A 144,179-nucleotide genomic window follows, 5' to 3' on the forward strand; every position below is an offset into this window, starting at 1 on the left:
ACTATGTCTTAAATTACAAAAATCTTCAATTAATTTAAACATGCACAAAATAACCCAGCAATTCGTAACCTTCAACATCAAGAACATGAGACAATAATCCTACTTGGCATTGAACACAGAAAAAAAAACATGGTAATAAAACTAACCCTTCAAAGGAGATGAGAGAAGAGTGCTCCAAAGAAACCGATGGGATAGGCAGTGGTGAGAGCAAAGGTGTGGCCGGTGGTTGGTAGTGAGAGCAAAGGCGGTAGTCGGTAGTGAGACTTGAGAGGCGATCTGGGAAGTTTAGAGGTTAGGGCTTGGCATGTGAGTTCTGTTTTGGGAATTTTAACTTTTTAACTTTATTTTTAAACTTTAAATAAACTATGATTATATTGCTTTATTTCATTATCTAGTGTCGGTTTATATCAATTTCTAAAATAAAATAAAATTTTAAAAATTAAAATATATTTTAATTATAATTTTTAAAATTGAATTAGTCATCAAATTGGTATGTGAATAGTTTATATAGTTTGATTAAATAAATTATTAAAAATATATTTAAAAAATAAAATAAAATTAATTCAATTAATTTTTTTATCTTGGTTCGGTTTGTATTAGTTTACATGTCAACTGGCCTGATGCTTCTTTCAAACTAATACCCTGATCGGTTAGCCCGGTTCAAACAATCATGACTTTAAATTTTTACACTTTTTACATTTAAATTTTAATTATCTTACTTTATTTTAAATAATTTAATATATCTACTTTTTGTATTTATAAATCTAATATTTACTATTTAAATTAATTAATTACATTTTAAAAATTAAAATTTAAAGATTAAAATTTAAATTTAAACATATTAAAATTATCAAAATAAAAAATTAACTACTTTTATAAAATGTAAATAAAAAATTATAGTAAGTGTGTACCATGTGCCAGTGTGAGGAAGATCCTATGAATCTTTTGAATCTTATTTTAATATATAAGTATAAATAGAGCTTGGGTCTATCTATATATCAATTTAGTAATATTTAAATTTTCATATTAAAAATTATTCATCAATTAAATTTATTTATTTATTATTGTGAGCCATCAACTTAGTAGGTTTCATTATCTAAGTTTAAAAATATTGACCGAGTTAATCATAATATATCATAAAGTTAGGAGATAAAGTTGAGTAAATATTTGATACATTATCAGTGAAATTTAAAATTTTCATATTAGGGTTAAAATGATGATAAATGAATTAGGGGCGAAGCCAGGGGAGTTGGTATGGGTCTCGACCCCCTTAAAATGTAAAATTATTTTTTACGCCCTTAAATTTTTTAAAAAATTTAAAATTAGTAAGGGTAAAATTGCACTTTGGCCCCCTAAACTTATAAAAATTCGATTTAATCCTTTACAAATTATAAAGATATAAACTATAAAAAATTAAAATTTCATCCGCCCCCCTCTAAAAAAATTTTCTAACTTTGCCCCTGAAATGAATATAAGGTATAATAAAAAAATAAAAAGAAGACACGTGGAAAATATATGTGTACCAAATACTTACCCTTAAGATTATGTATCATTAATAAAAAAAAATGTACACTATATTAACATAGTTGTATATAATGTTACATATCATTACTAATCTACCTTATATTATATAATGTTAATTGTATATATCGTAATCTACTGTAAAGTTAGTTTTATGCTTAGAGTTTAATGTTACGTGTCATTAATATAAACATGTATATTATAATAACGTAATAGTATATAGACTTACATATCATTATTAATCTACTTTAATTATATAATGCTAATTGTATATATCTTATATAATATACCATAAAATTAATTACATGTTTAATGTTTAGGTTTTATATCATTAATAAAAGAATGCACAATGTAAAATAATAACGTATACTATTTTTTATAATATGTACTAAAACTAATTATGTCACATTACAAAATAAATTCATGTTATAATATTTATTTTAATTATATTAATATTAAATAATTTTTTGTTTAAAATAATTTAACTAATGGAGTTGACCAGATAATAAAAGGGGTAATTGCAAATCTAGAAATTTCGATGACTTTATTTCATTGTTTAGATAGATTTACAGATACAAAAGGATAAGATTTAAGAGAATACAGACGTTAAAGAAAATATATTTTTTTGATAAAAATTTTAAACATATTTAAAATTATTGTATTTACCATTAATAAATATATTTAATTTTAGAAATATAGGTTTTTTTATACAGATGGAGTAGTTGGGAATTAGTCGAGGTATCGAGACCATTCCGAGATGAATCAAACCAGTGCCATTTTGAGGATACGATGAGGGTGTTGTGAGAATGAGTGGGGAAGAATGTCATGGGTCGTGGATCAAAGTCCATGACCATTGCACAAAAAACGTCCCATGGAGTTCAGTATATTAAATGAGGCTCATTTGACCCACATGAATTGGCCTGACTCGTGAAACATATGGAGAGCTCAACTATACAAATAAAGGTCTTCCCCCTCATTGGTATTCACTCAGTTGTAAACCTTCAAAGTAATATATACTTTCGAGAGCATTTACTCGAACACTTAGTGTGCCCTATTTTTCTATGGCTTTCTATTGTTTCATTACTCTTTTATCTTTGGGTTTGCTTCCACTTTGATTCGTTCCTTAAAGAATTTCTATTGAGAATTCTTATCTTTCGAGTGTTAGGTGACCGCCTCTCGATGCGGCGCATGAACTTTCAGGCCCGAAAGAATAAACACTAATAACAACAATCAAACTAAACCAATTACGTGCGTGTCTGTAAGTGTGATAGGTCAATTGTAATATTTATAGTATTGTAATGGAACACTGGAGTATTCCAATGATCAAACCCAGAGAAGTTGTCAATTGAGCATATTCTAGCAACAAACATGCAAATAAAGAGTCTAAACAACTACTCGCTAGATACTAAAATACGAAAAGCTATGAAATTGAGAAAAATTAAACTAAATTACTATCTAATTAACAAAAAGGACCAAATCATAAAGCATGCAAAGTTATAAAACTATCAAATATGAACAAATACAATAACAAAGAGTGATTGGTTGATTTCCAAGTGGTTGGTTGACTTCCGAATTAGGGATCTAAATTGCTATTACTCCTAAATTGACTCCATTTTACCTCTTGACCTCAATTTTATCAAGTTAGACAAATTAGTTTAGTTTATCTCTCAACCTCACCGACTAACCCAGTGTAACACCCCGAAAGTTGCTACAGTAAGAAAGTGAGATATTGTCTTTAATACAATAAAATAAGGAAATAAAGTGAAAAAAAAAGGGGAAAGTTTGAGTTATGTCAACAAAATCTGTTTAGGAAGTATATTATGATTACTTGTCACGGGACTAGACCTTTCGTCTCGCAATCCGTGCGGCCTTAGGCGATTCGCTCGTCCAAACTCGTCCAAGTCAGCCTTTACTCGAATGAGGATTCCTTAAGAACTCCTCCAAGGCACCAACTCGTACAGCGGAAGCAAACTTATGCCAAAAGAATAATAGAAAGGGACGCTCGCAAAGTGTTTGAGTAAATGCTCTCTATTCTCTTATTCACAAAGAATAATGAAACAATGAATGGAGTCAGTACAAATGAGGGGGAGGCTCTCTATTTATACTTGAGCTCCCCCAAAACCGACGGTCAAGATACAATTACATCGACGGACGAGATTAACCAATCCCATGATTTAAGGGATTTTACAAGATATTGCCATATCAAATCCTATCTAATCTTTACAAGATATGATTCCCTTTATCTTTAAAGATTAGTTACCATAGTTGCCTAAGTTTCCATATCTTCGCTATCGGGCCATTAATTCAAGAAACGACTAAATCGTAAAAGTGAGAAAAGTTTTGTGACCCAATAGTAAATATTCAAATTTTGAGGGTTAAAGTGTAAATATGAAAAATTGAATGACCAATAGTGTAAATATTTTAAGGGTGGAAGGATCTAGAAACTAAGAAAAATGGATGAATTAGGACCAAATTGAATAAGTAGAAAAAATATGAGGGGTTAAATCACAATTTTACTAAAACGAGTGATGATTCAATAGATAAATTTTGAAGGATCATAAGGGGCAAAATGGTCATTTAACAAGGAAGATAATTTTGAAGAGTAATAATGATGTTGGTGATATTTTAAATTAATTAAATAAATAAATATTAGTTTATTAATATTTTGATTTGACATTTAATTATACTTTATTATTATTTTGTTTAGTATATAAGGAAAGAAAGATGAAGAATTCTCTTCATCTTTCCATGTTCTCAAGGTGAGAAGAAGAAGAAGAAAGAAAGAAAATTTTCTTTTCTTTACAATTTGGTCCTTTTTATAAAAAAAATCTACCACTTTCACTTAGAAATTAAAAGAATTTTCATAACTACCAAGAAAGAAAAATAATAAGAAGACTATGGGGAGCTAGAATAATATCAAGTTAGATTCAAGAAAATAAAAGTTGGAGTAGAGAGAAAGTCAAGTTAAAGTTTGGTTTCAAGAGAATAAGATATGAATGTTAAGGTTTTATGTTATTTTTAAGTTTAGTAGTGATAGAAAAACATAAAAATGGTGTTAAAGTAGAGGTGCTCACAGGTCGGGCCGGACTCAACTAAAAATTTAGACCCATTTACTAGACCCGGGCTCAGCCTGAAAATGGGCCTAAAATTTTACTCGGGCCTGACCCGGCTCGTCTGTATTAATTTTTATATTAATTTTATCTAATTTTTAAATATATATAATACATCAAAAATACTAAAAACATCAAAATAAATATTTCTCAACAAATTGAAAATAAATTTTAAAAAATATGTAGACTTAAATAAAATAAGATAAATGCAACTTAACAAGCAAATGCCTTTAAAATAATAACAAAATTAACAAATGCCTTTAAAATAAAAACAAAATTAACAATAAAATAAGTTCTATACAATATCCAATGGTAGCAAAATAGGGAGAAAACAACAAGAAAACAACATTTAAAAACAAAAAGAAAGAGCAAATTTTTTTGTCCTTTAGTGAATTCAGGTCGGACCGAGCCCAGACCAAAAATGCCTTACCCTAGGCCCGGCCTGTTTTTTAAATGGGCCTTATTTTTTTGTCCAAACTCATTTTTTGGGCCTATATTTTTGCCCAAACTCTTCCACATTTTGGTCGGGCCAAGTGGCCTGACCCATGGTCAGGTCTATATTAAAGTAAAGATTTCTCATGATGAAATATTGTGTTTTTAACATGTTGATGAAGAGAGAAGTTGAGTAAGTGAATCAAGTGGTGGGAGAAGAGAAAAACAAGAGATTTTGATAGAAAAGAGGTAAGTACTGTGAACTTCCTTGTTATTTAAGGATTAAAATGTGATCTTTATAAACTAAGTGATAATTAAGTAAATAAAAATAAAAATAGTGTGAAATAATTTACTATGTGAAGTAGGAATTTATAATAAAAGTATAATAGTTAGGTTATGTGTTAGTGAAAAATATACAAAGTATTAGATAAGTGAAATCATGGGAAAATGTGAAATTTTATAGAAACAATGACTAAATTGAAAGACTTGAGAAATACATGTGGTGGAAATAATACAAGTGAAATACATAGAAATTTGATGTGGAAAATGAGATAGTGGAATAAATTATGTGAATTAAGTGAGTTGTGAATCAAAATTTGTTTAATAATGAAAAAAGACTTTTTTTTAAAAAATTATTAAATTGGAAAGTTATAAAAAGTTTACAAGGAAATATTGATAATAAAGCATATAATGGAAAAATAAAAGAATATACGAATATTGTAATCTGAACTACAATTATTTCCTAAGTTGTGGAAATTAAAGGTTAAATCGTAAATTTGAGAAATTTTATATTAGAAATAGAAAAGTGAAATGCATAACACTTGGAATGAGAAACATTGATGTTGTAGTGAATTTTAGAATATTAATAAGTATTGAATTATGTTATATGTGTTATTAAAAGCAAAATATATTGCTACATGAAATTTTGTGCTAAGGACTAAATTACAAAACATATAAAAGTGATACGTGAAATACATGATAAGGATTATTAGTGAATTATGGATGAATAATGAATTTAGAGATATATTACATGTATTAAAGATAGTGAAGATATAAGTATACGGATTATTGGTACAAGGATTAAATTGGAAAGTATGTAAAAGCATTTACGAAAAGTGTAAAAGTGACATGTGTGAATGATACAATTTGCCCAAGTAGACGTGATTAGAATTACTAGGATATTAGTGGCATGCCATTAAAGGACCCTAGCGCACTCTCCGATTATTAGCACATTAGTGCTCTCCGTTTATTACATTTGTGCTCTCTATATAGCACTTTAGTGCTCTTTGTTTAATAGTGCATAATAATGCAACTTTGTATCAGTTCTGTATATTCTAAGTGTTTTATTTAGTCTACTAGGCTTCTGCTAAAAAGGTAAACAATTTTTGTTACAAGGTAAAGGTTTTTCTCCGATTCATGTTTGAAATATTGAATTAGTAAAGTGAATACGTAAGTAATTTGGATGTCTTTGAGGAAGTATAAGAAAGACAATGATTAGTGAGTTAAATATGTAAAAATAAATTGTGAAAGAAATAGTGAGGAAATCATGAAAATTTACACTAAATGGTGAAATATGATACATGTATAAGAAAAGTAGTAATTTTTATAGGTTGATTTAAGGACTTAAGAACTAAATTATGAATAAGTAAAAAGTTACAAATGAATATGATAAATAAACAAAGAAATAAGATATTGGGAATTAATAAATTTAATAGAATTTGAATATCATGTGTACTTACTAAGTCTTCACTGACTTAACACGTTTATTTTCAACGCATAGGTAAAGTGATTTTGAAGAGTCGTAGTTGAGGTTATAGACATCCATCTCATCACATCTCTAAGTGCCAAGAAGGTATGTTCCAACATTTTGAATAGAATGACATGTACTTAGGAAGATCAAGTGTGTTCCAAGTAGCACGAACTAAAATATAAGTTATAAAAACTTTTTTTATGTTCAAATATATTAGTGATTAGCCAAAATCACTTTGGCGCCAAATGTAATATTCCTATATCAGGTTCCTTGGGTCAAGCCGGGTATAGGGGTGTTATACCCGAGACTTATCAAATTAGAGCTCAATAAGATCTCCTATCAGTTTCAGTTATCTTTATTTTCCCTTAGGGGTGTCAATCTTAAGTTTTTAAGTTTATTTATTTTAGTCCAGTTTTGCAATTTAGTTACTAAACCCAAAAATCAATTACCCAACATTACCATCAACCAACCCCTAAATATTAAGCCAGTCATACTCATATTGAAACCTATAATCAACAATAAATCAAAGGAAAATAACATTAACTTAAACCTAGAGGTGCTCATGGGCTGGGCCGGGTTTAGGTCGGGCTCAACTAAAAAATTAGGCCCATTTACTAGGCCTGAGCTCGGCCTGGCCCGAAAAATGAGCCTAAAGTTTTGCCCAAGCTCGACCCAGATAAAAATGCTAAAACCCAAGCCTAACCCAGCTTGCCCGTATTAATTTTTTATATAATTTTTAAATATATATAATACATCAAAAATACTAAAAACAAAAAATAAATATTTTTTAACAAATGAAAATAAATTTTAAAAAATATGTAGAGTTAAATAACACTAAGATAAATGCAACTTAACAAGTTAATGCCTCTAAAATAATAATAAAAAAATTAACAATTGTCTTTAAAATAATAACAAAATTAACAATAAAATAAGTTTTATACAATATCCAAAGAATAACAATAAAATAATAGCAGCATAATAGTAAAATGGTAGCAAAATAGGGAGAAAACAACAAGAAAATAACATTAAAAAAAAGAGAGCAGCTTTTGTTTTTTCCTTTAGAGAATTTGGGTCGGGCTAAGGCAAAAAACGCCTTACCTGAGGCTCAACTTGTTTTTTAAACGGGCTTTATTTTTTTGTCTAAACCAATTTTTCGAGCCTATATTTTTGCCCAAACCCTCCCACATTTCAGGCGGGCCTTCTAGCTGGCCATGATCAGGTCTACTTAAACCCTAAGCAAATCAATAAAACCCAAGTTTTTAAGGACAACAAGAAAAGTAAACAAGAATATTAAAGGAGTGGTTTTTAATAGAGAAAATGTAATAAAGCTAAATGGAATTCGATTAATGGATTAGATTGTAACTACAAAAGAGTTTGAAGGACTAAATGAGCAAATAGATCCTAACTATAGTAGTAACTAACTTAAGTAATTACAAGAAACTAAGAAACACTAAAAAAATAAGTAAGAAAAAAAATCCTAGACTATGGAGAAATTGAACCCTAAAAGATGAAAAGAATAATCCTAAAAACCTAAAAATATAAATTGTCTTTGTTTCAGTCAATTTGACCTATTTCAACAAAGTTCACGTACAAAAATGTTGACTAAATTACCCCTAAATGCCTAATTTTGGTTGGAGGGCATGTTGGACAAGGACCGCCCTTGTGGTTATTTTTTTGTCTCCTTCAACAGTGATATCGCGATACCCAGAACTAGGTATTGTAATATCATCTCCAGTCTTGAAATGAGGGTCCTTAGGAATCTTGGGTATCGCGATAACCTATGGTTGATATTGCCATATAACTGTAAGTGGCTTGAGCTTCTTCGTTTCAACATTGTAAGGGATATCACAACTTCCAAGCTTGGATAACGTGATACCCCTTTTCTCAGTGATGTTTTCACTCCATTTGGGCCACTATGGGCTCTCTATATCATCCATCAACCTCGTTAGATGCCCCGGATGCTAATTGGTCATTTCGGGTCTCAAAATAGCATAAAATATACACTAATCACTTATTAGTGCAAAGAATTGAAACTAAGTAAAAATATAACAAAAACATATAAATTGCTAGGAAACAAGCTCTTTAAATGTATTAGGGAGCCTAATTTAACATATCAAATTACGACAGGTCATTATGCTAACTTAGACGGATTTGAATCTAAAAAATCGCCTAAAACCGTGTAATTTACTAGACTAATGTTGTAACCCAAATAAGCATGTAATATGTCCCATTTTGGGATATGAGATAGTTTACAAATTAAGAATTGTATTAAAGAAAAAAGAAATGTGTATAAGTTTAACAATGCATCTTCTTTCAAAATAATTACACATATAGTCACTTAATTATAAAAAATTTTCATTTTAGACATTTAAAATAAAAAAATTGTAATTTAAACATTCGTGTTATTTAGTTCAATTATTTTGATCACTAGTTATAATCACAAACAACAAGCTAATGTAACAATTAAATCTAATGTAACGATTAAATGTGTGGAGGATTTTTATTTTATTTAATATTATAATATTAAATAAAAATAATATAAAAATTGAATTCATTATTATATATTTAATATATTTATATATTTTTTTTGAATTTTTTAAAATTAGGATAAAAGTAAAACCATTTGTAAATTTTAAATATTATTTTTTTAGAATTATGATTAAATTGATATAATATGTAAAAATTGAGGATTAAATTTATTACTATATCGACTTTTTATTTATTTCTATTATATCGGCTTTTTTAATTACCACGTTAAGCTACCGTTTACAATTTTAATGGGAATGACAAAAATGACTACTAAACTATATAACATGGATGCTTAAATTGCAAAATTTTTATTTTAAATACTTAAAATAAAAAAAATTTAATAGTTGAATAACTGTATATAGAGTTTACCCTTATATATATAAATGATCCTATCATATTTAAAACATTTTATATTTATATAACTTGTTATATTAATAATTTTTATTATATAAATTTTAACATGTTTGTATGTTTGCATATTCAAACCGTACTTGTGTATCTTTTTCATGTTTCGTATCTCATCAAACATTGCTAAATCTGATAATAACAATAATATTTATAATGATAAGAATAACTTAATTTTTAATTATTGATATTATAACTATTAAGGGAGGGCAAAAAACAAATAATAGGATATTGTTCAAATACCATTAAACCTAGAATCAAGCACAACATATATTATTACGATTAGCCCTTCTCCGAAAATGAACCAAAAACTTGCACTCTTCATTTTCTAAAACTGTTCTTATTTGACACACAATTGGGAATCGGTTTTCCGAATACATGAAAATACTTTTTACAGAAAATATTAAACATACTTATGTTGAAGACATACCTATATCTGACAAATTCGAGTAACATAGATTGCATCGATTGCCTTGCCTGAATATCATCATCAGCAACCAGTGAAATTCATTCTCAAAAGCTTCGGGGTTTTGAGAAGAATGTGAAAAACAAGGATCCTGCATGGATTCTGATGCTATTGGAATCTTAAAGCAGTGCCTGTGACGCATGTTAGATTAGCTTTATAAACTAGAAGACTGCATTTGGCTTGTCAAATTTATCACCGTTGTCGCCATAAACACTGGCTGAGAAGGAAATCCTGTGTTTAAACTGGCCAGAAAAGCCTTGGAATCCGACAAGGATCATCAAAGCACAATATCAACTGAAGTAAGATTGTACATTTATTACTACACTTCCTGCAGATGCCTGGTTAGCTGCTCGATTACTTCCAAAGTTCTTTCGATTTGACTCCCTCGCAATTCTTGATCCGAACTGACCAACCAAATCAAAATAACTTTGAAGTCAAGTTATAAGAAATATACCATCTCAAATATCAAACAACTCATCAAAGAAGGCATTGCGATAACATATGATAGAACTCATTTCTTAATCAAATTTTATGCTAAGGGATATATAGCATTGCCCTGTAAACAGTTAATTCTTTTAACAAGAAGAACAATATAAAGTTCTTGTAAGGTTAAATGCTTATACCGAAAAACATAAAATAACCCGAAAAGGAAAATAGTAAGTAAAGCAAAAAAAAAGAAAAAGAAAAGAAATGAAGGAACATGGACCTGAATTGCTCTCTTGGGAAGAATTGCAGCATTATGCAAACCAAGCATATGCGCGACCTAAAAAGAGGTATACAAAACAGTATCAGTTTTAATCCCCAAAACTAGAACCGTGCAGTGCAAAAACAATCTAACCTGAGTGCAATCACTAATTTAGACAAAAGTGAAAAAAACCAATTGACTTAAAGGAAAACTTAATGCTGACCTCTCTCAGAATCTTCTTATCACCTTTTCCACTTGGTTGATCAAGATCGGCAATCTCCCAAAGAGGAATATCCAAAAGCATCCTAATAATGTCTTCATCTAAGAACGGAAATCTAGCCTAGTAAAGAACACAATAAAGAGTTCAGAGAAAAACCAATAGGCAGCACTTAGACTACGAGAAAAAGCCATTAGCACTACCTCCTTTCCGCTATCGGCGACACATCTATCATCTCTTCCTAGATTTCTTTTCCAAATTCTCTGCATGTCCAATTTCATTTCCTTGTGTAGCCCAAGCCAACTATTGGCAGAGAAGTAATTTCACTTAATATGTAAAGATATAAACCACCGTGAAATTAGAGATTAATATAAAGACACTAAACAGACCTATCATGCATATACTTTGTCTTGTGCCGACCATATCCGGCACATTGCTCATCTGCACCGGAACCAACAAGCAGAATTCTGGCCCTTGATGTGTAATTAACACGTTTATCTTCATCAGTCTCATTATTACTCTCTTCGTACATCCAACCTTCACCACGAGCAGCAAGCCACAAAGCTATTCCTATATTCAGATCCTGGAAGTTAAAATGCAACATGGGATTCGATCAGTAAAGGGTTAGAAAAAAACGACATTATGTTTTGATATCAAACAACAGAAGAAAACTAGATAATTAAGTGCTTCAGTGGAAGCTAGCCATCAATTAGATCATGGAATAAAATGAGTGCCATGTACGTATTGGCAGGATTAATAAGCGACAAGACACGCTTTTTTTCCCAGGTCAACTTTGACAAATCAGCATCGATATGAACAAGTCTCCACCTGTATTAAGGAACAAAATTAAAAATTTTGACACTTAGATAAACATCGATTATCATGACAGACATCAGTTTCAACTTTGAAGGAAGCTTAACACTGAACCTTCTCAAAGGTGCAACCCTTCTAAGTTCCTTAACTCCTGTTTTTGCACTGATTCTATCAGGAGCAGACTCACCATCAAAGCTCACATTAAGGAGATCAATCTCATCTGCCAACAGACATTGGAAGGCAATTGCATCAGATAAAGGACTGACTGATATGTTTCAGTTTATTCAATAATAATGACACTTCAGTGCCACACAAGAGAGGTAGTTTGCATCCCATATCTAGCTTTTAAACTCCTTTCATCACTTTTTTGTGTCTAACAAAAGTGAAGGGGTATACTAGTAGCTTAGACCAGAGTTGTGAATAACCCCACCTTGAGTGTCACGCTTGACACTAACCAAGTTTGTTTGTCATACATGAAAGACCACTAAATTTTATTGCATCACAAAAATTTCCTCATAAGAAATATGATGTAATTAGTACCAAATGGTAAATAGTATCTATCCCTTGAACAACAGATTATACATTGGCTGGCTAGATTTCCGGTTCAAGGCACATGGATAGGTTCAAAATTGACCATTTTATACTCTCGATGACTGGATAAACTCTCATTTTGTTGACTTCTTATGCCATTAAAGGAGTAAAAAAAGGATAAGAAATATGCAAATTTTAGGTGTTAAAATAGTTGTCTAACACATTTTCTTGGTTAAATGCAATAAAAGGGAAAAAAGAAAACACGGGTGTTAAGAACTTCTCAATTTTCCAGAGTGAAGCTTTGAACAAGACAACTTTAACATGAAAAATACAAATGGGATAGAGTGAGAAACAAATTATATACTTCCAGCAAGTTAAATTACAAGAAATAAACACATAAAGAGATAGATAGCAATACTTACAATTAGGATCTAAGCATTGATCCAACAATGCAGCAATAATCATAGAATCTAATCCACCAGAAAAGAGAACAGCCACAGGAACAGTTTCTTTTTGGGCCTACACATCCATTTATGCAAAAAACAATTTAACAAATCTGAAATACAATTACAGCTCTAACCACTAGGATAAAGCCTATTCAAGATTCAACAATCTGGGCAATAGACCAAATGTTTAGTCTTAAATTGAACTTATAATAAAGAAATGAAGAATTAAACCAACACATCTTTCCCTAACATGTAATAACAGCAATTATAATTCAGTTCAATAAATTAGACCTGATAAATATTATACAGTGATATGCGCCTCAACATTGATTCCCTCAAAGCTGTCAGCACATTCTGCGCTAAAACTGAAGCACAAATAGGTCCCATTCAATAAAAATAAAGGTTAAACAATAACATATCATCATGAAAATTTTAAATCAATAAACCAAATCAGAAAATTCTTTCAGTGATAAGAAAGGAACAAGACCACAAAACCGTATTACCTAAAATTTCCAAACTCTTACAATTGCATAATAAGACCCATGCTTATGCATGATTTTTGTTCAACAGAAACATACCTGAAGAATATGAATTTATGTCAAGTTCGGCACTCGAAGTCCTAGAATGGGAAAAATTCAACTCTGCAGGTTTGGGTTCGATGGAATCTCTTTCCCATTCAATCAGTTCTTTCAGCATAGCATTGGTCCATTCGTGTTTCTTGATTTCACTATGAAATCTCCCATCTGATTTTTTCACATCTACAGACATACTGTATATCCCACATGAAAGCTCTTCCCAAAATTTGATGCCACTAGTCCCATTTTCAACTTCAAAGCCTACAACGGAGTGACATTATTCCATACAATTCAAATTGAATTGAAAGATCGTTCATAGATGCATTGCATACAATAGATAAAAAAGTACCATATTTAGAGTAGCTCAACAGGATTAACAGTGAATCAATTACATACCAGAATCTTGTAGACTTGACGAAGTAGGTGACACAGATGAAAGCAGAAAACGAGGATCCTCCGTGGTGGGCCAGTGAACAAGAAGACTTCTCCTACCAAACGCATCTCGACCAAACCACAGGGTTTTCGAACTTTCCTGTCAATGACAAATAAGTAAAACTTTAGTAACAGATTGCCTGAAGAAAATATAAATTTTACCAAATTAAACAAAGACACACAGTGACTTACCACTAGGGGTTACCTGCCAGTAAATGATAGCCCATGGTCCTTTTATAACTGAAAGAACATCAACAATAGAACCTTTGGCTTGTCCATTAAAATCACAAGTTGTCCTATGTTCCTGGAACGGCAGGAACAGCAGTTTCCCAGAGATTGCATAAGACTTTCAGTATCATTTTTGTCAATGCCAACCTCAATTCCTCCAAATATTTCACCTTTAATCATACAACAAGAAAAGAACACAAAGCAATGGGATTATTCACTGCCTTACAAAACAAAGAAGCATAAACTGAATTTTTTTTTCTGAATTTCTGATAGCAAAAGAAACAAAACCCAAAAATCTAATCAGAAGAAAGGAACAAATTTTACCATTGTAAACAAGAACGTTCCCTGAAGAATCCATCAATGGCTGACAAACAGGAGACACTCCCCTTAACTGCAACGTAGCACCGAGAAAAACAAATTCAGCAAAAGATTCAGGCATGTCCGAAACATTGTCTAGGACGTGAGATTCCTCGTTAAAAGAAGAAACCCGATGGTTAGTAGAATTTGAAGAGTTAAAATGAAGAGGAAGAAGAAGCTTCATGGTGCCCAAGCTATCGGGGCCACGTCTTTGTAAAGCAGCTTTAAGATCATCTACAGAAAAAACCAGATGTGATTTAGAGGATGAAGATATGGAATCGAGATTTAGAGACGAAAAGCCGATGCGAATGCCAGAGACAAGTAAAGCAATTCCGCACATCTTGTTACCGGCGGCAGCTCTCTCTCGATTTCTCAGTGTTTCAACTGTTCCATTTAGGGTTTTGACTGTCAACCTCCCTAACTATATTTTAAAGTTCGACTCTTACATAAAAAAAAAAGAAAAAAAAAGTTAAAATATGTTTTAGTACCATAAAATTTAATATTTAATATTTATATTTTAATCTATTCATTATTGTCTTTTGTAATTTTGTCAAAATATATTAATTTAATGTAACACCTCCTAACCCAAACCGTTACCGGAACGAGGTTATGAGGTATTACCGGACATATCAGACAACTTACTAATAATTTACAATTAATATAACTTTTATGGTATAATATAATAATTGAGTCCCTATCTTGAACTCTCAAAGTTCAAGCACGTGTTAAAAGTAGAACGGAACTTGTTCGAATATTCTGAATTTTTTTTATAAAAATTTCGGTCTGCTTATTTTTACCTAAAACCTTCTGCAAATTCAAACTAAAACAACCAGCACCAATTTTTCACATTCATATAACTAATATTATATTATTAACATAATTTCAACTTAATAACTATCATAGCATCATTCAAAATTGATTAAAAACTTCATTCATTTAACAACTTAATGTTCATGTATCGAAATATCATATACTTTTCTTACCATTTCATTTAACCATCTAAATCTTATAATTCAACCTTCACTACCCAAAATAATATGCATATTCAAGTGACTATATAACACCTATGTACATGCCACCTTTACCCAAAAGAAAAATATACATCACCAAATTTGTGTTGGAGTCGGGAATGTTCTGGATGCTGAACCGGGACACTTAACTTCTACTAACCTGCGCACGGAAACAACCGTACGCTGAGTATGGATATACTCAGTGATATTACCATAATTCAAATTATATCAACAATAGTAAAAACATAAATATTAAAATACCTAACAATTAATGTCATATGTACTAATTCATAAATCAATGTATTTTCTCAAACTTAAATTTATATCACTTATGAATATACATTTCATACTTTTCTCTTATTATCACAATTCCAATTTCAATTCGTAATTCAATTTATTTTTCTCGTTTCAATGCCTCAAATTCACATTTCAATTTTTCACCCTATTAATGTAACTCGGACTTTGGCGGATACACGGATCCAACCAAACACACCAATATGGCACCCAGTGCCTCATCGGATAGTTCGAAGTAATAGTTGACACCCAGTGTCTCATCGGCCTAGCCGAAGTAAAGTTGGTACCCAGTACCTCATCGAATCTATCCGAAGAAATATAGTGACACCCAGTGTCTCATCGACTCGAGGTCGAAGTATCCCTGAACACTTCCAATCCTATGGCATGCCAACTATATCCGACTCAGCCCGACTAGTTAATAGGGTATTCAATTCACTTTCTCAATCCTATATCACTTTCAATTCACAATTCAAATCACCAATCATTTTTCAATCAATACGCTTTTCAAATAATTACATCTTCCATAATTCACTTATTCAATTCAATTTGATTCAATTTGCATCACTTTCATTTTCACTCAATATTCATATCAATTTCACATACTTACCTCAAGTCTTACTTACCATACATAACAATAAAAAAAATTCAGCAATCAATAATAATTAAAATTCGAATTATAGTAATACACACCGTAATTCTCCCGTTTTAGTACTCGATGACTTTCTCATTTCCTTTCAATGCTGATGCTTCAGGTTCTTTGTTGGCTACGAAAATAATAATTTATAATCATCAATACAACATGATTCAATTTAATTCATGAGCCTAAACATGCAAATTTAACCATTTTTAATGTATATATATAATTTCACTATTAAGCTGTCTACTTGAGTCATTGTTACTAAATTATTTATATCTTGAGCTACGAAACTCCAAATTAATATCCGTAAATTTTCCTTAAAACTAGACTCATATATCTTCTAATCATAAAATTTCCAGAATTTTTGGTCTAGCCATTTAATACAGTTTATTCGTTAAATACTCCCCTGTTATTTCATTTGACAGTTCTGACCTCTCTCTACTAAAACTAAATTATCTCATTGTACAGAACTCAAATAAGGTTCTTGTTTATTTATTTTGAAACTAGATTCATTAAGGAGTTCACATATATAAATTACACTTCATAATAATTTTTGTACAATTTTTAATGATTTTCCAAAGTTAAAACAGGGCATCTCGAAATCACCCCGAACCAGTATTACAAAATTTCAAATATCTCTTGATTCATCAATTAATTGCTTACACTGTTTCTACTATAAGAAACTAGACTCAATAAGCTTTAATTCCATATTTTGTTCATCCTCTAGTTCAATTTATAAAATTTTTACTGAATTTTCAAAGTCAGACCATTGCTACTTCCCAAAACTGTTTTGATGTAAAATGTTAATAACCAAATTTATAACACCAATTCACACCTTATTCCTATTCAAATTTCATTTAAACTCAAATTTAACTATTAAATTTTCAACATATTTTCTTAATTCCGAATTTTCCTCAATCTAGTCCCTAAAACACAAAACTTATAGCTTACTTTGCAATTCAATCCTTATATCTATTCTAACTTGAATTTCGTTCAATTAAACCCCTATTTCATCATTTTATTCAACATGAACTTTGTTTAAAAACCTAAGAACTTCCAAACTAACAACTTAATTTCATCAAAAACTTGTTTTAAGACTTCTAAAATATCAAAATTATGAGAAAAGGACTTGATTGAGCTTACCAATTAACTCCAAGCTTCATAAACCTTATTTCCTCTTTTCTTTCTTCTTTCCTTTCTTTCTCCCCTGTTCTTCTCTGTTTCGTTTGCTTTCATTCTGTTTCTTTTAACTTATTTGTTTCTTTTATATATAATAATAATATAATATAATATAATATACTTAATTATTAAATAAATATATATATTTTTTAATCAATAAAATCTTTGATATTTTCCATATTAAACCGCCTCAGCTATAGGAAATAGTTTAATTTCCTCTTAAGTCCTTTTGATCTTTCTTTAATCTATAATTAAACTTTTACTCTTATTCAATTTAATCCTTTTTACTAATTACTCTAAATTAAGCTAAATTTACTTAATTAAAACCTAATTAAACACACTACTAGACTCATAAATATTTTTAATAATTATTTTCGAACTTATTTCACTAAGACGGAGGCCCGATAACACACTTTTCTGGTGCCCACGGATTTTGGGTTGTTACATTTAAGATATTTATTTTTCTTCAATCATAAAAAGAAATTTAATTAAAATTTTAAAATAAAATATTTACTTTTAATGATTGCATTGAAAATTTCAAATAAAAATTAATGAAATGTAAAAGTTAAATCTCAAATTTTATAAAAAAAACATGGCATATTTAAAAAAAAAATTGAAGTTCATCCCAAACAATGATTAGAGCAACATTTCAAATTTGAAATAAGATCCTCTAAGAAATCAAGGGTGAGTTTAAAAACAAGAGTGATAATATTGATAGTAAGATCAAAATTAGTGATGAATATACTTTTGGAATTAAAATAATTAGAATGTGAATTTAAAATAAAAAATTCAAATATATAATATTTAGTTATAATTAAATTTATTATTTATATTAAATGGTATAGATTAAAATTATGTTGCACTAAAACTAAAATTTAAAAAACAAATTATTAAAAAAATTGGTTTTTAAGTTTACAGCTACTATTGTCCTAATTTTCACCATGTAAGAAATCAAATTATGATACAGCACAAGTGCATTAAAAACGAAAAGAAATAATTAAAGTGTTACAAACAAACCGAATAAAAATTGAAACAATGAATCAGACTATTTTTAGACAAACTAATCAAACTAAAGCTCATAGTAATATTCAAAAACTCTCAAATTTTAATTATACACAATTAAATTCTCAAAATTCAAGACTTCTACCTTTATCAATTAAATTAAGTTCTCGATAAAAAAATTATTTTTTTTATAATTAGACAAGCTTATCAAAAAAGCAAAAGAAGATTGAAATTAATCTCGTTGAGCTATTCATATTGAAAATTTGCATTAGATTTATATTAAATTATAATACGAGAATTTACATTAAATTTATATTAAATTATAACACACTTGAGGGAAAAAATATAAAAATATATTTATAAAAATATTATATGAAACCAGAATTCTTAGAATGATAAAATTAAAATTTGAAATGCTTTTTCAAATGTCTTTTTTTTTGTTTTTAGTAAAATAAAAAGATAAAAATTCTTAATAATAATATAATGTACCCCACGGTTAGTGGAATTGCTCTCAATAACATAATTTTCCTATTCTTTTATTTAAAATATGAGGGTGAGAAAATTTTGATAAATAATTTAAGATAAATTTGAATAAAAAAATAAAATGTTTAGTTTACACAATTCGAGTTATCTGAAAATCTGAATAAGAAAAGACAAAATTACGTTCTTTTAATAAATGTTTACATTTTCTAAAGTTAAAAGTCAATACCATTAAGTTAAAAAATAAAATTACGTCGTTTTAATAAATATTTATATATTAAGTTAAAAGTAAAATCATTATATTGTTTATGTAATTAAATAATTTTGTACTTCGTCTACTAATTAAATAATCAATTTACGTAAATACAACATTGAATATAAATAATAAGATTCATTAACTCGACTCAACTTGATTCGAATTTTTTTTTTTACTCGAGATGTTGATTGTCATTTGGTTGGGGTAGGCGTTATTATAAGAAACGAGAATGGTTACAAAAAGTGAATACATTAGGGAAAATACACACAAACCATCAAAATCTCCATGCATTTAGATCAAGGGTTAATATGCATTTTGGTACTTGAACTATACCTTATTCTTCAATCTAGTACTGATGGTTTTTTTCTCTTATTTTGATTCCTAGGGTTTTAGTCTGTTAACCATTTTACCCCAGATCGTACAAAAAGTGATGTGGCAATAGGACTAATCAACAGTTGACACATGACATAATTGTTTAAAATATTTTTTAAAAATTTCCTCTTTATTCCTCTTTTATTTCCAAGTGGACTTTTTTTTTTGTCTTTTACTTCTCCCTCGTCATCAATATTCATCATCGTTCATCAACTTCTTCCTATCATCATCATCCCCAGCACTACTCCACCATCACCATTACCATCATCAAGTTTACTGTAGATTCCAAAATTGGTCTCTTGATATTTTCTTTAATAAATCTTATCTTTATTATTATCACCAACAAAAAATCATCACCATCTCCAACAATGTCTCGTCACCACAGTCTCTAATACCGAAATGTTTGGTTATGCACTCACAGTCTTTGGGGTTATACTCTACAGTGTAGCCAAGAAACGAAACAAATGATGCCTCATCTTGAGATTCAATCTTTCCTTTATCCTCCGAGCTTGGATTTTTTTAAAATTTGGGGAAAAAAATACCCCTCACCATTCTACTTCGAAAGTTTTTTTTAGAGAATAAAAGAAGATGGTGAAAGAAATTGTTTTTAGAAAAATTAGTTGGTGTATTTTGAATCGGAATGTGAAAGAGAGCAAAATTGAGGTTGGATTCAAAAAAAAAAAAATTGTCCCCAGAGTCTAGGGATGGTTGTAAACATGAGTTTTCTGGTGGTTGGGTCTATAGTATGAAAAACAAAGAGAGGAGAAACAAAATAACAAAAAAAAAATGAAAAGTTTGAAGAAAAAACAAAGTAATAATCTGAAAGAAAGATTGATTCCCGTGAAAAAATAAAAAAGGAAATAAAGAAGAAATTGGAAAAAAAATAAATTTTAACAAAATAAAAGAGGAAAAATGAAACAAAATCCACGTGGAAATAATAAAGAAATAAAGGGAAAATAATTAACAAATATTATGCCACGTGTCAACTGGTAAATTGGTCTAATTTTGCCTTGAGGTAAAGCGGTAATTAAGAACAAAAAATTATAAAATGATATTGAAAAATGAGGTATAATTCAGATTAACCTTTAAATCAATAATATACTTATCCAGCTGCAATCGGATACTTTTAAGACAAACCGGAAACCCCTCGTCGCAGTTCAGAATTTAGATATTACCAAACATGTTCCACACGTAGTGTCCATTGTTGCATTTTAACAGGTCAACACGTGTCTTCCTTTTATGTCGGAGAATCTTTCAAACACAATGTCTACATCATTGACGTGTCCTCCCTAATTATATTCCCTTCCAGCTTTATCTGTTTACTTTCTTGGAAAATACTAACTGCCAGTTTCCCCTTTTTAATTCATTTTAAAAAATTAATGAGAGAAAATACAATTAATGTGCATTAATAAATATCAACTAAAATTTTGTCCTTATCATTAAATATGTTGTTTTCATAAATCTATTTATTTATTTTTCTCAAATATCTTTTAAATTAGCATATTTAATTATTTTATTTTTATACTTGTATTTTTTGTCAATCACATAAAAATAAATGAAATAATTAAATTTCTATAATTTTACTGATATAGCATAGACGTGGATTATCACATTGATGACACGTAAATATTTAATTAATTTTTAAAATTTTAAAATTTTAAAAAAATAATTATTTTAAAATTTAAAAATCATTAAAATTATTTAAAAATTATAAAAATTATTTTTAAATTTTAAAAATAATTAAATGTTGACATGTGATCCATGTGGCCACGTGTATGCCGCATCAACAAAGTTAACAAACATTAAATTTTTCATTCATTTTAGATTGATTTGATAAAAAAATACAAATTTAAAGATTAAAAAAAAGTAAATAAAAAATTAAAATAACATTTTTTTGACAAAAATTAAAATAAAAATAACTTTTTTTTAAAAAAAAAGTAAAGAGCCAAAAAAATCCTTATAAATTTATCAATGTTAGTATTTCTTATAATTTAAAATATTAATGTACTTAAATCAAACTTGCACAATAACTAGAATGGTTCAAAATCAAATCTTACTCAATAATGAACTCCATGTGATGATTTGATGATTAAGGGTGTTCATCAGTTCAAGTATAACTTAGATTTGAGTCGTATTAGTTACATTTATTATTCGACTTTTAACTTATTATTATAATTTACCAAAAAAACAAAAAATCTTGCTCAATAATCACAAATAAATTCGATTATTTTAAATCATTTAAATCATTGTTTTAATTTCAAATTTCTTTGTTGATTTGAAATTTTGATGAATGTTAAATTTAAAGTGTAAGTATGAATAACTCAATCATTTTTCTTTATAAAAAATGAAAATTTAATTTTTAATAAAATTTAAATAATTTATGAGCAAGTACGTTAATTCTGCTTCTAGTTTTTACACTTTACCAAAGTTACGCATTTTATTTTTATACTTTAATTTTGTTAATTAATTTTATTAATTTTTTTAAATTTTAAATTTTAATTTTATCAATAAAAATATTGTTAAATCTATTAAGTTTAGTTTTGGTATTTTCAAAATTTAATGGTTCAAACATATTATTTTATGTGTAATATTATATCTAACTTATTATTTCTATATATTACTCACTAAAAATTTAGTTAATTGATTAAAATTTTTTATTTACATTAAAATTAAAATTTTGAAATTTAAAAAGTATAAAATTTAGAATAATTCAATTAAAGAATATAAACTAAATCTATACTTGTACACATGATAAAAGAATAATAATTAAATTTAATCAAACAAATTTAATTATTATTTTAATCTAAAATTTTAAAATTTAAAAAAATATAAAAAATAAAATTTACTAATTTAAACAATACATATACTATCAAAATAAATAAAAAATTTTAATTCTACTCTTTAAAAAGAATATCCTTTCTCTGCCTCTACCTCTACCTCTACTGTTCATATAAAGAACAAACTTAGAAGTGAAGGGAGGTAGCATCATTGGTAAAGGAGAAATTTAAAAAAATGAGGAAACCACGTGGCAAATTCCTAGACACCTAAACTGAAGCCGACACGTAGCTGCTGCTCCCTGCTTCATTTTATACATTTACACGTGTTATTATATCCCCTCCCAACTTGTTTTCTTTTTGTTTTTCCGGCCAGCTTGTTTTCCAAAAGACGTTAAAAAGGCAATTCCTTTTAAACTATTATTATCTAAATCGTATACCACGTGTCGCTCGGGTGCTTCTCCTGATCGCCACTTGTCTCCGTCTCATTTCTCAGGGTATTTTCGTCATTCAATAAATACTTCTTCCTCATTTACTCCATTTTCAACATTAATAAAAAAGAAAGGAAAACCCTCTAAACTCTCTCCTTCCTTCTACTTCTCTTGAATCTCTTCAATCATTTTGCTCTCTTCACTAACACCCACCCAATCAATTGTTTCTCTCAGACCGTCCTTCTTCTTCTTCTTTTTTATTTTTATTTTTTTGTAAAATCGACTTCATTAAATATACAATTTTTTTGTGTGTAACGAAATGAGCAAGAAACATTTTTTTTTGTTTGAGTTGTTACTGGTTTCAAGTTGGAGTTTTATCATTCAATCTTAACTCTTATTTGTATTACATAATTCTTTATTTTTCTTAAAAAAAGAGAGGAAACTTTGGTGTAAAAATAATCAAAGTTTATGCATATTGGTAAGGCTAACTTGGATCAAAATCTGGTTTTTTGTTATGACACATAGACAGAGAATAGCTTAAGAGATTTTTTTTTCTTTTTCTTTGCGTTATGTTTCCATCAACAATGGGAGAAACAAATGAGAACATAAGAATTAACAGCAGCAAAGATAGGAACAATCTTTCTTTGCAGATGGAGAAATACCCAAGGGACCTGTTACAAAGATTCATGTCAACTGAAACCCAAGCTTCAATAACAAGTGAAAGAGAAGAAGATGAAGCAGAAGAAGAAGTAGAGCTGAATCTTGGGTTATCATTAGGAGGCAGATTTGGGGTTGATAAGAATGCAAAGAAGTTGATAAGGTCATCATCCATTGCTAGTTCAATGCCAACATTTAGAGAAGAAGGTGCCAACAACACTCCACCAACGATTCCTTACCCAACACTAATTAGAACCTCTTCTTTGCCCACCGAGACTGAAGAAGAGTGGAGGAAGAGAAAAAAATTGCAAAGTCTAAGAAGAATGGAAGCCAAGAGGAGAAGAAGTGAGAAGCAAAGGAGTTCGAGAGAGAAAATGGAGGTGAATTTGTTAGAGGAAGACAAGCAACCTGGAAGAGCCAATAATGTTGGGGTTGGACCACCATTTGGATTGCAGAGTCGGGCTGCATCTGCAAGGCAGATCACTTCACAAGGCTCTATAGGATCACTAGGAAGAAGCTCTTCTAGTATGTCAGAAATGGAAAATAAAGCTCTTCAAGGTACTTTCTCCAACATTATCATCTATAGGATATTGTACATGCATTTAGTTTCAATTCTTGGATTTTGGGTAGATAATAGTGGCTTTGTTAGTTTCATAGTTGAATTGGAACTGACTTCAGTTGAGATATGGTGGCATTTCCCCTTGCATCATTTTGCAGTGACATTATCTTTATTATTTTGATCTCCTTTTCTCTTTTAGGCTTTTGAAGTTGAAGTTTGTTTTTTGGAATGATTCACTAGTCTTAGGCTGCATTAGATGTATTTGAAAATTGATGAAAATTAGTGCATTGGAGTTCAATGAACTGTAGCCGGTAAAGAGTACCATACTACTATTACGATACAAATACAGGCGCTGTGGCGGCCAAGGATGTAGTTCAGATCTCCTTCCTCTTTCTCTATGACCATGTGCTTATGAGTAATTAAAGAACATAAAAATCATGGGATTTAGAATTACTGGATATTCAAATAAGAGAGCACTCATGGACGAAATCATCCTTGATTGAAGTTCCTTTCACTGCTACTTGGACTTGTTGTACATACTTTGTGATGGTTTTGAATACCCTGAATTACACACTCGAGCTAATCAGCAGATATTTTGCACCTCGGAGGAGAAACGTATCAGTTTCTCCTACTTCTTCCATGTAGTATCACTTTACGGTTTTAGCCTGCTTGATCGATCTTTTGGCAACATGTGGAAGATTTTAAGTTTGGCCCATAGATGCGAAATTTGTTTCGATTACTCCTATGTCAATAGCTAGCAGCCTAACGTCTGCCATGTTGATCATCGGTGTTGATTATTTATGATTAAGCTATTGGTTGCAGCAGTTGGTTTTCATATTCTTATAGTCCCATGCATTGCAGGAGCAGGCAGTTGTGGTGAAGCGAGAAGCTCCGGTAGCACCCAGTCCTTGCAAGATCAAGGTAGTCAAGAGGCTGCATGTTCTTCAGGGAAAAAAAAAAGTGAAACCTGCCATACTCCGGAACTTGAGGCCGAAACACTGAGTAAAACGGTTGAAAATAAAGGGAAAGAACGAGGGAATGCGATGGAAGACATGCCTTGCGTTTTCACCAAGGGAGATGGTCCAAATGGGAAAAGAATAGAAGGCATTCTATATAAGTATGGTAAGGGAGAGGAAGTGAGGATAATGTGTGTGTGCCATGGAAATTTTCTATCTCCAGCTGAGTTTGTCAAGCATGCAGGTGGGGGTGATGTCGATCACCCTCTAAGACATATAGTTGTAAATCCTAACTATGCTTCATTTTTCTAATGGACTTTGATGTCATCCCTTCACAAAATTGCCCATTGGGATGTGTTATAGGGACAAATTTGAAAGTGACAATTTTTGGAAAACATTCATTTTCTATTTGGAATATGTTAAGAAGTGAAAGTCTAAACTTGCTTCCTGATGTCTCGTAGGAGAGATTTTTTTTTCAATGCCTCTTCTTTTGACCATTTGGTTCAATCTTTGCCAGCTGGAGTTTTAAAGCTACAGATTCTGGGATTTACTTAAAAAACTGTGGATTTGTTACCAGAAAAATATCATAAAAGATTCTTTACCAAAAAGGTAAAAAATCTTGACACCTTAAAAAAGGATCCACAAAAGTAGAAATACCCAATATCTCATAAGATTTTAAACACTGGTTAGCACTACAAAAGTAAAAATCTTGACATATTAAACCTGCCTTGATTAGCACTACAAAAGCAAAGAGAACTGAAATACATTTATATAAAGCAGTCTCCAAAATTCATATCTGCTATTTTTGTGCAGATCATTAAGGATTGTTCTCAGCCAGGGGATGACATTTTTGATTTTTGGTGCGAATGTACAAACTACAAGTCTGTTATGACTTGTGCACTTAAGCTGTTCCTTACAAGATCATAGTCTGCACCCAGAAACCAGATTATCTTACCGAAGAAGGTTGGATTCGTTTCAACCGACGGACAACTTGCCTCATAGTTGGTCTTGCTGAGAGGCTATCAACTGTGCATGTAATGGCCAAGTGCAGCAGTTCTACAAGATGGTCATGCGGACCGCTATCCCATAACCTTGCAGTGAACACATCCTTTGCTTGACCCTGTCGCAGCATCATGCAGGCCCAAGAGACGATATTGAAACCATTTGCATGCGAGGAGAAAGAAGGATCCAAAGCTTTTTTATCTGATATCAACTCGAGAAGCACAACCCCATAGCTGTAGACATCAGCCTTCTCAGATACACGGCAGGTCATAGCATACTCCGGTGCAACATATCCAAATGTGCCGGCTACACCAGTTGTTGCATGGGTCTCGGAGGTACCCAAAAGCCTTGATAATCCGAAATCAGACAGATAAGCATTACAATCATCATCCAACAATATGTTACTTGGCTTGACGTCCCGGTGCAGAACCTTTGGATTGCATTGGTCGTGTAAATATGCAAGTGCATGGGCTACATCCGAAGCAATCTTGTGAACAATCTTCCAATCTACAGCTCTTGTGGACCTTTCCTTGATAAAATTTTCTAAATTACCACCTGACAAATAATTATATATGAGAAACATCTCCGTTTCACTGGCATGGTAACCTATTAAGGTTACAAGATTAGGGTGCCTCATTGTTTCAAGGGTCTTCACCTCAGCATGGAACTGCTGAACACCTTGGAACCTTCCAATAGCAAGCCTCTTCACTGCCACTAGAGTTCCCGGAGCTATTTCAGCCTTGTACGTAGCACCAAAACCTCCATTCCCAATGCATTTTCCAGCACTGAAGTTCCCTGTTGCCTGGACAATTGCTTCATACGTCAATGGAACCCCAATGTCAACAAAAGCTGTAATTTCCCTAGTTTCAGAAACCTGAACCCTGGACATTGGAACCCATTTCCTGGTGTAAAAGAAGAGAATGACTAGAACTAGAAGAACTGAAACAATGGCTGAGGCAGATGCTATGGATGCGATCTCAATGGAATCTAGACTTTGATCATCAATTTTATTACTGGAAGGAGAAGCTGCACCAATTTGTGAACTTCCAGTGAAGGTTGTTTCAGCAGACCGTACAGACAGCGAGAATAAATGGTGTGAACGAAGTAAAGGCTTTTCATGGACACCTGTATGATTCACTGCATTACCATTCAATGGTAATGATCCAGACAGGTCGTTGGATGATACTTCAAGCATAGAAAGAGACTTCAAGTTCGAGAAACCAGAAGGAATTTCCCCTGAGAATTTATTATTATTGAGCTGAAGAGAAGTTAGGTTTCTCAGATCAAGAAGACCTTGTGGAATCTCACCAGATAGCGAATTTGATGAAAGGTCCAACACTTCAAGGGAACGAAGCTGTGCAAAGCTAGAAGGAATAGAACCAGTCAGGTTGTTGCTTGCCAAGGAGAGATGTTTGAGGTACTTCAACTGATGGAGCCCTTCAGGAACCGGACCTCTAAACTTGTTTCTGCTTAGGTCAAGAAAAACAAGAGATTTCAAGTACCCAAAGCATCTGGGAATTAACCCCGTAATCTGATTCTCGGAGACATCCAAATATCTAAGAGATCTGCAAATTGCACTGATTCCAAATGGAATATGACCGGACAATTTGTTCTTGCTAACATCAGCAATCAACCCATGAAGCTTATTACAGTTTCCAAACAAACTTCCCGGAAATGATCCAGTGAGCTTGTTCCCACCAGCTAAAAATGCATAATCAATCTGCTTCTCCAATCTTGTTGGTACAACTGGCAGCCCTGGGAGTGAACCAGAGAAGCTATTTCCACCAAAATTGTGAATCAACACAGCTTTCGAACCAGAAAATGGAAAAACCATTGCATGCCGCGTTTTATATGCAAATAATGACAAATACACAAATACTGGATCACGGGTTTGGAGAAGTCCGTAACTCAAGGAGGAAAAGCCGGGGCATACACTTTGATTAAATTTGGGGATCGATCCGGACATGAGGTTTCCACTGATATCAAAAAGTGTCATACAGGGAATTGGAAGCTTATCATCAAGCTCCCCGGTTAGCCTGTTCGAGCTCAAATCCAGATGCTGTAGTTTCTTGCATCCATTAAACACGCCAAATATTTCCCCACTGAAGCGGTTCTGAGCTAAGTTCACCATTTCCAAATTCTCACAACCGCTCCAACTCCTTGCTAACTTCCCCTCAAGATTTGCCCTTGGCACCCAAAGTAGTTTTAGCTTAGCAAGGGTAGTAATTCTCATGGGAATGGAGCCTCGAAAATGATTATACTCATCAGTAGTAGCAAGTGGCAATCGAAATGAAAGCTCTTCACTTGAACTCTGCTCACTCAGCACGGGATCAAAGAGATTGGAAAGGACAAGAACCGACAACTGAGCACAATTTCCAAGCTCCATGGGGATCAAACCGCTAAGGTTGTTCCTAGAAACATCGAGAATCTCGAGCTTATGCAGCTGACCAAGCTCATTAGGAATAACACCATCCAACATGTTAGAAAACAACAAAAGAGTCCGTAACCGCGGACAATTCCCCAAGCTACTGGGAATACTCCCAACTAGGAAATTCCACGACAGATCGAGATACTCTAGATACCGACAATTACTTCCAAAATTCTCAAGAATCGGTCCATTTAGCTGATTATTAGACAAATAAAGTCCCTTCAACTTGTGGAAACTACCAACATAACTAGGCATAGACCCCTTCAGCTTATTCCCAGCTAAATTCAAAACCTCCAAATCCACAAATCTTGAGAAAGATCCTGGAATCTCCCCTTCGAGTTCATTAAACCCAAGATTCAAAACCCGCAAATTTCTCAACCCCACAAATTCATTAGGCAACTTACCAGTAAGTGAATTCCCTTCAAGATCAAGTTCTTCTAAGTTCTGTAAACCCCATAGTTCTAAAGGAATTTCACCACCAATATCATTAAAAGCAAGAGACAAAACTCTAAGCTCAGTAAGTTTCCCAACCAAAGGTGACAAGTTCCCCACTAATTTCCCCTTAGAACATGCACTTCTCCTCAATCCAAAACCATAAAACGGGAACTTAGACAGCTTTGAAGAACAAGAACAAGGTTGAGCAAAGTTACCTTCAGAAACTTCACGACAACCACCAGGAATGGTGATAGAGATGACCTGAGACCTTGAATTGCATGAAACTCCAAACCAGGAGCAGTGATTAGGGTTGTTTGAAGAGTTCCAGCTTGAAAGAACCCCAGAAGGATCAAAAACAGAGCTTTTGAACTCCAACAGGATTCTTTTATCAGAAGCCAAGTTCCCTGAAGCTAAGTAGAAGAAAGCAAACAGTTGAAACACAAACAAGATCAAATCTTTACAGAACAGATAGCATTTCATGGTGTTTCTTTTTTGGTTAGAATAACAAAGATGATATCTCTGTTGTTGAAAGAAAGAATCCACCCCCAAAGGGACCAAAGATTACTCTCTCTGTTTCCTAACGGCAAAAATCATTTGATTAAAGTGCTTGTCTTTGGAGGAAATGGGGAGGTCTTTGGATGAGAAAAACGCGTTTTTTATTTTGCTTCTTCTCTGATGGTGTTGAAGGAAGAAAGTCTGAGTCTACTCTTGAGCAAAGCTCTGTTTTTTCTTTTCTTTTTTTTTCTATGCAAGATAGTGTGGCCCACGCAGACTAACGGGTGAGCGAGGTGGGGTCCATCTGCCGGTCAATTAATACATCATAACCGTCCATCAACACACGGCGGCTCCTTGGAAGACCAGGCGGACTGTGGGGCCCATTTTGTATCCCACATTTCCTATTATATTACAAATTAATTTTTTTTAATTTACGAAAAAGTATAAAAGAAAATTCTAATATTTTCTAAAAAAATTTATAAAAAGATTTTAAAAGATTATTATATCAATTTTTTTAACATTTTAATAATTTTGTATGATTATTATGTTTTTCAGTAGGATAAACTACATTTTTAATTATTTAATTATCAACAAAATTACATTTTAATCACAAAATTATAAAAAATTATAATTTAATCACTTAATTATTCAAAATTGATTATTTAAGTCATATCTTTGTTATCGCTGGTATGAATATCAACGTGTCACTATTCCTAAAAAGTATTTGAATGAGTTACACTATTATTAGTAACTCAATTATTAATAAGTTTTCATTTTAATTACTTAACTATGAAATGTTATAAAATAATAACTAATAGTCGAATGACATTGCACATTTATTCATAGACTTAATGGTTAATTCGGTCCTTAAACTATAACTAAAGTGTCATTTTAAAATTTTTATAATTTTTAATCCAAAATCCAAAAAAAATAAAATTATTAGAAAATTGTAAAAAAGCTTGGAAATTTCTTATTTTTTTTGAAAATATAAAATATATTTAAAATTTTATAATTATGAGAAATAATTAAACTTGTAAAAAATAAAATTCTGAAATAAAATATTATAAAAAATTTAATGAAATTTTTAAAAAATATATTTTTATAAAAAATAATTAAAATATTTAAAATAATTACAATGAAATTTAAAATATTGAACCTAAAAAAGGTCACATTTTTACTGGGATAGAGGAAATAAAATTATAAACAAATCTATTTTTCTTAAATGCCCAAAATCTCATTGTTCATCTCCATATTTTTTTCATTGTATGGCCATTTTTTTAATAAATTAAACTTAAGTTTCTTTTCTATTCATTTTTTTCTGTAAGTAAACTGAAAATGGTAAACATAATAATAGAAACAAAAATCTTATTTTGTACTCCAATTTATATTATATCACTGAAATATTTTAGAATTTTATTATTATTACTTTGAGAATTCATCTAGATTTAGAATAGTGATTTTGAATGAGGAATGCATAATATGTTATAATTTGTAACATAAAATATATTTAAAAAAAAAACAAAATTTAGAAAAATTGATAATAGGATTTGTTTTATTTGAGGTAATAATTAGACAACCATATTTGCTAAAGTAATATTAAAATGATCGTTGTATCTCACTTCAACTGCTATTTTTTTTAAAAATAAAAATTTAAACCATATCATTAAATCAAATCATTAATGATAAAAAAAATATTTTCACAAATTGATTAGTATTTACATCTTACCTTTTCAATAAGATGGTTTTGACTAGGTTTAATGACAAATTTGATCACTAACGTTTTTATATTTTATTAAAATGGTCCTAATTGTATTTTTGAGTCTTTTTTTTAACAACCTTTGTTCTTCTTTTTTTTTCAATCTACATTTTTCTAACAAATTTAACGAAAGTACCTTTAAAAAAGTTAATGAAGATGATGTGAAATTTCATATGTGGAATATTTTTAATGAGATGTAATTTATTACTAAGATAACCCAATAAGATAATTGGGTTTTTTACCCCAATATTATAAAAAAAATTATACACAAAAATGAGTTGTCAGCCAGATTAATTACGAAAATGGTATAGATTTTGGGGTCGCGCCTACCTGACTTTTTTCGTTTAAAAAAATTATTATTATATTATTATTTTTTTAAAATATTTAAAATAATATATGGGTAAAAATATGGGTTTTATACGGGTGGAAAATACCCGAATGGGTCGAGCCTGTCAGGTAGGCACGACTAGTCGCGCCTGACAGGTAGGCTCGACTGCCACGTCAGCTCCCCTGCTCTCTTTTTTTCTTCTTTCCCGAATTGCCCTTGTGTTGCACATTTTCGTAACATATTTGTTCTTTTTTAGCAGAATTTCTAATACCTCATATAATATGTCATGCACATTTTATTTTTATTAAAATATTTAAATTTATATTTAAATCTTCGCTAAAACTATAAAAATTTATATTTAAAGTTTCTTACAAGGCCAGGTAAGAGGAGTTTTTTTAAATAAAATTTTTAAATCAAAAAATAATTATATATCGAAATAGGTTGTCAGTTAAATTACAAAAAATTTAGGCACATCAACATATTATACGGGGTATTGGAAATCTTGCTAAAAAAGAACAAATATTTTACGAAAATGTGCAACACAAGGACAATTCGAGAAAGAAGAAAAAAAGAGAGCAGGGGGAGCTGACGTGGCAGTCGCACCTACCTGACAGGCACGACCCATTTTCGGGTATTTCCCACCAGTATAAAACCCGTATTTTTACCCATATATTATTTTAAATATTTTTAAAAAATAATAATATAATAATAATTTTTTAAACAAAAAAATTAATATTAAAAAATTGTGTTGCGCCTGTCAGGTAGGCGCGACCCCAAAATTTATACTATTTTCGTAATTAATCTGGTTGACAACCCATTTTAGTTTATAAATTTTTTTTATAATATTGGGGTAAAAAACCCAAGATAATTACATGTGGACAATAATAAAATAAATAAATAATACATTAAATTTCAAAATAACTCTTAATTTAAAGAAAATAAACATAATTATCTAAAAAATTAACTCAGTAGAAAAACTTCCCAGTAAACAAATGTACGAAAGATTGAAACTTTTTGAAAGAAAAGAAAAATTGAAACCTTAAATTTATTAATTAAATATGTTAAAAAAAGTAGATTGAAAAAAATAACAAAGGTTGATGGTAAAAAAAAGCTCAATAATATAATTAAGGTCATTTTAACAAAACATACAGAAATTAGTGACCAAATTTATCATTAAGCCTTTTGACAATTAAAATTGTTTATTGAGATATGTTGTCTAAATTTAAAAAAAAATTAAATGGCATATTTAAGGTAGGTTTTAAGAATTAAATTGAAATGATGAAATATGATTATAAGGTAAAAAAATTTAAATGTATAAACAAATTCATTAAAAATGTATAGAATAATCACTTATATATTATTTATAATAATATTTATTATTGTAATAATTAAGGAATTTATCTTTATTTTCTATGTAGGGGTGAATTTAGGGCTCATAAAATGAAAAATTACCTATTTTAATTTTTTTAATTTTTAAAAATTTAAATTAGTAAAAATAAAATTATACTTTAACTTCTTAAAAATGTTAAAATTATAATTTAATCTTTTAAAAATGATATTTTTACTATTATAAAAATTATAATTTAATTTTAACTCCTAAATTTTTTTTTTAACTTCGCTCACGAAGATACTAATACATTGGATAAAAAAATTAATTGAAAGGAATAGATAGTGACCGAGAAATGAGTAGGTACAGTTAATATAAAATAATAAAATAGGATATTTGTGGAATTATCAATAATGTAGCAAATATTTTAATGTTTTCAAGGAACGGTGTGCTGTGCAATTTTTGTGTGTAACCATGTGGAAATGGAATGCCCAGATATATTTTTTAATTCAATTTCTAATAATTTAATTTATAATCAAATCTTAGATATGAACAACTCAGCTAAAATCCTATAACGGGTTTGTTCAGGAGAAAAAAAAGTAACTCCTTGTAAGTTAGTAATGGTTAAAAAAAAATCCAAAAAAGAATTTAATTTTTAAATTTTTTTAAATGATAAATAAATTTTGAATTAAATTTAGAACTTGTTTTTCACAATTCAAGTTAATATAAAAAAAGTGAGGACCACAAATGTGACACCAACATTAATGATGGGTGGTGTCTGATTGGAGATTAATAAAAGCATTTAGTGGGTGAGATGTCACATTAACTCTCACCCATTTCCATTGGTTCAAATCAATTCCAGCTTTTCTACAAAATCAGGAAGGGATTCTGAGACTTGATCATTTATTATCATCATTTTTTGGTTAAATTTCTACAGCTTCATTTGTAAAATAATATGAAATGAAACAAATATTTTCGTCCATTTTATTTTTTGAAGAGGTATAATGATAATTATTTCCATTAATAATGATAAGATATCATCAAATAAAATTAAATAAATTTAATTACAAAGACAAGATTTAAGTTAAAATAAAATTAGATTACACTTCCATAGGGTAGGATCTGAATTCAAATATTAAAAGTTTAAGGTTACAACCTTTACAAACTATGTCAAAAGCTTCATTGACTTATTTGCTTTTTTTTTTAATTCATTTTGAAGATGGATGGAAAGAAAAAATAAAAAGTAATATTTATTTTTAAAAATTAGTGTTCTTTTTGAAGTGAAAGATGGGAGTGGATAGGTTATTTAGGATTTTTTTAAATAATATTTTTAAAAAGTATTACATAAAAATATTGAAAGATATAAAAAAATTCTAATAATTTTTTTTTGAAAAGTATAGATATTATAATAGAAAAGATGTTTATAAAAATCGAAACGAAGCATTGAAAATTTGACAATGTATGGTCAAATTCCTTTTTCATTTCAAGTGTACAAGCTTTTGCTATGTATTATTTATAACAAAAATAAAAATAAAAAATATATATAGAATAGTTTAAAGAGTAAAATAATAATTTTTAAAAGTTTGGATGGAACAGGCATAAACAAAAATTAGCCTGTTACACTATCAGCGGTGGATTGTATTTTGTTATCTCTACTCTAAACTCGGGAAGGTTAATTTTCCCTTCCCAGCAGCAGTCCCTAGGCACCCCCTTATATTCTCACTAGCTAAAAGGACCTGATTCTCGTATAATTATACATAAGAAGAAAAGATGTCTAGGAACTTAAGATTCCATTGAAGTATATTTGTGTGCGTCTATGTATGTAAATGTATATCACTTCAACGAGGGCCTTTGAATTTGTGTTGAAGACATGACCCACGCATGATGATTAAATTTGAACAAATTATGTGCAAGCATCCAATGACAAAAGTGCACCATTTGGGCAGGCATTTTTGGCTGGGAAGAGGCCAGTGGCTTGAGTTTTGGTTGTTCCTTTCAACAACAGCATTTTCCTTTACAACGGTTAAATGAGCAACACCAACGCCATCGACACGAAGGGAACCAGGAGCAACAGTTGCTGCAAGCTGATTTCGATTTCAATGCAGAGGCCAAGGGCTTTTCTTGTTGTTTCTGCTGCACTTTTTCTTCCTCTGAAACATTACTTTCATCTTCCGAACTGCAATGATACCAATATAACTTAAAGCTGAAAAGTTACCACAAGATCTCGAATTTCTTGTAGATTGTATATGAAACCCCAAATATAAGCATCGTAAGCGTAATATGGAGCCCATGTTACTTGGATGTGAGTATTGGATACGGACATGTTATTCAGTATGCTTGATTTCTTCTCAGCTTTATCATATATTTAGAGCATTATTGGAAACAAATACCGGATATCAAACTCTTAAAAGAAAGTTTTTCTTTCCCAAAGATATCCTATATCTAATATTTGATAGAGGTGGGGGAAAAGATTAGTCTACACTGAAGAACACTGCATAAAACAACTCAAATATATGCATCATAAGTGCAGCCTATGTTAATTGGACATGAGTGAGTGTCAGATATGGAGATGCAATTGAGTATGCTCAAATCTTCTTAGTTTTTTCATTTACTTGGAGCATCATATTCATACCTCTATACTCTCTATACTCATTTCCAAATATGTGATCAGACATAAATATTGACATCAATATTTTAGAAGAAAGTCTTTCTTGCCCAAAGATCTACTTATATCTAATTTTTGATACAGTAACATAGATGTAGGGAGAAAAAGAGAAACATACTCTGAACAACAACAGCAGAATCTTTTCAAGCTGCAGTTGCAACAGTTGCTGCAAGCTGATTTCGATTTCAATGCAGAGGCCAAGGGCTTTTCTTCTTGTTTCTGCTTCACTTCTTTCTTTGAAACATTAGGCTTTTCTTGTAGTTTCTCCTGCACTTTTTCTTCCTCTGAAACGTTACTTTCATCTTCCGAACTGCAATGATACCGATATAACTTAAGCTGAAAAGTTCCCACAAGTTCTAGAATTTCTTGTAGATTGTATATGAAACCCCAACTATAAGCATCGTAAGCATAATATGCAGCCCATGTTACTTGGATATGAGCATTGGATACGGACATGTAATCGAGTATGCTTGATTTCTTCTCAGTTTTATCATATATTTAGAGCATTATTGGAAACAAATACCGGATATCAAACTTTTAAAAGAAAGTTTTTCTTTCCCAAAGATATCTAATATTTGATAGAGGTGGGGGAAAAGAGAAGTCTACACTGAAGAAAACTGCATAAAACAACTCAAATATATGCATCATAAGTGCAGCCTATGTTAATTGGACATGAGTGGGTGTCAAATATGGAAATTCGATTGAGCATGCTCGATTCTTCTTAGTTCTTTCATTTACTTGGAGCATCATATTCATACCTCTATACTCACTATACTCATTTCCAAATATGTGATCAGACACAAATATTGACATCAACCTTTTAAAAGAAGGTCTTTCTTGCCCAAAGATCTACTTATATCTAATTTTTGATACAGTAGCATAGATGTAGGGAGAAAAGAGAAACATACTCTGAACAACAACAGCAGAATCTTTTCAAGCTGCAGTTCCAACAGTTGCTGCAAGCTGATTTCGATTTCAATGCAGAGGCCAAGGGCTTTTCTTGTTGTTTCTGCTGCACTTTTTCTTTCTTTGAAACATTAGGCTTTTCTTGTAGTTTCTGCTGCACTTTTTCTTCCTCTGAAACATTACTTTCATCTTCTGAACTGCAATGATACCAATATAACTTCAGCTGAAAAGTTCCCACAAGATCTAGAATTTCTTGTAGATTGTATATGAAACCCCAAATATAAGCATCGTAAGCATAATATGCAACCCATGTTACTTGGATATGAGTATTGGATACGGACATGTGATTGAGTATGCTTGATTTCTTGTCAGTTTTCTCATATATTTAGAGCATTATTGGAAACAAATACCGGATATCAAACTTTTAAAAGAAAGTTTTTCTTTCCCAAAGATATGCTATATCTAATATGTGATAAAGGTGGGGGAAAAGAGAAGTCTACACTGAAGAAAACTGCATACAACAACCCAAATATATGCATCATAAGTGCAGCCTATGTTAATTGGACATGAGTGAGTGTCAGATATGGAGATGCGATTGAGTATGCTCGATTCTTCTTAGTTTTTTAATTTACTTGGAGCATCATATTCATACCTCTATCCTCTCTATACTCATTTCCAAATATGTGATCAGACACAAATATTGACATCAATCTTTTAAAAGAAAGTCTTTCTTGCCCAAAGATCTACTTATATCTAATTTTTGATACAGTAGCATAGATGTAGGGAGAAGAAGAGAAACATACTCTGAACAACAACAGCAGAATCTTTTCAAGCTGCAGTTCCAACAGTAGCACAACGCACAGCTATAATTAGAACAGTAGCAGAAAGCCCAGCTACAACCAGAACAGGAGCATGATGGCCATGCACACTTCTTCTTGCTTTTGTTTTTTCTGCAGTAGAAAAGGTGCATATTCATTATAGAGAAACCACTAGGTTTGAAATTTCTATATGATTCTGCACATAAGAAGAATAGACATGGACATGCAATTCTTGATAAGGACCTTGTGACACATGGATTTGAAATAAATTAGAAGATGGGTACGACAAGACACCGCAAACTTTTTATTTTCCTTTTTGACAATAGTATGCAAAAAGAATATATAATTGATACTTTTCTTTAAATATTAACATGCAAATAGCTTTTGTTCATTGTTGATTCCCCTGCTTTGCATGTTGTGCTGTGTCCAGGTGTTTTCACATGTCAAGCATGTATTCCACCCCAACGAAACAATTTTCCATGTTAGATCCATGCACGAAGTGTCTGTGCTTCATGGGTATGCATCAAACAAGCATTGGGTTTGAAATTTACATATGGGAATGAATAAATGATAACATAAGGTTTGTATGAACAACTGCATAGACACCAAGGTAAAAGGTACTTGTTTTGCAGAAAGAAAAACTTATGTTGAGCACATCAATCCACAAGTATATAGGATAATTTTGCAGATAAAAGAACACTATCAACTTACACTGGAAAGTCAAAGGAGCATTGACCAATTCTACTTTCAGAAATATTGGGCTGATTCCAGGGCGCAATTGACAGTGACTTGTCAACAATTGGTTCTTCAGCAGTAAGGGCTGTTTTATCCTTAACAGCATCATCTGAAACCACAGTTTCCTTGCTTTTGTCAAATTCAAAATTCTCTGTGTACGTTGGAGCAACAGCAGGGAATGGAATTAATGCGTTAACTTCACCTGGCTTTTCCACACCACGGGCAGTTTCCTTGTTTTGAATTAGATCTCTGGCGAAACTAGTGCTCCCTACTTTAATGCTAAACAATGAGTCATTAGAAGCAAGACTCCAATCCATAGGTGCTGATGATTTACTTACAGAAAATACAGCAGACGGAATCCTATACGGATCATACTCTTCAACCCCTCTATCCATTACTTGGATTGGAGGGGATTGTGTCAATGCTGATTCTTGTGCAACAATGGGAACTTGGGAATTAGATGTTGAACCTGCAGATCCATTTTGAGTTCGTTTTAATATGGAAGAGCTCTTGCCAGAAGTTAATCCTGATATGCCTGATTCTTGTGTATCTGCTTGAGACTTATCATCGGTAGATGAACCAGATGAAGGTGAAGACAATGATGATGAAGACGAAGATGGCGGCGAGCTAATATTTTCAGTTGACATATCACCTTTAGACCTATCAATCTCCCCTTGAGCTACTTCTGATCGATTACTTCTTCCACTTTCATCTTTTGGCCCTTTGTGTATTTCATCATCATTTTTGTTTCCTGAGCCCTTAATAATTCCAGAATTGCCATTACTTTTAGTTCCTTCAATACTATTTAGGATCTCTGAAAGGGCATCTGAATCATTACTGCTTCCACTATCTTCACTTGAATGCTTACTGTTTCCATTTTCATCCTTAAATTTTACACGTTTGCTTGAATTCTTACTCTTTCTATTGATGCTATCAGAGTCCATAACTTAAAAAGTTTGTACGAAACAGGGTCAAAATCATGCATTTGTATTTATCAACACATAGATCTACCTGGAAAATGAAAAACAGAAAGAAACCTTTCGCCATGTCAGTGAAAAGATGAAGTGTTCACAGATTTAGACAAAGTTCAAAGACTATGTGACGTTCAACAACTTCAAAACATTGTAATAATAATAATAATAATAACACCATTGTAATGCTGAAAACAATATCTATGTTTGATGACTGGTCAGTTTTATGAATTGAGGAAGGAATCTAGAATGAATAACAAATATACAGCCTATGCAATGAACATTGTAGTGAAATCGTGAAAAACAATGCATGCCCTAAAGTACCCGTGTTCGACACATATGTCTATGATAGAATTTCATGATGATGATAAGCTCTTCCAAACAAAGTAAAAAGTGAGAAGGACCATGTTGGATACATCGGACACTTAAAATCATAAGCATGAAGAACAAAGGCATTTGGTAGCAGAAATTCTCTGATATATACTATATTCAGAAAAGACATTACGTTTCATTCCATTAGCAATTTCAATTCTAAGTTGAAAGCTTCGTTAATTTATCAAATTGCTGAACTAATACCAGAAATAAATGCAATCAATTCATTTCCCTTGAACAATTTCTACTATGTTTATTTTTCAGAAATTAAGAGAAAAAACAATTATAATAAACTTATTGGAAAAGAGAAAAAGAACAAACATACTTTAGTTTTGTAGCATTGAACATATGAACTGTTGAAATTAGACTCGTCGGAAGTGTCTCCGGGCTATCCTCAGCAGCTTCTTTACGTTGAACAAATATCTAAAATCGGAATATACCTATCAATTTTAAAAGTTAAAAGAAGAGGGAATTAACAAAAAAAGAAACCCGTCATATGTTTATCCCCAACTTTTTTAAAAGGATAGACACAAAATTAACCAGAAAACCGAAACCGATAATTGAGAATCAAATTACACATAAAAAAAAACAACTGATTTTTCGTTTTGTTTGTATAATAATTCAATCATAAATTTAAAAAAAAAAACTGCATAAAAATAATTAAGAGGTTTAAAAATGTGGATGGAGTAACGCCAATTTTTGCAAAATTTGTTCATAGTTTCTGAAACTAACCTCATCAAAATTGCAATTGAAGACGTTGTTGTTAGTTTTCAACTTACTGCGTCTTTCCATTTATTTGCAGGATGAGGGAAACAGTTGAGCTCGATATAGCTTAGTTTTTCAAATTTTCTTGCATTTGCAGTTCGTATGGTACCAGCATGAAGACTGATGGTTTCTACAACAAGCTTAGATTGGTTATGGTTACTTAAAATGGCCAACTCCAATGCCTTTATAAAACCTTGTTCTATCAGTTTCTGCTTGTTTTTGGTAAATTACTCATAGTACTTTTATTTTAAGTTAAAATGTGGGACAAGTATGTACTTTTCGAAAAATAAGCTGTACTTTTATTTCATTCACTTTACTCTCTTTCACCTTTTATATTTCAAAATTCAAACTCAACTTTTTTATATTTTATATTTCAAAATTTAAACTCAACTTTTTTATATTTCAAAACAAAATTCAATGTCAACTCTTAATATTATTAATTATTTTATTAAATTTAAATTAAAAATTAAATTATTTTTAATTTAATGATTATTAAGTGAATTTTTTTATTTTAAAAATGTTATAGCAGCAAATTTAATAAAAATAATAATAATCTTATCAATTAACCCTGAATTTTAAAATTTAAAAAATAAAAAAATTAAACTCCATAAAATAAGAGTATAATGACTAAATTTCTATTTTTAAAAAAGTATAAAGATTTATAGCATATTTTAACCTTTATTTTAATACATCTATCCTCGAATTTAAGCTGATACCAAAGTCTATTTATTTTTACTACGAATTCCCAAAAAAACTATTTTACTATTTAAATGGCTATTTAAGTGTTAAATATTTATTTTATAAATAAATTTAAATAAAAATAAAATATCATTATTAAATATGAATTCAAAGTGAATTTAAAAGTAAATCTTCGAATATTTTGTAATCACAACGACAAAAAGATTTTGCACATAAAAAATTGTTAATGCAAAATTAACTTACATTTAATGATTCTTAGTTAAAGAATCAAATCATTAAAATCAACATTACAAATAAGCAATGATTTAAGTCCAATTTTTTTTTACTCTCAAGTTGCAACCTCAATTATATACATCTAAGTGAGATTCTCACTACTTACTTTCTCAAACTACTTTGTAGGTTTTACCAAGTCATTTAAAGATGAAAATGTTTAAAAAAAATGTTCTTCACTTGAACATATAGATTTAATTACTCATTCAATGAAATCAATGAGCTCCATTTTTTCCTTATTTTATTACATAATGATTAGAACTGTCCATAAATCCTTCTTACTCGTAATTAGGAAGATAAAATGCATTTGAGCACATTCGAATCCATGTCTTTTTGCACTAATAATAATATCGATGTCAACCGAGTTAAAACTCAGTCAACTTTATTTTCTATTTTAAACACTCATCATATCATGTTATTCAAAGAGACCCCTTAACTTCAAACCTCTGTTTCATGTCAATAACATGTATTTGACCTTTTCACACCTTATTTTTCGTAGTCTTCAAAATCGCACGGATTCTTTACACATTAACTTTTTATTCCATGAAGAGCAAGTTTTTATGTTCTTGTACTTGGCATCCTAATTATTATTCTTACTGCATAATACATTAGTAAAACTAATACAAAGACAAAAACTGTCAACTAAAGATAGTGTTGTCGCAAAATATTGTGGTTATTGGTGTTGGTACAAGTACTATGGAGGCCCCTGTACTTTAATTTAACGTATATGGATTAATTTACCCAATTTTCGAATAGCGGAGGTAAAATGTAATCTGACTTCTAGTATAATGCCTCCGTGGTACTTTTACTTAATCTTATTCATCCTTTCTTAATAGCACATATCTATATATTATATAAAACCAGCTCCTAAGGAGCCATAAGAGTAAATAGGGATATAATATTGTAACACCCCTCACTAGTTCGGTCGCCGAACCCGAATTATAGGATGTTATGATAGTTAACGGAACAATTACATGCAAAACTAAATTCAAGAATATTAAATAACATGTAATTGTTACATATATCATGCATGACAAACAAAACCGAGTCTAAGTCAAGCTTACAAAAGCTTTAAAACTTACCCAGAACAAACAGGGATCAAACTGTAACATTTTCAAAAAATAAAGGTAATCATGCAAAATAGGGATCACACGATCGTGTATCCAAGCCGTGTGGATCAAATTGAAAAAATTCATCAAAAGTCACACGACCGTGTAACAAACTGAAACCGTGTGAAAAAACTAGATGACCAACTCTATAGTACTCACATGGGCGTGTGGTCAACCTATGTGACAATCAGAAACCGTGTGCTTTTAACTATTTCCCAATAGACCCATGGTTGTGTCACCAGCCCGTGTATGAAACACGACCGTGTGGTACAAATTATGCCATTTGATGTCTACTTCAAATCCAACCTTAAGATGTAACCTCAAAATGCATTTTGGTAACTTAATAACCTATTCAAAACATACCAAAACATATCATATAACAATCCCTAATCATCTAACTAATATGCCTCAATGAAACCATTACACAACAAGGTTAAATAAGTATCACGAACCAGTCAAGTCAATTGATACAACTCTATACCATTTATATCACACTAATCCAACCATTTTACAATCAAATACGACCATTTGAGAGCTTCAACCATTGTGAACCGTAATACCATTTTGTAAATTTTAAGCACTCTAAAGAGGCATCCAAAAACCAACCACATTCTTAGCTTAAACACATAAAATCTCCCATTTATACACACATACAATTCAAGCCCTATCTACATATTATATACACATTCCAAACAAGCATTATATAGGGACCATTTCATCATCTTTCAAACTTAACACTTAACCATATTGAAACCTATTTACATTCCACATAACCGGGTCAAAAATGGTTCAAAAGTCAACTGAAACTGAAGCTGGGTAGTGTGAGCTCCAAGTCTATTCGATCTCCACGATCAGCAAAAGACAACTATAATACAGGAAAACATAACAGAGTAAGCATTATATGTGCTTAGTAAGCTCATAGGTGTTAAAACAGTAAACTTACCTCAATTCAAAATTAAAAAATTGAGACATACTGAGACTAACATGGAAATTGTGACATTCTCTATAATTCCACTATTATTTATAGTTCATTCAGAGCTGTCTATTTGAGTCATAGTTACTAAATTATTTATATCTCAAGCTACAAAATTCCAAATTAAAAATTGCTTGATGTTTCTGAAACTAGACTCAAATACCTTTCTACCATAAAATTTTCAGAATTTTTGGTTCAACCAATAAGTACAGTAAAATCTTCAAACTTACCCCTATTCTGCTGTCTGACAGCTTCGACCATTCTTTACTAAAAATTAATTATCTCTTAGTACAAAATTTGGATGATGTTTCTGTTTGTTTATATTGAAATAGACTCATTAATAATTTAAACATGTAAATTTTAACCCCTAATTATTTTTCTCCAATTTTTGATGATTGTCCAAAGTCAAAACAGGGGAACACTTCTCACAAAATTTATTATATCTCATGATTTACAATTCAATTTCTTATACCATTTCTTCTATGAGAAACTAGACTCAATAAGCTTTAATTCCATATTTTTTTCACCCTCTAATTTGATTTCTAAAATTTATGGTGATTTTTCAAAGTTAGCTTACTACTGCTGTCTAAAACTGTTTTAGTGCAAGATGTTTATTACCATTTTTTCTCTAAGCTTTTAATAAATGATAATTTCGTCACTGCTCAATTAATTCTCAATTAACACTTTATTCTATCACTTTAAACTACTTATAACCTTTGGGAATCAGAATTTCAGCACTAGACTTTAATTCCAAACTTTTTCACAATTAGGTCCTAAAATCAATTTCTATTAAAATTACCTAATAAAATCATCTCATAAACAAATTAAAACTTCAATTTAATTTTATTTAATCATAAACTTACAGAAATCAACCATGGTGACTTTCAATTTCATCCATGAAATAAAAAACTAATGAAATTAATAGTAGGACCTAGTTGTAAAAGTCTTAAAAACACAAAAATTACGAGAAAAAGGTAAGGATTAACTCACTTGGTGCAAAAATTATGAAATACCAGCTTAAAGAACCCCTCCTATGGCGTTTTGGCTGATGATAATGAAGAGAAATCACAAGAAATCTAGATATTTCCATATTAGTCCTAATTTTTTTTAGTTAATTATGCAATATTCCAATTTTGCCCTTAAATCATCCATTTTCTTGCCGATTTCATGTCCAGACCAAATAAATTTTGGGTCTAATTTCCTTTTAAATCCTTTCTCATTACACACTTAAGCTATTTAATCATCCCAACCACTTTTACACCTTTTTCAATTTAGTCCTTTTCATTTAATTGACTACCCAAACATTAAAATTTCCTAATGAAATTTTAATACCACATTACTAAAATTTCATAAATATTTATAAAAATATTTCTGACTCGGTTTTACGAGATCGAAGTCTCGATACCTTGTTTTTACCCAATTTCTTCAATAATTTCTTTTTCTAACTAACCGCTAAATCGGTAAAATTTTTCTATCGATATTTTCATACGATTTTCCTATCATATCAAAATTCATGCAAAAATATTAAAATAAATTTCTCTTTAAATCGAATTTGTGGTTATGAAACCACTATTCCGATAACCTTGAATTTAGGCCATTACAGAAATCATTTGGAATCCTACTACTTTCACATGTATGTCAACAAGTACATTCAGAGGTTAGTTCATTTACATGACATGAATTTATAACATAATCAACTACATGTTTAACAACTCATTTCATAACTCATTTGCAAACACATACATGTATATTTATCTTCATTCATGCACCACCATTACATCCATTTCATTTTTTGTTGCACTTTCTATCTTCACTCGAAGAACTAAAGAATATTGAACTCGGATACACGGAACTGATTTGCTTCCACAAACTATAGAATTGATTTGCTTATACAAGCTTTATTCGATGCTGCTCACTCAAGCTGTCGAGAATCCGTAATATGGGCTGGATCTCAAGCATCAATAAAGAATAATTCAATTTGCTTACTCAAGCTGTGATATTTGAATTTGTTCACACAAGTTGTAGGTCAGGTTTACTTTTGCAACTTTATTCGGTGCTGCTCACTCGAGCTGCTGAGAATTCGCAACACATGATGGATCTCAACTATCGATAAAGAAATCCCTGACCAACACCTGATTACTTTTGAACCTTAATGGTCTGTCACTCATATTCTAATAGTTTACTAAATTCATTTAGGCACCGTTACAATTTCTGAATCATTTCAATCCTATGACCGTATACACCTTTTCATATATCAAATAACGATCTATATACATTTTAAACCTTATAACAACATCACATACATACTATCCAATTACATATCTAATCAAATCCATTCAATAGCATATACCTATTCATATTTATCATTTAATTCGTATTTTATGATTGAGTCCATTTGATGTCAAAACATTATAATCACGATAATACAACTAAAATTACATAACATAACAAAAACATATTATGAATTGATAAAGTAAGTCCTATATGAACTTACCTAGAAAAGCAACAAGTAATTAAGGTGTCAGGGACTAATTTATAATTTCTCATTTTTCTCGATTATCTTCCAATTGACTCAAATCCTTATCTATAATAATTTATTTTAATTTATCAATTCTAAACATCTTTCAACAACTTATTATAAGAATATAAAAAATTTAATTTCATTTTACAAAAGTTTCCTAAAGTTTCACATTTTATTCAATTTAGTCCCTAAAACCAAAACAAACATATATTTCACATTTAATTTCCATTCACGAACAATTTTTAAATACATCCTTTTAAGGTTCTCTAGAATCCATAATTACTAACATTTCATGATAATTTTGAAATAATTACATTTTAGTCCTTAAGCTCAAAACTAATAAAGTTCACTTTACAATTTAGTCCTTTATCATTTCTAAACTTACAACCAAGCCATTTAACATTAAAAACATAAAAAATCATCAATGGTAACATTTCAAAACTTTAATAATTTTACTATTTAATACCCATAATAACTAAATCAAGTTACAACAGTCTCAAAAATATAAAATTTATGAAAAAATACTTAAAAAAGCTTACCATGCAAGAAAATAAAGTTGAAACTTCAATCTTTCTTTTTCCTCTAAGGTTTCGGCCAAAAGATGAGAAATGGGAAGAAGATGGCTTTCTTTCTTTTTTCTTTTCTTTCTTTCAAATTGTTTTATTTTATTATTTCATTATATAGAAACATATTTTATTACTTCAACATATAATTATATCATAATTTATTAGTTTTCTACACACCAACCGTCCCCTAAGTCTTAATAGTGGCCAAATTGTCATTCAAACCTTGGTTAATTATTATCTAAGCCCTTTAACAATTAAAAATTTATAACAACTAATTTTTACCATTTTTACGATATAGTCATTGTATCTTATTTAGTTACTAATTCGATAAAATTACCTATCTAAAATTCAGTTCACCTATACAATAAGCTCGGTTTATGAAAACGAGGTCTCGATAACTCATTTTTCAATATCATTGACTTTAGGGTCATTACACTTGTGCTTTAACTAACTATCAAATTAATGAATTCGTCATACCAAAATATAATATAATACTATAATTAACTCGTAAATATTAATTAATAATATTTACAGATTCGATCATTGAATAACGAAATTTTGAAACCACCATTGCTGACACTACTGAAAATCGAGCTGTTACAAATAGACTTAGAATTTATATATCTATATAATACTATATATATATAGCTCTTATTAGGTTTATAAGAGTTAATAGGGTTAAATGTCATTTAATATAACACCTTCATCCATTTTAGACAACCAGTACGAATGAAAAATTCCACCGAAACATGTATAAGAAAGAAATATTGAATTTATTTAAGAATTAAAAATTTGAAACATTTTTAAAAAATAATTAAAATATATTTTAGACAAGATTCAAAGTTTTAAAATCATTTAAGATTTATTAGGGTTAATCGAAGGTGATTGAAACCCAAAAAAGGTAAAACTATTTAAAATAGTACAGAGTTGAAACAAACATGACGTGGGACTTTTGATATAGTGACAAAACTTATTAAGTAGCGTTGTCACGATGTAACTTATGCTACGTCGAGATGTTAAGTGACTAGGTCGCAACGTTACAATTCCATAATTGTGACATCGAGTGATCAGGTCACGAAGTCAAAATTTCATGGTGGTAATATGACTTACATGAATATGCCTAATACACTTCTAAACGTGTTCTTAAGTCCTTTTATTCATGATTCTGCCCAAAATTTGTAAGAATATCGCTTCGTGGAATATCTTCAACTTTGATCTTTAAGCATTTAGAGTTTCTTCTGTTTTTTTTTTCATTACTCTTATGTATTTAGTTTCTATCTAAATTTTAATTATATATATTTTATTTTCTTCTATCAATAAATTTTCTTTTATTAATAATAATAGCGCACTTTTCTATTTTTTTCCTGCAATCTGTCATAATCTATTGGTTGATTGTTATTTCATATTCATGTATTTTCGATATTCATAATATATTGTTGGGTTAAATATATTAATCTTAAATATATATTTTTATTTTTTAAAATTTTAGATTTAATAAAAATAGACATAAGGAAAGGAACAAGAAGCTATTTTACATGATATCTTCTCACTCTCTCTCTCTCTCTCTCTCTCTCTCTCTCTCTCTCTCTCTCTCTCTTTTTTCTAAGAAAAAAATCTCTCCAAAAAGATTGTTTGTCCACTTTATCTCTTTTTCACTTCTGACTTTTTTTTTCTTTTAATACACATTAAATATAAATTATTTAACTTTGTTCTTATTTTACGCTTTGAAATTTGTATTATATTATTATTTATAATTAAAATTGTTTTTATTTATTTAATTCATTCACATACTTTAAAAAATTATTATATATTTAATTTAGTTAAATATATTTTGTATATGATTTTATAAATGTTATTTTAAATTGTGAAATTTAATTTTTATGCAACATTAATTTATAATTTCAAAGGTTAATTTTTACATTATATTAAAAAAATAGTAATAATTCTCTTATTGTTTTTTATTTGGTGCATTTCTAATTAATCTTAATATAACAAATTGTAAAGATTTTCGACGAGTGGAACTAATTGTTCATATAGTGCTTATTCTTATTAAGATCATTTTACATTTTCGACAATAACATGATTTTTATATGAAAAAATTTATCCCATTCATAATTATTTAATTTTTTAAACATCATAAATAAAATTAGTAGAAAGCACATACATTTATGAAGTATTTTTTTAAAAATAAAACATATAATGGTCTTGAAAATAATGAAAATTTCAACATCTCTATATTAAAATATATTATTTTAAATATATGTTTTTAACTTTATAATTTGTTTTTACACTAATTATATAAAAATTTATTACTTGTTTAAATAGTTCTATTTTTTTCAATTTAATTATTTTGATTATCAAAGTTTACTCATTTTTATTATCCATTTTATTTTTTCTCTTTCAAATTCAATGAATTTTTTTGATAGCGTTGGCCGATTGTAAAGTTAAATATAATATTTTTATTGAAAGCAATATTGAGAATAAGATAAATGTTTTAAATTTTCAATTCATATATTAAGTAATGTTAGTTTTTTATTTGACTTAAAGAAAATAAAAAATTGAAATTTATATTGTGAAATCATATATAAGATGTTTAGAAATTAAATAAATTAATTAAAAATAACAAGAATCACTAACGGATGAATTTCTAATAGAAGAATTAAATTTAATATTTTTTCTTAACATAAATAAATAAATTTATTTATTTTTTTGAATAAAAAAGTAAAATGGATGATGGTACTTTTACTTTTTTTTTAATAAAAATGGTAAAATACAATTCACCGAGTTTATTCTAAATATTAATTTTTTTTATTTTTTCTTTCACTCACCTGTATCTGACGTAATCTAGTATCTAAAATCTAAATACGTGGAAATCAATATGGATACTAACCTACCTTGGTTCAGATTCACAGTCGTTTTCGTCTTTTTTTTTTTTTTGAATGATTGAATTACTTTGTTTTTAGGGGAAGGCAGTAGATTATATGATTATCTGTTTATTTGCTGATTCATTACATTAAAATGTTACCAAATCAACTGTAAAAAGTCGAAAAGCGCAAGAAACGCTTCCCGGAATTTAATGGTGGCAGATCAGTTTCCATCCGCTGTTTCACTGACTCTCTTCGCTTCCATTTGGTGCAACAAAGCGATCCCTGATTCAATCCACCGCTTCTGCTGATTTTGGACCTTTGTTTTCAAGTGGTATAATAAAATTTTCTACCCTTTTCTTAATCGTTTTTTTTCCCTTGGGTTTATTGTTCCTGGAATTTGCTTGCTTTCACGCTTATTCTTCTAAGCAAAATTGGGTTGTTTATTTATTTCGGTCTTTAATAAATTACTTTTTTAGTATTCCAATGCTATTTTAGGGGTTTTCCGTGTTGGTAATTATGCTTCTTGTTAGAGAATTATATCTGTTTGAGCTAACGTTTTACTATGGATTAATAGAATTGAACCATATTATACGTTTCTTAATTTGGTTTCGAATGCTTTCTTAGTCTTTATGAGTGTTGGGATTTGTGCCTTTCGAGAGAACTATAACTGCTTGAGTTAACTTCATGCTGTGTATCTAATCGTTGATATATTTCTTAATTGTTGGGCAATGAGCAATTGCTGGTTTTTGTCCCTTGTTGAATTGACTAATGAAGCATGACATTCAAGGTGGAGTCCTTCCTCTTTTTTTCCCTGCTTGTAACTATTCAGCTGCTAAAATGAGCAGAGTTTTTGTTTGGTTTATTAATTTAGGTTTTTCTATTTCTACTTTTGTGCTTTTTTTCCTCCTTTTCTTTGAAAGCTGTAATTTGATTTTTAAAGGGGTCCTTTTCTTGCTTTGTCATATACCTGCCTATAGTTTTCAGGATTCTCAATTCACACGAGAAATATCAAGAACTGTAACTTTCAAATATATTTGATTCCCATCTCATGAGCGAGGCTGCTGCTGTTCTTGCGATGGCAATTGATATATCATCTCTTTGCAATACTGTTGGCTGAAATTGAAGGAGGAAAAACCAAAAGACAATGGAAGAATCACAGGGGGATTTTCTTCCATCTGACGTTCCTGAATCTACATCTTCCAATAACTGTGAAAGGAATACTTCAAGTGCACATTCGAATCGTTGGTCTGGCTTTCCAGGTGTGAAGAAGAGAGGACACAGCAGTCGCTCATGGATAAAGATTGACCAAGACGGGAATGTGAAGATTTTGGAACTTGATAAAGCTAAAATAATGAGACAGTGTTCTTTGCCATCCAGGGACCTAAGGCTTTTGGACCCTTTGTTTATTTATCCTTCAACAATACTAGGAAGGGAGAAGGCTATTGTGGTCAGTCTTGAGCAAATAAGATGCATAATCACAGCTGAGGAGGTTATCTTGATGAACTCTTTGGACATAAATGTTGTCCAATATAAGTCTGAATTATGCAAGCGTCTTCAGGCAAAGAAAGACCAATCTGGTAAAAATGCATTCTTAATAGCCTGTAGTTTAGTTTGGTTTCAAGTGGATGGCTGAAAGAGTCTTAAATAAACAATATTGATTGCTACTTGCTGTTGAAATTATTGTTACAAAATATCTGATATACTCTCATATATTCCCACGATATCCACTGACTTGTTATCCTGTTTGGAGAAGCGTAAGAAAATGTTACTAAATTTGACTGCTATGCTGCTCCTTTGAAACAGAGACATCTATTAAAAGATTACTAATTTGAACTAAATGATTCTTCCTAAATTTATTAGTCCCCAAAGGGTTTTTATGGCAGTTCTTATTTGTCTCACCTTCTTTCTTTATTTATTTGGCAGTTTGGAAGTTGTCATATAACATGCTTACATAGTTATATTATCTACTTGTTTTATTCAGATGACCTGCCATTTGAATTTAGGGCTCTGGAACTGGCATTGGAACTAACTTGCATGTCACTTGATGTAAAGGTATTCCATAACCTCTATCACTAGCTAACTGTTAAAAATGCTTGAAATCTTTTTTCAAGTACATAACCAATTGGATTTCTTTTACTTGACACTGAGGGGATATCCTAGAGGTGCATCCTTGAGAGACATTTATATATTGATGCACAGGATAGGTTCTGGTCTCAGTAAATATGATGTTTTCATAGCCGACTCATTGCATATAATTTGTAGATCTTTGTATTTAGCATGCATCATCATCCAATAAAGCCAAATGTGTCTTTGTGATAATACAAGTTCTGGTCTTATAGAAAAAAGGAGGCCAAGTGTCTTTGTGATACTATTTGTTCTGGTCTTATAGAAAAAAGATTAGGGTAAATAGCAAGGGCGAAACAAGGAATTTTTGTGTTATGGGGACTGAGATAAAATTATAGATTTTTTTGGGGGAGGGGCAAAGCTAAAAATTTTGTGGTAAAAGGATTTAAATTAAATTATTAATTTTTGGGAGGGGCCAAAAATGGAAATTTTCCATTTAATCAAGGGGTTAACAGGCTTAAATTGAATTATTAACTTTTAGGAAGGACTAAAAGTGAAAATTTTCCATTAAACCAAGGTGGGGCCGAGACCCCTGCCTGCCCCCTTGGCTTTGTCCCTTGTAATTAGGCTAGCTAAACTAAAGTAAAGCACTTGGAAATCAATGTTCATGTTGGTATGAAATCATAATAAGCTAAAATCCTTTACATTCGGAAAATTTATTTTCTATAGGTGAAAGAACTGGAAATGGAGATATATCCAGTGCTAGATGAACTAGCATCATCCATTAATACTCTTAACCTGGAGCGTGTTCGAAGGTTAAAAGGTCACCTCCTTACATTAACCCAGCGAGTTCAGAAGGTATAGATATTTATATACAGCGTGTTTTGGAATACACCTATTGTAGCTTTGTTTCTTATATAATTGATTCTAGATTGAAATTTCAGGTTCGAGATGAATTAGAGCATCTTATGGATGATGATGGTGACATGGCTGAGATGTACCTCACAGAGAAAAAACTAAGGTCAGAGGGCAACACCCCCCATGAAATAAATCCTCTAACTAATTTTTCCGGTGGGACCAGACAAGTTTCAAAATCTGCTCCTGTTTCACCAATAGCATCGACCAGTGGAGCTCCAAGATTGCAAAGGGCATTTAGCAGTATCGTGACTGCAAGTAAACAAGGAAGCTTATCTAGTTCACATGGTGGGGATAATATTGAGCAACTTGAAATGTTACTCGAAGCATACTTTGTTGTCATTGATCATACTCTTAGCAAGTTGTTATCGGTAAGAGACCTTTACCTTTATACTGTAGATATGTTAGTGTGGTACATCCTACTGGTCTAGAGGTCCAAGAACCGAGAATGATCTGTTTTTGCCACCCCTAAGTTTAACATATAGATGTTGCATTGACTTCAAGCGCCACAAGTAGTTTTTTCTTCCAGTACTTAGTAACCTATTATACTCAGCCACTGATGCCCAATCTTACTGGTTATGCAGCTGAAAGAGTACATTGATGACACTGAAGATCTGATCAACATTAAATTGGTGAGAATTGATTGATTGTTTCAATGATACCCTCTCTTTTTGGGTGTGCTTGATTGGATGGAAAAGTGAAAAGAAAATAAATTGAGTGTGCTTGGTTGTGAAGAAAAGTGAAAGGAAAGAAAATTAGGGATAACCATTTTCTATCTTCCAAATTGGAATGAAGAGAGGAAAGAAAAGGAAATAGATGTGTATGTTAATTCAAAATTATGCATTTTTCAAATGTTTTATTTTCTTTATTTTCTTTATTTAATTGTACCAGGCAATGGATGGAAAGAAAATATACTCTTTTTTTTTTCATTTTTTTATCTCTCCTACCAAGCACACCTACGAAAAGAAAATTTGTGTTTTCCATCCTTTTAATTTTCTTTCCACTCTACCAAGCAAAGCCGTTTAGAAATGAAAAAAAAAATTGAATTGCAACTGGGGAAGTCGTAAGTAAATATTAATCAAAGATCAATTTTCTTCCTGTTTTGCTAAACAGGGCAATGTCCAGAACCATCTGATTCAATTTGAGTTACTTCTCACTGCGGCGACTTTTGTAGCCACATTATTCGCTGCTGTAGCAGGTGTGTTTGGAATGAACTTTGCAGCTTCGATTTTTGACTACCCGTCTGCATTTAGTTGGGTTCTCATTATAACAGGTGCTGGATGTGGGTTATTGTACTTTTCTTTCTTGTTGTATTTCAAGTACAAGAAAATATTCCCATTGTAAGCTCTTGAGTTTCAAGATGAAAACTACTATTATTCTTACGTCAAGTTGTTAGAATATATATTGCATTTGCAGTGCTTCGACAAATTGTCACCTTTCATCTTTCATCTTCAAAAGTTTTTGGTTAAATATATATAAAAAGTATTTAAAAGATAGGATATGTTGAAATATACTAATATTTGATACGTACAAGTATTAGAAGGGTAAGCCTGAAATACTGCAAAAAACATGCAGTTTTGAGGGTAATATTTACAAGCTCAAGAGAATGACAGCAAATTTAAGTATATCATTCAGGATGCAAGTGTTGTAGGTGGGCAACTATCCACAGTGCAGGCCAAGATGTCTCTATAATCTCTGGATATTCTGAAAGAATCATAAACCTTCCCGTCGCTGCTCTTCTTGTATTCAAACAGCAGGTTGGAATGATCGAAAGCAGTAAGTTTTACAAATCCATAATCATAATCTCTAAATAAACTCCATTTGGTCTTGAGAGTGGTGAATGGTGAAAGGCTTGCTCCTGCCCCTCCCGCAACAACATGTATTGTTCCCTTCAGTGTGCCCTTATAGTATCGTTTCTCATTGTCAGTGCATTGATTCTGTACCATGGGCCATTTCCAAAAATCAATTGTTTGCTAGGTATAAGAGAAAATGGAGATTCGAATCTCAAATATATAGCTCTGGGTTTGTTTATCCTTGAGTGAGTTTAATGTTAATCTTAGCAACACAAAATTTGCTGCCTTAAATATTGCAAAAAAGTTTTAGGGGTACCTCGTATATAGGACATGTCCTTTCATAATTATGCGCATGACCATAGATGGCAATGTCAACCTTGTACTTCTGCCAGAGTTTTTGAAGGTTTTCCTTTGCCATTGGTTCTCCAAATGATCCTTCAACGGCATAACTGAGGTCAGAAGAGTAGCCGAGAACTCTATGTGCAAGAAAGACCAGCCATGGTTGTTTTTGTCTGTCAACTGATGCTAGGCAATGTTCGATGAACTTGTATTGCTCTGTTCCCTCTCTCCAATCATGTTCTGAGTCCGCTATGCAGAATCGGAACATGCCGTAGTCAGTGGAGTACCTGTGAAAATAAAATCCAATGCAAACAAGTTATAGTAGAAAATGAATTCATTTAGGAACTCATACAGAGACCTAAGTTACTGGGACACGGTTACGTGTGCATGTTCTTTTTTTTCTTCATGTTTTTGGAGTATTCCTAGAAAGTTATATCTCCGTACCCATATAAACTATGTTGCTCGAAATGGAGATGTACTGTCAACATGCTATTTCTATTCACAACTGTTATAGGAAAAATTCATATACCCACTATATTGCTTGGCCTCATAACGGTCAGATAGATCTGTGTCTAACTCAGATATTTGTCAGATATAAGCACTTTAAGGAAAATAAAGAGTTAGTGACATAGAATACCAATATTTAGCTCTGTTTTCAGCAGGAACAAAAAACATAGTTTCAGCCAACACGCCACATTCGCCTCCAGAATCATTGTTCTCGTAGAAAGATCCAGTTCCGGGCCAATCACGTTCATGGTTACCACTAAACAGAAAACAATCAACATCGAGTGTCACATAAGTTGGAAATCAGAAGTAGACTACAAGCTCAAGCAAAGCCTGCTAGTGGACAACCTTGCAAGCATATAAGGCACAGCTGATGCAATAGGCTCAATCTGTGCAGTAAATTGGTCCCATTGTGAAATATATCCATTAGCATAAAATATATCTCCAATGTGAAACACAATGTCAATGTTTTTCAGATCTTTGATAAGCTGTTTAGTAGTGTTAAGAGAGCCCCGCTGGAAATTATTGTATTCATTAGAGCCATCAGCTTCATCCTGCAAGATCAAAGTTTTAACCTCAAGAAACGGCAAGTCCCGAATGTAGAAGAACATCATATTTTTAAAGTTCAAAAAAGAAAATCATGACAATTTTTACTTCATACAAATTACTAAATATGTAATTAGAAGTTGCAAATGGGATTCAAACCTTTCCCATATCCCCGAAAATGACTACGCGTTGCAAAGAATTCTGACCAGGAAATGGAGATGCTCTAAACTGGTATTCTTTACTCCAAACATATGTACTGTTGAACAATCGATGCCCCAGTTTGTAGGTATACCTTCATAGTAAAAGGGAGTAAAATGTATGTTACTTGGATTCAAGTAAGTGTCGGATATTGATTTGCATATGGTCAATTTTTAAAATTCTTTTTATATATTTGGAGGATTCTTAGAGGACCATATTTCTATACCAATGTCCAAATATGTATCAGATATGGATATCAGATATTAGTGATTTAAGAAACATAAGGAGTCGGAGAGAATACACTCTGTTCGGCCACAACTCTTTCAGAAAGATTGTATGTATATATCCGGGATCACGCCATCCGACGGTCCTCGCTGGTGCACCTGATGATGCATTTATAGAATGAAAAGGAAAAGGAGAAAATTATAACTGTTAAAGGAAAGGAAAACAAAAGAATCCACTTTGATAAGGTGAAATGGCATGATTACCAGCATACCCGAGAACAAGGACAACCAAGTTGTTCAAATTAATAGAAAGTAAGAAGAGAATCAACCATCTCAACCTATATTATATTAATGTCCGCATATGCATCAAATACAAATGTGGGGTACGGGTACTTAAAAAGAAAATAAAGAATATGAGTAATGAAAGTTATATATAGATGATATGGAAATATAATTCAAGTCCAAAGAGCTATGTACCACACACGCTGCTACGTTCAAAAGTTAGAGTAACAGCTGGGGAATGTTGTTGATGTCCGCCTTTAGGACCCCATTGAACAAAAGGCTCTGCTTCATCAATCCCATATCCACTAGTCCAAGTTACGGTCATCTGAGAAATGAGACCAACAAATCAATGGAGAATTTTTCTAACATGACAAAAATGTTGCTCAAGATTGCAAAGGAAAGACTTCATTTACTTCATCCCATTGCTTTCCTTGTGCTAAGCGTGGATAAACCGGGGCATTCGGATTTGCAAAAGATACTGTGTTTGATACTGCCACCAGCTTTGGCTAATTATGAAATGTAACAAGGATTAGAGGTAATAAACGACTGACAGAAAAGGACTAACCACAAGTAATTTCAGAAAATAATCATGATTTTCATATGATAAGTAGCATTAAACACAACTGAGGAACATAAAAGATTGAAAACAAAAGATGTAAGGGAGTTAGAATACTTGGGTTCGGATATGAACATCCAATAATCTGTATATGTCAGACACAAATATTTCTAACTTTTTTCCGTGTATTTGAAGGATTCTTTTAGGATCATGCCTTTATACTCTTGTCTGAATATGTGTTTGACATGAGTACTTAAAAGAAAAATGAAGAGTTAGAGCTACATAGCATCGGCAAGTTAAGCAAATGCAGTCTTATGCTCGTGGAACAAAAGAAAAGAGATGATTCTATCATCCTTGTACGCTGCCATACAACCTTGAGAGACAAGTTCAAATTAGCATATAAGAGTAGATTCAGTTCACACCTGAATCCAAGTAGGCAAGGACTTCTGTGAACTTACATTTAAGAAACCATTTGAAAATAGTGCAAAAGAGAAGTCTGATCTTTGGTTAATCAACTGAAGCTTCAAGGACCCTTTTCCATTAACTTTGTAGTCTAATTTGCATACCGAAACTGTTGAAAGAAGATGGTTAATCTTACTAATTGTAACATATTCCATTAACAATTAAAAGCAGGCTATGAGAAAGAACTTGAAAATTTCATAGCAAAGTAATTTTCAGATGAACCTTAATAGGTGCAGAGCACAGCAGTGGAGGATAAACCCTTGGGTTTTCTGCTGGGCAGGTTGATGCACTGCAAGTTTTTAGTTAGCATGGTATACTGTCAGTTGGAATAAAGATACATACTAAGTTTCAATGATACAAAAATATTCAGGGGGAAGGTATTGGCCTGCTATTCTACCTGAAATTTGCAGGAGAAAATACCCCAATCCAATCATCCATTGAAGGGTTTGGAGAGCTATATTCCACTGTAACCCATTCTGTATTTTGACCCTAACACATCAGGATTCAATGACCCGATGAAGACTTGAAGATCGAAAAAATGGCATGTAATCCAGAAAATAGATGATCATTGCAAGGCTAATTGTAAAAAAAGCTGCAATTTAAGCTTACATTCAGTCCCAGAACAGTAGGAGAGGCTTTAACATAAGCAAGGTTGTCAAGAGCTAATGTTGCTTTATGAATAGCAATTCTTGAAAGAGGTTGGATTCCATGTGAACTTGCCCTATGAAGTATTGCAAGAACCAATAAAATGGTCCACATGATCATTCTTAAACCCTTCATCCCTACAAACATCTGAAATCGATCATTTAAAAAAAAAACCTTCAAACTTGAAAAGAGAATTATACAAGAATCAAAGCTTAGCATAATTACAGTTTCCAGATACCAAGACAAAGGTGAAAAGCAGTTCCAGCTAAGCTACTTATGCAAGACTCCAATACAAATAGTCATAAAAGGTGAAATTTAAACTTACCCCAAAAAGAAAATGCATGAAGAATTGAAGATAACAATATGGGGATTAAGAAACAGGATTGAGTCACCGAACTAGAAACCTTTAAAGGAGTTGGAGATTTATGGCTGGTTGAAAGAGTTTTTTTTATTGTAAAGTGTGAAGTAGAGGAATGTGCTGAAGGGAGATTCCTTTACGATCATGTTTTCCAAGCTCAGATTTTTAAAAGCTACAAAAGTCAACTTATAAAATGTTAAGGGATTTTTATTAAGACAAAAAAAAAATCAAAATAAAATACAACAAAAAAATTATGTACCAAAATGGTACATTTAGGATGGTGCCGTCTATGGTAGCGGCGTGACCACCCTGACTCTCACATTGTATCATTTTCTGTTAAAAAAATAGTTAAAAACAAAAAATAAAAATAAAAATTTGAAAAAAAAGATAGAGGGGGTGCCAGAGGCGGCACCGGTTGTGCCTTTGGCAGACGCGGCACCTGACCAATATAAGAGCTGAAGCAGCAACTTCGGAAGCAAGAAGCAGCAGCAAGGAGAAGAAGAGAAAAATAAAGAAAAGGAGAAGAGAAGAAGAAAAAGGAGAAGGAAAAAAAATAGAAAAGAGAAGGTATAATTTTTTTTTAAATAATGAATTTTTATATTGTTATTGTGTTTTTACTGTTATTATTATTGTTGATTTTTATTGTTTTTTGTTGTTAGTTACTATTATTAGTAAAAAAAACCTTATTATTATTGCTAGTAAAAAGCCTTATTATTGTTAGTTATTATTATTGTTAGTAAAAAACTATTATTAGGATTGTTGCTTATTATTGTTAGTAAAAAACCCCAATTATTGTTAGTTATTATTGTTGTTGATTTATATTAATTTTATAAAAACCCTAAAAAAACATATTTATGTTATGTAAAGAATGTTTTATTTTTTTTTATGTAATTTATTTGTTATATGTGTTTTAGGTTCATTAGATAATATTTATGAAATTTATTTGGTATGTTATAGATATTATTAGAAATGGAAACATATTTGGTATTGCCTAATGAGATAATAACTTCAGCACAAAGGGAGAAAGTTGATAAGATGATGAGAGAAATGCAAGATTACAAAATGAAACCAGAAGAAGACATTGTTCAACACGTTATCACTGTAAACAAAAAGATGCAAGAAGTGTTGTGGAAGGGTCATGAAATGATTAGAAAGAATAAAGTACAATACTTAACCCTTAGAGACACATTAATAGAACGGGACCATCAAATCATTTTAGACCAACTTTGGAAGACATTGGTACCACGAACCTATTAGAATCTAGTTATATACTTCGTAAAGTTTATAATCTCTTAAGGAGCAAGGAAAATAGCGAGACAAAGTATAGGTTCACGAAAGTTGACTGGGAAGCAAAATGTGATTGACATACCATGGATGGATAAATTAGATGTTAGGAAATTACCAAGAGAATTTCTAATTTCAATACTTGCTATAAAGATTGAAGAGGAAAAAGATCTCGAGAAAATACCAAATTGGGTTGTAGAAGATGAATATGAAGAGAATAAAAAATATTTAAATTGGATTGTACAGTATTTCCCAGAGGAAGATACAGGGTCAGAGATGGACGAAAATGTAGAACTGAATTTAAATGGTTAAATGTAAAGATAAATGTTGTTCATGTACAAAATGAGAACTGAAAAAGTATGAGTTTATGAATGAAAAAATTGCATATTGATTAATTAAATTTTTTATTTAAGTAATTTATTTGCTGTTCGAAATTGTTTTGAAAAAGTTTGTTTATTTTTTAACAGATTGAGCATTGAAGATAGATAATCAGTTTTTCGTATGTGTTTATTTCGATAGAATCATCTTGACAACAACTGTTGGATACATATTTGAATGTCGGCAACAAATAGCAATGCGATTTAATAGAAATGTCTCGTTGGATGATATGAAGGGAAGGATTAACGCAAAAATTGTTAGACGTTGTGAGAGAAGAATCTCGAAACTTTTCTACAAGTTTTCAGTTTCGACAGATCCCATCAAATTCACCGAAATGGAACTTGTAGACGACGAAGACGTGGAGACAATGATCGCTCATTACTGTAGGAATGGGAGTGACAAAAATGTACTGGTTCACTTATTTGCTAAGTTAGCCAGTATGGAGCAAAATGAAAATCTCGCTGCATATGGTAAATGTAACATCCCGAAATAGGGCCTAAACGGAACAGTGGTTGCGAAACCAAGAATCTGAGATAGAAAAGTTTATTGCGATTAATTTTATGATTTACCGAGTGATTAGATGCATGTGTTAGAATATCGATAAGAAATTTCATTGATTGCATGTCCGATTTGTATATTAGGGCTTAATTGCAAAAGTTGATAAATATGAGTTCTAAATGCTAAGGGATTAAATTGAAGTGCATAATTGAAGTAGAGGTCCTTAAATGGAATTAGACCATTATATTTTCATGGACAAAAATGGATATACATAGGTAAAAATAACTAAAAAATTTTAATAAAGGGCATTTTAGTAAAGTGTCAAATAAAAGAATTAAAAAGGGAAAAAATGGCAAAAATGTGCTCATCTTCAAGGGTTCCCCGTAGATAGGATTTGTTTCAAGATTCCAAGCTCTATAGTAAGTGATTCTAAGCCCCGTTTTTAATGTTCTTTACATTTTTAGGGTCCCGATAACTTGATTAAGCTTATTCTAGCAATAATTTAACCTAGGGTTTATATTTGGAAAACTACCCATAGGTGAAATGTGTTTATTTTGATATTTTATGGTAGAATATGAAGCTCGAAATTATGTTAAACAACTTTTGCTAAGCGATTTTACGTGAAAACGAGTAAAACGACATAATCGGTAAAAATACCTAATGTTCATAACTACATGTTAGAGTGAGAATTTTATGTTTCCATAGAAGGGAAAAATGATTAGAATGTCATAAAACATAAGAAAATAGGATGAAGTTTAATTTCCGAGCCTTAGGAAAAAAGTATAAATATGTAAAAGTTTAGGGGTAAAAGTGTAATTTTGCCAAAGTTTGAGTCAATGGCTGTTTTAATAAATGTGAGTATTAAATAAGCTAAATTTGTTATTGTAGATCAAGAAGAACAAAATTCGGAGTTAGATCGGGGAAAGAAAAAGATAGTGGACTAAATCGATATAATTGATCGTATTTTGTTTCGAGGTAAGTTTGCGGTAAATAAATGCAATATTCTATTATTTTATGTTAATTTTGCTAATTTCCAGCATGTGTATATTTATTTTATGAAATTATTCGAAGAAGACTTAAGCATGAATTGACGGAGAAGTAATTTCAGAAAGTCCTGGTTGAACCTTAGGAATGTGTAGGATACAAATGTCATGACATTAGGGTTTAAGGATACCATGTAAGACCATGCCAAGGCATCACAATTGGTAAGGTTTCTAAGGTAAGGATACCATGTAAGACCATGTCAAGACAAGGCATTAATAAGTTACTATAAGGCAAAAGTCCCATATAAGACCATGCCAAGGCATGGCATTGGTGAGTTCATAAGGCAAGGATACCATGTAAGACCATATCTAGACATGGCAATGGTAAGTTTCAAAAGGACACCACGTAAGGCCATGACAAGTCATGGCAATGGTAAGGTACCCATATATCCTTAGTATTCCAAGTGGTTCAACGGGAAAATTTAAAGAGAATATCAAGGTAAGGTAAGGTAAGACGAGTTATACTAAAAAGGTAAGACAAGTTTATGCTAGAAGAGCAAAGGTAAGTATATAATGTTCATGTATGCTTGATAAAGAAAAAGGTAAGTAAAATTTATTAATAAATTTGATTAAGTAAGTAAGTATTTAAGTAAGTGAGTAAGTGAAGAAGTTTAAAATATATCTATGACAATTAATGAAGTTGCATTAAGTAGTATCATGCCAAGTAGTAAGATAATTCTTATGAATGTTGTTATTTATTTGCATGCAAACTTATTAAGCTTAATGCTTACCCCTTTTATTTTCTTTCTTTTTAGAGTTTTGTCAAGCTAACTCAGAGATCGTAAAGTATGTTAGAGGTCTGGGCACACTATCACAAGGATTATTTTGGTATAGCTAGACGTTCCATTTTGAGTATGGCATGTATAGCATCGTAGCAATTTTGTGTGTATGATCTTATGATATGGCTAATGAATGATATGTAAATGCTTGATAATGATTAGCTATTGGAATGGCTAATCAAGGACATGTTTGGTGTTATGTATGCCTAAATGGTTATTCCATGGAAATCATGAAAAATGTGAAATTAGCTTTAAAATAGTATCAGACAGCAGTAATGACATGAATTTGAAAAATAACTAAAAATAATATAAATGGATTTAGATAGTGAATTAGATATAGAATTAAATCTTATTGAGGCTATTTTCATATGAAAGAAACAGAGTAAATAAAGGAGTTGTATTTTATGAGATATTTAAATTTTGGTGAGATAGGGTCAGTGTGATTTCTGAATCCCCTATTCTGAATTTAGAAATTCACTAAAAATTGTACACAAATAATTAGGAGTTATACTTTATATGTATAGATTCCTTATTAAGTATAATTTTAAGAGAAATAAACGACATAGTTATTTGAATTCTGTACAGGGAGAAAATTAATTCGTAGTGAATAAAGGTTAGAGCAGCCAAACACTAAAACAGGGAAAATTTTAACTAATAAATTGTACTAATTGGCTAGACCAAAAATTTTGAAACAAATTTAGTAAGAAGATATATGAGTCTAGTTTCAGAGAAAATTTACAGATTTGAATTTCGAGTTTCATAACTCGAGTTATGATTTATTTAGTGACTATGACGCAGATGGACAGTTTATTTATGAAAGATGAAATAAATTGTTTTGAATTGTTTAAGTGATCGGAAAATTTTTATTGATTCCAATTTGTTGCTGAACCATTTTAATTTCATATTTTAGGGTCTCGAGGACCCTTTTTAGGGACATATTAAATGAATGAAACTAAATTAATTTTAAAAGTAAATTTTTTTATACCCTGAATTAGTAAGCTAAGTTCGATAACGCTTCGTGCTCGACTCCGGCGACGATATCGGGTAAGGGGTGTTACAGTGAAGAACATGAAGCTCAAAAACCATGCATGGTGGCTCCAATATCGTACGTTGATAGTGAATCAACTATACGTGGGATCGGTATCGATCTTAATGTTACACCCGACATTGATGTGGTTGGTGATGATGGATACGATAGTAGTGATCCTTGTGATCAAGAGGTCGATAGTGATAGTGATCCCGATGTGAACGATGTCCCTGATGATATTAATGATGAAGACGTGAATTTCGATGGAAACATTAACGCGTTTTTGGTCGGGAATCATATGCGATGTATTGTGATACATAATAATCCTGGGCCACACACGTCGCTTATAAACCCTGATGCGGCGCATGTAGCTGAGTTCTCAGAGTATCCTGAAATACTTTCCGTTCACCGGCTGGCCTTAAATTTTGATCCTAAGGAGTTTTTCGTAGGCCAGAGATTCAAAAGTAAAGAAGAGCGAGTATTTGCTATTAAGCGGTATAGCATGAATAAATCAATGGATTACAAAGTTGCAGTGTCTAAATCAACATTATATATTAGGGAGTGGTGGAAGTCAAGGAAGGCTGCAATTGGCGGGTACGAGCTATATTTATTCAAATTTCGTAAATGTGGGAGATATGCAAATGTGTTGGGCCTCACATATGTACATCAACATGTATGATCGAAGATCATCGAAAACTTGATTCTAAAACTATCTGTACGTGTATCATGCCAATGGTGAAGGACATGCCGACGATGATATTAACGATGAAGATGTGAATGTTGATGGAAACATTAACGCGTCTTCGATAGGGAATCATATGTGACGTATTGTGATACACAATAATCTTGGGCCACACACGTTGCTAATAGACCCTGACGCGGCGCATGTAGCTGAGTTCCCAAAGTACCTTGAAATAGTTCCTGCTCACCGGCTGGTCATAAATTTCGATCCTGAGGAGTTGTTCGTAGGCCAAAATTCAAAAGTAAATAAGAGCGTGTATTTACTATTAAGCGGTATAGCATAAATAAATCAATGGATTACAAAGTTGCAGTGTCTAAATCGACATTATATATTAGGGAGTGTTGGAAGTCAACGGAAGGCTGCAATTGGCGGGTACGAGCTGTATTTATTCAAATTTCATAGATGTGGGAGATACACAAATTTGTTAGGCCTCACACGTGCGCATCAACATGTATGATAGAAGATCATCGAAAACTTGATTCTAAAACTATCTGTACGTGTATCATGCCAATGGTGAAGGACATGTAGACCATTAAAGTTTCAATACTGATTGTTGAAATGTAGGCACAATTTTAGTATCGAGTATCATATCGGAAGGCATGGATAGCTAAACAGATGGCAATTGAGCAATTGTATAGAGATTTTGATGCGTCGTATAACGAGCTACAGGGATGGATAGCCGTTATGCGGGAGTACGTACCAGGGACTGTCATTGAGTTACAGACACGACCTTATTACGGCCCAGATGACAAACTATAGCCGGGAAAAAAATTTCCATCAGATGTTCTAGACGTTTGATCCATGTGTACGCACATTTCTCTACTGCAAGCCGTTTGTGCAAGTGGATGAGAGCTGACTATATGGAAAATATACACAGATCTTACTTCTTGCCGTTGCTCAAGATGGCAACAGGAACGTACTCCCGATAGCATTTGCCATCGTAGATAAGGAGAACATGGAATCATGGGAATTCTTTCTTACCAACTTGTGGAGGTATATTATTAGCAACGATAATATTTGCATTATCTTAGATAGAGGGAAATGATTAATTGCCACCATTAGACGTTCTGGTGTACTATGGAGATCCGTTTACTGCATTCGACACATCACGACTAACTTCCATCGAAATTATAATAATACAAACTAGAATAGACAAGTTGTGAAAATGGGTAAATGATTACATTATCTTTTCAATATAAGTTTTAATGTTTTAGGGCAATACTGTAACTTATCTTTTCTTAATACATACAGCACACGAGCTAGAGCCACACATTTTTCGCCAAAGAATGACTCGACTTGAGAGTGACATGGAGGGTCAAACAAGCACATCTTTCCGACAGTGGTTGAATACTATGGAGCTGTAGAAATGGGCTCAAAGTTTTGACGAGGGTTTTCGTTATTGTCAAATGACCATAAACTTAGTGGAGGGGGTCAACGCTGTATTGTTGAAAACACGACATCTTCTAATTTTATCTGTCTTCTCGGCTACATTCTACAGGTTGGCTACATTGATGCCAAGAATAGGTCAGCAACAAGTCAACCAGATGGAGGCGGAACACGTGTTTATCGAAGATTTCAGGGATGCAATGGTTGCAAATCGTCAAATGGTGAGGTCGATGAATGTAGAAATATATTCATGACGCCTTGAAACGTTTCGAGTTACGGAGACCATTGGTCGTCGACCCGATATACCACCTAGGTCCTATAGAGTTGATCTCTGGAACAGACGGTGCGATTGCAAGAGGTTCCAAATACTTCATTATCCATGTGCGCATGTCGTGGCAGCGTGTGCTAAAGTGAACCTTAATGTTGAACAATTTGTTAATGATGTGTACGCACTCGAGCGCACGTTATGTGTCTAGGAAAATGAGTTCCCCATCTTGCTTGACCTGTCTATGTTGGAGGTGCCTCCAACGACTTTCGAGCTTTTCCCAGACAGAGGGCTACGCAGGAATCCAAAAGGTCGTTCGCAATCATCCATAACCCGTAATGAAATGGACATTAGGGAGAAATCCGATAGTAAGCGTTGTGGATTATGTAGGTTAGCTAGTCATAACCGGAGTAAATAGCCGTAGCGAAACTATGATGTTGGACAATCGTCACGATCGGGTAGGAATTGAACTTATGTTGTAATGTATTTAATTTTTATAAAAAAAATTATATTGCAAAGTTTGTTCTAATTAGATTAATGTTGTAATGTATTTAATTAATGTTCCAATTAGATTAATGTATTTAATTAGATTAATGTGTTTTAATGTTCAAAATGTCCAAATTAATCTAATTTATGTTATGGTTAAATTTTGTTCCACTTTTCAAAGTTCCAATTAATCTAATTAAATATATACAAAAAAATACAAACTTTTTAATATCAAAACCCAAGAAACCCCTAAAATAGATGGTTCGATGGTGTGGTCCTAGGGTTATATTTCTGCGGAGGTCGACGTTCACGTTGTGGGTAATTACGACGACCAACATCCTCTTCAGTCGCAGGTAAAGGTGTCTGATACATGGAAGAAAAATCATATGGCTCGAATGGTATCGATGAACTTGAGCCAGGAGGAGTGTCATGCTGTGGCGGATACAACCCAAAAGGAGTGGAGTATTGCGGTGGATACGGGCCGGAGTAGTGTTGTACTGCGGTGGATATGGGTCGGGAGAAGTGTTGTGCTGCGATGGATATGACCCAAAGATATCAAACTCGTAATGGTATCCGCCCCCTGACGAGCCCGGGAAATAGTCATTGCCTAGCAAATTCGGATGATAAGAAGTATCAGCCGAATGTGAATGCGATCGCTCGGACTCGACCTCCAACTGTGGCTCAGGCTCTAGCTCTGGCTCGGGTTCGGGCTCTGGATCTGGCTGTGGCTCGGGCTCTATATTGGCCACTGGCTCGTATGCCCCAGGTCGCTACACGTGCAGGGGGACTACAGTCGACTTCCCACCAAGTAAATATGGCTTTCCCACACTAAAGTACCATTGTATGTACTCTAACGATGGTTGTAAATCGGAAGACATATCCATCTTATGTCTTCGAGCCATCAAATTATTCCACACCGCAATGTATTTTTGATGCACAACCGCCCAATAACTTCCATGTTTTCCTTTCTTATTGATGCCGTGAACCTTCCACACTTGTATTAGCGGATCCGGGATATACAGGATGCAACCAAACTGCCGTAGTACTTGATCCCTGTGGTACCATTCGACTACATTGAAATTGATAATTGGTGCGTTAATGCACCACAATTGAGAATCAATATAGGCAGACGATGGTATAATAGCCGCAATTTCTGGTCTATGATATGGCATCCATATAAACTGCACAATTAATACCATAGTTAAAATTTAACACGGTTTGAGTAAGATATACAAAGTAATTACATGTCACGAATATTGGAATAGCTTACCCCTTACCCGACATGTTGTTCAATCATCAGACGATATATCGAGACAGTGTATGACCTCCTGATACCTGGATAAATACTCCATCTACGAAAATAATTTTTAAGTAAATATAGTATCGTTAGAATAGTATCATTATAAAGAAATTGTCAATGAATAGCAAGTTAAATTTTACCACCTGTTAACTAGTGAAATACGTATGGTTGGTGACTAACCAATACCAAGAATGACATCCGATAAAGAGCCTATGACTGCAACAATACAAGGCATCCACCTATGTCTATGGCATCAGGCTTTGTCGTCCGGTAAAGCTCATGATACAACATAGCCAGAACTGCGGAACCCCAACTATACGAGCGAACATTACGCAAATCAGCTAATAGAGGTAAATACTGGAGATGAACCTTGTTGTTGTTCGCATTGGGCATCAGTACACCCCCTATAATTTGCATAATGTATGCTCGAGCTGCGCACATCAACTCTTCTTCAGTGGCATTAACTGATAAATGCTCAAATTTTGCTTTTAGCCATGTAAATTTCAAATCTGAAAAATTAGACTCATCATCACCAGGCGAGGCTCCTAGTAGGCCATAACAAAGTGCAGCTGACTTAGTTATCGCATTTACGCCCGTTATGGCACTTCCGATGATTGGAAGCCCAAAGTGCAATGCAACATCCTCCAGAGTGACAGTGCACTCCCCATACAACAAATGAAAAGTGTGGGTCTCCGGGCGCCAACTCTCGACCAATGCGGATATTTCGTAACGCAAATCAAATGTCCGGGTCAAAACTGCTGACCCGAATCCAGCTGACTCCAAGTAGGGCATCAGTTGTGCATCCGGGGAATATCCTAAACCATTCACCCAGCCCCTTAATGCGTGGTACGAGTCCTGACAGTGTTAAATTACAGAAAATAGTTCTAATAACATAATATATTTCCTTAAATTACGTAGATCTTTTTTTAATGGAACTCGTGATTAACAAATAACAATATATTACCATATTATTGACTGTGTTAGATATGTGAGGATCTTTCCTAATCAATGAAGCCATTGCGATGCCTGCAATTTCAAAATAAATTTTGATTATTAATTTTAATGTTTGATGAATTTAATATATTTATCAGAATAACTAAATTTTATATATTGCTTTTAATTACAAAAAAATACGAAACAGTTTTTTCGACAACATATTTTTTCCTATACTACATTAAAAAGTAAATATATCCAACTCTAATACAAATATTTTATTATTATTTTAAAATGATAATAAGTAAAATATTTCGGTTTAAATTATAATATATATAATATACCCGACATGTAGTTCAATATTTTTTAAATTAATTTTTATTTAATAATAATGTGAGTGATGTAATAATAATTAAAAAAATATGATAAATAGCTCAATACTATTTTAAAATGTATTATAATATGTAATTAAATTCCTTGGAAAATAAAAAAATATGGGAAAACAAAAAAGGGTTATGTTGCAATATTCTTAATTTTTTTCGGTGATTTTGGCCCTTTGCTTGTATTTTTCTTAATTCTCGGATTTTATTTTTTAAAATATACCATTTTCATATTTTATTTTTATATTATTTTAGTATATAATATTTCAAATGTATTATTTTAGTGTTTTTTATATTAATTTAGTAAAAAATCCTGATTTTGACCCTTTGTTTGTATTTTTTTAGGATTTTTTTTTCTAAAATATACTATTTTCGTATTTTATATTTTTATATTATTTTTAGTACATAATATTTCAAATGTATTATTTTAGTATTTTTTATATTAATTTAGTAAAAAACCTTGAATTTTGGCCCTTTGTTTGTATTTTTTTATTCTTGGATTTTATTTTTTAAAATATACTATTTTCGTATTTTATTTTTTATACTATTTTAGTACATAATGTTTCAAATGTATTATTTTAGTATTTTTATATTAATTTAGTAAAAAACCCTGATTTTGGCCATTTGTTTATATTTTTTATTCTTGGATTTTATTTTTTAAAATATACTATTTTCGTATTTTATTTTTATATTATTTTAGTACATAATGTTTCAAGTGTATTATTTTAGTGTTTTTTTATATTAATTTAGTAAAAAACACTGATTTTGGCCCTTTATTTGTATTATTTTATTTTATTTTTTAAAATATACTATTTTCATATTTTATTTTTTATATTATTTTAGTAAAAACCCGCCAGCACCACTTTCCCCAAAAAAATTATTTTTTTCGTATTTTATTTTTTCATTAAGATATTTTTTAATATCTTATTTTTTATACTATTTTTGTAAAAAAAACCCCATCACATAAAAAATAAAAAATAATATAATCATAATATAAATTATGAATGAATGAAAATATCAAGGTCCACAGAGAGTTCGTCTTTTTCTTTGGCTTGTAGCTAAGCAGAGGCTTTTTACTAATTCTGAACGAGCTAGGAGAGGGATTGGACATAGTAGTGCTTGCCCTCTTTGTGGGCATGAAATCGAGGATATTCTAGATGTTATCCGTGACTGCTCGAAGGCTAAGGAAGTCTGGATGCTCGTTGTTCCCTCTGAGAAATCTACCAGGTTTTTTTCTGACCCTATTCAAATTTGGTTTTTCACTAATCTATGTTGTCATGATAAATTGCAGGATAAGGGAATTACTTGGTCTTGTCTTTTTGGGATAATTGCTTGGAGACTTTGGAAGAATAGGAACCTTTTCATTTTCCAAGACATCATTTGGACGGTTTATGAGACCATCAAAACCTCCCTCAGTTGGGCTCAACATTTTGAATCGTTATTTGGTGTAGTCAGATTCACTGCAATCAGTTCTGAAACTTCCCATCGCTTGGCTGACAATTTGGTTCACCTATTTACTGATGAAGCAGTTGCTAGAGATTCTGGAAGCGCCTCAGTGGGTGGAGTGGTTCGAGACCGGAGTGGAAATTGGATTTTGGGATACACCTATTATTTGGGTAGATGCTCACCTTTGGAGGCTGAATTCTGGGGCATTTTTTATGGAATTCTCATTCTATTGAGTAAGGATTATAAAAAAGTTCGAGTTCAGTCTGATAACCTTAAAGTGGTTAAGGCTTTATCCTCGGAGATATCAGTGGATTCAGGCACTACGGTTCTCAGGAGAATCAAATGACTTCTGCGCTCTGATGGTCAATGGGATTTTAAGTATGTCACTAGGGAGTGTAGCTTAATTGCAGATCAATTGGCAAAGATTAGTCTCTCTTGGAAATCATCTCTCCAGCATTTTGAAGTGCCTCCTGATTTGGTGGTTAAGGTTATTCAGCAAGACAAAACTTTTAGAACCTCTTAGGAGGTTTTTTAGTTGTAATTCTGTTTATTTTTCACCCAAAAAATAAAATAAAATAAAATAAAATAAAATAAATACAAACATACCTTAATATCTCTTTTTAACTAAATAATACATTGCAAAAAAAATAAATTTAAAAATTAAATCAAAATTAAATCAAAATTAATTAACAATAATAATAACAATTAAAATAAATAAATTATTTTCCTTAATTTAACATTAATTACTTAATTTATAAAAAATTACTTTTTTTTCTTCTTTTTCTTTCTTTTTCCTTCCCTCCCTTTTTTTCTCCTCTTTTTCTTTTCCTTTTTTCTTCCCTCACCAGTGCCGCCTCCTTCTCCTTCTTCTTCTTCAATTCTTTTTTTCTTCTCCTTTTTTCTTTCTAGCCGAAATGAACTTTGGGGACCATTATGGTCCCCAAACAAAGAAAAAAATAAAGCAGCCCTGGGAGACGGTGCCGCCTCTACCACGTCCATGATCAGTGCCGCCTGTGGCAGGACTCGACTGGTGCCACCTGCGGCAGGCCTTCCACTGCCTGCCATGTCCTATCCCATCGTTTTAGCATTTTTTTTCAATTTTTTTTGTTTTAGATTTTTTTTTGTTTTTTTTAACAGTACATTTTGTTTTTTTTTTCACAAATTGTGTTAGAAGCAGGGCGGTCACGCCTCTGCCATAGGCAGCACCACCCTGCATGTACCATTTTGGTACATAATTTATACTTTGTACCATTTTGGTGTTTTATTTTTTTTGACTATATTAGTAAAAAACTCAAATGTTAACATAGCTGCCTAGACATCACTGATAGGCAGTGGCGAGTCCCGGTGGTTGGCAGGTGCACCCGACTAAAATTGAAAATTTTTCATTTACACCCTCCAAATTTTAACTTATTAATAGTAAAATTATATTTTAATCTTTTAAAAATGATAAAAAAAGTAATTTAATCATTTCAAAATTATAAAGATAAAAATTACTAAAATGATAAAATTATATTTTTATTATTGTAAAAATATACCATTTAATTTTGATCCCAACAAATTTTTTAACTTCACTCTTACTTACAATTGTTGACAAATTAAAGTTATCAATAGAATGAAAAAGAATAAGTTTAAAAAAATCCAAAATTCTATCATTTAGAAAACCAAGAGTGATAGCCATAATGGCATGCTTGAAGAGACGAGAAAAGAAAAACTATTTGAAAAAGGTCAATTTACTCATATATGTTGAAATTTTTTTAAATTTGATTATTTATGTTGTTTTTCTTTTAAATTTATTGATATATATTATTTTTGGAGAGAGAAAGGAAAATATATTCTAAAAGATGCATAATATGTTCTAAAAGATGTGTTTTTACTGCTACAGGACACGTTTTCACTGTCACCATCATTTTCACTTTGTTAAAAATAATTTTTTCTTACGGTTAAAAATTAAAAGTTTATAGGTTTATTTTTGCCTATGTTTGAGATAGACATTATTATAGTTTTAAGGTATGTTTAAATTTACAATAATGTTGTGAAGCTCGGTGACCTATAAATTTCATTTGCCATGTGAGTATGAAGTCAACACTTAAGAAGTCGGATCGCATTGCAACTCGAGATCCTAGTTGATGGTGGTTATACGGTCTCAGATTGAAGTGTAACTAGGGTTTCAAGTTTACAAATATTATACTATCAATGGATGGAGCATAAATGAGACCCTAGTTGACATTGGTTATACAACCACGACAATGTGTTCCTCCTTATCGGAAGAGGATGCTTTATAGAACTCATACAAGTCAAAGACAAAAAACATAGTAGTCCTTTCAGTATAATTAAGTGGTTTGTTTTATCCATCTTCACCAAAGGCAACAAACCCGTTACTATAACCTGTGACAGAGTTAGGGGCCTAATTCGCGGCGGGAAAAAGTTATTGTGCTGTGCAGAAAAGATGAAACGCGAAACAATCATTGTCATCCCAATTTGCACTTCATCTTTTTTGCATCACATAATAACTCGTCATCACTGAAAATCTTGTTGCCCTCAACTGTAACGCCCCTTACCCGAGACCGTTGCCGGAGTTGAGCACAAGGCACTACTAAACTTATTTGAGCACTTAACCAAATTTAGATAATTTATATCATACTTTTCAGACAAGCTGTCCAACTGCGTCATAGTTGCTAAATAATTCATATCTCGAGTTATAAAACTCGAAACCCAAATCCGTAAATTTTCCCCGAATTTATACTCATATATCTACTTACCAATTTTTTTTTATAATTTTTGGTTGGTCCAATTAGTACAGTTTATTAGTTAAATCCTCCCCTGTTTCAGGGTTTGGCTACTTTGACCCCTGTGCACTACGAACCAAATTTCTCTCTGTACAAAATTCAAATAACCATGCCGTTTGTTTCTCTTAAAAATAGACCCAATGAGGAATCCATACATATACAGTATGACTCATAATTATTTTTGTGCAATTTTTAATGATTTTCTAAAATCAGAACAGGGGAACTCGAAGTCATTCAGACTCTGTCTCACCACAATTTAAATATCTCATAACATAAAATCCAATTGCATGCACCGTTTCCTCTATATGAAACTAGACTCATTAGGCTTTAATATCATTTTTTTCCAGCCCTTAACTCAATTTCCACAATTTATGGTGAATTTTCAAAGTCAAACTACTGCTACTTACCAAAAACTGTTTTAGTACAAATATTGTTAACTAGTTCATAACATCTTTACTTCAATTCATTCAAACTCTATACATGCCATATAAATCTTTAAACATAAAACAAAAACTACCAGAATTGATCTGAATAGTGTGCCCTGTTGTGTTGATCCGATCTACCCACTTCACTTCAAGTCAATCTACATAAAAATATTAAACACACACAAGTAAGCTTATTGAAGCTTAGTAAGCTCATAGGCATATAAACACAAATCATATCAAATATCGTACACAATCTTATATCTATTAGTTTAACTATTTCATCCTCCAAATCACAATTTCATTAATAACTCATTGGAATAATTTCCATATGGCTACTCACAATTTAACTCCCTTAGGCCCATTTCTCATTTACTTCATTGTCAATTTAAGGAACAATAAGGGAATTGAGTGCTTCATTATCACATTGCCATAGTAAACTATGGACTTTCACATTGTTACGCATCACACACCGAAGCCATAGCCTTGCCATGGTTTTACACGGTTCACATATCATACCGAAGCCATATCCCAGACATGGTCTTATACGGAATCACATTATCACATTATACCGATACCATAGCCCAGCTATGGTCTTATACGGAGTCACATTATCACATTGCACCGATGCCATAGCCCAACTATGGTCTTAAACGGGCACACTTATCACATATTTTTCGTCAATTCATCAGGGTCACAGAATAGAAGCACTCAAATCCATTGTTCCTACTAATTTGTACTTTTAGTTACACATTATTCATTAGTTAATGCAAATTGATAGTATTCATCAACAATAAAATACTTTAACAATCATAAGATTTTCATATCAAAACATTGAAATTTTCCATATGAACTTACCTGGACTAATTTGCAAAAGTCGTAGAAATTCAGGGACTATTCTTGAATTTTCTCCTTTCCACGATTCAGTTTATTTTCTTGATCTATAATTATAAAATCATTCCTTCATTAGCATCCATTTCAATTCTATTTCACTTCACAATTTATGCTGTTCAAATTTCGAAATTGTACTTTTACCCCAAAATTTACAGTTTTCACAATTTAGTCCCTGCTCAATTCACCCATCAATTGAACTAATTTTTCTCAATTAACACTTTATTTTATCATTATAAACTATTTCAAAACCTTTTATATTCTTAATTTCAACAGAAACCTTCAATTCACAACTTTTTCACAATTAGGTCCTAAATATCATTTCCTATCAAAATCACTTAATAAAACCACCTTAATATGAAATTAGAACTTAAATTTCATAATAATTCATCATAAAATTCCCTTATACATCCAGGGTAACTTCCAATTTCACCCATAAAATCAAAAACTAATGAATTCTACAAGTGGACCTAATTGTAAAAGTCATAAAAACATAAAAATTATCAAGAAAAGTAAGAATTAAACTCACATGATGTAAAAATATGAAAAACCAGCTTTCTCCAGACCTTCTATGGCGTTTTGGCTGAGAAAATATGAAGAAATGTCTAGATTTTTCAATTACATCATTATTTAACTATTAACTTTTATGCTATTTCCAATTTTGCCCCTTGTTCACATTGTTTTCTTGCTTATTTCATACCCAAACCGTCCAGCCATTAACCTTTGGGTCTAATTGCTCTTTAAATCCATCTTTTTAAATACTTAAGCTATTTACTCACAATTTAACAAATTTTGTGCTATTTTCAATTTAGTCCTTTTTAATTAATTAGCCATCCAAACGTTAAAATTTTCTAACGAAACTTTAATACTAACTCAATGACACTCCATAAATATTTATAAAAATATTTATAGCTCAATTTTCAACTTTGAGGTCTCGATACCTCATTTTTGACCCGTTTGACCTAATAAATTCTTTTAATTCACTAATTTCACCATTTCACAAATTCTTCTAAATTCTTACTTGACTCATAAATATTAAATTACTATCTTGTTCAATCTTATTTTTCTAATTTAGTGATCTCAAATCACCATTTCCGACACCACTGAAAATTAGGCCGTTACATCAACACTGTTACAAAGTTTAGTAATAGGGTCATTATTTTTGGAGATGGACAAAACGAATTGCTTGATTATATTGAAAGGTCATTGAGAGTTGAGTTGAAAAGAATAAAGTTTGGAATAGTTTATGCAGGAAAAAAATTATGGATGTTGGGGGTATTATAGCATTGAGATTGTAATTATTGGGGAAAAGTTAATGTTGACTTGAAAACATGTCCTACAAGGCATGTTTTTACTGATGTGGCACTAAAAACTGTCTCATAATTTAAAAAAAAATTCATATTTTTCTTGGTCTCTAAATTCAACATATATCAATAATTAAAAAAATCATAAATTCTCAATTTTAAAAAATTTTCAGCATATTTTGGTAAATAAGCCATTCGGAAAATGCTAAATAGCGTGGAATAAAAACATAGGACCTTTAGGGTGTGTTTGTTTGGTTGTATTTCATTTTCTGGAAAATATTTTCCTCATTTTCCAGTGTTTGGTAGCCTGAAAACCTTTTCCATTTGGAAAATATTTTCCAAATCACGCGTAAAATCCCTTACATTTTGGGAAAATGTCTTACCGTTTCAATTTCTGTAAGACATTTTCCTGTGCTTCTCCTTCATCCAGGTAAGGCCCTTTCTCTTGCTGCTGTTCAATTTCCGTTCTCTTGCTGCTGGTATTTCGTTTCCTTTCTCCCTCTCTTTCCCTCTTTCTCATGCAATCTCTCTCTCTCTCTCTCTCTCTCTCTCTTTCGCAGGCATTTTCCTCTTCCTGCTATTATTTTATACTCAGATTTTCACTAACTTGGGAAAAAATGGTGCTTCAGAACAAAGCTGGATATTATGGAATTGGGGATTCAATTTGGATGTGTTAGGCTCATACCTTTTGTGAAGAAGGGCTTATCTCTGTAAGATCCTTTTCCATTTCATATATTATTTTTGTTTATCTGATTACGTTTCCATATCATTTATGTGTTTGGAAAAATGCCTGAATGGGTAAGTCCCAATAGATGATCTTTAATTGCTAGGATTGTTACAATCGACGACTCTTCATTTGATATTTAGATGTTATGTTATCTTATGCTTTTCCTTTACCATCCTTTGAACTGTTTGAGTAACTTAATTTGTCAGCTACAAGGATCGATTTTTGGCATCACTGCCTTCTTCCAGGCAGGCCAGTGCAGACTTCACTAGGCCAGTGTTTACTGCTGTGGCATTTTACTTATGCACTAAAAAACACAAGGTAATGTGCACTTAATTCATCCTATTAAATGTTTTTATTCCTCTATTTGCCTGTTTTTGACATAAATTATCTACTTCACAGCTTAAGATTGACAAGGTTAGGTTGATTGAAGCTTGTGGCACCTCTGAATCTGAGTTTTCTTATGTAAGTAACATGTTGTTTTATTTTACTTCCCTAAATGTAATCTTTTTATTGTTAACTTATAAATGTTTAATGCACTGAACATTTGCTTGGAATTTTCAATGCAGGTCTCCACCTCCATGAAAGATCTATGTCATAATGTTTTTGGGATCTCAAGTGAGAAAAAAGATCCTAAGGAAGTGAAAGGAAACCGAGGTAGGTGTTCATTTGGACTTACCCTAGAATTGGCTGTATATAACCATGTGTATGTAAGCATTTGATGGTATCATTTGCAGTACAATTTTAGTACCATATATTGGCTTTCGATACTAGGGAATTTATTTTCTTTAAACTTTGTTTTGATGTGTCTGCAGAACTGCTAGACGTGTTACCTGAAAAAGAAAATTTGATTATGGTGGTTATTTATCTGATGAAGGACCAGAGGTAACACTGCATTATCTGTAATATCCTGATTTTGGGCCTAGTCAGAATAGCGGTTTCGTGACCACAAAATTCGAGATAGAAATAATTATTTTATGATTATTTTGAGGTCTATGATATGATTGCATGATTGTGTGAAAATTTTGTGAAGAAATTTTATGCATAAAGTGCTTAAATTGAAATTAGGGACTAAATCGAATAATTTGTAAAACTTGCATTCTAGAAGTTTCTAGTATGAAATTGTTTTGAAATATTAATTAGGAGGTCTTAAATAGAAATTTTACCAATTTCTAAGTCTATGGACAAAAATTGGACATGGATGGAATTTTTGGAAAGTTTAGTAGTAAGGGCATTTTGGTCATTTAGGGGTAAAATGAATTAAAATACAAAATTAAAAGCCAATTTTGCTCATCTTCAACCCCATGGCCGAATATAGCAAGGAGAAACCATGGCTAGGGTTTTTCAAGCTTCCAAGCTCGATTGTATGTCCGTTCTAGCCTCGTTTTTAATGATTTTTACGTTTTTAGAGTCCCGGTAGCTCGATTAAGCTTATGCTAGCAATAATTTAACCTAGGGTTTATATTTGGAAAAATACCCATAGGTGAAATTTGTGTATTTTGGTGTTTTATGATAGAATATGAGGTTTTAAATTATGTTAGACAACTTGTGCTACTCGGTTTTAAGCGAAAACTAGCAAAAGGGCTTAATCGGGAAAAATACCTAATAGTCATAAGTACATGTTAGAGTGAGAATTTGATGTTGCCATAGAAGGGAAAAATGATCAGCATGTCATAAAACATAATAAAATAGGCTGAAGTTTAATTTACGAGCTTTGGGGTAAAAGTGTAAATATGCAAAAGTTTAGGGGCAAAACTGTAATTTTTCCAAAATATGATTTTGGGTCAATTTGAATAATGTGAGTCCTAATTAGACCATATCTTAAATGATAGAGCAAGGAAAACTGAAATTCGGGCTAAAATGAAAAAATACCAAGTTGTTGACGAAATGGTAAAAGTAGCCATTTTCGCATACGAGGTAAGTTCATGTGTAAATAATGTAGCATAATTGTTATTTTTAAGTTATTGATGTTAATTATATGATATGCTGATTTTTTTATCGTGAAATATTATGCTTTGTGGTTAATGTTGAGTAATATGCAAATTATGTTTACTACTTGATAAATATGAATTGCTACCGAGTATCGGTTCCGATATTCCATGGAAGACGGCAATGTGAGATCGAGGAAAAAATCCCGTTTGAACCTTAGGAATAGATTAGGATACAAGTGACATGTCACTAGGATGGTTGAGCATCCGAACTCGTTGAGTTGAGTCCGAGTTCACTTATGGATGCGAATGTCTGAACTCGTTGAGTTGAGTCCGAGTTCGTGAAATGTAACTAGGCATCCGAACTCGTTGAGTTGAGTCCGAGTTCACTTATGGATGCGAACGCCCGAGCTCGTTGAGTTGAGTCCGAGTTCACTTAGGGGCGGGTTACATGATTTCTTGATTACATATGAGGCACTTATGTGCAAATTATCCGTGTATCCGAGTTGTATTCCGATTTGTTCAACGGGTGAAATTTCTAGTGAAATGAAAGAACACTTAAGATGCAAGTGACGTTTTGGTAAGTGTTGTGAAATGGACACTTTGGACAGGTATGTTCTTAACCCTCGGGTTGATAATAGATACAACAACGATAAGGTAGTAAGATGATGAATGATGTTTAGAAATATGATATATGTTTTGGTGATACCATGCTAAAGTTGTTTGGTATATTTGTATTGTTATGTTACTTGTTATTTACATATGAACTTACTAAGCATTTATGCTTACTCCCTCCTCTTTATTTACTGTATTTTTGAACAAGCCAGCTCGGGAATCGGGACGGGTCGAAGGTTCGATCACACTATCCAAAGGACTTTCATCTTGGTAAATGGCTTGTAAAACTTAAGTATGGCATGTATAGCAATATATTTATTTTGTGTAAATAATTTTATGATATGGCCATGATTGGTTGAGAAAATGTTTGATATTGATAAGTCATGGTGATGGTTAAATTTAGATCATGTTTGATATCATGGAAGTTTAATAGGTTATCTAGTTCATAACAACTCATGAAAAGATGAAATTTGCCTTAAAACAGAATATTGCTGCAGCAATGACATGAATTTGAAAAATTACTAAAAATAGTATAAATGGAATTAAATGATGAGCAAGTTATGAAATTGAAGCTTAATGAGTCTATTTTCATATGGATAAAAAAAACAGGCATATAAATTATACTTTATGAGATATTTGAAACCTTGTGAAACAGGGCCAGAGTGATTTCTGGATCCTCTGTTCTGACTTTAAAAATTCATAATAAATTGTAAAAAAATAATTAGAAATCATTCTTTATATTTAAAGATTCCTTATCGAGTCTAGTTTTAATAGAAACAAACCTCATAGTCATTTAAATTCTGTATAGAGAGATATCTGATTCTTAATATATAGATGTCAAAGCAGTCGAACCCTGAAACAGGGGAGACTTTAACTAATAAACTGTACTAATTTGCCCAACCAAAAATTCTAGAAAAAAATTATTAAATAGATATATGAGTCTAGATTTAGGAAAAATTTACAGATCTTGATTTCGAGTTTCGTAACTCGAGGTATGATTTTTCTTGTAACTGTGATGCGAGTAGCTAGAAAGCTGTGAATGTAGAAACAAAAGATTTGAAGTTCTTAATTTGATAAATTATGTTCGGTAACTCCTCAAGCTCGACTCCGGCGACGTTTTCGGGTGTGGGGGCGTTACATTATCTGTAATATTAGTTTACTAAATGTCGGATGAAGTAGGATTCATTGTTTTCTATATATGAATCATTGTGTTTTGGCTTTTGTAACAATTTCTGCAACATAATCTGTCTATTTAATTGGTTGTACTGAATAAGTGCTTGGAATAATTGTATGAAATTATTGTTTCATGGTCTAAATCAATGTTGAGGCTTCTATTATATCATTCAAGAGATTAAAATCTTTAATGTCTAAGCTCTGCATGGGTTTTTCATTGGTCTTGCAGCAGCCTTTCTTGGTGATTCTAAGTCTTTGATGCTTAGTAAGGCAGACAGTTATAATTTCTAAGAGAATTTGAACCATTTGAGATTTAATCTCAGCACTAAAAGCTACTAGAAGTTTGTGATATTGTTCTTGAAAACAACATTTGTTTATTTTCTTGTGCATCAAAATATTGTAGGGCTAACGTGAACCTCTTGCAGCTTTCAAGTTACAAGCGAGCAAAGAAAATGGAGAAAGGTGGTTATGAAGAGTGGAAATCATCTGTTCTATCATCTAACAAAAAAAAACATAAAAATTTTCTCAATGTTGAAGATATTGATACTTTTATGTGGTGTAATATTTAGTTATGCACTTGGACAATGTTGTTATTATGTGGTGTACTACTAATTATGCATTTGGATAATATTATTAATTTCTAGTATTAATTGTGGTATGGAAGCTAATTTATAATTATTCAATCCTTGTTTTTTTTATTTTTTTTAACACAATTACAAATAATTTATTTGACTTTGGTTGTTTTCAATTTATGAAGGTTAATATTGTAGCTTAATAATTGAGTATTATTATATATTTAATTCAATTTATTTATTTATAAATAAATCATTGCAATATATGTAAAAACAATTTAAAATATAAAAATTTATTAATATGTATATAAATTTATTAATATATGTAAAAATAACTTTTACGGAAAATATTTTCAGGAAATCTGCCAAACAACAGAAAATATTTTACACAGCTTCATTGAAACACCAAAAAATATTTTCAGTAAATCATTTTCTAAAAAACATTTTACTGGCAAACAAACATGCCCTTAAATTGAGAGTGAAATTCTTAGCTTTCACGATGAATACCATCAGCCATCGTCCCACATCCAATAAGTCCAGCTTTGTGGGTAAAAGTTACCCCTTAGCAGCAGCAAATTAAACTAATTAAAATGACATATAGCTAATTTTATTATTTTCATCACTCTATTTTTAAAAAAATTTAATTAATTTAATCTTTTCCATACTTGGTTTGGATCAATCTACTTCTTAGCTATTGGTAGAATTCTTTTATATTTAGTAATTAAGTGTTTTCATTCACTATTCTTGTAATTGGACACTTTGTTTGATCATTCCTCAGTGATAAATGATGGGTTTAATCTTTCATTTTTTTTATCAACAGACTTCTGCTTTTTTTTCAGGACTAGTTTGAAAAAGAAAAAAGAAAAATTAAGCAAGAGCGGAGAGGGTAAAAGAGAAACAAAATGTTTTGGTTTAATTATAGACAAATCCTTAAGCTTTAGTTAAAAGTTAATAAAAATATCATGTCTCAATCACTCAATGAATTAATCCTTCACGTCAGCAATCTATTAGTGACAAATATTATTTTAATGTCAGTAACTAATTCACATAATTATTTTAATTAAAATGAATAAATTTTTAAAAAAATCATATTCTAAAATGACATTGTGTTTAGTTTACCCTTATTTTAATTACACTCCTATTTTCCCAAAATTTTTAATTACTCCCTCTATTTTTCCCTTGCTATTCAATTTAGTCCTTTTATTTTATTTTTTTCTCTCATTCCAATTTAGTCACTATTTTTTTCCAAAATTTTTAATTACACTCCATCTATTTAATTTTCTTCCCAATTCAATTTAGTCTCTATTTATTCTCTCAATTCTATTTAGCCCATCTATTTTTTTCCAAAGTTTTAATTACACTTCTATTTTTTATACTCTTTGTTCATTTGAAATTTAACCTCTATATTTTTAATCTTAGGAATTTAGTCCCTCTAATCTTTTTTATTGTTTAATTTATTCCAATTAGTCTACTTATGCTCTCAATCCCTATTCTCTTTGCACATTTTAAATTTAGTCATTTTACTTTTAATTCAAGATTTTTGTCCTCTACACTTTTAATTGTTCCAATTAATCTAATTATCCTCACAGTCCCTGTAGTCTTTGCACGTTTAAATTTAATCCCTCTACTTTTTTTTTTAATAATTGAAATCCAATTTGTAACACTATTAAATTTTTTTCCGATTGGTCTAATTATGCTTCCAATCACTATACTCTTTTCACATTTGAAATTTAGTCCCTTTACTTTTAATCTAAGTAATTTGATCTCTCCACTCTTTTGGTTTAATAATTAAAATCTAATTGATAACACATTTCTACTAAATTGAATTGGGTGATATTTTTAAAATAAAAATTGCTTACATGATTAATATTACACACATGGAAAGCTAAATAAGTAAATAAATAATGCCAAATCTATAATTTTAAGAATTCCATTTGAAATTGAGGTTGTGATGTTATTTAACATTGTTTCATAGAAGTAAAGTGAAATTACCTAGCTTCTGTGCAACTTTAAATTAGCCACAAGCAATTTTTTTTTTAAAAATGCCACACAAATTAATTAATAAATTTTCTTTTACGATATTATCAATTGAAGTTTAATTATTAAATTAAAATAGTTAAAGGGATTGAATTTTAAAAACGCAAAAAATACAAGGACTAGAGTTTAATTAGATCTTTCCAGTTTTATATTTTTTTCTTAAATTTTTTTTTCTTTCTTTATTTTAAAAAATTAACTTATTATTCATATGAAAAAAAGAGAGAAAATAAAACTTATTATTCATATTAAAAAAAGGGGTCAACGATCATGTTTTTATTGACCTGGAACTCTAGTGTAACAGGAAGTACATTAGTTTTGGAAGACAGAAGAATCTGAGCCGGAATAGGAATAGGATCACTAACTTCACTTCTACTTTTATTTATTTATGTTTGAGAAGTTAAGGAATGGTGGATGGAAGCTTCAAAGATGACAAAGCACCCTCTCATTATTGAAGAATGGAATGGATCTTCTTCTACCAAGCTTTTCAAAACCGCCACTATCACTTTCTCCCCTTCTCTACAAATCCAAAGGTAAAGCCTTTACTTTTCATCTCTTTGCTTTTCTCTTTCTCGCTCACCCAAGTTTTTATTTGGCTGAAACAGATCAGTTAATGGTTTCAACCATGTTTGGAGACGATTCCTCGATGCCTTCGTCCCCGAGGCAAGTTCCACTCTTCCTGTTTGTTTCCATTCAAAATCGAATTTTGTTTACTGGGTTTTTAGTCTCATGAAAACTTGATGAACAATCTGTTTTTCTTTTACAAATTCTTTTATTTTTGGATACCCAAAATCCCGGAGATGATTTTGAGTAATATGGGTTTTCGTTTCAAGTCATGAAAGTCAGCTTGATTGCAGGGTTTCCCAGGCAGTGTGACTCCAGATTATGTCCCTTTTCAAGTATGGGACTCTTTGCAGGTATGAAAAAAACATTGATGAACAGTTATGGACTACTTAAATTAGTAATACTTAATGGCTAAAGTTTCTATTGTTTTGGTTTACATTACATTTGTAGGGACTTTCAACATATATAAGAACAATGCTTTCTACACAAGTAAGGGTCAAATTCAATTGATATTGAACTACTTATGAGCGATGATTTTTGTCTATGTTTGTTGCTTACTTTTAACTTATTTCTCAGGCTCTTTTGAGTGCTATTGGAGTTGGTGAGAAATCCGCAACTATTATAGGTGCAACTTTTCAGGTAGAATTAACATCCAATTTGCAGTTTTGTATAAATCTTCATTGTATTATTTTACCTGAGCTGTGATAGTTTGGACATTTGTGGAGTTAATGCGTTATTGTTGAAGTGAGTTCAGGCCTTTTGATATTATGGTTATTGTAAATCATGTAGTGGTTCTTGAGAGATCTAACAGGAATGCTTGGAGGCATATTATTCACACTTTATCAGGTTTACTCATTGAGATTCCATTGATTGCCTTTTTCTTATTTACCAAAACCATATTTTCAAGCTCATGTTGAGAGTCTAACACCATAATGCTTTTTCATTAGGGATCAAATCTTGATAGCAATGCAAAAATGTGGCGTTTGGTCGCAGATCTCATGAATGATTTAGGTCTGTCAATGTTTCTTGTAGCGAAATTGCATTGGAGTCCAAAAGAATTGACTGCTGATCTTCAATATTTCTCTCTGCCCCTTACGTATATGGATTTGCATGGGTGCATATACATGCACATCTTTGGGTTCAGAGAGTATTAGTGATTTTATTATCTCCTAAATTTCTTAACTGTAAATAACAACTAGGACTTCCATGTTTTATTTCAGGAATGTTGATGGATCTTCTTTCCCCTTTGTTCCCTTCAGCTTTTATTTTCATTGTTTGCTTAGGGAGCTTGTCAAGATCATTCAGTAAGTTTCTAAATTCCTCGCAACTAAGATTATAACCACCAAGTCTGCAGAGACGTGTTAGTTATCGGTTCTGTTGAGCCATTTTAACATTGCATAAAGCAATTTCTATGGGACACGTTTGGTTTTTGTGGTAGTTACATTATTACCAGTGAAGCTTCTTGTTATTGTGTAAAAGTAAAGCAATTTTTGTTGGATGCGACTCAATTTCAACTTCTAATTTTGTGTTTTCCTACATGATTTCCCTATGCAGCCGGTGTTGCCAGTGGAGCCACCAGAGCTGCTCTGACACAGCATTTCGCCCTCCAAAATAATGCTGCGGATATAGCTGCCAAGGTACCTTGAAATGAGTCTGATGTTTGGATGTCAGTGGCAAGAGCCTGTGTTGTAAAAGTATAGCTTGAGTACTGAGATTTTTTTTTTCAACATATTGGTAGGAAGGAAGCCAAGAGACAATGGCAACAATGATTGGCATGGCATTGGGAATGCTTCTTGCTCGCATTACTACTGAAAACCCAGTCGCTATTTGGTTTTCTTTTCTCTCTCTGACAATGTTCCATATGTATGGTAAGTTTGGTTGACATAAACTCCTGTAACCTATCTTATGGTCAGACATATTAAAACATATTGTCTTTGTACTGCATAGTATATCAAAACTAGGGCATCTTTTTCCAGATTTTTATGTTGTTATGGCTTATCTTTTATTTTATTTTCTCTAATCCCATAATTAATTGATGGTTTCCTTTTCACCTATGCATAGCAAATTACAAAGCTGTCAGGTGCCTTAGTTTAGACTCACTGAACTTTGAGAGGAGTTCGATTCTTCTACAACATTTCATAGAATCTGGCCAAGGTAAAAAACCACAATCTGTCGATATTATCCCCTTGCAGCCAATTTGTAGTGAATAGTGGCCCTGGATTTTACTGTTCCCAAAAGTTGTCTTGTCATTGTCTTAAGTTATGTTACCTAGACTTGGGTGTGTGTTTGACATGGGTATATTCATTTTTTCCCGAGTATTTACATGTATTTGGGAGGTTCATGAAATGTTATATTCACATACCCATATTTAGATATGTGTCGGATACTAAAGAAAATTGGAGGGTCTGACCAACATAACTTTTAAGTTAATTCTATGTGATTTTCTTTCTGTCAAAACCAATTTACTCTGCATAAGCACCATAAATTGCAAAAACTATTCATGATATCATCCAAGTTAATCAACTGCACAAATTTGATTGGTAACAATGTCTGTGGGCTATTTAGTAGGAACACATACAATCTGATTGCTTCTATAAGCTCAATATGAACTGTTTTCTTTCCAGCATATTTTCAAAATGATATCATGTGGCCTCATTTTTTTAAAAGCAGATGTTAATCCCCATTCCCAAATACCTTTTCAGTTCTCTCTCCTAAAGAGGTTTCAACCATGGAGCATGTTTTGCCCTTATGGACCACTTTAAGGTTGTCAAAGAGTGCTAAGCCCCTACACACCAATGTAAAACTAGGCTTAAGGGTCTCCACTCTTGATCACTCTGAAATGTGAGTATTTAAGTTTATATTGATAGTACTTCAATAGTAACTGAGTATTTAATCATTGCACAGCTAGTATTGGTGTAAACAACTAAAGTTGATAATAATATTAATGAAAACAGTCTAAATGTTGACACATACTTCTAAAATCTGACAAAGCGTATGTTTTTAGTAGAAGAAACTCTTTTGTTGCTTTAGTTATATCCACAGGTTTCTACTTTTAGATTCTAAGAATCCACATTATTATTTTGTACAGTGTTCAGCACTGTAATCTGTTTTTCTCTTTTGCACCAATATCAAACGCATAAGGATACTATTACTTGGTTTTTATAATATAGGGACTAAATTGAACTTTTGACAATAGTATACGGACTGCTTAGTTATTTTGACATGCGTCGCATATGGTAACATGAACTGTATTGAACTGACTAGTGTAATGATATCTCAAACAGGGCCAACTTTCTGACTTCAGCTGGATCATTTTACAATGAAGGTTGATCTTTTACACATCGAATGTATTCTATATATGTGGTACAGCCCTTTTATCGATATTGTTGCTAATTCTAGCTATATTGTTACTCTAGCAAAGTATTTACTAGTGGAGAGAAAGGGAACGGTCAGCGTTGTCGTGCACAAAGATTCGACAGCTGAAGATATCTTGAAGTCGTATATTCACGCACTTGTTGTGGTCAATCTTACGGTTGGACAAAAATCTCTACATTTGGAGTGCCAATCATGGATGGATAAGCACTATGAAAGCTTTGTTCAGAAGGTAATCTCTATGAAAATTTTCCAAGGAAAAACTTATATGGATTGAAGTTGGTTGACTTTGCAAAAAAATAAAATGATAAGCAATACTTGGTAATATGCAATACATCCTATGTTACTCTATGAAAATTTTCCAAGGAAAAACTTATATGGATTGAAGTTGGTTGACTTTGCAAAAAAATAAAATGATAAGCAATACTTGGTAATATGCAATACATCCTATGTTACTCAGACTCGGATGTGTCTGACATGAATATGTTAACTTTTTCCAGTTTTTACGCGTACTTGAAATATCTTTGGAATATCATATCCTCAACGTAGCTTCTATTTCTCACTGATGCATCAACTCTTCTTTTCATTTTGCAGCTAAAGTTAGCAGGGTGGAAAGCTGGAAGGCTTCTCTCTCACTCAATCATATGGAAAGCACACTGGTCATTGGGTGAAAAAACTGACTAAAGCCACTTTAGTTTATATTACAGCAGACATGTCAAATGGCTACCCTATTAAAGTAAATTACAGCAAAAAAGAAAAAGGAAATTCAATTTCTTATTCACTGCTTCAATGGTGCAAATCAGACAACCTGGTTTAAACTGAGTTCATGTCTGAGATGGAATCGGCAAAGAAAAATTCGGAAGTTCAGATCCAACAACGGGGAGTCGATGTGTATGAGTTAGAGACTAAAAAAAGTCATAATTATTTTTCTTTATGATTTTTATATTTGACAAAGTTTTAACCATTTATTTGGAACATTTGTTTTATTTACTGAATTATTATCATTCATTTTGAGTATGCAGAAAGCTGTATGATACAAAAGCACTGTAACTTTTGCAAATTCAAGTGATCCGTTTATTAAAGAATAAACTAATTCCAACCCAAATTAATTATAATTATCAGTCATTTTGAGTATGCAGAAAACTGTATGATACAAAAGCACTTTTACTTTTGCAATTCAGGTGCTGTTTATTAAAGAATAAACTAATTCCAACCCCAATTAATTATAACTATTATGAACAAGTGCAAAATCAAGTCTTTCCCCAAATTTTCATCAAGAAAAAGTTCCATCTGAACTTTCTTTTTTTTTTTTTGGTGAAAAGAAAAAATTACAAATAAATGAAAACTAAATCCACAAAGGAGGATCCTCTATCAATCGTAACCCAAGTCTTCTAGAATGAACTGATTTGGCCAAACTGTCTGTGATTAGATTTTCTTCACAAGGAATATGCTAAATCTTCCACTGATTAAGAACTTTAAGAATATTAAGGATTCTTCTGATAAGAGCAGAATTAGATATCCTTGAATATCTTCTTGAATAGCATTAACAGCTTCAATACTATCAGTTTGGATAACAATTTTTTCGAGACTTCTATTCAAAATAAGATTTAAGCCATCTAAAATCCCCCAAAGCTCCGCTTCGACCACCGTGCAGTTACCTAGATACCTACAATAGCCTATGATCCACCCATCATTATGATCAGAAAGAAACCTTCCAGCAGCTGCAAAGCCATCATCAAATCTGACCGAACCATCAGATTTCAAAATTACCCAATTGCTGTCTGTATGCAAAATGTGTGAAGAAGCATGTGCCTTATTATGAACTAGCTTTGTGGCTGATGAATATTGTCTTGCCCAACTGTAGGAACCTTTGAGGATCTCTCGTAACTCCAAGAAAATTCTTGAAAAATAAAGTAGTTGCGATTCTCCCAAATTCGCCAAGCGATAATCCCAAAAAAACACGACCAGTCCACACCATCAATAGAAATAGAGAAATGATTTTTGAGATTAATCATCATCCAAATTTGAAGGGAGCCAAAATAGAACCTGGATCATCTTTCTTCTGGAATAATACTATCCCATATGATTCGGGCTGCAGAACAATCTCGAAGTACGTGAAGTACATCCTTGCATTCATTACCACAAAATCCACAAGTGCTGTTATTCCCTATGCCTCTTCTTGATCTTTCGGCGTTCGTTAGAAGGCGCTGCTTGAGGGCGAGCCATAAAAAGTACCGGATACTCTGAGGACCATTAAAACTCCAAGGCAACTCCCAAGTACGTTCTTTAGAATTCAAAGTACCATATCGGATCTTCTCATAGGCATTTTTAATGGAAAATAAGCCGGTCGAGGTAGCTCCGCACACAATTTTGTCAGGCCCTAAAAAAGGGTGTGGTGGTGGGATTCCAATATTTTATTAATGATCTCTTCTGGGATCCACAAACGAAAAAGGTCTAAATTTCACGATCCATCACCTACAATCATATTACTAAGCTTACTGTCGAAATCATTTTTTAAAACGGGGATCGACTTTGATTTTGAAAGTGAAAATTAAAACGGGAGTCGCCACCGATCTTTATTGGATGTGATCGGATCACCCTTGTTTTAATAAAACATTTTAGTTTACTAAACCGACATTTTGGTCTACGAAATTTGAAAAAATGGGTTCGGGAGTCGGTTACGTACGAGGAAGGATTAGCACCCTCATAACGCCCAAAATTGGTACCTAATTGATTAATTAATGTCTTAATATCGTAAATTGAAAAGTTTTAAAATAAATCTTGAAATAAGATCCCTTTTTATGAATGTTGAGTTTAAAAGTGCTTGAATTGGATCAAAACGATTGCTAAAGATTTCCTCGTCTCGAGACATCAGAGAATCACATCCCGTAAGTTAGGACGCGATACCTTGAACTTCCGAGCGCAAATTTATCTTTAATTTTAATTGAAATTTCATGTGTTCTTAAAACTCGAAAGGATATTTGGCTATTTAGAATCAACGAGAGAATCGAAACCCCGTAAGTTAGGGCACAATTCCTCGACATTTCAAAATGCATAACATTGCCTTATTTGGAAATTTTTGTTTTTGAATAGTAGCGAATACAATATTTAAACGACGTGTATTTGTTAGATTAAAATAAAATGATTTATTGGATAAATGTATTGGGCTTAATGTATGATATGACTTAGGCTAGATAAAACAAAGATATATCGTAGAGCATGGGATAATACAACATGAATACGATGTTATACAAGCAAATGACAATGATGAAAATACGAATAGACCAAATATAATACACGCAATGGTAATATTCACATAACATATATCGCTTAGATACTAATCATTAATAATCAAAGACAAATGAATAAAAATATTATAAAGCGAATTAAAATGAATAAAACGTAAAGCAAATTTAAAAATGACAAGAAATGAATTTAAAATAACTAATAAAAAGAAATATCAACAATGTGCAAGCCAATTTAAAAGAAGAATATATGTATAAGAGATTTTAGAATAGATATTACAGATCAAAATTTGAAATAAATAATATATGGGAAAAGCTTAAAAATGAATAATTTAAGACAAATGATACCTAAACAAGTATAAAATAAATATTATGTAAAAGAAACTTAAAATATGTAATACTCAAGACATCTAATAAATAATTAGTATGTATATGTGTACAAAATAGATATAACGATTTGAAAATGATAATACATATAAAATTTTACAATAAACAATTTAAAACGAATGATGCACGAAGCAAATTTGTAAAATATATAATGTAGAGAATTTTAAAATCTTTATTACATAAAGCAAATTGAAAAAGATTCATACGAATAATTTTAAAGTAAATAATATATATATACATGTAAAAGTATGAAAAAAATATATAAAAATTTAAAGTAAACAATAATAAAAAATATTTTAAAATAAATAAATAGGGTTATATAAAGCATGAAAATAGTTTTAAAATGAACGATGTGCATATAGATTAATTTAAAAATATACATATATATACATAGAGATAAAAACTTGAAATAAAAGGGGGCTTAAAGAAAATAATAATAGTAATAATAATATACAAAACTGTCACTTCGTTATATGTATAAAAAATAATTGGAAATAAACTATATGAATGATATGTGAAAAGTATCAAAAACATATAATATAACAAAATAGCCAAGTACACTCAATATACAAAAAAAAAAACGTTTAAAATGGATAATAATTCAATTTTTAATAATCAATGTTAAAACAAGTTAAAATAAATCATATACATAAATAATCTAGTAGCAAACAGTATGTAAAATATTTGAAATAGTACATAATAAAACATTCTAAAATTAATAAACAATAAAAGTAACAAAAAGGATGCAGGACGTGATTGAAAGTGGGCCAGAATTCAGGGTATCGATTGCAAATGAAAAGAGAAGGTCACTGGGGGCTAATTCGAAACATGCTTAAACTCGCGGGGATTAAATGGGACAATATCCCAAACCCAAGCATATGTGTGCAAAACTGCAGTGTTTTGCATGGCTATTAAAGCCAAAATTTTTTGTTTATTTTTATTTTAACTTCATTTTCTTTCAAAAAAAAAAGGCAGAGAGCTTTCCTGCTCTCTCTCTCCCTCCTCCCTCTTCTCATTTGGCTAGGGTAATATACCCATCACGCCGGACCACCGCTCCTCCACCGTATACGGTGGTCGGGGAGACGTAAAATGGTCCCCTTAGCCTCGTTTGAAACGCCTTTGAAGGCTAGGCTACCAAAACTGAAAGAATCGAAGGAGGCCCTCAACCCCCCCTTTTGGGTCCGATGTCGGCGATGAAAAAGTGTTCTCCGACGCGCGACCACGAGATCCAGGTGAGCCCCTCCCTTTTCTTTTTTATTCTTTGTTTTTTATGCTTAAAATAGATATCTAAAAAATGAAATAAAATGAAAAAATGAGAAGATAAAAGAAACAAAAAATATTAAAACAACGACCTTTCTAATTTTTATTTTGCGTTTTGCTTTCTAATCTCCGTAAAAAAAGAAAGGGATTGATTTTGGCTTTTTATAGCCGAGTTACACTGATTTGTTCTTTGTTTTTTCATTTTGTTTGATTCCTTTCGTTTTTTTTTTGCTCGTCGTTTTCTCTTTGTTCGTTTCTCCGCTGTTGGTATTTGCTTGCGTATGGACCTTCATTTTGCAGGTCGTGTCAGAGGCTGATGGTTGGTGCCCCGAGCCGTGGTGGCACACGTGGCAGAGGAGGCAGCGGTTGAAAGTCTGCAACTAGGTTTTTTGCTGCTGAAAATTTTTAGTTGGTTGGGCTGTCTTGGGCTTTAGGGTTTGTATTTAATTGGCTTTGGTTTAGTAGTGGGCTGATGGGGTTTGGGTAGTTTGTAATTTGGGCTAGGTGACTCTTGGATTTTATTTTTATTTATTGTATTTGGTGTTTTATTTTGGTTTGTTGGTATGGGCCAAAATTGGCTGCTACACCTACAATTCATATTAAAGTTAGAAAAACATGAAATATAAAATAATAAGGGTCACAATTTGGGATCCAAGGATCACGCCAACATTGAATATTCTTACCATCACCAACGGACCATAAGAGGTTTTCATAAATAAGGGGCCAAACCTTAGCAATTGATCTCTATAGGAAAGAACAACGCCCCCTTGAAATATTTTCGGGTAAACCACTAGGAACTCCATACTTTGATCGAAGGACACGAACCCACAAAGCATTGATATTAGAGACAATGTTAAAACCAATCTTCATCATGAAAGAGGTATTATGATCTTTCAAACGCCTTAGACTAAGGCCCCCATGACCTTTCGGTTGACACACCGAGTCCCAACTAACCAATGCTACCTTCGAGTTGCCATTAGAGGATCCCCAAATGAATTTTCGCACAATTCATTCGATCTCATCGCACAAACCTTTAGGAACCATCATTGTTTGCATAAAGTAACTTGGGATCGAAAGAAGGACAGATTGAGCTAAAGTCACCCTATCGACCAAGGAAAGCTGTCTGGCGTCCCAACTAGACAACTTGCTGCGCACTTTATCGACCACAAAGCGTAGTGTATTACTAGTAACCCTTTCATGGAAAAGGGGAACACCTAAGTAAAGCCCCAAATTGTCAACTTCCTGAAATCCAAAAAAACTGCTGATACATTTCCTTGAATTACTGTCCACACCTTTGGAGAAAAAAATATTCGTCTTTCTTATATTAATTTTGTGCCCCGAGTAGTTACAAAAATCATCAAGAATATTCTTAATGATTTGAGCTTGATGCTCCTCAGCGTGACCAAAGAGAATCAAATCATCCGCGAAGAAAAGATGAGAAAGCGGTGGACCATTGAGAGCCAGCCGAATAGGGGTCCAATTACCCGCACCAATAGCAGCATGAATATTGTGACTCAGCCACTCCATGCACAAAATGAATAAGTACGGAGATAAAGGACAGCCTTGTCGAACACCTTTAGCTGGTCTAAATTTCGAAGTTGGAATCCCATTCCACAATACCTGCATAGTAGAAGTGGAAATTGCAGACATAATAACATTACGTAAAAAAATAAGAATACCTGCAGCTTGAAGTGACGAGTCTATAAAATCCCATCGCACTCGATCGTAAGCTTTTTCCAAATCAACTTTGATGGCCATCCACTTTCTATTTTTTTTGCATGCTCTTCATAGAGTGTACAACCTCTTGAGCAATGACAAAATTATCTGTGATATTCCGTCCTGCTATGAAGTCAGTCTGCTCAGGAGCTATAAGTTTTGGGAAAACCACTTTAAAACGATTCGCAATAATCTTCATAACCAGTTTATAAAGAACAGAGCACAAACTAATTGGACGAAACTGAGCAAAGCATTCCGAATTTTGGATTTTAGGTAAAAGAACAATAAGTGAATTATTTAACTCCGCATCAATACTTTTACCAGCAAAAATACTCTTAACCCAACTGCAAATGGAAGTACCAACATGGTCTCACTGACTTTGGTAGAAAAGTGCGTGAAAACTGTCACTTCCTAAAGCCTTCAGAGGAGCCATGTCAAACAAAGCAACTCTAATTTCTTCATCAGAAACTGGATTATTAATAAACCTCAAATCCTCATCAGTGAGGGGCGGGAAGGCGCTAGTGGGTAAACCAGTCATTGGTCCCATCTGAACTTTCTTTTTGTTGTTTATAAGTTACATTGACATTTCACTTCAAAGCAACTATTGGAAAACTTCAAGCATTTTACTTTTCTCGTCTCTTAGCACGCACTTGACTTGGCACATCCTGAAGGAAGTTACCGAGCAACCTTTGATCCACAACCATATTAGGTACCTGCAGAAGAAATGTATGAGCCAAGGTTTTATGGTGAAAGACAAAGGGATGAACTAAGAAAGAATAAAACCTTGTCTCCAAAGAAAATTTTTGTGTTATCAGCAATGGCTTCAATAAATTAGAAGCTCAAGAAACTCGGGGGTCAGCTTCAACCTGTTCGCTTCAACTTCTTTCATTTCACAAGAAATGGAGATTTGCAATATATTTTTTTCACCAATATCCAGCCCTTCCTGCATTAAAATCCAACAAATACAACAAATATAGTATAGAATGCAGCCAAAAACAGCAAATTTAGCATAAAAACACAACCAAAAACATTAATTCTAAATAATACTTCAAATTTAACGAAAGATATATGATATAATTAATAAATAAAGTATAATTTAAAATATTCTTACAATAATGTTAAACGTGACAAAGTTAAAAACATTCTTACAATGAGAAAACTAATGTCTAAGATGACGGCTTTTGCGATTGCTGAAACATCTACATCATCTGCTGAAGCTGTAACTGGAGGTCATCGTACTTTTTGCTCTGCTCTGCTGCCATCACTGTTGCCTCTGCCTCCCTCGCTAGTGCCTCTGCCTCCCTCGCTGCTGCCGCTGCCTCCCTCGCTGCTGCTGCTGCCTCCCTCTCTGCTGCCTCCGCTCTAAGTTGTTGCTGGAGTTCTTCATATTTTCGTTGAACCTCGGCAATTTGCTCAACCGTGTTCGCTTGCATCTGAGCTATCTGGTCTCTTAACCTCTGAACTTCAGCTTGAGCTTGACTTCCGGAAGGCATGTATTGCTGGGAGTCGGATCCAAAATATTGAGTCGGGGTAACACCAGATCCTTGAAATCGAACCTGACCGTACTTTTCAGGACTCGAAACTTCAGTGATAATTTTGTTATCAATGTTCTCAAGATTAACAGAACTATCAGTCGAAGCAATCGCTTCATATTCCGCCTTCTTCTCCTTTAGTTTCTCCTAAAAATCAATTAAATAGTTAAAAACGAAATATATAATAAAAAGGAATGCAACATAACTTAACATTATTTAAAACTAGTAAGGATGAATCGAATTAAACAATTATAATTAAACATTATAAATATTTAGAATAAATCAAATATTATTAAGTAAATATACCATAATTTCTCCAGCTTTAGATGTCATAGGAGATCCATCTTTCTTCCTATGCGTAATCTCAAAAAGCTGAAGGCGTCCAACTTTTTGTCCAGATTTGACTTCCTACAATATAGTAGTAAAAATATTATTTAATAGTAGAAAGTAATTAATATTTGAAAGAATTAATAAATTCATAGTACCTCGGCCTCAACTATAGAAGCAAAACTCCTATCCATTTCGTAGTTCTTGAAATCTAAAGTTGACAATAAACTGCGTTTACTAAAATAGATAATATATATCAAGTATAAATTATCTAATAAGTGTAAACTAATTCAGGCAGGGGGATTTTGAAGTGTATATTTATGTATTACGTAAGTTAAGTAAGCTTTGTAAGTTATGTAAGTTATGTTATGATATACATTTATGTAAAGTATGTAAGTTATGATATGATATATATTGATGTATTATGTAAGTTGTGTAAGTTATGATATGATATATATTTATATATTTTGTAAGGTATATAAGTTATGTAAGTTATTATATGATATATATTTATGATATATATTTATTTATTATGTAAGTTTTGTAAGTTTTTATATGATATATATTTAACATTAAGATAAATATTATTTCCCAAGCTAAAAAAATTATTTTAATTAAATAAATTTTAAAAAAATTTTAAAAAAATCACATGAATAAATTTTGTTCTCCAACTTCGAGCCTTGTTGTTGGATCCGTGTGGTGAGATAGTCCATTTTTATTAATATCAAAATCACATGAATTGATTATTTTAGGCATTGATATCACAATATTAATTTATTTTTAATATTAAATTTTCAAATTTCTAAAGAAATCGAATTCAACTTTTATTTAATTGGTATTATTGTTGTTGTAGCAATTTCGAGAATACAAGTTTAAGTGCATTTAAATATATTCTTTTTACGTTTTAAGAATTAAAGAAAGGTTATAAATAAACATAGAGATTATATAAATTTTTCTAAAAAACCCAAAATTAAAATTAAACAATTCAAAAAATACAAAAAAAATAAAAATAATCATTAAAATATAAATATTAAATTAAATAATTTATACAAAATATAATGATTAATAGTAAAATTTTGACCAAATTCAAAATGGTTTTGTATATAGTAATGGCATCATTATCATGTACTAATTAAAATTATTTTATTTTTCTAAAAAAATATCAATTAAATTTTCTCAAAGAATAACTTTAAAAAACAATAATATACATTTATAACTAAAAATGATGACTTCAACATCAATGAATTAAACTATTTTATTGAGAGAATATTTCTCTCAAAAGGTCAATTAATATTTAATTTAGTTTTGTAACGATATTTTTTTACTTTAATTTTGTTTCAAAGTAACCCACCCTTATCTTGTCTCATAAAGTAAAGTGAAAGTTTTAAATAAATAATTGATTTAATAAAATAAAAATATATAAAAATTTAAAAAATAATTTCATTGCCATCGTCAATTTTTTTTTTAGTCTGAAAATATGTGAAGAACACTAAAATAGAAAAGTATGATCGTAAATGTCTAATCAAAAGCCTAGAAAAAAATGCATCACCTTGTATATAGTGAACAGAAAGCCGAAAAATAATATATTTAAACCCGCCTTTTATGGGTTTTCATTTTCTTTATACAAAGCTCGTTGGTATATCAAATTATAGTTGGTATATCAAATTATAGTCAAATCCAATTAATAACACAAGATTTCAAAGTAGCAATTATGGTTAGTTTGTCTTACTTTTCTACCACAAGATGTTTTGAATTTCATTTTTTGGAACCCTTCCATTAAAAAAATACATTACATTGCCTCAACCAAATATTTGCTGTTATACTGATGATGTACGTTTAAATTTTGGGTTTGAGTTTGATTCGAGAACTAATGATTATAAGCTACTTATAGTTTGCCAGAAAGTTTAGTTTGATTGTGTCCTATCACTAGTGTATAAGCTGCTCCAAGTCAATCTTCAAGTTAAATAGTGCACCCTCACAGCTTTCATAAAGGGAAAAAAAGAAGAGGGAAAATCTTGAAAATAATACCTTTTCCTTTCTGATAAGCTTGCAACCTTCAACAGGACCAGTACTTGCAAAAACCTCTTGGAGTAGTGGTTCAGTCACTTGTGAATGGATGTTTCCCACATACCTGCAGTTTCTCAAAAATAAAAAAACTAAAAGTTAAAGAAAAAACAGAAAAAAGAAGAGATAAATAAAACTATATAATTAACTTTCAAAGTTATTAAAAAGATGCAAAAACAAGCATCTATCACATTCCAAAAACCATTTAACTATCAATTAAAAGAGCCATAACCTTAGAATTTTGCACGGAGAGTCATAGCAACATATCCAATCAGCAGACTCATGAAGGAAAGTGTCTCTAATTCATGCGGTTATAAGCACAGAAGTGACTAGGATAGGTGCTTAAGCAAGAAGGGGAAATAAGTGACTCACAATATACAAACAAAACAAAATGGAGAAAGGGAAAAAAGAAGTAAAAAAAATCTAGGCAAACACTCACACACTGCGGCAAGTACTTGGATCAAAACCAGGAGGCAGATTTCCACTTGGGATTGGCTCTATCTGCAGAAAAGAAAAGTGAAAATAAAAAAAGAGGGGAAAAGAATGAACGATAAAAGTCAGGTCCCACTCAACTCAATTCTAAAGCCTCCGTATCCAGGAAAAAGGATGAGTTTTTGAAGAAATCCAATAGTCAACCTAAAAGAACAAACAAGATGCTAACTACAACCATCACAAATGTGAGCATCACTTCTCCTACTTTGACAACACTTTCCACTTGAAAAGACAACAGACTATCTTGCTTTTACTATTATCACATTTCCCCCCTTCATTTTTTCAGTGCCGATCGGAAAAAAAAATTATTTCAGCCTCATCTAAATAAGACATACTTCAGCAGAACAATAGTCTACAGATCAGACCAAATTCAAGGGTAATGCAGTCCAAAGTTCCTTGAACTCCCTCCTCCAAAGTGAAAAACAAATCTATATCTTTCTGCATGATTCAAATAGAAAGGACTGTTGGACATGTAACTCAGAAAGTATGCAAATACATTGAAAGCACCATAGACTTTATAAATTAGCTTCATACTGTTATATTTTAGCACTATAAACCTAAAAATTCCCAGAACAAAATGCAGGAATCACACCTTAAACTCCAATACTCAAACAAGAGACAGATAAATTGCACTTTTTTTATATAATATTTACAAACTAGAGATAAAGATATATAAAAATATAAACATGGATATGGACAAAAAGACTGATTGACTGTGCATGTGTACCAGAGAGATGGCAACTAAACATTATCCAAACACAATCATTTCTCAACATTTGCAAAACAAAATGAAGATTAAAATTAGCAGTAAACTAAATAAAACCAAAGAAGTGAGAACCACAAGTAAATGAGAAAGACAACACAACAGAGAACCTAGTAGCTTTCCCATTAAACTTCGTATAAGAGAAATAACAACATTTGAACTTCAAGCACATGAAAATGTAAAATATTCTGAATCAAAACAATCTTTTATCAAAATTCAAACCAAAAACAATGAGCTTCACTCTATACAAGAAGCATGTTAAAGTCACAGGCTTTCTCATTTCTGGAAACCAAATCCAGAAACGTCTCCCACCAAAAATCAAGAAAATAACTTTTTTTTTTGAAAATCATATTCAAATCGCAAAATAGGAGCAATGTCCATCTAATTCAAGCAAAGTTGATTGTAAAAGCTTAGCTTTCAAAGGTCAAACATCGTAGCATTAAATATAAAACTAACCCAATCTCCACCAATTCAAAAACAAGAAACCAAACACGAACCCGAAGATCCAAACACGATTTCGAAAAAAGAAAAACAGATATTCCTGAAAACCGGATCAAAAACTAGCAAATACTTAATGAAAAGAGAAATTGACGAAAAATCCTAAAAACAAGATTACAAAATTAGAGGATATCCCACATCAAATTCTTCAATGATCCACCTTCCCAGCCTATAGAATGAAATAGAATACTCTTAAGCTAAGTTTACATCTGACCCAGACAATAAAAAACAACACATTTGAATAATCGAAAACAAACAAACAAGTAGGTGATTTACAAAAATTAACCGAAAACAGACAAGCACACACTTACTTGTTGCGTAGTTGAGCAGAAAGTTGGTGCCAAAAAATTCGGTTGCTAAATTCCAAAGGCATTTGGGGGAAATCTCAGGAGCAGTGAGGACGGCAGACGGCGACGAGTAGGTGGTCGGGTAGCCTCAGGAGCTTCGGATGCTTAGGGATTTGGGGGAAAATTTAGGGATTAGGGGAATTGGGGGAAATCTGTTAAAGGGTGGAAATTAACGCTGGAAATGGCTAAGCGTCGGGTATGAGGAGGATAAAATGCTAGAAAAGAAAACGACGTCGTTTCATCAAAAATTTAAACGTTTGTGGCGCTTTGGAAAAGCGCCGCTAAATCCCATATATTGCGGCGTTTGTAAGGTAGCGCCACTAATCCCCTTCCAGCTCCAATTAAAACGACAGCGTTTTAGTTAAAGATAAATGCTTTTTGTGGCATTTTTTTCAAAAACGCCACTAACCTCCATTTTATATTCATTTTTTCTTGTATTTAATTTTTATTTGTTATCATTTTTTTTAAATCTAATATTTAAATATATAAAGTTTATCTATTATCTCTTAAATAATTTAATCTAAAAATTTAATCTAAATAATTCCATTTTTTTCAAAAACACCACTACTCTAATATTTTACTATATTAAAATTAATATTATATCTTTTACAATTAAATAAAAAATTATTTAATATATAAATTAAAAAATACTAATTTATCTAAACCCTAATCCTCTAATCCTTAAACCCTAAAATCCTAAACCCTTCACATAAACCCTAAACCCCAGACCCATAACATGTAACCATTAACCATATAAACATAAACCCTAAACCATAATTTATTAACCCTAAACCCATAACCCCTAATCCATAATCCATAAACCCTGAATAATAAAACATAAACTCTAAACCCTTAACCCCTGACACTTAAACCATAACCCTTAAACCCTATAATCCCTAAACCTTAAAACAATAACTCATAAACCTTAAACCCTTAACCATATACCCTAAACCGTAAAGTACTCTAAACTATAATGATAATTAATTCAATATTTTGAAATTAATACAATCTCTTTTACAATTATATAAGAAAATATTTAACATATAAATTAAAAAACAATCAGTCATATACCAAAAATCTTTAAAATTATTTTAAATAATAGTATTTTATCATTTTTAACAAATATTTTTCTATGTTTTTACATTCAAATTTTTCCTACGTGTCATTATTTTTTCTGAAGAATATAAATATTTAATTAAAAATAAATTATATTTTAACATAAATAAACCACTTAAAGTACAAAAAAAAGATGAAAAGATTTTTTGCGGCGTTTTTAGAGAAAACGCCACTATAGATAAGAATTTGCGGCGTTTTCTATAAAATGGCCACTAAAATCTCTACACAAGATCGTTTCACAAAATTTTTTGCGGCGTTTTCTATAAAAGCGCCACTAAAAGCTTTACATAAGACATATAGCGGCGTTTCTTATAAAAGTGCCACTAAAAAGGTGATGGCTTTTTGAAAAAAATTTGCAGCGTTTTTTAACAAACGCCGCTATATGCATACCTTTAGCGGCGCTTCTTTAAAAATGCCACTAATACTGATCTATAGCGGCGTTTTTGTACAAACGCCGCTAATGCCATTGAAGCTCCACTAAAACGACGGCGTTTAGCGTAAATTTTGCGGCGTTTTTTCTTGAAACGCCACTAAATGTGAACCTATAGCGGTGCTTTTATTAAAAGCGCCACTAAAGATCGATCTTAAACATGGATAATTAATCCTCTATATGCTAAATGTCATGGTTCAAACCATGTCGTGCACTAGCTTTTCAAATGGCCATAGTATCATGCACTTGATTTTTATAGACTTTAAAAGTTGCTTAAAGGCTTTGATTTTTAAAATTTTTTGTTATTTTTATATTTATATTTATTTAGAAAAATAATTTATGAGAAATATTTTTTTTTACACTTTTATAGATAGGAACTAGGATAAAAATTTTGATGTTTAAAATTTGTTGAGAAAATATTTTTGAATATATATTGACTTGAAACAGACCTATTTATTAATTAAATTTAAGGTTAAAATCCTTATTTATTTAGTAATTGATTTAAGTATAACTGTTTGTAAGTATACATGTAATATGTTCAGGTAATCATTGTAATTGGTGATTCTTATTGAGTTGAGTGTAATTAAAATATTTAATTATAGTAATTACACGATTAATTACATTCAGATTTAATTATCTTATAACTTTCCAATCACTTATATATTACTTTTTGAGATTAAACAATTGAGATTTATTATATTAAAGACAAAAAACCACAACCAAATACAAATTAAAAAGTCCAAAAACAAAATAAATGGACCGTGAACATCGCCAACCAGGAGTTGCTTTAGAAGCATCTTTTCAGCATCAGCAACAATTAATTAGGCACGACTCGAGACAAAACTTAAGAAAACAACTTTTATAATTGCTTATCTTGTGAACGTGTGTTTGAAATAATTATTACAAAATTTTTAAAAGTAATATTATAAATCTTAAAAAATTATATTATAAAATAGTTTCTGTTTATTTTATAAAGTTATGATAAAAAATAATATTATTTAAATCTTAAAAAAATTCTAAAGTTATAGTTAAAAAATATATTATAAAAAATAATTTACGTATCATAGAAAGTGTTATAATATACTTATAAAAAGTTATAAATCAAAAAGTATGCACATAACTTATTTACGTGTCCATACTACCTATTATAAAAATAACATTTTTTTGTTTTTCACATTTCATTTTCATTTCTAAAAATCATTTTTTAAATTTTCAACCAAATACATTTTCTTTAGTGCTTTCAAACAAAAACGATCTCTTTTTCTTTAACTCAAATGGAACTTCTCTTTAAAGTTGAAAAACTACTTTAAAGGTAACTTATTTTTTAACATAACGATATTCAAATAAGATAATACCTAATCTGTGTGGTATTTTACACAATTAAAGTTTTATCGCTTGATTTTGAAGTGAGCCAGAAAATACCTCTTAAAAACGTTATAGAATGAAAATCATTACGGTTAAAAAGTTAGAGTGTATAGTTTGACACTAAACAACACAAGTTGATTCTAACCCTGAAAATTTTATATTAATGTGATATGCTTTAGTAAAGATATAAATCAATTACGTTTGAATCGGATTAGACAGTTGGATAAAAAATAAGTCGAGATATTAACTTGAAAAATAATATTAGATCAGTTGAATTACGAACTAATTAAATCCAGGGTTGAATTATTATTATTTTTTAATATTTTATAAATATTAATGATTTTTGTTAATGAGTTACATAATGGGTTTGAGCATTAGTTGAATTCTAAAAACACAACAACTTTTATCATGTAGTCTCTTTTTTTCCTTCTGAAGAAAATGTAAATTCCTTTTTACACGTTAAATTTTAAATTTACTTCATTTTTGCGCGGGATGTGTTCCAGCCTGCATTTGCCGAGCCAATTCGATTTTAACTTGTAAGTAGAGAAGTGTTACGACACGCGTCTTTCCATTACAAAAGTCCGGATTGCGCGGTTTATCGGTTAGTATCAGTAATAAGCATGCTCGACCACTCACTTCATCGAGGGAGTATCCGTGCGTTGCTAACTCCATTCGCGGGTGTCGAAAAATGCTCACCCTCACCTCCGCCAGCTCCGCTCTAACATTATTCCCGGAATGCAAAACCCAACGGCGCCGATTTACAATTTCGGCGGCGGCGGATGATAAGTTCCCTTCCTTTCTACCAAAGCAAATGGAAGAAATCAAAGACCCATTTGCCCGGAAACTCGCCACCCGAATCGAAAGACTGCCCGTTAATGTGAACTCTCTCTTCCTCATCTTCTTCTTTAGACTTATATATGGTTTTTTTTCAGTCATTATTTGACTTATAATGGGCTATTAATTTTCTTATTACCAATTCAGGCTAGCTTCTCAGAAAAAAGCATTATGAGTAGTTGCGTGAAGCCATTGATTCAGAGCAGCCAAAATCCAGTGGTTCTCCTTCATGGCTTTGACAGGTCTTTTTATATATATTCTTTTCTAACTAAACACGTTAGAAATGATGACCCATTTTAGCTATTTGTATGATTATACTTTCTTCATTGTCCAGTTCTTGTTTAGAATGGAGATACACATTTCCATTGCTTGAGGAGGCTGGTTTAGAAACTTGGGCTATTGACATTCTTGGTTGGGGTTTCTCTAATTTAGGTTTGTTTTGTTTTGTGTGTCAAACAACTTATGGTATGTTCCTCAGTTTTAGTTCCTTTTTATTTATTTACTTGTATGTTCATTTCTAGAAAGAACCAAGTCATGTGATGTAGCATCTAAGCGTGAGCATTTCTATCAGGTAAATCTTCTTATCTCTACAATTTTCAATTCACAGAATGGCATATGATTTAAGCAGTGAGACTGTAAAAATGGGGTAACCTTATATAAGAGTGTTAAATCGAAATCAGATTGATGAGAGTGGTTGAACATATTGGCACCGAGGCAAGTTTTAGCATATAGCAGGTGGTTGCCCTGAGTCCAACTTCCTCGTGTTTCATTATGTTGAGATTAAACTGGCTATCTCTTATTTACAGCTATGGAAGTCATACATCAAAAGGCCAATGACATTGGTCGGGCCAAGTTTGGGCGCTGCTGTTGCAGTTGATTTTGCAGTCAACAACCCGGAAGCTGTAAGCATCTTAGACAATATTAGGAATACGATCTTTTCTCCATTAGACTAGTTGGATAGTAGAGTTATATTTTGGTATTGATTCTACTAATAAATGCCATGATGCTTCATGTAACTCATGACACGCAGTTACTTCTTTGTTTAGGTTGAAAATCTTGTTCTGATCGATGCAAGTGTATATGCGGAAGGCACGGGAAACCTAGCAAAGTTACCTCGAGCAGCAGCCTATGCTGGGGTTAGTCTTCTTAACTACTCATAGAAACCTTGAATCTCAATGATTATGGCAATCCCTGATGTTTATAGTTATCTGTCTCATTTATATTCTCCACCTGAACTAAATTGTTCTAGTTTTTCCTTTTTGATCATTTGGCTCCTTTTTGACTGAATTTTCTCCTTTTTTTGTAAAAATAACAAAAGGTTTTTGTTGGGGATCGACTCGTATAAACAACAAATAAGAACGAAAAAGAGAAAAGAAAATTTGGTCACGCAAATATTTTATGTGGAAAACTCTTTCAAAGAGGATAAAAACCACGGTCAAAAGAGGTTTTAGGTTTTCATAAATGAGTAAATAAACGATGGTATAATATGAAGAAACCCAGAAAACAAAATCCTAACTCTGGTAAAATTCTCTTCATAGTTATCACGAAACTCTCACTGAAATTCATATGCGACTACATCTTGTCGCCCTCAAAATAAAAACTTTTCTTGATTGGCATAACAAAATAGAGATACAATAAACTTAGAGTAGAGTTATAATTATATTAAAACATTCTTGGAATAATCAAATTCCAATTGGGAGAAGCAGTCCTGCTTAAAGTTTAAAGCGCGGCTTCATAACTTGGAGAAATCGGCATGATGTCCCTTGCATGCTCGTCATGACATCATCGCCACGTTCGTTTCCTTTGCGATTTTGTCACCACATCACCTCCATTTTACCTCTTCTTCGATAAATGATAAATGTGAGGCACACCCTATGGTTTTTAGGGAAAAAACAGTGACGCCATGTCATCTGTATCCCTTTTCCAATAGTTTTATGCCACATCAATACTCTTATCTTGAATTTCAGGATTTTATCCTGAAAAAAATCAAATCCAAATTAAAATACTGAAATTCAGGATAAGAATACTGATGTGGCATAAAATTATTGAAAAGGGATACAAATGACATGGCGTCACTGTTTCATACAATCCTTTCTCTGGTTTTCATTAACTACCTACCTCTGTTATTTGGGAAATAACAAGCAGGCATGTTAAATGACTTCATCTCATTTTTCCTAACCTTTTTTTTGTCGCATTTCTAATTTTGATTTTGTAAAAGAAATAGAATGTTGGTAATGACAATATATCGCAAAGAAAAAAATAAAAATAAAGAACACAAAGATTTTACATGAAAACCCTACAAAGATTTTACATGGAAACTCTTTCGAGAAAAAAATACAGTCAGAGGAGATGAAAATTCATTATATCGAATTCGAATGATTACAAATGGAATAGACTATGTCTATTTATAGACTTGTTTAAAGAACCTTATTCTAAAATAAAATAAAAGAATTGTAGTTCTATATGAATTTTATTTTTATTTTATTTTATCACTGTATTTTATTTAAATAAGGATTCGGTTCACTTAATTCTAATAGATTCAATGGTTGTTGATGCATCTCAGCATCTACAAATAAATCTAGTTTTACTCGTGTTTTCTCATACTTTCTTTTGTTGGCTAATTGCATGGCTTTGATATTGGCATCACACTTTAATGCTTACCAGTAAATGTTGGGTACTTTTTTTTTTCCCTTTGTGAGAAGGGGTCGGCTTGTTAAATCTATGTTCCTCAGACTCCAATGTGTGTTAGATATGGATATGTATCGAACAAATAGTCAATATTTTTCAAGTTTTTCATGTATTTGGAGGGTCCTTGGATTGTCATGTATATATATATGTCCATATTCATGTTCAAATGTAGATTGAACATAGATGCATCAAGCAAAATGAACAGCAGGAGCATCATAGTTCCGTAGTTTTTCTCACATATCAGTGTTATAACCATAGACTTTTTTGTGAATTAGGTATCTATATTGAAGAGCTTCCCGCTACGCTTATATATAAATTTTTTGGCATTCAAGGGTGTGTCATTTGACACCGGCTTAGACTGGGTTAATGTAAGTTTTCTTCACTAAAATGATGCTAAGAAAAGTAATGCAATAGTTATCAGATTAATTATTGTGTATTCCAGGAAGCTAGTACATTTTTTAGTATTGCAGGTTGAATTGGGATCTAATAGCCATTCTGTTCTTGTACCCCTGTACAGATTGGTAAACTGCATTGCCTATATCCTTGGTGGGAGGATGCAACCGTGAGTTTTATGATCAGCGGTGGTTACAATGTCAGCCGACAGATAGATCAGGTTTGTCCGACTTCGTTTTTCTTTGAAGTTCTCACGCCCCTCACCTTCAGTCTGAGTAGTATGACTACTGACAGTTAATATTAATTTCAGCTTTATTGTTTCAATTAGTTTTTATTTTGATAAAATTTTCAACTCATCTCCAAGAGGGAACCTTGAGTTGCTGACATGAAATATGACCTTGATTTCAAACTGTGCTAAATTCTACTTTGTCTTATTATCTTTAGAATAACAGTACTTCAGAAAATACTTTAATATATAATTAAATGACAAAATCCTGAGCAAAATTAAAACATATTGTAGCATTTGGACAAGTTAATTTTATCTTATAAAAGGAGGGAATTCATTTTATTTGTCGACCGCAAAGGATGATGAATGGAAAATTATTCTAGGGAAATACAACTTGCCATTCTTGCTGTGTATGGATTCTCCTTGTTGTCTATTGTTATATTACTCCTACTCTTCATTTCTCTGGCGCATAGTCTAAATATAGGTATTGGGTTATGAGTCTACAAGAATTCTTCAAATGCATGGTTTTCTTTTTTTCTAAATGAAATTCCCGTGTCTGGCGCAAACACCGTGTCTGAGTAACATAGATGTGTTGGATGCATCTCAAGGTCCTTCACATTCTTACATGCATTTGAAAAACATAAAAACAAAAAATAAAAAAGGACTTTTCTTCATATGGAGTATTTTGAGCAGATATTTGTATGCCTTAATATAACAAAATAAATGCAATAAAATGTGTAAATTTTCATGTAACTTGCAAAATTTGTTGTACAGGTGAAGCAGAAGACACTTATCATATGGGGTGAGGATGACCAGATTATTAGCAACAAGCTAGCAGTGGTTAGCAACTCAAACTTTTGCTCCATACAGGCATCAGAATACTACCATAAAGTGGCTCTCGGACATGATTGACAAACAATAACAATAATGATATACGAATTGAAGTTCCGGTGTTAATTTACTGAAACTTTGAGCTGATCCAGTAGCAAAAGTGAAAATTAACTTCTTGAATTGCATATTGCAGAGACTGCACTGTGAACTGCCGAATTCAATTATTCGCCAAATACCCGATTGCGGTCATCTTCCTCATGTAGAAAAGCCAGATTCTGCTGCCAGATTAATCTTGGAATTTTTGCAGAATTACAGCTGCCAGAAAAAGGCCCAGCTGGCCCCTACTGAAGAAGTTGTGTATTAATCGTGCATGACTGAAAGTAAAGACGCAGCATATGTTATATAGCTTTCATCATAGGTATGTTGATCATAATGATTATCTTCGTTTCCACATCTTTCTTGTGCCGAAATTTACTGCCATAGCGTCATTTCATTCATGTTACAAACTGTTGTTTTAAACCCAAAGCAAATAATATGGAGTTTCCCTTGAAACTCGCAATTTAGGCCCAATTTAAAATAAAAAGGACAAATTTCACCGTTGTGCCATCCAATTAATACTAAACTTTTATATTAATTCATCAAATTATAAAAAGTTATAATTTACTCACTAATATTTTCGATATTGTTTTTTGTCACCCAACTGTTAAAACAGTAACAGAATGATGATAAAGACAACTTTTTAATTTGCTCACTAACTTTTTAATGTTTTCATTTTAATCTTAATCATTAAATTATAAGAAATTACAATTTACTTACTAATGTTTTGACATTGTTTTTTGTCACACAACTGTTGATTAGTAACGAAACGATGATATTACAACTTTTTAATTTGCTCCCCAATTTTTAATGCAAATATTTGAGAGATTTGTGGGAATACCTTTTTTTTATATGGTTTTTTAAGAACACTTCATTGAGTTGAATCATTGAGAAAATTATACTAAGAATTCTATGAAGATTTTTAATGTAATCGGGTTTTCTTTTTTGAAGAGATTTATTTTTCTAAAAAAACTACTACTAGAAGATCTTTGTTGGTTCATTCCATATTAAACCTGTTTAAGTTGAAATTGTGGAGACAGAGATTCACATTGGTTATACTTTCGATAAATTAATTTATGTCTATTTCAAATAGGTTTGTTCATTATTTTATGTACAATATTGGGAATATTTATTTTGTTCATTGTGATGAACTTATTTTAGTGAAATTATTATAAACATACTATTCTTTTTGTCAAGTTTGTAATTAAGCTTTTAAGGAGAAAATCTTAGTGGGGGAGAGTAATTATGTATAGGAATAAGGTTGCAATTTAATGAGTAAGTTAAATAACATATTGATAATGCGTTACTCTCTAGCCAATATTTGCTTGTTCATTTTGCTTTGCATGTAAAAGTCGTTGAGGACAAATATAAATAATATTAATGTATATGGTAAAAATTTATTAAACAAATTTATTCAAAAAATTACAAGTAGACTTGATCATGGATGAGGTTAGGCCAAAGTAAAATTTTAAAATTATTTTCTAGGCTCGGCCCAAAAATAAAATTTTGCCCAAGCCCGACCTAAATTAAAAATTATAAATCAGAGATGGACTCGACTTGCCCGTATTAATTTTTTGAAATTATTTTTATATAAAAACAAATTTAAAAAAATATATAATATACCAAATAACTAAAAAAACATTAAAATAAATGTTTCTTAACAAATTGAAAATACTTTTAAAAAAAATTACTTAAATAACACTAAAATAGTTGCAACTTAACAAATAAATGCCTCTAAAATAGTAGCCAAATTAACAATAAAATAAGAGTTATACAATATTCAAATAATAACAACAAAATAGTAGCAATGTAATAGCAAAATGATAGCAAAACAAAAACATAATAGTAGCAAAACAACAGGGGAAAAAAGTTTAAGCTTATTCAGGATGGGGCCTAAGCTAAAAAATCCTACCCGAGACTCGACTCATTTATAAAACGGATTTTATTTTTTGTCCAAGCCTATATTTCGAGCCTATGTTTTTGTCCAAACCCTCCCACTTTTCGGGCGAGCCTTCGAGCTTGGGCGGGTGGCTCGGCCTATGATCAGGTCTAATTACAAGTACATTATGACAAAAAAATTACACCAAGGCACTAGATCCCAACATAATTGTCTAAATGGATTACCTCAATATTTTCCTTGCCTTTTCAGTCTTCGATTTGTAGCTCAACTCCCTATGCGACATCCATAGGTAGGACAATCTTGGCTAATCCAATTGTGGAAACTGTAAGATTAAGTTTATTGGTAGCTTTCTCTAATATGAACGAGTCTGATGCTCCTATATCAATTGGAGAACTATTTTTTCTATGATGCCAATGTCTACGAACAGCAACCCTTTCTGATTTTGACCATTTTTTTACCTTTGTAGAATTGAGTATCATGGAACCAAACTTTAAAGCTTTGCTCTTTGGCTAGACATCTTTTTTTATTGATGGTCTGTAACGGTCCAAATTCCAGTGGTGTCGGAACAGTAATTCGATATCACAAAATCAGACAAATGAGTAGAAAATATTATTAATTTAATGAAAATAAGTTCGATGTGAAGTTAGGAAAATGATTGAAATAGTGAATAGTATTTTATAATAAATACTAAATAAGGAAAATGATTGAAATAGTGAATAGTATTTTATAATAAATACTAAATAATTTAGAAGTGAACGAAGTATCGAGACCTCGATATATTAAACTGAGCATTATAAATGTTTATGGAGTGTTAGTATGTTAGTATTAAAGTTTCGTCAAGAAATTTTAAGGTTCCATGAATTAAGTGTAAAATTGATAAATGTGATTAAATAGCTCCAGTAATAATTAAAGGAGGACTAAATAGAAAATTAAACACCTATTATTTGGCTGGACGACATGTGTGTGCAAGAAATATTGAAATTAGGTGTGAAAAAGGGGTAAAATTGGAAAAGAAGTAAAAATTGAATAGTTAAAAATGGGATGTAATTGGAAATCTAGAGATTTCTTCAATTTTCTTCATCCTCCTCAGCTAAAAACAGCCATTGAAGAAACCTTAGAGCTGGTTTTTCATATTTTTACTGCAAGTAAGTTCAAATCTCTATTATTTCTTGAATTTTTTTGTGTTTTTGGGACTTTTACAACTAGGTCCTATCATCTAATTCGTTAGTTTTTGATTTCATGGTTGATTTTGAAAGTTGCCATGAATAAGTACTGGAAGTTTAAAGGGTATAAATTGCGAGATAAAATAAAATTGAAATGAATGCTAATTAATGAATGATTTTGCAATTATAGATCGAGAAATTAAAGTGAATCGTGGAAAGGAGAAAATAGTCGAATAATTTTCTCGAACTTCTACAACTATTGCGAAGTAGCCCAGGTAAGTTCATGTGGCTAAATTTTAGTGATCATTTTTATTCTTATAAATTTTATAACAAGTTATACTATATGATTATGATAAAACCATGAATAATGTAAAAATATGAAATTGCAGAAATGATCAAATTGAATGAAACATCGGATTGACTACTTCTGTCTAGTGACAAACGATGAATTGATGGAAAAAGACCATGGTTGGACCATGGCAACAAGTGATAAGCGATATCTGTATAAGACCATAGCTAGGCTATGGCATCGGAAAACAAGTGATAAGTGATTCCCGTATAAGACCATAGCTGGGCTATGGCATCAGAGAAAAGTGATAAGTGCTTCTGTGTAAGACCATATCCGGGATATGGCATCGATATGATATATGACTCGTGTAAGACTGTAACACCACTTACCCGTGTTTGACGTCGAAACAGGGTACGAGGCATTACTGGACATAATTACTAATCATCGTATAAAAACCGATTCATAATTAATAACATAATCAAGACTATCTGCATTAAATGACTTTATACAATAGAGACCTTCAAATAACATAGGTCAGTATTTTAAGCCAATTCCTAGCAACTTAATAACAATTAAACGAGTCTCCATACATGCCAAAGACTTAAAATACTTTAAAACCTTTATATATCGATCAATAGTTTGATAGTGTGATTTAACATCCGGCGACCTCCAACTCGAGCTAACATCTGCGACACTATAGGAAAAACGAAAGGAAGGGAGTAAGCATTATAGCTTAGTAAGTAAGTATGTAAATATTAATAAACAATACATTATCATACTTTAAACAAAGTCACAATATGTTCCCAGAATATTACCATCACAAACACACATACTTTCATTATTACAATCATAAACAGGTTCAAAATAAGTTGTTTAGAAGAGTACTAGCAACTAAATTATTTATTTCTGGAGCTACAGAACTCCAAATTACAAACCGTTAATTTTCCTTGAAACTAGAATCACATATATTATTACCATAAAATTTTCAAAATTTTTGGTCTAGCCAATTATTACAGTTTATTCATTGAAGTCACCCTTGTTTCACTGCTCAACTGTTATGACCACTATTCACTAAAAATCAATTTTCTCCTTGTAAAGAATTCAAAGGGTGTTCTCGTTTATTTCATTTGAAACTAGACTCATTAAGGATTTCAAGCATATAAATTATATCTCCTAATTATTTTTTTACAATTTTTAATGATTTTTCCAAGTCAGAATAGGGGATCACGTAGTCATTCTGAACTAGTCTCATAGAAACTTAAATATCTCAGAATTTAGAATTCCTTTGCTTTCTCTGTTTCTGTTATATGAAAATAGACTCATTAATATTTAATTTGATATCTCATTCAGTCTCTGATTCAATTTCTAATATTTTTGATAAATTTTTAGATTCTCGTCACTGCAACTATCCAGAACAGTTTTATTGTTAATTTTGATCTTTCACACTTCAATTGTATTCATCACTTACCTATAACAATCTTTCCAATTTCCAATCACATATCGAGCATATTTCTCATAAGCTACACACGTATATACTTACACTTATCATCACAAAGTCATACACAATTTCATTTAATCAATTTCTCAATTGAACGCTTCGGAATAATAACAGATACGTGATGGTATCGCACACATTTCACCTTTAAAATCGAAGCTCTCTTGTACACATAGTGGCCTTCACTTAGCACCACTTATGTGACCTAGCTCGATTGTACACATAATTTTGGCTCTCTTGTACACATGGTGAACACTTAATACCACCCATGTGACCTAGCCAGTTTATCTCGTAGCTCTCTTGTCTACATGGTGTCCTTCACCTGGAACCACGCATGCGACCTAGCTACATATATCCTGTAGCTCTCTTGTCTATATGGTGTACACATAGTATCACCCATGCGACCTAGCTACATCATAATGTCTTGTAGCTCTCTTGTACACATGATGTGCACTCAGCACCATACATGTGACCTAGGTACATACCATCTGTATCATCCAATCTTTCCGAAAGTTCAACCGGGATTTCTCTCTCTTTCTAATACTTGATTCCATACTTCCAATAGTCAATTATGATTTAAAAATCAGCTACAATACATAAAATATACTGAAATACAAAAACATAATAAAGATAATGTATTATTTACATACAAACTTACATACTTTCTCATTTCCAGGTCGAATTAATATTGAACATTTAAATCATCATAATTGTGACGGCCCTAATTAGACCCTAGTCGGAATGTGGTTTCGGGACCACAAAACCGAGTCACAAAAATTTATTTTTGTTTTAATTGCATATATTTATGTGTGATAGTATATGTGTGAAAAAAAATTAAATGCTTAAAATTAGCCTTAGGAATGTGAATTTTCTTGAAAGGACTTAGTTGAGAAATTTAGAAAAGATGATAGGTAAATTGTAAGGATTAAATAACAATAAGGTGAGAAAGCATGGATTTGCATGTCAAAATGCCCATTTTTGCACTAAGTGGCCAGCCAAGTAATGATGCCCTTCCACTAATTTAAATTAATTTGTATATTAAATTGGAAAAGGAATAAAATATTCAAATCATAATGAATAAAAAAATAAAAAGATGAATAAAAGAAAAGAAAAGTGTTCATCTTCTTCATGGTTACAAACCGAAACAAAAGGGAAAGAAAAAAAAAAGAAATTTCATTAGGGCAATTCGTCACCTTCTTGGCTAGTTGGAGGTAAGATTTGAAGTTATTTTTGGAATTTTTCCTTTAAATGTTTAAGTTAATTGTAAATGCATCTCTTGGCCATGTCAAAAAAAAAAAAGAAATCAAAGTTCTATGGTAGTTTGGGCACTAAGCCGTATATCAATGTAGTAGAATTGGAGGTTGTTTTCATGTTGTTTTGAAAATGTAGATGAGAGAATGAGATTGAACTTGTTGAATTATTAGTTGGGTAGTACATTGTGTATTCGGCCATATGAGGATTTGAATGGAATATTCATTTTGTTTGCTATTTTCTTGTATGAGTAATGGTTCAATGTAAGCCGAATAAGTCATGATAGATACGTTAAAATGCAAAATTCAAGATTATGAGGTAAAATGAGTAGTTGACTGAGACATGGAAGAAGGAAATAGATTAATGTCTTATGTTTTGGGAGTGTAAGGCATGATGTAAACATAGTAAGTTTAAGTGCATATTTTAGTATAAGTGATAAGTAAAATTTGGTTAAAATAGTTTGACATATGTATGTTTGTCGATTTTAAATCAAGATAGTTTGGGGTGACTTAATTTATGTATTCGAAATTTATTTGAGTAGTTACTATGGGCACTAAGACGTTGAACTCATGAAATTAGAGGAATACGAGCTTGATAGATTTTAAAAGAGCACTAACCGAAAATGAACTTAGCTAATAAAATTTGGAAATGTGAATTGCCGAAATTGATCTTATAATGTATTGAATTATAGGAATATATGAGAAGTATGTTGGATATACATTAAGTTTAAAGATTTAAATTTTAAATTATGTATGAGCAAATACCGAATCATTGTGTGTATGTGTCTATGAGGAAGAAGTATAAATTGGGGTTACGATGATTTAGTTATTTTATTTACTTAGCTGGAGTTGGAGCTCAAGATCAAAGGGAGCCAAGTTCGGAAAAAGGGAAAGCAAGAGTGATGGAGTAGCCGATCGAAGTTGTCATCCGATTAAAAAGGTAAGTCCTTAGGTAATCAAGTTATAGTTAACTTTGAGCATAGATGAGACAAATTAAGTTAGATAAGATATCATAGTATATATATGTTCTTGGGAATCGAATGTGAAATTATTGATCAATCTATAATAATATGATGATTAAAGATAAGAAAATACAGCACTATGTGTGCGAAGCTATGTGGCACTATGTGTGCGAGAAAACATTGCACTATGTGTGCGAATAAGTAAAAGCACTGTGTGTGCGGACTTTTAAATCGAGCACTAAGTGTGAAATGTTGATTATGGAGTATTATTTGTGGCAATTAAGAATGCAATTAAACATTAAATTGGAGATTTGATTGATAGATGGAGTGGCTTGGTTTATGCTTTAAATTTTAGGCTTTGTATATTATATATATACATATATATATACGTCAATGGTTGTATATAACATTGCCATGGTATTTTAATTGTGAATATTTAGAGTAGGAGTATATGGTGTATTCAGGTAAGTATGTACCAAATGCATAAGGTACGTTTGTGACATAATATATTTCCTTGTGATATCATGGCTAAGTTCGAATAGTATTGAGTTAATTATTTAGTTTGTAGATAATTGAATTATTATAGTATTAAAATTTTCTTAGGACTTACTGAGTTAATAACTCACTCAGTGTGTTTTTCGCTTTGGTATAGATCATTTTATTCGAGGAAAGCCTGGGAACCATCACGAAGTCATCGCAACTTTTGTCAACCTTTTTGGTACTTTTGTTTGACACTTTAGTAGACATTATGGCATGTATAGGATAGTAATTTTGGGAGGTTAGCTATTTTGATATAATTGTATATAAAGCCATACGAATATGGCTAAAATTCTATGTATGAATTTGAAAATGTTTTGGTTATAAATCTTGATTTAGAACTTCATATTTGTGATATGATTGAATTATATATATTATGTATGTGCACTCGGTCAATAGGGGATAAATCATAAAATGAATAGAAGGGTTTTAATCGGGTAATGTTATTCGTAAATTTTAAGATTTCACTTTTCAATTTTCTTTTGTATCTCAAGTGTTCTATTGAAAAGTTGAGCATGTTATGTTTTATGAACCTACTCTAGTAATCGACACGGATATTTGGGTGTTACATTTTATTGGTATCAGAGCCACAGTTTAGTCGATTCTAGGACTACCGTAGCGCGTATGAGTCTAGCTATACATGCCATAATGCTAGGATATGATAGTGTAATGACTTCTGACGGTTGAAATTGTTGTTTGATTAGTAAATGGAATCCACTCCAGAGAGAGCCTTAGCGGATGACGTTGAGAGTGTAGCGCCTGCTCCCACGCAAGGGACAGCACCTGTTGAACCTCAACCATCTGCGAGTAATCAAGATGATGGGGCTAAACAAGCCTTCTTTACCATAATGAATGAGTGGGTTGCATAGTATGCCCGAACAAACCCGGCTGCTCAACAATTCTCGAATTTGAATAATCCTTCTCCGGTGCCTATAGTACCAGCAACTACTGACCCTATGAGGCTGAGTAAACCTCCTGTTGATTTGATTAGAAAGCGCGGGGCCGAGGAATTTCGATCCACCGCTACTGATGACGCTGAAAGGGCTGAGTTTTGGCTTGATAATACCATACGTGTTTTTGATGAGCTATCTTGCACACCCGATGAGTGTCTAAAGTGTGCCATATCCTTATTACGCGATTCGGCCTACTATTGGTGGAGAACCTTGATTTCGATTGTTCCAAAGGAACAAGTTACTTGGGACTTCTTCCAGATGGAGTTTCGTAAAAAGTATATCAGTCAACGATTCATTGATCAAAAGCGCAAAGAATTTTTGGAGCTTAAACAAGGCCGTTTGATGGTATCTGAATATGAACGTGAGTTTGTAAGGCTCAGTCGATATGCTCAGAAGTGTGTAGCTGATGAAGTTACCATGTGTAAAAGATTTGAAGAGGGATTGAATGAAGATTTAAAGCTACTGGTGGGTATTTTAGAACTAAAAGAATTTGTAACACTGGTTGAGCGAACTTGCAAGGCTGAAGAGCTTGGAAAGGAGAAAAAGAAAGCTAAAACTGAAGCTAGAGATTTTCGCAAAAGATCGATGGGTAAAACTTCTTTCTCAGCTGTAAAGAAGTTCAGAGACGATACTAATAGATCAAAGACGACTGCAGGAATTTCTATTAAGGAGCGACCATCAACGGACTCTCGAGCTACTTCGGTTACTAGTGTTGGCAACAATCGGCCAGAAAAACCCGAATGTCCACAGTGTGGAAGACGACATGTAGGTGAATGTTGGGGTAAATCTATTAACAGAGCCTGTTATAGATGCGGTTCGCGGGATCATTTCGTTCGAGATTGCACAGAATCTGATGAGAAAAATAAACTGCAAGGTGGGAGGTCGAGTGGTACAACAACTAAAGGTAGACCACCGAGTAATGCAGGAGGCAGGGGTGGTAATCAGAGAGGGACTACTGATACGACTGTTCGATCTGAGACTCGTGCCTCCTCCAGAGCTTATGCCATCCGTGCACGAGAGGAGGCATCCTCCCCTGACGTTATTACTGGTACATTTACTTTCTATAGTACTAGTGTGCTTGCTTTAATTGATCCTGGTTCAACTCATTCTTACGTATGTGAAACATTAGCGTCCAGTAAGACTCTACCTGTTGAGTCTACTGAGTTCGTAATTCGAGTGTCGAATCCCCTGGGTCGATATGTGCTTGTCGACAAGGTGTGTAAGAAAGGCCCCCTAATAATCCGAGGTTCCTGTTTTCCAGCCGATTTGATGCTTTTACCGTTTGATGAATTTGATGTTATTCTCGGTATGGATTGGTTGACTGTACATGATGCAGTTGTAAATTGCAAAAAAAAAGACCATTGATTTGAGATGTGCAAATAATGAGATAATCCGAGTTGAGTCTACTGACCTGAACGGATTGCTAGCAATAATATCCTCGATGTTGGCTCAGAAATATGTGAAAAAGGGGTGTGAAGCATATCTTGCGTACGTACTTGATAGCAAAGAGTCAGAAAAGAAACTTGAATCAGTGCCAGTGGTTTGTGAGTATTCAGATGTTTTTCCTGAGGAATTACCGGGATTACCACTCGTTCGAGAGGTAGAATTCGGCATCGAACTTGTACCTGGGACTACACCAATTTCGATAGCTCCATATCGTATGGCACCAACGGAATTGAAAGAATTGAAAATTCAGTTGCAAGAGTTGACGGATAGAGGTTTTGCTCGACCGAGTTTCTCACCGTAAGGTGCACCAGTATTGTTTGTGAAAAAGAAAGACGGAACCATGAGAATGTGCATCAACTATCGTCAATTGAATAAAGTGACAATAAAGAGCAAATATCCATTACCGCGTATTGATGATTTGTTTGATCAGCTGAAGGGAGCTTCAGTGTTTTCAAAGATAGATTTGAGATCGGGTTATTATCAATTGCAAGTCCGAGACTTAGATATACCTAAAACTACTTTCAGAACGAGATACGGTCACTACGAGTTCTTAGTGATGCCGTTTGGGCTCACTAATGCCCCTGCGGTATTTATGGACTTGATGAATCAAATCTTCAGACAATATTTGGACCGGTTCGTAGTTGTGTTTATTGACGACATTTTGGTCTATTCGCGAGATGAAATCGAACATGCCGAGCACCTGAGATTAGTATTGCAGATTTTGCGGGATAAGCAGTTATATGCTAAGTTCAGTAAATGTGAGTTGTGGTTGAGAGAAGTTAGCTTTTTGGGACATGTGGTATCCGTATCGGGTATTCAAGTTGATCCGATCAAAATTTCAGCCATACTCGATTGGAAGCCTCCGAGAAATGTTACTGAAGTTCGGAGCTTTTTAGGACTTGCTGGTTATTACAGACGGTTTGTAAAGGGTTTCTCGATGATAGCCACACCAATGACGAAACTACTTCAAAAAGATGTTAAGTTTGAATGGTCAGAAAAATGTCAGAAAAGTTTCGATCAATTGAAAACCTATTTAACTGAAGCTCCAGTGCTAGTGCAGCCCGAATCCGGTAAAGAGTTTGTCATTTACAGTGATGCTTTTTTGAATGGTTTGGGTTGTGTACTGATGCAGGAAGGTAGAGTTGTTGCATATGCTTCGAGACAATTAAAGCCTCACGAGAAAAATTATCCAACTCATGATATCGAGCTAGCTGCGATTGTGTTTGCTCTTAAAATTTGGCGTCATTATATATTTGGAGAGAAATGCCATGTTTATACTGATCACAAAAGTCTCAAATATTTGATGACCCAAAGAGATTTGAATCTGCGACAAAGACATTGGCTTGAGTTGTTGGAAGATTATGAACTCGTCATTGATTATCACCCGGGAAAGGCTAACGTGGTTGCCGATGCTTTAAGTCGTAAATCGCTGTTTGCTTTGAGAGCGATGAATGTTCACCTGTCCGTTTCATCCGATAATATATTAGTAGCATAATTAAAGGCCAAACCATTATTGATTCATCAAATACTTGAATCCCAGAAAGTCGACGATGAATTGGTTGCTAAACGAGCTGAATGTGTTTCAAATGTGGAATCAGAGTTTCAGATTGACGACAATGATTGTTTGACGTTCAAGAGTCGATTATGTGTTCCAAGAAATTCGAAACTTATTTTGATGATTTTAAGCGAGGCTCATAGTAGTCGAATGTCAGTCCACCCGGGTAGTACAAAAATGTACAACGATCTGAAACGTCAATTTTGGTGGCCTGGTATGAAACGAGACATTTTTTACTTTGTTTCAAGGTGTTTGATATGTCAACAAGTGAAAGCAGAACATCAAGTGCCTTCGGGATTACTTCAGCCGATCATGATACCCGAATGGAAATGGGATCGAGTAACGATGGACTTTGTATCTGGTTTACCATTGACACAGAGTAAGAAAGACTCAATCTGGGTTATTGTTGATAGATTGACGAAGTCTGCTCATTTTATCCCTGTTCGTACAGATTTCTCGCTCGATAAATTGGCAGAATTATATGTCTCCCAAATTGTTCGATTACGTGGAGTACCTATTTCTATTGTGTCGGATAGAGATCTGAGATTTACATCGCGATTTTGGAAGAAATTGCAAGAAGCATTGGGTACCAAGTTGTATTTTAGCACCGCTTTTCATCTCCAGACTGATGGTCAATCTGAGCGGATAATTCAGATACTCGAGGATATGTTGAGATGTTGTATCCTAGAGTTTTGTGGTTCATGCGAAAGGTATTTGCCTTTGATTGAGTTCGCTTACAACAATAGTTTTCAATCAAGCATTAAGATGGCACCTTACGAGGCTTTGTACGGTTGTAAATTCCGTACACCGTTGTTTTGGACCAAACTTAGTGAAAGTAAAATCTTCGGGGTTGATTTGATTAAAGATGCTGAACAGAAAGTAAAAGTGATCCATGAAAGTCTGAAAGCAGCTTCGGATCGTCAGAAATCGTATGCGGATTTAAAAAGAAAAGAATTGAATATCAGGTTGGAGACAAAGTGTTTCTTAAAGTTTCACCTTGGAAAAAGGTGCTCAGATTTGGCCGTAAGGGCAAATTGAGTCCGAGATTCATCGGGCCGTATGAAATATTCGAACGAATTGGGCTGGTCGCATATAGATTAATTTTACCCCCTGAACTTGAAAATATTCACAATGTTTTTCATGTTTCGATGCTTCGACGTTATAGATCCGATCCATCGCACGTAATTAATCCATCAGAGGTTGAGATTCAATCTGATTTGAGTTACGAAGAAGAACCAGTTCGTATTTTGGCTCGTGAAGTAAAAGAACTACGAAATAAGAAAATCTCATTAGTGAAGATACTGTGGCTTAAACATGGGGTCGAAGAAGCTACTTGGGAACTTGAAGACACTATGAAGGATCGATATCCTAACTTACTCGTTGGTAAGATTTTCAGGGACGAAAATTCCTTATGCGGGGGAGAGTTGTGACGGCCCTAATTAGACCCTAGTCGGAATGTGGTTTCGGGACCACAAAACCGAGTCACAAAAATTTATTTTTGTTTTAATTGCATATATTTATGTGTGATAGTGTATGTGTGAAAAAAAAATTAAATGCTTAAAATTAGCCTTAGGAATGTGAATTTTCTTGAAAGGACTTAGTTGAGAAATTTAGAAAAGATGATAGGTAAATTGTAAGGATTAAATAACAATAAGGTGAGAAAGCATGGATTTGCATGTCAAAATGCCCATTTTTGCACTAAGTGGCCAACCAAGTAATGATGCCCTTCCACTAATTTAAATTAATTTGTATATTAAATTGGCAAAGGAATAAAATATTCAAATCATAATGAATAAAAAAATAAAAAGATGAATAAAAGAAAAGAAAAGTGTTCATCTTCTTCCTGGTTACAAACCGAAACAAAAGGGAAAGAAAAAAAAAAGAGAAATTTCATTAGGGCAATTCGGCACCTTCTTGGCTAGTTGGAGGTAAGATTTGAAGTTATTTTTGGAATTTTTCCTTTAAATGTTTAAGTTAATTGTAAATGCATCTCTTGGCCATGTCAAAAAAAAAAAAAAAGAAATCAAAGTTCTATGGTAGTTTGGGCACTAAGCCGTATATCAATGTAGTAGAATTGGAGGTTGTTTTCATGTTGTTTTGAATATGTAGATGAGAGAATGAGATTGAACTTGTTGAATTATTAGTTGGGTAGTACATTGTGTATTCGACCATATGAGGATTTGAATGGAATATTCATTTTGTTTGCTATTTTCTTGTATGAGTAATGTAACAGCCCGATTTTGGGCCTAGTCGGAACAGTAGTTTCGGGACCACTATTTCAAGGCCAGAGAAAATTATTTTAGTATTATTTTATGTATTATAATATGATTTTATAAGTGCATGTTAATTTTGGTATATTAATTTTAGCGATTTCTAGTCCAATTTCGAAAAAGGACTAAATCGCGTAAAAAGTAAAAGTTGTGTTTTAATACCTAAAGGTGTTAAATTGCCTTTTATCTTAAATTGGGGGTCTTTAAAGTGAAATTAGGCCATTTAAAGTGTGATGGCCGGCCATGGGAGACAAAATAGTTGAAAAGTCAAAATTAGACAAAATAGTTTTATTATTAACAAATAAAAAAAGAAAAAGAAAAAGCTATCATTTTCCTCTTCCCCTTCACCGAAATATGCAGCAAAGAAAGGGTTTTGAAGCTGGAAAATTTCAGCAACATATTTCCCTTGCTTGTAAGTGATTTTAATGTCTTTGCTTGATGATTTTTGTATTTTTGGAACCCCTAAAGCATAAGCTTTCATAAAAGGGGATTATTTTGCAAAATGATGAAGAGTCTAGGGTTTTATCATGAGAGTAAATGTGTTGTTTGCTGTGTTTTTATGGAAGATTATGAGTCCTAGTTGTCTAATAAACAACTTTTGTGAAAGAAATTGCATGAAAATACCTTAAAAAGGGCTAAATTGCTAAGTTGTAAAATGAGTTGTAAATGTGTAAAATAGTTGAAATTATGAGTTTCTATAGCTATGAAAATGGTTCATCTAGACTCAAGGAGTAAAGAAATGTGATAAAAATTAATTTACGAGCATTGGGGCAAAAGTGCAAATATGCATAAGTTTAAGGGTCAAAATGAAAATTTGTAAAAATATGATTTTTAGACCCATATGAATATTGTGACTGATTGGTAGGCTAAATGTGATGTTATAGATGATGAAAATTGAGACTTGGACCTAGAACGGAAAGAAATCGATTTATGGACGAGTATGTCCTTTTCACCTTTGTGGTATCGAGGTAAGTTCGTATGTAAACAATACCATGCTATACATGTATTTAAATGTTATCATTACATGAATTGTACAGATATTAATGTGTATGTGATTAATAGAAATATGATAAGACAAAGCCTTAATAGACAAGGAAAAATCCCGTTTGAACCTTAGGAATAGAATAGGATACGAGTGACATGTCACTAGGAATTATGAGTCTAGATGACTAGCTCGAGAGTGAGCATTGAAATGTCATGAGATATGAGGTAGCTTTAGCTACAATTGAGGCACTTATGTGCAAAGGCTTTTCCGAGTATCCAATTAGTATTCCAAGTGTTCAACGGGCAATCCAAGGAAAGAGTTGATGATGGTCCCAATGAGGTAAGTCATTGGTGAGTATGCACTCGAGTTATGTTACTAGTTGTGCAAGTATGTATACTAATCCTATGAGAATGCCTTGATATGTGATGATCTATGATGCATAATATGTGTTCTTACCATGACGGATAAAACGGTGTCGTATTAATATTATGAACAATGACCATGAATGAGTAACTTAGCCCTGACAGATTTGAGTTACTGCAGTAGTGTAACTTTGAAAATACACTAAAAATAATGGAAAATGAGTTAGAGGCAGAATAAAATATAGGATTAAAGCTTAATGAGTCTATTTTCACATGAAAGAAATAGAGGAAGAAAAAGAATTCTATATTGTGTGATATTTAAATTCTTGTGAAATAGGGTCTGAATGAATTTGAGATCCCCTATTCTGATTTTATAAATTCACCGTAAATTGTAAAAAAATTATTAAGAGTCATACCTTACCTGCATAGATTCCTTATTGAGTCTATTTTTAAGGGAAACAAACGGCATGGTCATTGGAATTCTGTACATGGAGAAATTCGATTCGTAGTGCACAGGGGTCAGAGTAGTCATACCCTGAAATAGGGGAAACTTTAACTAATAAAATGTACTAAATGGCTTGACCAAAAATTCTAGAAAAAAATTAGTAAGTATAAATATGAGTCTAGTTTCAAGATAAATAGACTAGAACATTATTCGAATCCTGTACTATGAGATAATTGAACTTTAGTGTAGAAGGGTTGAAATTGTCCGATAGTGAATCAAGAGAAAACTTGAGGAATAAACTGTACTAATTGGCTAAGTCAAAAATTCTGGAAGTTTTATGAAAGAAAGATAAATGAGTCTAGTTTTAGGTAAAATTAACGGAACTTAATTTGGAGTTTCGTAGCTCCAGATATAAATAATTTAGTGACTGTTGCTCAGGAAGACAGCTTGTAGTGAACTTTAGAATATGTTGTAAACATTGATAAAACAAGTTAATGAGTTGCTTATTGTTTTCATATGAACTTACTAAGCGAAAGCTTACCCCTTTCTTTCCCATGTTTTCTAGAGTTTCCAGGTTAGCTCGGGTTGGAGGCCGTCAGAGATATTATCACCCTATCAAGTTAACATTATCGGAATAAGTAAACTCAAGTGATTCGAGTCTATGGCATGTATAGGGTTTTAATGTGAGTATGTAATATTATGATTTAGCCAAAGGCATTGGCTTGTTATTAAGGTAGTATTAGTCATGTAAATTGGCCTAGGTCGGCTAATGACGTTATGGGCCCATATGATTATTCTTATGCATGTATGTTATTATCTCTTGTGATGTGGCTTACAACATGTATGCCTAGAGATTGAATTGAGATTCATTGATGAGCTAGTAACTAATGCAGGATTAAGTGATTGGTAAATAGTTAATAATGCTTCATGAATGGTTTGTGATGTAATGATAGTTATGTCTAGTATGTGGTAATGATATGGGCAAATTCTATAATATTTATTGCATAAGAAAATAACTTGAGCATAACATGTTTGTAGATGTTTAAGAGCTCATTTATGCCACGTTGTATGCTATTGGATAAGTATGTATCTATGCATGTGGTGTGAGAGTGACAAAAGGCTTGATAATTAGCCTATTTCTGGCCACACGGCCTGAGCACATGGGCGTGTGAAGCCTTAATGCAAGAGATTTTTCTAAGTTTTTCATGAGTTCTCTATTGGGTCCTGAATCGCCCCGAATGCATGTATTGGGCCTCGAAAGCTCGCATAAGGGACAGATTGCATGTGAAAAGAAAAGTTTTTAATTATTTGAGATTTCATGGCCCTGTTTAGTATGAAAGTGTTAGTAAAAGTCAGGTAGCACCTCGAACCCCGTTCTGGCGTCGGATGCGGGCGAGGGGTGTTACAAGTAATGGTTCAATGTAAGCCGAATAAGTCATGATAGATACGTTAAAATGAAAAATTCAAGATTATGAGGTAAAATGAGTAGTTGACTGAGACATGGAAGAAGGAAATAGATTGATGTCTTATGTTTTGGGAGTGTAAGGCATGATGTAAACATAGTAAGTTTAAGTGCATATTTTAGTATAAGTGATAAGTAAAATTTGGTTAAAATAGTTTGACATATGTATGTTTGTCGATTTTAAATCAAGATAGTTTGGGGTGACTTAATTTATGTATTCGAAATTTATTTGAGGAGTTACTATGGGCACTAAGACGTTGAACTCATGAAATTAGAGGAATACGAACTTGATAGATTTTAAAAGAGCACTAACCGAAAATGAACTTAGCTAATAAAATTTGGAAATGTGAATTGCCGAAATTGATCTTATAATGTATTGAATTATAGGAATATATGAGAAGTATGTTGGATATACATTAAGTTTAAAGATTTAAATTTTAAATTATGTATGAGCAAATACCGAATCTTTGTGTGTGTGTGTCTATGAGGAATAAGTATAAATTGGGGTTACGATGATTTGGTTATTTTATTTGCTTAGCTGGAGTTGGAGCTCAAGATCAAAGGGAGCCAAGTTCGGAAAAAGGGAAAGCAAGAGTGATGGAGTAGCCGATCGGAGTTGTCATCCGATTAAAAAGGTAAGTCCTTAGGTAATCAAGTTATAGTTAACTTTGAGCATAGATGAGACAAATTAAGTTAGATAAGATATCATAGTATATATATGTTCTTGGGAATCGAATGTGAAATTATTGATCAATCTATAATAATATGATGATTAAAGATAAGAAAATACAGCACTATGTGTGCGAAGCTATGTGGCACTATGTGTGCGAGAAAACATTGCACTATGTGTGCGAATAAGTAAAAGCACTGTGTGTGCGGACTTTTAAATCGAGCACTAAGTGTGAAATGTTGATTATGGAGTATTATTTGTGGCAATTAAGAATGCAATTAAACATTAAATTGGAGATTTGATTGATAGATGGAGTGGCTTGGTTTATGCTTTAAATTTTAGGCTTTGTATATTATATATATACATATATATATACGTCAATGGTTGTAAATAACATTGCCATGGTATTTTAATTGTGAATATTTAGAGTAGGAGTATATGGTGTATTCGGGTAAGTATGTACCAAATGCATAAGGTACGTTTGTGACATAATATATTTCCTTGTGATATCATGGCTAAGTTCGAATAGTATTGAGTTAATTATTTAGTTTGTAGATAATTGAATTATTATAGTATTAAAATTTTCTTAGGACTTACTGAGTTAATAACTCACTCAGTGTGTTTTTCGCTTTGGTATAGATCATTTTATTCGAGGAAAGCCTGGGAACCATCACGAAGTCATCGCAACTTTTGTCAACCTTTTTGGTACTTTTGTTTGACACTTTAGTAGACATTATGGCATGTATAGGATAGTAATTTTGGGAGGTTAGCTATTTTGATATAATTGTATATAAAGCCATACGAATATGGCTAAAATTCTATGTATGAATTTGAAAATGTTTTGGTTATAAATCTTGATTTAGAACTTCATATTTGTGATATGATTGAATTATATATATTATGTATGTGCACTCGGTCAATAGGGGATAAATCATAAAATGAATAGAAGGGTTTTAATCGGGTAATGTTATTCGTAAATTTTAAGATTTCACTTTTCAATTTTCTTTTGTATCTCAAGTGTTTTATTGAAAAGTTGAGCATGTTATGTTTTATGAACCTACTCTAGTAATCGACACGGATATTTGGGTGTTACATTTTATTGGTATCAGAGCCACAGTTTAGTCGATTCTAGGACTACCGTAGCGCGTATGAGTCTAGCTATACATGCCATAATGCTAGGATATGATAGTGTGATGACTTCTGACGGTTGAAATTGTTGTTTGATTAGTAAATGGAATCCACTCCAGAGAGAGCCTTAGCGGATGATGTTGAGAGTGTAGCGCCTGCTCCCACGCAAGGGACAGCGCCTGTTGAACCTCAACCATCTGCGAGTAATCAAGATGATGGGGCTAAACAAGCCTTCTTTACCATGATGAATGAGTGGGTTGCATAGTATGCCCGAACAAACCCGGCTGCTCAACAATTCCCGAATTTGAATAATCCTTCTCCGGTGCCTATAGTACCAGCAACTACTGACCCTATGAGGCTGAGTAAACCTCCTATTGATTTGATTAGAAAGCGCGGAGCCGAGGAATTTTGAGCCACCGCTACTGATGACGCTGAAAGGGCTGAGTTTTGGCTTGATAATACCATCCGTGTTTTTGATGAGCTATCTTGCACACCCGATGAGTGTCTAAAGTGTGTCATATCCTTATTACGCGATTCAGCCTACTATTGGTGGAGAACCTTGATTTCGATTGTTCCAAAGGAATAAGTTACTTGGGACTTCTTCCATATGGAGTTTCGTAAAAAGTATATCAGTCAACGATTCATTGATCAAAAGCGCAAAGAATTTTTGGAGCTTAAACAAGGTCGTTTGACGGTATCCGAATATGAACGTGAGTTTGTAAGGCTCAGTCGATATGTTCAAGAGTGTGTAGCTGATGAAGTTACCATGTGTAAAAGATTTGAAGAGGGATTGAATGAAGATTTAAAGCTACTGGTGGGTATTTTAGAACTAAAAGAATTTGTAACACTGGTTGAACGAGCTTGCAATGCTGAAGAGCTTGGAAAAGAGAAAAAGAAAGCTGAAACTGAAGCTAGAGATTTTCACAAAAGATCGATGGGTAAAACTTCTTTCTCGGCTGCAAAGAAGTTCAGAGACTATACTAATAGATCAAAGACGATTGTAGGAATTTCTATTAAGGAGCGACCATCAACGGACTCTCGAGCTACTTCGGTTGCTAGTGTTGGCAACAATCGGCCAGAAAAACCCGAATGTCCACAGTGTGGAAGACGACATGTAGGTGAATGTTGGGGTAAATCTATTAACAGAGCCTGTTATAGATGCGGTTCGCGGGATCATTTCGTTTGAGATTGCACGGAATCTGACGAGAAAAATAAACTACAAGGTGGGAGGTCGAGTGGTATAACAATTAAAGGTAGACCACCGAGTAATGCAGGAGGCAGGGGTGGTAATCAGAGAGGGACTACTGATACGACTGTTCGATCTGAGACTCGTGCCTCCGCCAGAGCTTATGTCATCCGTGCACGATAGGAGGTATCCTCCCCTGACGTTATCACTGGTACATTTACTCTCTATAGTACTAGTGTGCTTGCTTTAATTGATCCTGGTTCAACTCATTCTTACGTATGTGAAACATTAGCGTCCAGTAAGACTCTACCTGTTGAGTCTACTGAGTTCGTAATTCGAGTGCCGAATCCCTTGGGTCGATATGTGCTTGTCGACAAGGTGTGTAAAAAATGCCCCCTAATAATCCGAGGTTCCTGTTTTCCAGACGATTTGATGCTTTTACCGTTTGATGAATTTGATGTTATTCTCGGTATGGATTGGTTGACTGTACATGATGCAGTTGTAAATTGCAAAAAAAAGACCATTGATTTGAGATGTGCAAATAATGAGATAATCCGAGTTGAGTCTACTGACCTGAACGGATTGCTAGCAATAATATCCTCGATGTTGGCTCAGAAATATGTGAAAAAGGGGTGTGAAGCATATCTTGCGTACGTACTTGATAGCAAAGAGTCAGAAAAGAAACTTGAATCAGTGCCAGTGGTTTGTAAGTATTCAGATGTTTTTCCTGAGGAATTACCGGGATTACCACCCGTTCGAGAGGTAGAATTCGGCATCGAACTTGTACCTGGGACTACACCAATTTCGATAGCTCCGTACCGTATGGCACCAACGGAATTGAAAGAATTGAAAACTCAGTTGCAATAGTTGACGGATAGAGGTTTCGCTCGACCGAGTTTCTTACCGTAGGGTGCACCAGTATTGTTTGTGAAAAAGAAAGACGGAACCATGAGAATGTGCATCGACTATCGTCAATTAATTTACTATTCAAAACAGTCCTTAACTCAAACTTTGCAAAATTACAATTTTTCCCCTAAACTTTTGCATATTTACACTTTTGCCCTTAGGCTCGGGAATTAAAATTCATACCTCATTCTTATGTTTTATGACATGCTGACCATTTTTCCCTTCTATGGCATCAAATTCTCACTCTAACACATAGTTATGAATAATAACAACTTTTACCGATTAAGCCGTTTTACTCATTTTTGCTTAAAACCGCTTAGCAAAAGTTGTTTAACATAATTTCAGCCTTCATATTCTACCATAAAATATCAAAATAAACACATTTCACCTATGGGTATTTTTCCAAATATGAACCCTAGCTTAAATTATTGCTAGAATAAGCTTAATCAAGTTACCGGGATTCCGAAAACGTAAAGAACTTAAAAAACAGGGCTAGAACGGACTTACTATTGAGCTTGGAAAGCTTGAAAACCCTAGGAATGGCTTCCCCCATGCTAATTTCGGCCTCCATGAAAAAGATGAGTCAATTTTGGCTTTATTTTCCCTTTTTATTTCTTTTAATTACCAAATGACTAAAATGCCCTTAAGGCCTTTCTTTAAAATTGTCTTATTCATGCCCATTTTTGTCCAAACGAAATATAATAGTCTAATTACCATTTAAGGACCTCCTCTTTAAACCCCCATTTTAATCAAGCACTTATGAATTAGAACACATATTTTACAACTTTTGCAATTTAGTCCTAAAAGTCCAATTAAGCACTTTATCAGTAAAATTACTTAACGATATTTTTACACAATATTTTAATAAATAAATAAACCTTAAAACTTAATCGGAATAAATTTTTTTACTTCGAATTCATGGTTCTAAAACTATCATTCCGTTTAGGCCCTAAATCGGGCTATTACAACAACTTCTGCAAATAAGCCCTAATAGGCAAATTAAATATGCAATCTATAAAATTTCTTATCAATACTCTAACACATGCATCTAATCACTCGGTAAATCATAAAAATTAATCGAAATAAACTTTTCTATCTCAGATTTGTGGTTTCACAACCACTATTCCATTTAAGCCATATTTCGAGATGTTACAAAAACCATGGCTGGGCCACGGCTTCGGAAAGTAAAACGTGATCATGTGCAATTCCATAGTTTTACTATGGCAAAGTGAAAACGAAGTACTCAATTCCGTATAGTTTCTTAATTTGAAAAGAGATGGTAAGCGATAAATGAGCCCAAAAGAATGAAGTTTAAGTGTGAATAATATTTAATGAAATTGACTTGGTTTGTGAATGACAGGAGAAATTAGTGAATTGTATAATATATAAATGTTTTACCATATTTGGTAAGTTTACGTTCTAAGCCTATGAACTTACTAAGCTTTCACAAGCTTACTTGAATGTGATTGCCATGTCTTGTAGATTAACGTGGAGTCGGAGGATCGGATCATCACCAAGAATCACACTATCCAGACGTTCTCCGGTAGTTTTTGGGTTAATATCTTTTGATTTATATGGCATGTATAAGTATTTGGTTGGATAAAGTTATAGATGGTTAAAGTATATAAAAAAGGGATGGCATATGTGTATAGAACTTAGTTTAATGGTTAAGTAGTAGTGTGTTAATATAAAATACATATTATGGGCATAAATTGGTTGGTTGGTTGGTTGTAATTTGTATATAATTGTGTTTAAGTGCGGGTAATGGATGAAAGGGTGAGAAAAGTGGCCTAAAACAGCATATTTTCGTCCACATAGTTAGACACACGGGCTAGGCCGTGTGTAGCACACGGTAAACCCATGGACGTGTAATATAACCGTGTGTCCCCTATATCCTTAAATGTGAAGTCAGGATAGTACACGGGCTACAGAAACGGCCGTGTGTCTTAGTCATGTGAAGGACATGGGTTTCAAGCATGGTCGTGTAAAAATGGCTTAAAAATGATGAAAAATCAATTTATCTTAAGGCCTAGCCACATGGGCGTGTGCCCAAGCCATGTGCCCCTTTGATGCTTAAGAAATTGCAAGTCAAAATTACCCACGGGCTAGCCACACGGTCATGGGAGCTACACGGGCTAGCTACAAGGACATGTGCCTCTAACTTCAAGAAATTTTTTTAAAAGTTTTCCAAAGTTACCGATTTAGTTCCAAATCATTTTTAAAGCATGTATTGGGCCCCGTAGGCCCATATTAGGGACTTTATGGTGAAATTTGAAAAGTTTTGATTTGGAATGCAAATTTATGACTCGGTTTTGTATAAATGCTAATGTATAGGTTTGGTAATGCCTCATAACCCTATTCTGGTGACGGATACGGGTTAGGGGTGTTACATGGTCAGTTTGGCTCACTCTAGACAATCTTACATCTTATGTGGACCCTCACATAAGAAGCATTTCACTAGCTCCTGATCTTTCTTTTTCTCTAACTGTTTGTTGAACTTCCACTTCCCTATTTGTGATTTCCCATTTTCATTTTTAGGTTGTCCTTCTTAATCTCCCTACCATTACTCTTCTCTTGAGCTTGAAAAACCCAAACTTGTCCATTTTTGTACCAAGCTCGATCAATGACTTAATTATTGTCATGGCTTTGGTTAAATCCTAGATCCCTTTTTGTTGTAATTCGAGCTTGGCCTAAGGTCTCAGTCTATCCATAAAGGAGAAAATGTCTCTTTTTTTGCTAAGTCAAAAATTTGGAGCATTAGTTCACTAAATTCTTGAATAGTGCCTTGTTGCGTAAATCGTCGTAACTTGGCTCGAACCGTAGCAACTCGTTTTTCAATGGTGTCAGAAACAATGGTTTTGGGGCTACAATTTCAATAAGTGATTCCATAAATATTATTTATTAATATTTACAAGTTGATTATAGTTATTAAATTTTGATCTGGTAAGTTTTGCTAATTGGACAGTTAACTAAAGTCAAGTGGTTTAACCCTAAAGTCAAGTGATTCTGGAAAATGAGGTATTGGGATCTCGTTTCTATAAATTGAGCCTTTAAATATTATTATTAAATATTTACAGAGTTTTTATATAGGTAATTTGTAATTTGATCTGAGAATTTTGATGATTTGATAGTTAATTAAGAAAAAATGACTAAATTGTAAAAATCATAAAAATTAATTGTTAATGATTTTAATTAGCTAAAAAGACTTAAACGGTAATTATGAAGGTTTTAAGTGGCAATTTATCACTTTTTATGATAATGGCAGGTTAATTCATGGTTTGGGAAGAATTTATATATATTTAATTAAAATTAAGTTAAAATAATAATAAAACTAAAGTTATCTTACATTTTCATCATTCTTACATTTTCATCATTCTTTCTTCCTCAACTGAATACATCAAAGAAGCTTGAGAAACCATGGCTTTTTCTTCAAGCTAATTCAGTCTTCTTGCATAAGCAAATCAAGCCTATTTTTCGTAAATTTTATATTTTTGAAATCGTTGCAGCTTAATCTAAGTTAGTCCGAGTACTAAATCGTAAAACTGTTAAAAATTTGAAATGTTGTCATTGATGGTTTTTGTTGTTTCGCTGTTAAATAGCTTGGTTATAAGCTTAGGTTTGATTGTAGACTAAATTGTAAAATGAATATTGTTAGTTTTAAACTTAGGGACTACAATGAAATTATTTTAAAATTGACATGGAATTTCTGTAATTTTTAAATGTAGAGGGTTGTAAATGAATAAGGGTAAATTTGGCTAACATGTTTTGGACTTAATTGAGATAAATGTATAAATTTCAATTTTAAGGTCTAAATTGAATAGAAGGTAAAAATTTAGGGTAATAGTGTAAAATATTATTAAAGGGTCAAATGCATGTTTTTAGTTGATTTAAGGTATTTGAAATGGTTAATTGAGTTAAATTATTATATAGATCAAGAAACGGATCAACTAGTTGATAAACGCGAAAAAAGAAAAAATTACCTAAAAGTCCTTGGTGTCATATCGTTGTCAATTTTGACTAAGTAAGTTTCATATGAGACTTAATTTGTTAATGATTATTTATTATTGTGTTATTTATTCGCTTGATAGTTTAATCTTTGTAATACAATAATTATTGGCATCGAAAGAACTATAGTGCAAAGTATGATGATGCAGCTAATATGAATGGTTATATGATATGGAACGATTATGAAATATTACTTGGCTTAAATTACAAGTATATGGTTATTTGATATGTGAACGAAAATGAATAAGTATATGGTTATTTGATATGTGTACGAAAATGTTCAAAAGAATGGAAAGATTAAATATGTGATACAAGGCCCGTGTGAACTTAGTGAATAGCCATTAGAGTATTGTGTAATGGTTAATGTCCTGACTTATTGGATATCTTACCGATGGTTAATGTAACATACCAAATTTTAGGGTTAGAAGTTTTGAGCTTTGTGGTAGGGTCAGTGGCTAGATTGTACATTTAGGTTTCATCTCGCGTTTTGACGTCACAATAGGTTTGTTGGTTTGGTGGTTGGGTCTGTGTTAGTGTACCTTTGGGACTTAGGTCGAGTCCTCATGTGTGTGTTTTAGGGGGATTATTTTGACGATTTTTTTTTATTATTGAAAAAGTTTGATATTTTTTTATTAAATAATTATTTAGTTTATATTTTCATTTATTTATTATTTTTTGACTTCTGTTCTTATTTTTTTGAGGTTTTCTATGTTCTCTTTTGTCCGTTACTATGGTCTGTTTTCTTCTTCTTTTTTGCTTGGATTTTTGGCGCTTTTTGGTAAAAGAAAAAAAACAAAACAAGAATGATTTTTATTCGAAAAGCTTCGGCTCTCTGTCGTCACGTTGGTGTCTGGTAGTTTTGGTCACGAGTCAGCTATGGGATTCGTAACTCTTTTAGTTTATTTGTGAATTGAGAATTCAATTTGGTGGTATTTTATAATTTCATGTGTGTTGGGAATCTTTCCCCTTCATTGTCAAATTTTCGACCTATTTTGTAGAATTTGACACTGTTTGTGTGTTTGGGAAATAGACCTTTCAAAAGGTCGATTAATATGGTGATGCCTAGAAATTGTGTGTGATTTTGATATACTTTTAGGTTGTTAAGGTTTGGAGTTCATTTTGATGTTGCAAAATCGAGTTTTCGGCCAATTTAAGTATGGTTCCATGGCCACATAGGCGTATGCCCCCACGAGGGCGGTTTATACGGCCGTGTGCTTTTGGGTTTAGGTTATCGGGCTAATTTGGGTGCCACACGATCTGGCCATACGGCCGTATGGCCAATTTGGGGATTTTAGCCGATTTCCACACAGCCGTGTGGCCTGGGCACATAGGCGTGTGAGTTTGGAATTTAGGGTTTAGGTGATTTGGTTCCACACGACTTGGCCACATGGTCGTGTGGCTAATTTAGGGATTTAGGGATCTCACACAAGGGTGTGTTTTGGACACATGGTCATGTTTGGTGGGCATATGGGCATGTGAGACCCTCACATGGTCGTGTCTGCACTGTACCCTATTTAAGCAGAAACAGTCAGAGAGTTACACGACCTGTTCACATGACCATGTCCCTAGGACACATGGGCATGTGCCCCTGCACATTGGCGTGTTGGCTCACCTGTTATGCGGTTTTTCGCTCATTGCATAGCTTAATCCACTTTACTTCTTGTGTTGTTCAGCGCTTACTGGTCTTTCTTTATAAGAACTAGAGACTTCGACATGGCTTAGAGTCATCTATTATTTGTAAGTGTAGTATTAAATGGTTGAGTTGTGCAATAGTGTTTGTAATGTGCTTGTGAATTGATACCTCGTCCCATGTTAGGACCTGAAGAAGTTTGATAATAAGCTTGTGTGTGTAAGAGCATTTCCAACTCTATACTCTGTATCTGTATTTCTGATCTCCAATTGTGTGCATAATGCAATAGCTTGGATTCTGTATTTGGTTGGTTGTATATGAGCTTCTCTGTTTGAGTGGCTGATGGTGTTTAAAGTGCATTTCTGATTCTATATGACCGCTAGTACATTGTGTTCACTAATTCTGTGTATCTGTCTATATACATACATTTGCATAAAATATTTGGGGTTTGGTCGTGAAGAGAAGGAAGATTATATTGTATATACATCAGTTTTGTTGCATATTATTATCTGATTTGGCAGTTTTAACTGCAACATATTTGTACAGCGATTTACCGAAATGCACTGTACTATATATACGTCAACTCTGCTGCGTATTATTATCTAAGTGGCCTGGACCACATACATGGTATGTAGGGTTGGATAGGCCTTTAAAGGTTCTATGTGGTGTGTTTGGTTGAATAAGTTTAAACAGCTCTTATGGGGTGTGATCGGGGGACAAAGAGGTGTTTTGGCTGGATGGAAAAGTCTTAATACTTGACTGCATTCATATGCATCTAGATGTGAGTTTATTGTCAATAATATGTCTGTTCGTTATAACAATTACGACTGTTTTGGGTGTGTACATTGTGATGATGAGTGTTTTTGTATCTACCAATTAACAGGTTTATTTGCTAAGTATTTCGTGTGTGATTTGGTGTGCTTGACTGTTACATTTGGTTGGGGGCATTGGTTCTGAGTTTGCTTTTTATTTCTGCGTATCTCTGTAAGCATTTTCTGTTATCGGACTACTGTTTGGTTCTGATCTGTAATTCTGATGATAGATATGTTTTAAACTCACACTGAGTTTGTGTAGTTCACCCCCTTAGTGTTTCCCCTGTAGGTACGATCGGTTTCTGTAGTTTAGACTCGACATGCCGGAGGTCTCAGAATCACAGTTAAAAACAGGCTTTAATTGTATTTTAATAATTTCTGAGTTATAATTAAACAACTTGAATTGTAAGTATTGTTTTGAAAACTGTGGTACGAAATTTTGTGTTTTACGACTTGACTGTATTTTCTTTTGAAATATCAGGATTTTATAACTCAGAATTTTACGTAGCTTGAATACTGCAATGCTTTTCGGTTTGTTAAACTAAAATTTTTCTACAATCACTTCGGTGATCAATGTGACCTCTGAAATTTGGCCAAAACTTCTAAGCCGATTTTAGGGTGTTACAGCTAAGATCCTGCATGTGCTGCATATTCTTCACTGCTCGTATGAGCAATATCGTGTAATGGTTAATGTTTGATTAATAGCTCGTGTGAGTATTATTATCCTGTGTATTCGTGGTATATTTACTATAGTTCTTTGGATGATAAATAAAAGAGTAAAATAAAATTGGTTAAATAATGTGAATATTGAATATGAAATGAATACATGAGAATGGAATAACATAAATGTTGTACTTGCTAAATGTTTTTTATATAGATTAAATGGTATCATTGGTAATGTTATTTGATTCATGTGTGATAGTCTCACATGTTGTTGTTAAATTGTGATAACAGGGATCTATATAGTAGCTAGTCGATTTAATTAAATGGGAATCGAGGTGATTTATATTGTTTTAAGTTGTGAATGATAAATAAACAAAATGATTTGAGTTATAATTGGTCAAATGTGTTTTGGATAGTACCAAAGATAAACAGTTATATTATAAGCATGTGTAATATAATGTATTAACCTCTGAAAGTGTTAAGAGATGTACTTGTGGATGTAACAGGGTGCCAAATGGTATTCGTACTTGTTACATTAGGTTTTCATAATTTAATTGTAAATTTATCGAGGTAGGTTAAATGAATTTCCTACGAGCTTACTAAGCATTTGTAATGCTTATCTTGTTTACTTTTTTATCTCTGAATAGGTTGTTTTGCGAAACATGTCGGCCAGATCAACTCGAAGTTCACACTATCCAGTCTCTGATTTAATATTCTTTCTTTATTCCAAATTCGATTATGTGGCATGTATATAGGGTTGTATTTGTGTTTATGTTATTTTGGATGTTCATGATCTTGGTCTAATGATGTTAATAATGTTGGATGATTTGACATTATTATGAGAAATAAAATGGTCAGTGAATAGTCAACTTGAAATATGATTTACTCAAGCTAATGGATATGCATATGTAAATAGGGTTATGGAAAAGGATGTATATAAGTATTTTGATTATGTTTAATTTGTGCCATTTTTTAATAAGAACTATGTGTGTAATGATGCAATATATAATGGTTGTTTTGGTGATTTGTGGCTTGTGTTGTTATAAGCATATTTGGTACCCATAATGTTATCTTGCTTGATGAATTTGTACTTGTGTGTTAGGTCAATTAGTGAACTTTATTTGATGATGGAAAATGATGTTCATTTGGTGAATGAATAGGCATGAAATGTAAAGTATGTTCATGCATGAATGGTTAAGAAATAATGTTTGAATTGTGGTGGCAATTGTGACATATTGGTTAGACACTTAGGTTGAATAATTCATGTTGTGTTTTGGTATGTTTGTAGTGTCTAGGTTGATTAAGGGCCTATTGTATGACTTGAAGTTTAAGCGAACCTAGGTTGTGTTTGCTTGTTTTGGTAGGCATTTTAGGTGCACACGGTCTATGACACCATCTGTCACACGGGTGCAGGGTACAACCATGTGGTCTGTTTAATTTGTTTGTAGGATGGTTCATATGACCATGTGATCCCTGTTTTCACTTTTTACCTATCTTTTCTAAAAAAATTCAAATTAGTCCTGATTTGTTCCCCAGATGATTTAAGTGCTTCATAAACTCGATTAAGACTCAGTTTTAGTTATAATTCATATTATACGTGTGTTATTGAATATTTTGGTATTTGATTGAAATTTAGGTTGATTTTGTATTTGATATTGATTATTAACTGTAATAGTATCTTTTAGCTTGGGTACGGTGACCAGATCGGATATAGGGTGTTACACGAACTTTATCCTTCGCATACTTAGGGTAAAACTACTCCTCGAATTCTTTGCAAAACTCCAACCACATCCCAATATTGGTTCCACCATGTTTTTCATCTGTAGACCTACAATGCCATAATAGAAAAGCAACATCTGTTAACTACATAGAAGTAGTTTTACCTCAATGGCATCATCTTTGGTTCCACAACATGGAAATATAGCTTTATTCCCCACGAAAAATTGTCCACATCCCTCATAAACTTGGTCCCCTTGAACTCTTTCGACTTTGGGACATCAATCTTGTGTTTGGGTGTCATAGCTAACATCCTATCACCCATAGCTGCTTTGCATAGAACAAGCTTCCCCTTGAACTCTTCCATCTTTGTCTTCAAAGCCTATACCACGACTTTGAGAGCATTATTTTGTTACGTCAACATATCTATAGTTGAGTTGAGAACCCAATGCATACTCCCCATTAAGAGTATTTCGCACTTACTTTTTGAGCTCATCTCCTATATAGTCCAGCTTTACAATGCAACCCTTAATCACCTTGAGGCTTTCGTTCACATGACTCATGGATTCTTCGAGTTTGGAACCCTACCATCCATCCCTAACATCACATCCCTCAGACTACTATCTTTTTTTGGCTTTCCCATGAATCTCTAGTTGGACACCTTGACCATCTGTTCGATTTGTAATCTTCACTAGTGTATTAATGAACCTAGCTTTGATGCCAAATGTCATGGAGCTAGACTTTAGCTTGGCAAATTGCATGGTCTTAGATAGTGAATTCGTTTCAAGTTTGCCTAAGTCAACTTAAGCCCTTGAAAATTGAGAATCTCAAAAAGAATTCTTTAAGACACTGATGCTTTAAAAGCAACTAAGCGAAGCAATCACATGATTCTTAAAATATCATTTATTATTATATTATATTTTTAAAAGTTTTCATGTATAATTAAAATTGTAAACAATTTCTTAATTACTTAAATTTTTTAAATGTATATTTAATGTATAATTATATTAAATTAATTTTTTAAAATTTCTAACATCATATCTAACATTAATATTTTAGCTTTCAACAGTAACTTTTAACAGCAATACCTAACACTTACAAATAACAAATTATACTTTTTTGTTGCACTTCTCACAACATTTTCAAAAAGTACTTTTTTTCAAACCAAATCTTAAAAAATAATTTCTTTATATGCAACAATCATATGGATAACTTAGATTGTTGTTGTAGCTTTATGGTATAGAATTGGTGAAAGTATTAGAGGAAATCTCTGTACTTAGGAGCATGTTGTATTTTGGTCTATCTACTGAAAAATGAAAAAAATCAACTCTTACACACATTTTGAAACGTGCAAATTAGTCCATTCGTGAAATTTTTTCTGTTAAATGATGGCGTGGGCATGCTAATTTTTTTTTTATGGGTAAACTATAAAAATGATTACTCAACTATACGTTTCATTCTATTTTGGTTACCCAACTATTAATTTTTTGAATTTAGTCATTAAACCTTTCGAAATTAAATATTTTAGTCATTATGAGCTTATGTGGGGTTTTTTATTGGTCTAGTAACAAAATTAGCCCTTTAATTTTTACACATTTTATCAATTTGACCCTAAATATAAAAAAATCAACAAATTTAACTCCCATTGTTTACAAAAATTGTCATTTTAGTTTTAATTCTAAAAAAAATTAATGATTTGGCCCTCAACATTTACAGAATCTGTCAATTTAGCCCTAGCTCTAAAAATTTTATAAACATCAGCTAACGCATGTGAGATATTAAAATAAGAAAAAGAGTATATTCTTTCAAGTCACTTGCAACAATTTATTTTACTATATAATTTTGGCTTCATAGTATACCAAACCAATTGGTTTGGAATCTATTTGAAATAATTAGTTGCATTACTACCTAAACAAATAACGTTATTAATGTCTTTATTTTATTTTAGGTCCTAATTTTTTTTTTTGTGTTTTATCCTGACTTTTTAGAGTTTTTTTTACAAGTGACTTAAAAGAGGATATTATTAATCACCAAAAAAAAATAGAGGATACTATTTTTCTTATTTTAATATCTCACATGGATTAGCCGATGGTTATAAAGGGTTAAAAATAAATTTTTTAAAAAAATATTTTTTTAATTTTTAGAGTTAGGACTAAATTGACAATTTTTGTAAATGTTGAGGGCCAAATTTATTGATTTTTTTTGAATTACAACTAAAATGGCAAATTTTGTAAACATTGAGAACTAAATTTGTTGATATATTTATTTAGATCAAATTAATAGAATGTGTAAACATTAGAGAGCTAATTTTATTACTAGACTAATAAAAAAAACTCATATAAACTTAGGATGATTAAAATATTTAATTTTGAAAAATTTAGTAATTAAATAAAAAATTAATAATTTAATGACCAAAATAGAAGAAAAAGTATAATTAGGTGAATACTTTTATATTTTACCTATAAAAAATAAATTTTAACATGTCCACATCATCATTTAACAAAAAAAAATTAAACGAATAAATTAATGTAGACGCTTTAAAACATACAAAAATTAAGTATAAAGACTACTAATAAAAATACCAGAATACAATCTGCCATACCACAGAAACTTTGCTGTTACTTTAACCAAAAAAATTCAAAATTTTTTGAAATGAATTCAAATGGCTCTTCTAAGTACGAAAGTATATGCTTCATTACAACTTTGGCAACAAACAAACAACTAAAAAAGTTTGTCCGAAATCATACCCGTTGAGATAATGGTGGACCCACTCGGTTCAGCTTCAGATCTGAATTTTACAGTAAATGCAGATGACAACACTTACTTAGCCCCAAACTAATCTAATTTCTGTTTCTTTTTTTTTTCAAAAAATATTTTTTTATCCTGAGAAGAAATTTTATAAATTTCAAACTATTAAATTAATTATTTTTAAGTATTAATTAATTATTTATTACATCTATCCATCTCATCCTCGGGAAACACCTTCCCTCTCTCTCTTTTTTTAATTACATTGAAAATTTAAAAAGCAATCTTTATTTTTTTTAATTTTAATTTTATTTCTCTTTCTACTAGAATTATCTCTTTCCCGACATTTCACCATACCTAAAAATGGACCCTTTTTTCTCTTCCATGCCCGTAGCCCCTCCTCCCCCGATCCCTCCCCCGTCCGTCATCCCCGTCGTCCCTCCTTTTGTCTCTAACCCTACGACGGCGACTACGGTGGCTGGTGGTCCACCACCGAGTTTCGATCACCCATCTTACTCTGACATGATATGCGAAGCTATCGGGGCTTTAAAAGACAAGAACGGGTCAAGCAAAAGGGCTATAGCTAAGTACATAGAGTCAGCTCACAAGGACTTGCCACCAACACACTCGGCCTTGTTGACTCACCACTTGAAGCGCTTGAAAAACAACGGTATCTTAGTCATGGTCAAGAAATCTTACAAGCTTGCTTCTACTGCTAGATCTGAGGTTCCTATCCCGGATTCTACTCCTTCCAACCCTCCCGATGTTTCTTCTCCTCCTGGATTCAAACGAAGCCGTGGTCGTCCTCCTAAACCCAAACCCACAATTTCTGCTCCTGCCGACCCTATTCCTCAGCAGCAGCAGCAGCAACAGCAACCGCTGCCTGCTCCGATTCCCGATGACACTAAAAGGTCTCCCGGTAGGCCCAGGAAGAATGGTCCCGTTGCTCCACTTGGGGTTAGGAAGGGCCGAGGTCGTCCACCCAAAACTGGCCCTAAGAAGAGTCCCGGTCGTCCCAGGAAGCCCAAAACGGTCAGGTCGGTGGTGGGGGCTAATGCGATGAAAAGGGGTCGTGGGCGGCCGCCTAAGGTCTTGAACCAGATGCCTCAACCGGCTGTTATGCCGATCCAGGGTCAGCCCATGGCTGTTCCTTATGCTGATACTGCTGCTGCTGTTCCTACTACTACTGCCGTTGCTGCTGGTCCGAGGCCTAGAGGAAGGCCAAAAGGCACTGCAGTGGCTCCTGCTGGCCTTGCGGTCCCTGGGAAGGGGAGAGGTCGACCACCCAAGAGTGGTGGGGTCGCCGCGAAGCCCATCAAGCCCAAGAAATCTACTGGAAAGCCTGTTGGCCGCCCCAAGAAGGTATAACCACTTCACTTATATATATGGTTTTCGCTAGAAGACCAGAACTGTCAATGCTCGGGCTCCCCCGCCTCAGCCCGGGCATGGGGCTTAATTCTAAGTATAACTTGTCATAATTGCAATGTCTTACAATGTAGAAAGTACTCGAAGTAAATAACTAACTTGAGCCCTTTGTAACTTCACGTTCCATTTGTTTGTGAATAAAGGAGAGGTCAAAATAATTTGTTTAAGATGGTAATGGTTATGGGGGAAATTGATGAAGTATTTAAGTGAATGATACATGTCATTTAGAAAAAGAGAGTAGGTAATATGTGAGTACTATGATTTTGCAAATTGCTAGAACATGCCTCTAAAATTTAGACTTTTTTTTTAATATTATCTTATGCTTGATGTTTGTATGTTGAATCTAATATCATCGTCCTTGTATTTGATTTTTTGATAACAAGACAACGGATGGAGCAGCATCATATGGCGATCTGAAGAGAAAACTTGAATTCTTTGTAAGTCAGATTATTTTGATTTGTGCCTTGCAGTGGGATAAGATCTTCTAAATTCCAAAACTTTTAGCATTGTATTGATAATAGAGAAGACATAGGTGCATAGTTGCCAACTTGTTGCACTTGGACTTTAAGAGTTGGATATCAGTATGTTGCACTGGATATAGGCATGTTTTCGATGTAGTTACACTAACAATTTTTAAAGTGTTCCTGCATCTCTCTGGAGTCTGGAAGACAGATCACATGCTTATGTTGGAATTAATGTTGGATTTAATGTGCAGTGGTAAGGCACATTTCACTTTCAAAGAAACAATGTGGGTTCGAACCTAGGAAGGCGATATTGTTAGGAGGGGCAGCCACGAACCCTAAACATGGAGGAAACCAAAAAAATGTTAGATGTAGGTTTTTTTTTAATAATCCTGACGTAGATGTTTAAGGAAAAATAAAGAGCCTGCGTACATAGGTAGGCAAAATTGATTCACAGTGAAGTCTTTGATATTCTGTAGGACATATTGTGAAGTAGGCAACTAGTATGGTAAATTTTAGTATTTATGTAATGTATAATAGTATTTGCAGTGTAGCTGTGTTGATTATTAATCCTTAAATTTAAAAACAACTAAAAAAAGGGCAAATTCATTTATGGTTTCTGACTGAATAATTTTGATTGCAGCAATCAAAAGTGAAGCAAGCAGTTGGAGTACTAAAGTCTCAGTTCAGCAGTGAAAGCAACATCAGTGCAATCGATGCTATCCAAGAGTTAGAAGTACTTGCAGCTATGGACATTAACAAACCATTTAAAGATGATGCTCAGCCACCGCCCCCACCACCCCCAGCACCAGAACCAACACAGCCAGCACCGATGCCCCAAAATATGGAGGGACAAGTATATTAATAACGAAGCCCTATCTCTCTGTATGATTATTAAGAAGGCAAGGCGTGGAAGAAAATGTTCTGACCCTAGACATATGATATTCTGTAAAGGGAAAAGTAGGAAGTTGCAGATCATCTAATTTGTGTTGTTATTGTTGTTGAGGTGTGTGTTCGTTTGTGAACCCTGTTCATCGACTTTTAATTATTCCCCCTCATTTAGTGCAACATTAGTCGAGCATCCTTGTTCGTTTTTGCTTGAGTATTATTATTATTATTATTATTATTATTAATATGTATTTGATATTTGTAGTGTATTTGAAATATCCATTACGGGTTTACATCAGAGTTATTTTTTTGGTGTTTGACGCTCGAGTATCCAAAAAGTCACTAGTCTCCAAGGGCGGGACCTTGATTAAATTCAGAATGGAGAGGGTGCGTGCAACTTTACATGTCGCAATTAATGACCGATTTGTAATGGTAAAAATGAAATTGCGGAACACTTGTTCGTTAAGCTGCATGATGTGGCAATGGGATATTTCTTTACCTGTTCGCTTTTATTTGAATCCCGCTGCTGCGAAAAGGATTATGCAATAGTTTAGCCTATGACACGTCGAAACGAAACTACATTGTTCAGGGAATTTTACACACTTTCACTTAAGGAAATGGGAAATGGTTATTAAGGTGTGTTTGGTCCAAATCATTTAATAATTTTAAAAAATATGTAAAACTAAAATTCTTATTTTTGGATTTCAAATTATGGTACTCGGTTTCATTCTGATACTGCCTGTATCGGTTGGAATGTTCCGTTTCGGTAGTAAATTGGAACAAACTCTAGGTTTCATTCTTATGCAAATTTTGGTTGGTATCGATCGTATCAGTGTGTATTAGTTGATTTCTCCCATACCGGTCAGAATACGGTGTATCGAACTGTACAAAAAAAATAAATTTAAATATATTTTCAATTTAATTTTTTATTATTTATTTATGCCAAAAAATAATTTTAGAATATATTTTAATTTTAATTCAATTTTTCTTTTTTTGATATTTGTAAATACTTTTTATATGCATATATCAAATGTTTTACAGAAACAGCGATAAATCCGAAATAGACTAGTACTGATACGTATGGTACTAGTACAAATAGAAAAACAACACGTCCACAGATACAATACTAATTATCTTGTTTCAAATATTATTGTTTCAAATATTATCTTAAGTCATTACTTTTGTGTAAGAGTTAAACTCAATATCGCCTTTTCTTTAGGTAAATTTACATTAGTCAGTGGTGGAGTCAGAATTTTCTTTTTTGGGCGGAATTAAATTATATATTTGTATGATAGTAAAATATAATTTCAAAATTTTAATAGTCTATATCTTTATAATTTTTAAAGGATTAAATCAAATTTTTTATATTTTTTGAGAGGGTCAAAGTACAATTTTACCATTATCAATTTAAACTTTTATAAATTATAAAGAGCCTAAATGAAAAAAATTTCATTTTTAGGGGGCCGGGCCCTCCGAGCCCCCTTGCTCCACCACTTTGATAGTCATTTTCTACAATTTTATCTTATTTTTAATGAGTTTAATTCATTCTACTTGAAACAAAACAAAATAATAAGACATAATGACTTATTTGGTCCTTCAACTTTATAAAAAAAATTATTTTAGCCCCACATTTAATTTTGTCTTTTTTAGCACTTAAACTTGAATTATTTGTCAAATCATCTCAAAATGGATGGAAAATTAATATTTGTTAACTTTACTGATGTGACATATATATGGATACCACTTCAGCAATTAATTAAAATTTTAAAATTAAAATTTTTTAAACAATTATAAAATTTATTTCTAAAAATTAAAAAATTAAAAAATTATAACAACTATAACAAAATTATTTTTTAAAATATTTTTAATTTTAAAAAATTAATTAATTATTAATATATTGTGTCAATTAAGTTAACAAATAGTTAACTTT

At 32.3% G+C, this 144,179-nt stretch overlaps 10 protein-coding genes, 2 long non-coding RNA genes and 2 pseudogenes across 26 annotated transcripts in view; 8 read left to right on the forward strand and 6 right to left on the reverse strand.

The window, feature by feature from the left end:
- The window catches only part of LOC107934771 (pre-mRNA-splicing factor ATP-dependent RNA helicase DEAH10), a 7,518-nt gene extending 7,181 nt beyond the window's left edge, over nucleotides 1-337 (reverse strand). For 5 of the 6 annotated variants that reach the window (XR_005906364.1, XR_001694049.2, XR_005906366.1 and 2 more), the window contains exon 1: nucleotides 147-336. The gene's annotated coding sequence lies outside the window, so the exon portion shown is untranslated. Of the gene's footprint in view, nucleotides 1-146 lie in introns of all 6 variants that reach the window. The other variant, XR_001694050.2, reaches the window with a different exon arrangement.
- Nucleotides 338-10,047: 9,710 nt separating this feature from the next.
- On the reverse strand, nucleotides 10,048-14,912 carry LOC107934773 (asparagine synthetase domain-containing protein 1). Its single transcript, XM_016867282.2, is given in 14 exon segments — nucleotides 10,048-10,617; nucleotides 10,920-10,976; nucleotides 11,122-11,238; nucleotides 11,319-11,418; nucleotides 11,505-11,698; nucleotides 11,850-11,943; nucleotides 12,043-12,148; nucleotides 12,882-12,978; nucleotides 13,197-13,270; nucleotides 13,484-13,741; nucleotides 13,877-14,012; nucleotides 14,118-14,209; nucleotides 14,212-14,310; nucleotides 14,465-14,912. Coding segments are annotated over 14 exon segments (1,911 nt in total). The 5' UTR covers nucleotides 14,838-14,912; the 3' UTR covers nucleotides 10,048-10,503.
- Nucleotides 14,913-22,859: 7,947 nt separating this feature from the next.
- LOC107934755 (ninja-family protein AFP2) lies at nucleotides 22,860-25,555 on the forward strand. 2 transcript variants are annotated; one of them, XM_016867254.2, is made up of 2 exons: nucleotides 22,860-24,147; nucleotides 25,010-25,555. In XM_016867254.2, the coding sequence occupies exons 1-2, from the start codon at nucleotides 23,502-23,504 to the stop codon at nucleotides 25,414-25,416; spliced, it is 1,053 nt and encodes a 350-aa protein (XP_016722743.2). In that variant the 5' UTR covers nucleotides 22,860-23,501; the 3' UTR covers nucleotides 25,417-25,555. The 2 variants fall into 2 exon arrangements, with proteins under 2 accessions (XP_016722743.2, XP_016722742.2); XM_016867253.2 differs by having other exon boundaries at nucleotides 22,886-24,147; nucleotides 24,995-25,555.
- Nucleotides 25,556-25,819: 264 nt separating this feature from the next.
- LOC107934754 (LRR receptor-like serine/threonine-protein kinase RPK2) lies at nucleotides 25,820-29,708 on the reverse strand. The gene has a single exon (XM_016867252.2). The coding sequence runs from the start codon at nucleotides 29,447-29,449 to the stop codon at nucleotides 26,051-26,053; it is 3,399 nt and encodes a 1,132-aa protein (XP_016722741.2). The 5' UTR covers nucleotides 29,450-29,708; the 3' UTR covers nucleotides 25,820-26,050.
- Nucleotides 29,709-34,419: 4,711 nt separating this feature from the next.
- LOC107934728 (uncharacterized) lies at nucleotides 34,420-40,322 on the reverse strand. 6 transcript variants are annotated; one of them, XM_016867227.2, is made up of 8 exons: nucleotides 40,075-40,322; nucleotides 39,668-39,782; nucleotides 38,202-39,010; nucleotides 37,976-38,108; nucleotides 37,250-37,396; nucleotides 36,449-36,643; nucleotides 35,659-35,850; nucleotides 34,420-35,051 (listed from the first exon to the last, which is right to left on the reverse strand). In XM_016867227.2, the coding sequence occupies exons 3-8, from the start codon at nucleotides 38,941-38,943 to the stop codon at nucleotides 34,871-34,873; spliced, it is 1,590 nt and encodes a 529-aa protein (XP_016722716.2). In that variant the 5' UTR covers nucleotides 38,944-39,010; nucleotides 39,668-39,782; nucleotides 40,075-40,322; the 3' UTR covers nucleotides 34,420-34,870. The 6 variants fall into 6 exon arrangements, with proteins under 6 accessions (XP_016722716.2, XP_040939073.1, XP_016722714.2 ...); XM_041083139.1 differs by having other exon boundaries at nucleotides 39,668-39,765; nucleotides 40,075-40,316; XM_016867225.2 differs by having other exon boundaries at nucleotides 37,976-39,010.
- Nucleotides 40,323-49,067: 8,745 nt separating this feature from the next.
- LOC107934761 (magnesium transporter MRS2-5) lies at nucleotides 49,068-53,519 on the forward strand. 3 transcript variants are annotated; one of them, XM_016867260.2, is made up of 7 exons: nucleotides 49,068-49,443; nucleotides 50,090-50,689; nucleotides 51,094-51,164; nucleotides 51,906-52,034; nucleotides 52,121-52,462; nucleotides 52,676-52,723; nucleotides 53,205-53,519. In XM_016867260.2, exons 2-7 carry the CDS (start codon nucleotides 50,257-50,259, stop codon nucleotides 53,433-53,435), a joined length of 1,254 nt encoding a protein of 417 aa, XP_016722749.2. In that variant the 5' UTR covers nucleotides 49,068-49,443; nucleotides 50,090-50,256; the 3' UTR covers nucleotides 53,436-53,519. The 3 variants fall into 3 exon arrangements, with proteins under 3 accessions (XP_016722749.2, XP_016722752.2, XP_016722748.2); XM_016867263.2 differs by having other exon boundaries at nucleotides 49,100-49,443; nucleotides 50,097-50,689; XM_016867259.2 differs by having other exon boundaries at nucleotides 49,138-50,689.
- A 73-nt stretch (nucleotides 53,520-53,592) lies between these two features.
- On the reverse strand, nucleotides 53,593-58,152 carry LOC107934760 (probable inactive purple acid phosphatase 1; annotated as a pseudogene).
- Nucleotides 58,153-67,396: 9,244 nt separating this feature from the next.
- Nucleotides 67,397-68,204, reverse strand: LOC107934746 (protein MAIN-LIKE 2-like). Its single transcript, XM_016867247.1, has 2 exons — nucleotides 68,151-68,204; nucleotides 67,397-68,041 (listed from the first exon to the last, which is right to left on the reverse strand). Exons 1-2 carry the CDS (start codon nucleotides 68,202-68,204, stop codon nucleotides 67,397-67,399), a joined length of 699 nt encoding a protein of 232 aa, XP_016722736.1.
- Nucleotides 68,205-75,722: 7,518 nt separating this feature from the next.
- LOC107934753 (origin of replication complex subunit 6-like) lies at nucleotides 75,723-80,372 on the forward strand (annotated as a pseudogene).
- Nucleotides 80,373-82,635: 2,263 nt separating this feature from the next.
- Nucleotides 82,636-87,445, forward strand: LOC107934726 (protein root UVB sensitive 3). Its single transcript, XM_016867219.2, has 15 exons — nucleotides 82,636-82,927; nucleotides 83,000-83,057; nucleotides 83,252-83,311; nucleotides 83,409-83,447; nucleotides 83,535-83,597; nucleotides 83,748-83,804; nucleotides 83,906-83,969; nucleotides 84,179-84,262; nucleotides 84,513-84,595; nucleotides 84,697-84,826; nucleotides 85,020-85,112; nucleotides 85,661-85,799; nucleotides 86,243-86,283; nucleotides 86,375-86,562; nucleotides 86,925-87,445. Exons 1-15 carry the CDS (start codon nucleotides 82,809-82,811, stop codon nucleotides 87,012-87,014), a joined length of 1,308 nt encoding a protein of 435 aa, XP_016722708.1. The 5' UTR covers nucleotides 82,636-82,808; the 3' UTR covers nucleotides 87,015-87,445.
- Nucleotides 87,446-87,741: 296 nt separating this feature from the next.
- LOC107934733 (uncharacterized) lies at nucleotides 87,742-91,770 on the forward strand. Its single transcript, XR_001694025.2, has 2 exons — nucleotides 87,742-91,194; nucleotides 91,523-91,770. It is a non-coding gene; the product is annotated as an uncharacterized lncRNA (long non-coding RNA).
- Nucleotides 91,771-102,387: 10,617 nt separating this feature from the next.
- Nucleotides 102,388-107,297, forward strand: LOC107934741 (uncharacterized hydrolase YugF). The gene is made up of 10 exons (XM_016867243.2): nucleotides 102,388-102,749; nucleotides 102,854-102,948; nucleotides 103,041-103,138; nucleotides 103,228-103,277; nucleotides 103,513-103,608; nucleotides 103,753-103,842; nucleotides 105,670-105,762; nucleotides 105,912-106,007; nucleotides 106,788-106,853; nucleotides 107,038-107,297. The coding sequence occupies exons 1-10, from the start codon at nucleotides 102,561-102,563 to the stop codon at nucleotides 107,206-107,208; spliced, it is 1,044 nt and encodes a 347-aa protein (XP_016722732.1). The 5' UTR covers nucleotides 102,388-102,560; the 3' UTR covers nucleotides 107,209-107,297.
- A 14,347-nt stretch (nucleotides 107,298-121,644) lies between these two features.
- On the forward strand, nucleotides 121,645-126,593 carry LOC107934749 (uncharacterized). Of its 2 annotated transcripts, XR_005906368.1 has the most exons (4): nucleotides 121,645-121,728; nucleotides 123,118-124,649; nucleotides 125,324-125,389; nucleotides 125,913-126,593. It is a non-coding gene; the product is annotated as an uncharacterized lncRNA (long non-coding RNA). The 2 variants fall into 2 exon arrangements; XR_005906367.1 differs by lacking the exon at nucleotides 125,913-126,593 and having other exon boundaries at nucleotides 125,324-125,644.
- Nucleotides 126,594-139,354: 12,761 nt separating this feature from the next.
- LOC107920096 (SH3 domain-containing protein C23A1.17) lies at nucleotides 139,355-142,429 on the forward strand. The gene is made up of 3 exons (XM_016849617.2): nucleotides 139,355-140,837; nucleotides 141,284-141,337; nucleotides 142,005-142,429. The coding sequence occupies exons 1-3, from the start codon at nucleotides 139,839-139,841 to the stop codon at nucleotides 142,224-142,226; spliced, it is 1,275 nt and encodes a 424-aa protein (XP_016705106.2). The 5' UTR covers nucleotides 139,355-139,838; the 3' UTR covers nucleotides 142,227-142,429.
- The last annotated feature ends 1,750 nt before the right edge of the window (nucleotides 142,430-144,179 follow it).

The sequence above is a fragment of the Gossypium hirsutum genome, chromosome A12 (assembly GCF_007990345.1).
Source record: "Gossypium hirsutum isolate 1008001.06 chromosome A12, Gossypium_hirsutum_v2.1, whole genome shotgun sequence".
NCBI classification, from domain to species: Eukaryota; Viridiplantae; Streptophyta; class Magnoliopsida; order Malvales; family Malvaceae; genus Gossypium; species Gossypium hirsutum.

Bases quoted from the DNA above. Each gene is read 5' to 3' on its own strand.
- LOC107934755 (XM_016867253.2), top strand. From the start codon at position 23,502: ATGTTTCCATCAACAATGGGAGAAACAAATGAGAACATAAGAATTAAC. The intron at 24,148-24,994 runs GTACTTTCTCCA...ATATTCTTATAG, and splicing joins GGAAAATAAAGCTCTTCAAG to TCCCATGCATTGCAGGAGCA.
- LOC107934754 (XM_016867252.2), bottom strand. From the start codon at position 29,449: ATGAAATGCTATCTGTTCTGTAAAGATTTGATCTTGTTTGTGTTTCAA.
- LOC107934728 (XM_016867225.2), bottom strand. From the start codon at position 38,943: ATGGACTCTGATAGCATCAATAGAAAGAGTAAGAATTCAAGCAAACGT. The intron at 37,397-37,975 runs GTAAGTTGATAG...TTTCTACTGCAG, and splicing joins TGCTCCTTTGACTTTCCAGT to AAAAAACAAAAGCAAGAAGA. The intron at 35,851-36,448 runs GTATGTTTCTCT...GTATCATTGCAG, and splicing joins TTCTGCTGTTGTTGTTCAGA to TTCGGAAGATGAAAGTAACG.
- LOC107934761 (XM_016867260.2), top strand. From the start codon at position 50,257: ATGGAAGAATCACAGGGGGATTTTCTTCCATCTGACGTTCCTGAATCT. The intron at 52,035-52,120 runs GTATAGATATTT...TTGAAATTTCAG, and splicing joins TAACCCAGCGAGTTCAGAAG to GTTCGAGATGAATTAGAGCA. The intron at 52,724-53,204 runs GTGAGAATTGAT...TTTGCTAAACAG, and splicing joins ATCTGATCAACATTAAATTG to GGCAATGTCCAGAACCATCT.
- LOC107934746 (XM_016867247.1), bottom strand. From the start codon at position 68,204: ATGGCTTCATTGATTAGGAAAGATCCTCACATATCTAACACAGTCAAT. The intron at 68,042-68,150 runs GTAATATATTGT...TAACACTGTCAG, and splicing joins CTAACACAGTCAATAATATG to GACTCGTACCACGCATTAAG.
- LOC107934726 (XM_016867219.2), top strand. From the start codon at position 82,809: ATGGAAGCTTCAAAGATGACAAAGCACCCTCTCATTATTGAAGAATGG. The intron at 83,312-83,408 runs GTATGAAAAAAA...TTACATTTGTAG, and splicing joins AAGTATGGGACTCTTTGCAG to GGACTTTCAACATATATAAG. The intron at 84,263-84,512 runs GTAAGTTTCTAA...TTCCCTATGCAG, and splicing joins GAGCTTGTCAAGATCATTCA to CCGGTGTTGCCAGTGGAGCC.
- LOC107934741 (XM_016867243.2), top strand. From the start codon at position 102,561: ATGCTCACCCTCACCTCCGCCAGCTCCGCTCTAACATTATTCCCGGAA. The intron at 103,609-103,752 runs GTAAGCATCTTA...TTCTTTGTTTAG, and splicing joins CAGTCAACAACCCGGAAGCT to GTTGAAAATCTTGTTCTGAT. The intron at 105,763-105,911 runs GTAAGTTTTCTT...ACCCCTGTACAG, and splicing joins CCGGCTTAGACTGGGTTAAT to ATTGGTAAACTGCATTGCCT.
- LOC107920096 (XM_016849617.2), top strand. From the start codon at position 139,839: ATGGACCCTTTTTTCTCTTCCATGCCCGTAGCCCCTCCTCCCCCGATC. The intron at 140,838-141,283 runs GTATAACCACTT...TTTGATAACAAG, and splicing joins CTGTTGGCCGCCCCAAGAAG to ACAACGGATGGAGCAGCATC. The intron at 141,338-142,004 runs GTAAGTCAGATT...TTTTGATTGCAG, and splicing joins AGAGAAAACTTGAATTCTTT to CAATCAAAAGTGAAGCAAGC.